Here is a 141,630-nt window from a genome sequence, read left to right on the forward strand (position 1 = left end):
TTTGAGGTGATGAAAATGTTCTGGAAGTAGACAGTGGCGACAGCTGACCAATATTGTGAATGTACTAAATGTCGCTAATGGCAAATTTTATATTATGTGTATTTTCCCTCAATGTTAAATATATATCCCTCAAGCAATGGGCAGGATGAAATGGAGGTCAGGATCCCTGTCTCCTCTGTGTGGAAGCATAAGAAAATCAACTCAAAATTTCTAAGAAATGGATCGTTCCAGATTTTAATTATGAAGTATAAAGCAAGTTTCTACTGTCAGCTCAGGGTCTGCACCCGCCACCCACGCAGTGCTTTTCACAGAGGTCCCTGCAGAGCACCTGCCTCTAAGATGAGGAGGCTTCCAAAATGTGGACTTGTAAGAAATTCAAATTAATCATTGCAAATCAGAGAATCCATCTAGGCAAGCTTCACTGTTATCAAACATGCCCTTTTGCTGGGCTTCCCCATCCTGAGGATGTCTGTCCAGGTCATCCAGAGTTTCTGGTCATGGCCACACTGCTGACCCAGCTGTGTCACCCATCTCTCTAGAAAGGAAGTGAGGTAGGAACAAAACCGGGGCTGATGGAACTCAAATGCCCCTTCTGTTCTTCCTAGATTCTGCGCGTTTCAGGCAGCCCCCTCCATTCCTGAAATGGTAAGAACATTCTCTTCCCATTACCTTGACAGCACGTAAGTAATGTTCATTTTCTCTTGCCTATTGTTTTAAAAGGGCCAGATCTAAATGGAACATTGTCCTCACTTTGCTATGCTAGGTTGGGCCGGTCTGCAGCCGTCGGCCTGGGGAGGATGGGCTGGGTCTCTGCGATGCCAGGAGGCAAGCCCGGGCCCTTCCCAGAACCGCTCTCATTTGGATGCCAACAGGAGCTCACAACCCCAACTGCCAGCAGAGTCCCAGACTGGAAGTGGGAAGAGGATGGAGGCTGTACCACCTCTACATGCCCACGCAGCCTCTGTCAGAGCGGAGTGTCTATGCTTAGAGATGAGGAAACAGGAAGCTCTCGCAGCTGGAGAACAGAACCGAGACACATGATGCAAGTCAGTCTCTGACCACACCGTCCAAGCCTCCCCTCCGACTTCTGGAGAGAGAGGAATCCCATGACCTCTGAGACGTGCCCTCTATAGAACACTGGCTCACAGCCAACACCCACTTCCCTGCCCCTCTATAGAACACTTGCTCACAGCCAACACCCACTTCCCTGCAGCCTCAGTTTACCCCCTGCTGCAGACCCAGCCACAGAAGCAGCAGCTGAGGCTCTTACTATTTCTCGATTGCTTGCTGCATCATTTGAAACCTCCGGGGGAATCTGGTCCTAGAAATGAAGTTTCTAGGGGCGCCTGGGTGGCACAGCGGTTAAGCGTCTGCCTTCGGCTCAGGGCGTGATCCCGGCGTTATGGGAGAGCCCCACATCAGGCTCCTCCGCTATGAGCCTGCTTCTTCCTCTCCCACTCCCCCTGCTTGGTGTTCCCTCTCTCGCTGGCTGTCTCTATCTCTGTCAAATAAATAAATAAAATCTTTAAAAAAAAAAAAAAAGAAATGAAGTTTCTAGTAACTTTTTCCAACCATGCCCAAGCCCGAGCTGAGCTGGACAGAATGGATTTCTGACTTCCAGAGAAGCCCTTCTACTCACACTGTGGATAATTCTACCGGCTTCTCGGAGCCCTCAAAGAAACGCTTTACTCTTAGAGAAATAATGCTAGCACCCGGGTGTCTCGGCTTCTCAGCTCTGCATGCTGAAGGGAGCACCTAGCCCGTGGGGGCAAACCGGGGGCTCTTTTGGCTTCTCAGCTGGTTGGGGGCCCAGGGCCCAGACGCGGCTGCGCACAGGCGGAGCGCAGGTCTGCTTGCGGTTCTGGGGTTTATTAGTGAATGAGTCTGGGCCAGTTGGTGCGGACAAGCTGCTCACTTCAGCCCTGGTGTACCGGCTGCGGGGGGGGGGAGGGGGGCTTCCTGCTTGGATGGTCACTGCTGAGGTCACCCCAGGAGAATGCCAAGCTTCTCTCCTGGGCCCGAGGTGCCAGGGCTCGGAGCCGGTGCCTTCACAGAGACTCCACCTCTGCTTCCAGGGCCTGAGCTGGAAGGCTGAGGGTTTTTAGGATCTCCGTGTAGTAGGGGCCAAACACCTTCTGATTGTGATGCGTCAGGCTGACGAACTTCTGGCCCAGTTCTGCCAGCTCCGCTTCAATGACAGTCAGGCCTCCGGGGAGGTCTAACAGGGATCGCTGCACACCGAGGACCAAACAGCATTTGAGAAACAAATGGATCCGCTGATCTGTGAGCAGGGAAGAAGCAAACAACTTGTAGGGAGCAGCATGGCCCCTCTGCTCTACCCGCTCGAGTTCTAAGTTAACCAAGATAGTCACTAGCCTACCCACTCACCTGGAGATTTGTTTTGTTTGGGAAGGGGGCTGCTGGCTAGCTCCCAAGGACAAAGCAAAGATCACAAACGAGTGGGCTGGTAAATTTCTGACTATTCAAAAGATGACTTAAGCCTCCACCAGCAGATCCTGGTGAGTATTTAACATGAGGATCTTAGACTGATCCTTTGGATAGCTCAGGTTAAGAGCAAGGTCAAGTTCATGCCCTCCATTCCAAAAGGGAAGAGTCCTTGCTATGGGAACATGTCCTCCAGCTGATTCAGCATCAGCTTCTTGTCGCTGGGAGGTGGGGGTAGACGTCATGTCTTGGGCTATAGTCAGAAAACGACCCAGAAGGCCAGGAATGACTTAACCAGGTGGACACGACGTCCTACTAAGAAGTCATGAATTCCTAGGTGCAAACCTTCCTTAGAGCCAGAATCAATCTTTAAACTGAAAGGAATATACTGTTAACCCAGCATTTTGAAAAAAACTAAAGCCTAAACAGTGACTTGCACAATGATCATGCTTTTTATGATGGTTCAGTGACTGACTTCCAGGGATGGGATCTACCTCTCCCCGGAACGTTCTCTCCACCCCCACAGGCATGCTCACCAATGACGCTGCGGACACAGTTCTCCTTCTTGGCAATGCTCTGCAGCTGTCCTATCAGAGATGCTGTGTTGTCACTGCTCAGAGCAGCAAGGCCCATGTTCTTGAGGCTTTGATGGATTTCCTGAGACACCTGTTCACTCACAGTCTGCATAGCTTCTTCAGGCCTAGACCGTGAAGGAGAGTAAGCTGGTACCCAGCGGAAGACCCTGGCAGAGGCCCAGAGCCAGGGAACCTTCCCGCCAGAAGCTGGGCCCACTTGAGGGAGACTCCCAGCCACCCTCCTGCCCCCACCCCCGTCCCTGGTAGCAGCAGGACCCAGCGGGTCGGCTCAGCACCTTCATGGCGCGCTCCAGGCCCCAACTATTCTCTGTATGCGACACCGTGTTCTACTCCTTAGAAAACAAGATAAACTATAAAATCAACTCTGGACAAGAGTTTGGTATCCACTCAATTCTTCAGCCCCACGGAATTTATTTATATATGTGTATGTACATTTTTAAGACTTTCTTGGACATCTTCCATGGTCATTTGTCCTACTGTCACCCATTACAGTGACAAACCTGGCCTTCTGATTCCTTTTTTCCTCTGGTGTGACACCCTGCACACAGATGTTCGATTAACATCTGACCAACTCCTGGATATACCTAAGACCAGCCCACGGGCAGCCCCTCAAGGAGAGAACGATTGCTTTGTCGCAAACAAGATCGTGACTCATTTCGTAGGAAACTATCTTCCATATGACCCTTTTTGGAAGAAAGCTTTATTTTTCTTTGTCACAAGTCTCAAGACCATTATGGAAAGACATTAACAACCCCTGTGGATGCTTCCAGTCGTTGTGACCCGTGGTGGAATGTAAGCAAGTATTCGTTACCGAGCTCCGTCTTCATACCACACACTACCATCTACTCTAGAAAGCTCTACACAGCTCACCTGGAGTCAAACTCCTCCATCAGGTCTTTGGTTATACGTTTCAGCTTATCCAAAAACTGGGGTGAGCCAAACAGAACACTGCCAGAGAAACTACTGGCCACCAGCAAAACGGAAGCCAGGATGGTCAGCCGGCGCAGCTGGGACTCCAGCTCCTGCAGCCGGGTCCTGTCCATCAGCAGCGTCTGCGGAAGCAGGGGAGAACAGGCTATCAGGACGGGAGGCCCCGGATGGAGGTCCCGAACACAAAACGAGGCAATGCCCTCCTCAGGCCTACCTCAGGGAACTCTTCATTTTCAGGCTCCCAGAGAAGAAGGTTCAGGAAACCCTGGGACAGCACCATGGTAGGGCTGAGGGGCTCCGGGCTGTTGGCTGCCTCGTTCGGAGAGGAGCAGGCCACAGTGGTAGAGTCGGAAGCGTCCGGGCAAGCCAGAAGCGGCGTGGTGAGGTCAGCTGCCGCTCGGGTCAGCCACTTGGTGGTGTGATCAAGGAGGCCTAGGATGGGAAGAGAGCGGGGAAGCAGCTTCAGCACCCGCATCCCTAAAGCTTCAAGACTAAGGTTCTTTTCAAGAACTGCTCCTGGTCAATAAATAAATGCTTTGGTTGGGGGAGGGGGTCTGTCTCAGATAGACCCTTCTCCCTCTGCCTACCTGAGGAGGAACTTTCTGTTCCCAAGAGACAGAGTACTAACATCACCAAAGTCAGACCCAAACAAGATCCCATCTTCTCACTCCGGCCCTCAAGTTATTTACATACTTGGCTGCTTATTGAGGAGTTCCTGGAATGTTGCCCGTTCATGCTGGATGGAATGTTCCTGCAGGTGGGGCTGAAGGCTCTGAATAGTGTAGTTCACCATGTCCATTTTCATCAGGCCCAGAACCTGGAAGATCCCTCTGACATAAGAGAAAATAAAATAGGAGCGCCTGGGTGGCACAGCGGTTAAGCCTCTGCCTTCGGCTCAGGGCGTGATCCCGGCGTTCTGGGATCGAGCCCCACATCGCTCTTCTGCTATGAGCCTGCTTCTTCCTCTCCCACTCCCCCTGCTTGTGTTCCCTCTCTCGCTGGCTGTCTCTATCTCTGTCAAATAAATAAAAAATCTTTAAAAAAAAAAAAAAAGAGAGAAAATAAACTATGAAAGGAAATATACTGAGAGGGGAACCTACAGAAAGTGTCACTAAATCACTGTGTTCCAGAGTGAGGAGGAGCTTTAAAATGAGTCCCACCTCCAGGACGCTTGGATGGCTCAGTGGGTGAAGCGTCTGCCTTTGGCTCAGGTCATGGCTCCCTCTGCCTGCCCCTCCCCCCACTCATGCACACTCTTTCTCTAATAAACAAAATCTTTAAAAAAAAATTAGTCCCATCTCCTAAATTTACAAAAAATGGCACTGTGACTCAGAGCACACAGGACCCCAGGCCCAGAGTAAATGAATGGCAGAACAAGGAACAGGGAAGTCTCTGGACCTCGAAGCCTCCAGGCTAGCTCTCTTTGCACACAATCATTCTGTCATCTTTTTTAAAAGGTAGAGTCAGCAAAAGGAAACACACCAGCATGCTAACGAATCTTTCTTGGAAGTGGGACTACAGGTGATGTCATATCTGAAGCAATTTCGGAGCCAATCACTCTTTTTTTTTTTTTTTTAAACTTTCTGGGTCTTGGTTTCTACAGCTCTTAAATAGGGATAACCTCCCATCCCTGTCCCCTCACACTGTGTAAACTGCAGTGAGAAAATGTGGGGAAAGGATGTTTGAACTCCTTGGAAGGATCACACACTCTAATGTTTTATGATATGATGTCATATAGGAAGCCCAACCAAACTAAGGCCATCTTCAGGAGAAAAGAAAAGCTACTAAGCCAGCGAGGAGAGAAGAGAAGGACTGGTCAGGTCTTCAGTAGGGAAGAGCCAGCCAAGATGGGGGCTGAAATCGAGGCCCAGGGGCTGAGGTGGGCTTCAAGGGACGGCGGCATGTTTCGCACCTCAGTAACTGAACAGGGTCTGTGATGTTCTCTAGATTCTGCACTGCCTCGTCCCGAACTGGTGCGCACAGCAGAGTCATCACGTCGAGAACGTACTTAGAGAGCAGAGGCACGTTCAGGGCCCCGTGTTCTGCCTTCTGCTTGAGCAACGCCGTGTCCAGCGCTTCTTCGATCTCACTTCGTAGGCGGCTCTGGCGCGGTAACAGCAGTGACAGCAGGGTCTGCCCAGGAGACAAAGTGGAAGGGACGTGCTTTCTGAGTGGAGCCCCAAACCTCCTCCAGCCCCCTTTAGCCAAAGACATCAGCCTGTCTTTTAGGGACCAAAAAGTGGAGTCCCTAAATTTTCCAGAGAATGTTATTTATCTTTGTCAAGAGGCCGATGAGAGTTCGAGGGTTTAGGGGGTCCATACAGCCATGTGCCTCAATTTCTAGGCAGAATGAGATAAAGAAACAAAGTAACATCAAGGAGTGTGGATAAAAGAAATGCAAAGCACCACAAATATAAAATATACACGTCACATAGTGCTGAATACTCTTAATTTTAAAGAGTGGGCTTTATTTATTTGAGAAAGTGAGCGTGTGTTGTGGGGGTTGGGGCAGAGGGGGAGGGAGGGTATCGCAAGCCGACTTCGCACTCAGCGTGGAGCCTGATGTGGAGCTCGATCTCATGACCCTGAGATCACGACCTGAGCCCAAACCAAGAGTCAGACGCTTCACTGACTGAGCCGCCCAGGCGCCCCAACGTGGGCACCTGTTTAGACGGTTTTACTTCAAGGGGCAAGGAAGAAATAGGCCAAGGAACAGTTAAGAGGCGCTGGAAATAGTCTACTGACCCCAAAATGTAAGCGCCCTGTGAAGAGAGACTGTCTTACTCATCTCCGTGCCTCCGTGACACGCAGACCGAGGTGGGGCGAGGCGTGGGGTTCAACGAACAGCGAGCACGTGGTCGTGCAGATTCCCAGGGCTCAGCTTCCGCCCGCGGTTTAAAACGGTCAACTACGCGGGGGACCGGCCGCAGGCTCCCGGCGCCAAGGCCACACTTCAGGGCCCGCGCCGGGCGGTACAGGCCGGCCCCGCAACGACTGTGCGGTTCCGGCCGGCGGCAGAGCAGGCAAGAGAGGCCGCGCGGGCAGCTGCTGTCCCCGCCTGTCCCCGCCGCTGCGGCTTCGCTCCCGCTCCGGGGCTCCGTCTCCTGACCGGGCCCGGACTGGCACAAACTCGGGACCGCGGGGGACGTCGTAGAGCCACCGGACCCGGAGCGGCGGGTGTAGCGAGTACTCCGGATGCCGCAGGAGAAGGCGCAGACGACCCCCACAGAACGTCAGCGGCCTGCACCCTGTCACGCTGTCCCCGCCCGGCTGCCCCCCACGCCACCCACCACACAAAAAGACGCACAGCGCTCGCGGGCCTTTCTGGATTCCGAGGCAACACAGACCACGTCAGAGTTCGCCCCGGCAACGCTCGGGTGCTGGCCCGAAGGTTTCCGAGTGGAAGCGGAGCGCGAGCAGGCTCTGCGCCGAGTCCAGGCCGCACGCAAGCGGCGAAGCCATCCGGCCGTGGGGGCCAGCGGGGTCAGGGACGCGTCACGGCCCGGCAAGGAAGGGCGCCGTGACAGCCCGGGCAGGCCCGGAGACGGCGGCACGGCGAGACGGCTAGGACGCGGAGCACATCGCTGCCCTCTTCTGCAAATCACTATCCGCCTTTTGAGAAACGGTTCCCAGCTTGCTCCTGGGCTTTTGCAGAGGTAAACCCCTCACCGTAGGACACGGGGTGGCCGAGTGGCCCGAGCTTCCCGTGAGCAGCGAGGTGTTGTCTGGCCCACCTACCCGTAAGACTGGGCCTGCCCCACGGTCATCCGTCACCAGATGAAATGGCCCAGAGGAGACCAAACACATACTGGGATAGGACAGACCCACAGAGCAGAACAGAATAGAGAGCCCAGAAATAAAACCTGGACATATGGTCAAACAATGTTTGAAAACAATGTCAAGACCATTCAATGGAAAAAGGACAGTCTTTTCAACAAATGGTGCTGAGGAAACTGGGTATCCACGAATAAAAGAATGAGGCACCTGGGTGAGTCAGTTGAGCGTCCCACTCTTGGTTTCAACTCAGGTCGTGATCTCAGGGTGATGAGATCAAGCCCCGTGTTTGGCTCTGCACTGAGTGCAATCTGCTTAAGACTCTCTCTTCCTCTCCTGCTCCTCCCCCACTCTCTAAAATAAATAAATAAATCTTTTTAAAAAATGAAGTTGGACCCTTACCTTACACCTTACGAAAAATTAACTCAGGGCACCTGGGTGGCTCAGTGTTAAACGTCTGCCTTCGACTCAGGCATGATCCCAGGATCCTGGGATCGAGCCCTGCATCAAGCTCCCTGCTCAGCAGTGAGTCTGCTTGTCCCTCTCCTTCCCCGCATTGCTCGTGCACTCACTCTCTCTCTCAAATAAATAAAATCTTTTTTAAAAAATTAAGTCGAAAGGAGCAAAGACCTAAACAGAAGAGCTAAAATTCTAAAACTCTTAGAAAATAAAGGGATATATCCTCATAACTCTGGATTTGGCAAGATAGGACACCAAAGGCAGAAGAAACAGGCTCGATCAACTGGACTTCATCAAGAGTAAAACTTGTGTATGCAAGACACTATGGAGAGGGTGAAGAAACTACCCACAGAATGGAAGGACGTATTTGCAAATCACTTACCTACCAAGGGGCTACTATCCAGAAAACATAAAGAACTCTAACAACTCAACAACAAAAGACAAACAACCCCATTTGAAAATGGACAAAGGACTTGAGTCAACCTTTCCCCAAAGACAACACAGGACTTGGGCAATAAGCACAGGGAAAGATGCCCAGCACCGTCAGCCATCAGGGCCATGCAGAGGCAGACCACGGTGAGATTCCACGTCACAACCACTAAGCTGGCTACAGTGACAAAAGAAAAGCAGCATGGGGGGAAATGTGGAAAAGCTGGAACCCCACACCTTGCCGGTGGGGATGTGCAGCGCTGTAGCCACTGTGGAAAACAGTTCAGTGGCTTCTCAAATTCAGCCATGCCACCCCTGGGTATATGCCCAAAAGAGCAGAAAATCTTGTACACGAATGTTTGTAGCAGTACTGCTCGCAATAGCCAAGATGTGAAAACAACACAAATGCCCATCAGCAGAGGAATGGGTGAACAAAATGCAGGACAGACCCGCACAATGGAGTTTTACTAGGCCGTAAAGAGGAACGAAATTCTGACCCATGCTTACAACATGGATGAACCTTGAGAACATTACGCTACAGTGAAATCTGCCACATACAGAAGGACAAATATCTTATGATTCCCCTTTTATGAGGTACCTGGAGTAGCCAAACACACAGAGACAGGAAGTATAACAGAGGATAGCAGACACTGGAGGAGGAGGGAATGAAGAGTTACTGTTAATGGGTACAGTTTCTGCTTGGGAAGATAAGAACATTCTGGAAATGGATAGTGTGATGGCCGCACAACACTGTGAATGTACTCAGTGCTACTGAATTTTAACACTTAGAAATAATAAAAACGGTGGGGTGCCCAGCGGGCTCAGTTGGCAGAGCACGCAACCCTTGATCTCAGGGTCATGAGTTCAAGCCCCACATTGGGCATGGAGCCTACTTTAAAAAGAAAATAATTAAAATGGTAAAAATTTTGTTATGTATGCTTACAATTTTAAAAATCCTAAAAAATACAGACAACGAAGGCCCTCATATGGCATGTTCCCCAGGGAGGACGAGCCAGCCGCTTGGTGACACAGGATTTCTGTGAAGCTCCTCCACTGTGGAGGGGCAGACTCACCTTCACCAGAACAGACACAAATTCCGGATACGGATTTGCCTTCTCTGTCTTCATGCTTCTAATCAGCACCGACATCTGTGTACTTCACAAAAGCGTTCCCCACTGTCCCGGCCCTGGCACGTCCCACACCATGGCCTCCGATCCCTTCACTTCAGAGCAACGGAAGTGCAGCCACGGGGTCGTACCCACATACCCCTTAAATCGACAGGCCTTAACTGAAGAGCGGAACGGCTTACTGAGGACTCGGTTACAGCAGGAGTTGAAGGACAATGTCCTGAAGGGAAGACGTTCTGCCTTGTAAGATGAAATGTGTTCTTTGAATCAAAGACCATTGTAAGGTGCCGTTTCATGAAGCCAGAAAACATGGTCCTGGGGACCAAGGGGTGGAAGTAGGACTGGTTCCTCTTACTTTTATACCTGATAACCCACCTGCAGAATTTTTGTTGCCCATCCTGCCAACTGTCGGCTCTGCCGATGTGGGAGGAACGCTTGCACTGGGTCCCAGGGAATTATTATGAGACCGCACCTGTCCATTTGGGGCTCCTTAGAGCACTGAACCAAGAGGGTGAAAAAGGAGTTATGCCAGCGGCTACAGTAAACGATCCTGAGTACGGAGAAACCAGGCAGATGCTACGCAAGGAAGGCAAGAAGGTCCTGAGGTCCCCACCCAGTAATAAAGGCTACTGGAAAACCACGGCAAACAAACAAGAGCAAAACGCTTCAAGACTCGGCTCTTTGGCAGTGAAGGTCTGGGTCATCTATGAGTCTTCGGCATATAGAGAAACCCAACGGGATGAGGCTCGGGCTGAGGACAAGGGCAATATGGAAGGAATGGTAGGAGGACGCCATGCAGATCCACCACAGCCTTGTGACCAAGTACAGAAAGAAGAATGCAAGCCTTCTCTCTGCCTGTCATAGGCACGGGCTTATTTGTCTATGCTGACCATTTTCTTCTCTCCTTCTCTTCCCATGTTGTTTTACACACTGGTTGCTGGCAGTTAACTTTACCATTAGGCTTTAAGTAACAGAACAGTCAGTGGCACTGCGACTGAATTTGATGGCAACCGGTGCAGTAGCCGTTGGAGCTGTGAGTCTCCTCCTTTTATGGAAAGAACGAGAACTTGTAAGACCACTGTATCTTAGCAGGTAGAAATAGAGACCTTTCCGAAAACTGAAATGTGTGTGGACAGGTGGGTACGGAAGCTAAGCAGCCAAAGGAGGGGAATGTGACAGTTATCAGTTTATTGTCTCTCAGTTCCAGACCCGTCATTCTCTTCTCTGCCCTGAGAAAATGGAGTCAGTTCACTTCACCAGGTGGCACAATTGTTAAGCTGCACCTGCAGGGGGCACTATGAGTTTTCTGGGCTGCATAAAATTACCACAACCGCGGAGCCTTCTGACAGCACACACATTTCTTATCTCACGGTTTCTGTGGGGCAGGAGCCCAGCCGCAGTTTAACTGGGCCCTGTGCTCGGGTCTCGCAGACTGCAGTCAGGGTCCTGGCTGGGCTACACTCTCATTTGGAGGCTTGACGGGGCGGGACTCGGCTACCAAGCTCATTCAAATCGCTGGCAGAATTCGTTTCCTTACAGCTGTGGACTTGACAGATGGACGCTGCCCTCAGATCCTGGGGGCCAGCCGCCCTTTCCCTGCCACATGACCCTCTCCAGAGGCCATTCGCTACATAGCCACCTGTTTCTGGAAGCCCGGCAAGAGGGTTTCTCGAGTCTGCTAAGATGAAGTCTTACACAGTGAAGCGTATTTCCAGGCGCAACATACCAGCACCCTCACACAAGGAGACAGGATTATACAGAGGCGTGGATCCCTTGGTGGGGGGTCACCTTAGGGTGTGCCCACCACATACAACAAAGACATCGCACAAGGCAAGAGCTTCTCTTCCTGGTTCTGGAATACTCACTTGGCATGATGCAGTACGGGTGTGTGGCCTGGCCAGTAGCTGGCTCCCGCAGCCTGAGTGGCTTGTCTGGTGCTCAGCTCCCTGAGCAAGTGGCTCCCTGTCCAGTGCCGGGCTCCTCCCGCACGGGCGGCTGCTCCAGCCCCCGCCCCTGCAGGGCACGCTGGCGGCAGCCTCCCCGGTGCAGCCATGCCCCTGAGTGTCTTCTCTCAGCCCGAGGGGTGTGGCGTATTCTCCTTCTAGCTGATATTTTCATCTACTTTAGAGTTTTCCTGCTTACTAGCTCAAAGCTCTTGTGTCTTCAGTGCCGTGTTATAATAATTTTTACATTAAAACTTCCTTGTTGAAACTACTGTGTGATCTCTGTCTACGAGTTAGCCTCTGACTGATTCGTAGGCCATGCTCAGTTAGGACCTGTTAGACATACTAATGACCTTGGGGATGTCTAGGAAATTTACATCTACAGGTGGAAGGTAGGTAGGTCACTCACCTCTTTAATTTCTTTCAGAAGTTCCAGAGCACAACTGAAGTCTGGGGGAGTAGCTGACAATTGGTCTTTGAGATGGTCCCAAAAGGTATTGTGCATTGTCTCCTTGACCTTGCCTTCCAAACTGTAAGAGGGTTAAATGAGCAAATTACTTTCTCTACCCAAAAACTGTTAGAAGTTCATTATCTCCTAAGGCGCAAACAAACAGCATTTGCTAGGACAAAAGACCATCGCACTGACAGGAGAAGGCCGGGAAACACGCTTGGACTGCAGCAAAGCTGAACAAGCCGGGGCCACACTTGGAAGTCAAGGGCATCAGTAAAAGCTCTCAGAAGGGCTCCTCATGATTCCAAGCAGTCCTCTCTCTGCAGCAGGAAGGTCAGGCCAGCCTTAGCACCGATTTTGCATGTAGCCTAGAAAATATGTGACTTAGTTCCCCTTTATGCATACATATAGCAACGAACGAAAGGATATAGTGCTAAAATCTAGAAAAGGATTTTTCTTCTTTGATAGTACTCGAATATCCATAGGTACTTCCAGACCAGCAGGTCTAAAACTCAGTTTGGTATCTTCCTCTTCCAAACCTTTGCCTCCCGTTTTCCCAACCTCAGGGGCACTACCAGGTAGCCAGCCATGGAGGCCAGAAAGATCAGTCATTTCTCCTCCCTGAAAACAAATAACAAACAACGACGACAAGAAAGAAAAACAGAAGCAAGAGCAATTCAATTTAGAAAGGATAATCTCTTCAGCATGTGGTCCTGGAAAAACTGGACCTCTGCATGCAAAAACATGTACCTAGACACAGACCTTATTACTTTCCACAAAAGGATCACAGACCTAAATGTAAAACATAGGTAACACAGAAGACAACACAGGAGAAAACTAGGTGACCCTGGGTTTGGCCAAGACCTTTTAGATACAACACCAAAAGCATGATGATCCATGAAAGAAAAAATTGGTAAACTGGACTCCATGAAAATTAAAAACTCGTGCTCTGTGACAGCCACTGTTAACAGATGAAAAGACAGAGCACAATCTTTGCAGGACGCATATCTGATAAAGAACTAGAATCCATGGGGCGCCCGGGCCGCTCAGCCAGCTGACAGTCTGCCTTCGGCTCAGGTCAGGATCCCGGGGTCCTGGGGATTGAGCCTCACATCAGGCTCCCTGCCCAGCAGACAGCCTGCTTCTTCCTCTCCCGCTGCTGCTCCCCCTGCTTGTGCTTGCACTCTCTCTAATAAATAAATGAAATTAAAAAAAAAAAGAACTAGTATCCAAAATATACAAAGAACTGTGAAAACTCAACAAGAAGAGAACAACCCAATTTTAAAGTGGGCAAAGATCTGAACAGACACCTCACAAAAGTCATCACACAGATGGCAAATAAGCATATGAAAAGATGCGTAACATCATGTCATCAGGGAACTGCAAATTAAGATAGCAATGACATACCCATCAGTATCTATGAGAGTGCCCCAATCCAAAATCCTGACACCACCAAATGCCGGCGAGGCTGTGGAGCAACTCTAGGAACTCGCACGCATTGCTGGCGGGAACGCAAAATGGCACAGGCGCTGGGGAAACCAGTGCTGCAGTTCCCTACAAAACGAAACCTACTCTTGTCGTAGGACCCATCAACTGTCCCTCGTATTTAGGCAAATGAGTTGATAACTTATGTCCACACAAAAACTTGCACAGGGAGTTTACAGCAGCTTTACTCATAATTGCTGAAACTCGGAAGCAACCAAGACGTCGCTCTGCAGGGGAGCGGACAAACGATCGGTGGCATCTCTGGATGACAGGCTAGGACTCGGCTTCAGAAAGAAATGAGTTATCAAGCCCCAAAAGACAGGAGAGGATCTTAAAGGCATATTGCCAAACAAAGGAAGTCAGTGTGAAAAGGCTACATGTTGTACGACTCCAACTATAGGACATTCTGGAAACCACCGGAGACAGTAAAAAGATCCATGGTTGCCAAGGATTCGTGGGGCAGGAAGAAAGGGTGAATAAGTAGAGCAGAGGGGGGTTTTAGGGCCGTGCAATCACTCTTTAGGATACAAAAATGGTACATTTTTCAAAACCCACAGAATATACAAAAAACGAACCCCATGTACACTATGGACTCGAGTAATAATAACGTATTAATACTGGGTCGCCAACTCTAACAAATGACCTCACTATTTCAAGACATAAACAACGGGGGGATCTGTGTGCTGCAGAGGACGGGCTGTGTGGGAACTCTGTACTTTCCAGTCGTTTTTTTTTCTGTGAAACAAAACTACTTTAAAAAATGTGCTGGGGGCGCCTGGGTGGCACAGCAGTTAAGCATCTGCCTTCGGCTCAGGGCGTGATCCCGGTGTTGTGGGATCGAGCCCCACGTCAGGCTCTTCTGGTATGAGCCTGCTTCTTCCTCTCCTACTCCCCCTGCTTGTGTTCCCTCATTGGCTGTCTCTCTGTCAAATAAATAAATAAAATCTTTAAAAAAAACGTGCAGTAATTTAAAACAAGGAAATGACACAAATTAATTTTCTTCTCAAAGTTTATTTAAATGATGTCTCTAAACCTGCAGTGAGACTCATAAGAGAAAAAGAACCATTTGAAAAGTCTGAGGTTAGACCTAGTCATTGCCAAGAAGCTACTAGTTTTCTTGAATTAAACGTCCCCCCCTTAAAAAGACAGTAGTAATGCATGCTCTGTGTAAAACAAACAAAAAACAAGCAATATGAAGATGAATAAACAAAAAAAAAATCAAAGTTCGCCTCCCAACACACCACTGTCAATCATCAGAGGCAACCGACTACAATCGGTCCAGCGGTCTAAGGTCTGCTAGAACTGTTCTCTCTTCTCCGCATCCTGTCTAGCCCATCCACCTCCAAGTTCCATAAACTGTGCTTCTTAAATGCCTCTGGAATCCATCCCTTCCTCCCATCATCTCTCACCCAGACTCCTGCAATCGTCCACTCACTGGTCCCCCTGCCTCAGTCCTGTCCCTCTTCTAGCTGCTCTCCACCAAGTCATTCTAAAACCAAGGACTTCTGAACTGCAATTCTGACCATGATGCCAGCTCATTCAAAGTCCGTTAGGGGCTTCCCCTCACCAGCAGCATAAACCACTGACAGGACCCTTCTGGAGAGGGCGCTGCCTCCTTTTCCAGTTTGCCTCCTCTGTCTCATACCTTTGCCCAGCCCCACCAAGGCCCCTGTAAAGAACATACCACATTGTTGCTCCGACATGGCTTCCTCTGCCAGGAGCATTCTTTCCCACCTAGACCAGCCGGGCAACATCTATTCCTCCTCTAAGACTCGACTCAAGTCTTCACAAGCGACTCAAGCCTTCCCCTGTGCGCAGATCTTCTCTGACCCTCCTTAAGCAACTGAACACTCTCATGGAACTCTCTACACCAAACTACACGTGAACTGATCGGTCTGTTGTTCAACTGCCCCCCACCAAAACTTCCTGGCAGCGCGGACAGCGCCTTGTTTACCCCCAGCTACATCTGTATCTGTCCCCAGCGCTGAGCATTCTGCCTGCCACACAAGGACTCAATATATGCCTGATGACTGAACGCCCAAACACGGGATCTCCCTTCGGAGTGGACGACTGTCATTAACACCACCCTGTGCACAAAGGAGAGCCAACTGCCAAAAACGAGTCACGGCAAACTCTATTTCAACCTTTTTCCTGCTATAAATTCTGTGTGACCTTACGTGAAAACCCAGCTCTGACCGGTACTATTTCCCCTGCTTCGTTCCCCGCTCTCTCATCTCTTCTACCCAGCCCCCGACTGCCTCGCTGCTGCCCCTTTGGCAGACCTTCACTCTCCCGGGCTCATATGTAAGCGGCGAGGGAGATGTTAGGAGACGTGGGTTTGGTGAACGCCTCGTCCCACAGCAGCCGTGCTTGGCACCAGGAACGGCAAGTCGGAGCACAAGGAGCAGGGGCACCTGGAGACAGATGCCCTGAAGCTGCCGGGTCATGAAAGCATCAAGGAAATTCATCACGAGCTGCCCTCATTTATCTATTGGTGGGAAATTAGAACGGCTTTAAAACCTGACATTGAATTTACCCATTTAACTGCCAATAAACCAGCAGAGCCTTTCAACTCATACTTCCCAAGTGGTTCTCACTTGTTAACGATGTCAATATAACCAAGAATCAAAGCGAAGCTTGACGGAGGTGGGAGAGTGTTATTTATCAACAGAGTACTGATTCTGATTCATAAATTAAACTGACTTATGGGGGCACCAGGGTGGCTCAGTCAGTTAAGCGTCTGCCTTCAGCTCAGGTCATGATCCCAGGATCTAGCCCCATGTCTGGCTCCCTGTTCAGCGGGCTCCTGCTTCTCCCTCTCCCTCTGCCCCTCCCCCAGCTCATGCTCACTCGTTCTCCCTCAAAGGAATAAATACAATATTAAAAAAAAATTAACTAACTTATGAAGCCAGAAAGAAAAGAACTGAAAACACCACTATTAGAAAATTGTTATTTGGGGCGCCTGGGTGGCTCCGTTGGTTAAGCAAACACCTTCAGCTTAGGGTCACGATCCCAGGGTCCTGGGAACAAGCCCCACGTTGGGGCTCAGCAAGGAGTCTGCTTCTCATTCTCCCTCTGCCTCTCCCCTCTGCTCGTGCTCTCTTTCGCTCTCTCTCAAATAAATAAAATCTTAAAAAAAAATTCATATTTTATCTGTGCCTGTTTCATCTGTGGTCACTTAAAAGAGTAACTGGAAGGAGCTATAAGGCGGGCAGCCAACAGGACAACCCCAGCGATCCGGGACTCCTGATATTCACACTGGGTCACTTCCCCTCCGGGGGCGTGGGCGTGGCTTAGCCACTACCTTCCAGCGGACAGAATGTAGTCCAGGTGCTGGGGCGTCACTTCTGAGATGAGGTAACAAAGACTGTGGGTCCTGTCTTGGGCACCATCTCTCACACCCTTATTTTCGCACTCACTCTGGGTGAGGGAAGCCAGCTGCCATGTGGACGGGCTGAGGGAGGCTCTGGTGAGGGCTCAACACACTGACCACAACTAGAGCCAGAGACACACCATTAAACCGTGCCCGTTTCTCTGACCCACAGGAACTCTGAGATAATGAGCACTGTTTCAGCTACTAAGTCTGGGGATAATTTGATGGCAACAATAGCTAGCTACCACAGGCTACTTCCTCCACAACTATCGGAGAAGATCTGAAATCCACACTACTGATATTTCATTATTAACGGGGGGGGTGTTGCAAAGTGAACATTCCAATAATAATTACTTTGGCTTATTCACTAAATAACATTTGCTTCTTGACCCTCTAATACTAATAATTATTACTCTTCTATTTAAGTTGTTCAGCCCTCCTAAGGTTTACATTCAAACATGGTATTTTTCCCCCCAGTTTTGACTAAATTGGATTATTAAATAAAAGTGCTTCAAGTCTGGTCAGGAGCCATTAGAGCTAAATAGCTACACCAGGATGAATAAAAAGGGAAAATCAGAAGATCTGGTACCTGCTTGGAGGGGAAACCTCTGCTTCCACGTGGAAATCATGATTCGTTCCAGTCTTGTTGCTCGGCTTACAAACGTCCTCAACTGAATCTATCAGACCTGTGACAGAAAGAATGTCAGGTGTACGCCCGAAACAAATGTTAACATCAATTATATCCCCATTTACAAAAAAAAAAAGAACAATCTATGGTGGACACAAGTCATCCTGAATTTCTAGTTTATTCAGGGACTCACTCTGAGTAGGCCCCAAATTTAGATCCATCAAACTGATCTTGCATCAACTCATTTGACCATTCTAGTCATTTGGGTTTTCTGAATTCGGCCCTGTGCCTAGAGTAGTCCAGCATGGGGGTAAGGAAGGACAAAGAAGTTATTTTATAAATAATAAAAACTAATTACAAGCCTTTCTCTTGAAAAGTAAAATAATAATTAAAGCAGCAAAGAAACAATAATTTGTGATTTGCAAAAATAAGCATTTATCTCAGGGTACTCTGATTCCGCTCTCCTTTCCTGCCTCTGATGACAGCTAAATTATCCATACAGACGGTACTGAAAGGCACCAGTGTCACCTGGTCTCATAAAGCAGGCATTCCCAGGTGTTAGGATTTTACAGGCCACTGACCTATCCAAAAAGATTCTGAGCAACTGATGACAACTTGCCAACTTTTTGTTTTACCAAGTGTGGACAGTGAGACAAGCCAATAAGCAAATGAAAAAAATCCACTCTACCACCACCAAACCATCAGTTCATAAAAGAATAGCTTAGGGGCGCCTGGGTGGCACAGCAGTTAAGCGTCTGCCTTCGGCTCAGGGCGTGATCCCGGCGTTATGGGTTCGAGCCCCACATCAGGCTCCTCCGCTGGGAGCCTGCTTCTTCCTCTCCCGCTCCCCCTGCTTGTGTTCCCTCTCTCGCTGGCTGTCTCTATCTGTCGAATGAATAAATAAATAAAATCTTTAAAAAATAAATAAATAAAAAAATAAAATAGCTTAACCTCCAAAAAAAACAAAACCAAAAACAAGCACCCCCCCAAAAAAAAAACCAGAAAGGGAATATTGTCACAATAAAAAGGAGTCCTTTACGTTGAATCAATTTAATTTTAGGAAAAACTCATTACATCTTTATTTCCTTTCACTAAATATTGCGAAGAATTTTTCACAAACAGCACTAGCGTTTGGGACCCACTGCTCTAAGCTCTTAGTACAGATCCAGCTGGGCGTGCTCTCGCAAACAGGCACAATAGTTATAATGATCACTTGGCACGTGGAACGAAGTTGCACACAGGAAATCTTATTTTCTCATTCTCTTTCAATAGCGCTTCATAATTTGCTCACAGAAAAGTATCAGGTGCCGAGATGTGGAAGGGATATAAATGAAACATCAGCCACAAGTTGGTCACCGTTGAAGCTGGCTAATGAGTAAACGAGGCTCATCGTACTAGTCTCTCTACTTTGGTAAATATTTTAGTTGCCCATAAGTAAGATTTCAAAATGTAAAAAGGAAAAACACAGAATGCCTTTATTCTTAGGAGATACACGATGAAGTTTTTAGAAGTAAAGGCATGACCCTAACTTTCAGTAAGAAAAGAGAAAAATAGATACATAGATACATAGAGGAATGTGGCAGAATGTTAACGATGTGGGCATTCACCGTTTTTGTTTACTTTTCAACAAAATTGAAATATTTTGAAATTAAAAATTAAAATAAATAAAATAAAAATGTATGGGTAAAAGGTGACAAATTTACCAAAAAGCCACTGAGCCTTTGCTTAGTAAACAAATTTACCATAAAGCCTGTGAAGCCTTTGGTTTCAGCTAAAATGGCAAAAACACAAATATGTAAACAGACAATCCATTAACTCACTCACGTGAAATGAGAAATAAAAGAAAATCTTCCAAGGGAGATTGAGTTATAGCAGCTTACTGAAGGACGAGGGAAAGACCATCCACAGAAACACTTTCCAACTACAAGTCAAAGTTCGGAGCCTACTTTGACAAGACTGTTCCGCGGCTCACAAGTACGGGGGTACTATGGAACTCCCAACAGCTGTAAAATTCAGGGAAGGGGAGGGCCCAAAGAGAAATTCGAGGTAAAATGCAACTAAAGTAGATTTTTAAAATCCAAATCCCGAGGACAAAGAAATTTTCAACATGAAACAGCAACTGAACCACGTCAACCTAATCTACAAAATGTCAAATTCTTTTTTTTTAAAGGGGGAACTTGGTTACTCGTTTTAGGGTTGTTTTACCTATGGATTCATTTAAATAGCCACCCAAAGAACTTAAATTGTTTACACTGTATTTACAAAAAATTGGCTTTCATCCCCACATCGGGTTCACTCATATCGAAATAAGTTCCTGTGCACGCATTTGTCACTTTGGGCTCATTCTGTTAGCCGGCAGCGACCCCATGTGGCCACAAGAGAAACAAGAGCAACTCAACCTCAAGAGTAGCAGGGCCTTGAACTAATTTTTCTCGTTTTAATCCTCGAGAGTTTAACTCGAGTTAAACTCTTGCATGTGGACAGGTCTTAAGACTGATGCCTGTTTACATTCTCTAGAGATTACTGGAAGAGAAATGCAGGATGAGTCCCAGCGAGGCTCGACCTACGAGTATAGAAGAGCCCTGTGACCCACCAGAAACTTTATGTAAAGTACAGAGCTCAAGAACAGAAGCCCAGAGCAGTAGCAGTTCTTGAGTCCATGAAGCGCCGAGCGTTCCCCCCGCCAAAGAATCACTCGGGGTCTTTGAAAGCGCCCCCAGTGTCCGCCATTTTCCACCTACAAATTCAAACTGCAACAACGATGGCGGTGAACACGCTCGGCCTCAAATCTGGTCAGATTCAAGTGATCCCGCCGGGTCACTTCTTCCTCCTGGACCAACCTTCGGGTCCACAGGGGGCCTAGGGCCTGTGAGCAGGGACTGGGCGGGGGGGGGGGGGGCAACAAAGGGAAGGGGGGGGCAGGAAAGGGGGGGNGGAGGACGAGAGGACGGCGGGCCCTTCCTCTCCCGCCCTGCCCCAGGCCGGGCGCCCCCGAGCGGCGACGGGCGGCGGAACCTACAGGCAGGGTGGTCCTCGGGGCCGCTCCGGCCGTCCCGGGTCGGTGCTGAGGTTTCGGGCTTGCAGGACCCGCACTCTGCATCGCCGGGGTCCTTCAGGGGCACTTTCTCCTTGACGTCGGGCATGTTGCGGATGGAATCTGGGCTGCGGAGAAATGACGCGCCGTTGGCGTCGGGGAAGGGGGCTCTCCAACTGCCGCCGGGGGACCGGGGCCCGGCCCGGCGCGCCCGACCTGGCCAGACCACAAGAGCAGGGTGGGCAGCTTCAGGGCCTCTCGGGGGACAGGCGGGACAAAGGAGCCTGGAGGAGGGGTGCGGGGCCCCAGAAGTCAGGCTCCGGGCGCGCAACGAGGCGGCGGCGCAGGGCGGGCGGCGCTGGGTGCGGCCCTCCTCGCCCGGGACGCCCGCCTCGGGCCCTCTCCGGCTCCGGCAGCAGAGGGAGCCCTCGACGCTTCCTACGCCTGGCCCCGGGTCACGGGCTTGTCTGGGTTCCGGGTCTGCATGTTGCCCTTGCAGTGATGTGAGGACCTGGAGTGACCGCCCTCACCTCCAGTTCCTGCACTTTGTTGGGGGGGGGGTGCGGAATAAAAAGGAAGTGTCCACTTCTACTCTCCTATCCCTCTTTATTAACTGACTTGATTTCTTACAACAAAAGCTTACTTTAAAAAAATAAAATAAAACATAAGATGAAAGTATTGCCTGTAAGAAATCAAGTTCTTATTATAACCCTTGTCTTGTTAGTGTGGAATGTGGATTTTTCTTGCACAACTCCTGCGTTTGGAAAGGGAATATTATGAATAGGCCTAAGAACCCTTCCTCTCTCCCTCCCTTCCTTCCTTTGCCTAACATGGAGCTTGAACTCACTGCCCCAGAGACCCAAAGTTGCGTGTGAGTTGTGTGCTCTATCGACTGAGCCAGCGAGGGGCCCCTGAACACATTTCTGCTTAAGAAAGTCCACTCTAGGGACGCCTGGATATCTAGTCTGTTAAGCCTCAGCCTTCAGCTCAGGTTATGATCCCAGGTTCCTGGAATCAGACCCACATGGAGCCGCTTGCTCAGCGGGAAACCTGCTTGTCCCTCTGTTGCTCCCCCTGCTTGTGCTCACAATCTCTCTCTCTCTGACAAATAAATAAATAAATCTTAAAAAAAAAAAAAAAAAAAGAAAGAAAGAAGAAAAGAAAAAAGTCCACTTTACCCTGAGGTCAAGGCAGATATGTGGGGAATGGCCTAGTAAAGTTACTGTTTAGCCGAAGCGTTCTTAATCCAGTACATGTTAAACCTGCCCCTTACCCCTCCTCAACCTTTCCTGGTGTTTCCCTCAGAGATGTTAACTGTGAAGCAGGCTGGCCTTCACCCCAAACTGAGAAGGGAGAGGAATTGTCTGACTTCAGCGAAAAGGTCAATGAAAATGTGGTTCTTCATTATTACATGGGAGATACTTAGGCTGGGTCTCAAAAACAAACAAACAAACAAACAAACAAAAAACCCCTCCAGAGTTCCGTTTGGGCGTTTTTATTCTGGGAAAAGTTTCCAGAATGACACCAGTTCATTTGCCCACAAAAATGGCATTGCCGTGAAACTTTCCCTGCTAATGCCTAAAATTACCTCCAGCAGTTCATTCGTATACATTACACAGCCCCTATAAGTATTCTCTTAATACCCAAATTCTCTGGAAGGAGCAGTGGGAAGAAATAGCAGTGTGGGAGCGTGTGGGGGTGGGGGTGGGGACTGAAGCCAAAAATGGAGTAAAGGATGGGGGTGGGAGAGAAAGACAGAATTAGAGTTTTCCCAGGGTCAGCCTGGGGACAGCATTTCATGATCTTTATCACTAATAGTTATCAGAACCAACTAGGCAAAGTTAAAAGTTGAGGGGAATAGAAAGATGATGTGAGAGATATGCCCTCCTTCCCTTTGGGGTCTTAGTTAATAATAACTGATTTTTGTTTAATGATTTACAAAATGATTTTACATTCAAATCCATATGCTCTGCACACAATCCTACCTGTTCAGTAGGTAAGGCAGGTGTCATTTTGCACCATTTAATAGATGAGCAAACAGGCAATCAGAGACTTCAGTGAGTAATCAAAAGTCACGTGGCAAGCAAGGTCTTGACTCGCAATCCTATACTTTTTCTTAATTCACCCAACCTCCCTGACTCTGGCTAAGAAGCTGTATAAACAAGAAAATATAACTAACATAAAATGGCATGGTAAGTACCAGAGCTGGGGGTACAGACGAGAAGAGATACTGGAGGTCAAAGAACGGGTGAGAGATCTTCCAGATGTTTGGATCAGTTCAAACCCAGCGTTTAGCCAGGATACTAAGCAACATTGCATAACTGATTTGGTTTTTTTGGGGAATGGGTCCTTTGTTCAGCCTGGTTCCCTCTCAACCTCAGGACCCTCTTTAAACTCTCCTAATGGGTGAAACTGGATTTTCCACACACGCCCAGTGTTTATCAGGAATACCCTTCCTGAGTGACTTAGCACCTTCACCCTACGAAAGTGTACGTATCTCCAAAGACCCATAAGACAAGTGTTTCTCAAGCAACCCAAGGACAAAAGTAAAAGCCACGTTTCCTCTCACATTGCAGTGTGCCCCAAGCTGTACAGCCCTGGGTTCTCCTTTTATATTAAAATATCATATGACTTTCGGGGCGTCTCAGTCCATTAAGCGTCTGCCTTCGGCTCAGGTCATGATCCTGGGGTTCTGGGATGCTCAGTGGGGTGTCTGCTTCTCTCTCTCTCTGCCCTCCACCCCCAACTCTTGCTCTCTCTCTCACTCTGTATCTCAAATAAATAAATCTTTTTTTAAAAATCATATCACTTTTATCTTCTATTCACAATATATCCATATTTGTCTCAATACTAAAGTCAATTTTCTTTCCTCAAATCTTTGAGTAGAATTCTTGTTCCAAAAAGAAGGGCTTCCTATACTCGCTGGCATACCTCCATATACCCCTATGAGTTCATACACCCCAGACTGAGAAGCAGTCTAAGGGAATCTCAGGCCTGCAGCTAGAATGTTCCTGCTCTTCAACCACTCCCCCACATATGTGAGCTTTAACCCAAGCTCAACGGCATGCTCTGTTTTCATTTGCTAAATACTAACCTGGGTATGTTACCATACAAACGCAATTATACAGAGAGTTGGTCTTACCCACAAAGACATTCTGAAAGAGGGGTTGATAAAGACAAAAATGTAAGAGAAATACTCCTGGATGACTGTAGGAGGTTCAGAACCGCAGAATTTAAGAGGAATCCTGAATATGGATCCGCTAGCTTTGTAAAATAAAACAAAATAACAAAAATGAAAAACGCCTCATTTTACAAGTCATCTGAGGCTCGATGAGGTTAAATGACTTGGCTAAGGTCACCACCAGTTTATGGAAAACGCAGGACTAGAACCCATATCGCAGTCAGTCTGTGTACTCTGTAATATATAGGGCTAAGCAAGAGTAAAAACTAATACTGTAAGTAAATATTTGCATTTCCTTAAGAACAATGTAAATGACAGGCCATGGAATGGAAAAAGTAAGAGACAGAATTACATAGAGGCCCAGCCTGCAAGCTCAGGAGACTACACTGCAAGATAAACAGTCAACTGAAGTGGTAGGGACGCGTAAATACAGGGTGGGACATTTAAATGAAACCATTTGGAGTCATGTAAACTGGGACTGACTCCATTATAGCCTCCCTTATGGTACAGAACCGCACGTCAAAACTATTTGCTTTAGTCTTTTGATAAATGTGTTTTCTTCATAGAACCAAAGTGGAGTGTGAGAAGGGTTTCGGTAATCTGGGGGCAGTCTGGACACAGCCCTTTGAAGCTCGAAGTGAAGTGTGATGGATGGGGAACCATTACAAGTCTTTTAGGGAAAGGGGGCTCCAAGAGAGGACAAAGAAGATTCTGGCAGCCGCGTTAAACATCCAACTTCTTTAGCCACATCTCTCTCTACCAGCCGTACTTAAGAGGCCCTTGCTCTTTCCTGCCCCGGGGTCTTTGCACACGCTGTCCCTTCTTTCTGGGATCCTCCCCCTTCTACCTCACTGGCTCCCTCTCATTCTTCAGGTCCAGCTTGCAAGGCCTAACTTCCTCAGGGAAACGTCTATGAATCTCGTTAACTTCTCTCAGCACCCTGTATGTTGTCTTCATAGCCTTCACTACAGTTTGTAATATATGATTGTTGACATAATTAACTTTACTCAGCGTGGAGTTCCACCACCAGACTGTAGGCTCTCTGAGAGGAGGGACGGTCTGCATTTCATTTACCACTGAGCCTGGAGCATGGTAGATGCCCGATGCCTAATGGTAGCATAAGCAAACAGACACAAACAGGGGCGCAACAGCGTGGAGGGGCCACGGGGAACGAACCACTGCCCCCCACACACACTGCAGAGGTCAAGCAAACTGTCTCTCTCTGGACCCAGTTTCAGTTACCAGCTTCCGTCTTTCTCTTTTTGTCTCAGACACGTTTCCTCTCTTTCCATCTCTCCTCTGTCCTGGGAGTCTTTTAAACCCTCAGAGACAACATCCGAGAGAAAAGGAAGGGTGTTTAGGGTCCTGTGACAGGGAGGTTCCCCCCACCCTGACTGGAAGGTGGCGGTAGGGGGCAGTGGCACCCTGGGAGTAACTTCCAGAAGTAGGCTCCCAGTGAGAGAGAGGGACTCTCTCTCTCTCTCTCTTTCTACAGAGCAAGCCAGGGTCAGCAGCAGCCCAAAGCCACAAAAACTGACTTTAAAAGTCTTCCTAAGAGCTGCGTCTTTCGACTCCCCAAAACAATCCTGCCTTGTGCCCCAGGACACGGCGCGAGTTACACACTTAAAGCAGTTTCCACAGAACCGCATTCAGTTGGTTTTAAACTCTGGGGAAAGCTGGCAGCCTCTTTGTGGGTTTTTTTAAAAAACTAGTTAGAGGGACAATTAAACCTTTATGGGCCCCAGAATGTACCTAGGCAGACATAAATAAGGATCATTCTTCATCACCAGAGAGAATCCACTTTCTGGCAACAGAGATATTTTTCTGCCATTGCAGGACAGAGTTGAGCTCACACCTGAGAGCCTTTATGATGAGGGCAGGTGATGGGGGGTCAGCATGGGCAGAGGTAGAAACATTGACCATAAGTCCTCAAAATGGACACATTGCAGGCCTTGGGCTTAGCTGGTCGTAAATAAATCACAAACTCCCAAAGCCTTCCCAGAAAGCTGCCCAGATTTTAGGCCAAGAAAACTGGTCTTGTCCCCCCCGCCCAACCTCCCCCTTGTGTTACTTTGGGCCAAAATGGTCCATTTGTCAAAGAGTCCTGACTCTTTTATTCCCACTCTTACAACACAATACAATGCATTCACGTATTTACAGTGCAGTGTCCTTGAATGGTCGAATGGTTTTTTTTTAATCCAATAATATCATTAAATGCACCAGGGGGCTAACTTCTTCAAGGAACCTTTGAGTAAACTCTTTTGTTAAGTGAGTCAGTCTTTTGTAAGGCAAATCATCAACCACCAATTTGTTTTCCAAATCTGAGATTTCACATAGGAGATTTTCTCAACCCACGCCCACTTTAGATGGTGGCCCGTACATTTTCTTTTATTTTTCTGTCTTTGGTCAAGACAAGCTCTTCCTGAATAGACATTACTGGGTAGGGATGAAGGAATCTCAAACACTTGAGAAGTAAATCAGTTTCAATCGTTCCTGTCATCCATAATTCTCTAGAACCACCAGCCTAAAGCAAAGTATAATGATCTCCTGACAAAGAATCCAGCTGCATAGATTTGAAGCCAGTCTATTTGAAGTCAGTTTCAAAAGAAATGCAGAGAATGGGGTTTTGAAAAAAAAATTATTGTAGATTTTTTATGAGGCAAAATACATAGCATAATATTTCTCATTTTAATGATTCGTAAGTGGCGTTAAATAAACTAAATTCACAATGTTGTGTAACCATCACCACTACCTATAGCCGAAACCTTTCATCACCCCCCACAAAAAACCCTACCCATTAAACAATAACTCCCCCGCCCCTTCTCCCAACCCCCCTCCTTCCCAGCCCGCGATAACCTCTACTTTCTGTGTCTATGAACAGGGGATCGTTTTTTTAAACTCCGGCTTTACTTTGGGCCGTTTCTTCTTCCCTGGTGTGGTGGGAGAATGGAGAAAGTGAGGCCACTCTCTTTCCCCCTTGTAGACTCTTCCCACTGCTGCCTCCCTGCTCCCCTTTCCTCCACCGACCCGACTAGGAGCTGAGAGCTGAAGCCGGAGCGGGAGCCTGTCGGGTCGGAGGGGTGAAACGGCCCAGGGGCTGCAGCCCCCAGCGGAAACAAAAGGAGGTCACTGGGTCTGAGTCTCCCTTACTAGCTCAGGAATGGCAAGAATTTTCTGACTTCAATAGTCTGAGGAAGTAGGAACATGGTGAGTAGATGGCTGTTTTGGTGTCTGCGGCCCGCCGTGTGGCCCCCACGGAGCACGCGTCTGCTGGGCGCTACCGGAGATCTGTCAGGGCTAAGAGAGAGGATTGCGGGGAGAGACACGGAGGGCTCCCTTGGGCACCCGCAAACTCCACGCTTGGAATTTCCTACATCGAAAAACACTGGCTAAACCACTCACAACCCCTGCAGAATTTACATTTCTTGTACCCATTGGTGGCCAACAGAGGCACACTCAGAATGATTCACATCCTACAGTTTGGGGTTTACTTTGTTCATGATGCTTAGAAATTCTCAAAGGAGCTAGCTCCCCCCCCTCTGCCTCCCCCCTTTCCCCAACGCAGAACTCAGGATAACAGGAGACATGGTTTATGAAATCTGATTTTTAATTGTTTCAAGGACTACTTGGGGACCCCCAGCCTAGCCTCCCCAATTCCAGGAACTGTGAGTCTGCCAGGGCCTCTAGGGCAACTGGGGCAAAGTGGTTTTGTGGCACAAAGAAACAGCCATGGGGTGGGGAGAGGGGAAGCACCTCAAATGCAGGAGGCCCGAATTCCTTCTGCTGCCCACTTGCTAGTGACCTTGGGCAAGTCCCTTTACAGCTCTGTCCTCGTTTCCCTCAAGCTGGGTGGGAGGGCCCTCCAACTATGAGAATTTATGGGAAGAGAGAGAAACAAGGATTTCTGATATCTGGAATTCTTGACATAGGAATCCAAGTCCTTCATTTCCCATCAGTGCTGACAGTAATGGAAGAATGGTGGCAGGGAGGTAGAGGAGGACATTTGGGGAAAGAGAAGAGTGGATGGATGTACTGTAGGTATATTTTAGGACAGGCTGAAAATAAAGTTTTGGTTGGATCTTTATGGAAAAATGTTCAGCAGATAAGCAGGAATAAGCAGCTGGAACTAGGGAGAAAGATTGAGACAAATGGATAACAAGAATAGAGTCCGGAGTCATGGTTGATAGATGAAATAGTCTTAATAATACCAAACAACACACATCAAATGCCTAGTATGTGCCAAGCCCTCGGGGAGCCCTTCACATGGATGTGCTATTACCATTCTCACAACACCCTTATGATGTTGTTAAAAGATGTCGTTTGTACACCTGCTTCACAGATGTGTCCTGCTCAAGGTCACACAAAGAAAAAGTGGTAAGACAGAGACTTGAACCATGAAAGTCTGACCTCAGAGCCTTTGACACTTTTTTTTTTTTAGTATTTTATTTATTTATTTATTTGAGAGAGAGGGTGAGCGAGCCCACACACACACACAGGAGAAGGCGGGGGACGGGCAGAGGGAGAGGGAGAAGCAGGCTCCCACTGAGCAAGAAGCCCCTGGTGGGGCTGGATACCAGGACCCTGAGATCATGACCTGAGCCGAAGGCAGATGCTTAACCCACTAAGCCACACCGGCGCCCCTTGACCAGTCTTTCATACAACCTCCTAAAAGGCGAGGGGGAGGAAGGCAAGAGAAAAGCAATTCGGGTGAAAGAACCTTGACAAATACCTGTAAGTAGTACTCCTATTCTTGATCAACCATGACCTAAAATCAGATTCTGAGAAGATGAAGATGTGGGTCAGAAACAAACTGAGAAGCATCCAGGTGTATCTAGTGAGGCTGGCAGCTGGTCTGGCTCCGCACGGGTTCAGCGGTGATATCGAGCACTTACGGCAAGCCAGGTACTGTGCAAAGAGGCATCACCTGTATTACCTCGTTTAGTCCTCTCACAAATCCCACAAAGAAGGTGCCCATTTCATAGGAGAGGAAACGGGGGTTCCCAGGGCTTAAGGGATTTAACCCAGCTAGAAGGGCTCAGGACGGGGAACTCGAAGCCAAGCTGCGTGCTTCTGGAGCAAGCTCAAGCAAGCGCAAGCAGTCTTTCCTGACTGCCCCTCCAGTCACATGGCAAAACCACTGGACGTTTCTGGAATGTCTTGTCTAAGGTTACTCCCATGAATTAGTTTGTAGTTGAAACCAGTATTTGAAGTCAATGCTTCTGGAAGTTGCTAAAAAGTTATCAGCTGCCTGGAACCAAAGTTTAAGTTTACAATGTACTTATTTGAGTTAATTTGGCCCTATAAAGTAGTAACTCTACTATTTGGCCCCCAAGACAAGCCCAGCGCGGTCCTGCCCCACCCATTTCCAAGGAGCACCCTGATTGGTCTAAGGGTAATCTCCTCTCCCTTATAGTGATTGGTTCAGAGAGAGCACATGACACAAATCAGGCCAATAAGGCACAATGAGAGGTCTGCTCGAGGTTCTACTTCGACACTTGTGTCTGGAAGGGAGGGTCGTTTCCTAGACTTTGTCCGGCTGTGGTGGGAGGCCAGCGAGTGTCCCTGGTGGCCGTGTCAGTCCCAGCCTCACTACTCAGAGTCACAGGGAGCCCTTGCAGCCCAGGCTCCTGCCTAACAGCCCCCCAGCATCAATCCAATACAATCGTTGTTTGAGTCAGTTCGACTTCGATGCTTAGAGCCCCCCACTTCCACCGGAATGTAAGCAGTGTGAAGGCACAAATTGTGTCTCGCCCCTTACCTGCTGTATCGCCAGCCCTTACTACAGAATTTAGTCCGGAGATATAAATCATTAATAGGTGAATCAGTGCGTGAGAAGAGCAATGAAAAAACCTGATATCGTGGACTCAGAGGATAGTATAGCTGGAAAACACTTTTAAAATCTCGAATCCAAGTCTTCTCTTTTCTCTCTTTTTCTTTTTTAATTTATTTTTATTTTTAAGTAATCCCTACACCCGTTGTGGGGCTCGAACTTACAACCCGGGAGATCAAGAGTCACAGTCCCAGCTCCACCGACTGAGCCAGCCAGCACCTCTCTCTCCTCTCTACTCAATGGTGAAAAAAGAAGCAAGAGTTGCTGTGTTGGGTTAATAGTAATTTTCCCTCTTAATTAGGACAGACACCCTCTAGTCCCTGCAGCGGGAGCCTTCAGCCTCCGTTAGGCAAGCATCCCGGAGGGGCTTTGATGCGGTGCCCAGTCCAAGCTAGAAAACAAGACACCAGGAAGGACTCACCCCCAGGCTAAATAAAACCAGCATCTGTTGAGGATAGAAATGGGGACTTGGTAAGAAAGATATACAATTTTACATTATAAATTTAAGTACAGAATATTTCTGAATGTTGGTTAATGTTTATTGTTGGCTATTTTTCATGAATAAATTATGGAAAATACATGGTTATAACTCTATGAGCCTTTAGAATGGAGAGCTCCATCTGCCTCCCTCTTTGGTTGTAGGACTGAGACTACCCACAGTTTTCTTTGCTGCGGACACAGCTCTCTAAAAATCCAAATTGCAAAATGAAAGATAGGAAGCATTGGTAGACTTCACGACTCCCTCACACTGCATTCAAGGGTTCTTGTATGTTCTTTTTACATAATATTTTGTTTAAAAATCAGCTGGTGGCGGGGCGCCTGGGTGGCACAGTGGTTAGGTGTCTGCCTTCGGCTCAGGGCGTGATCCCGGCGTTGTGGGATCGAGCCCCACATCAGACTCCTCTGCTATGAGCCTGCTTCTTCCTCTCCCACTCCCCCTGCTTGTGTTCCCTCTCTCGCTGGCTGTCTCTATCTCTGTCGAATAAATAAAAATAAAATCTTTTTAAAAAAAAATCAGCTGGTGGATCAGTCAGTTAAATGTCCAGCTCTCTATATCAGTTCAGATCATGATCTCAGGGTTGTGAGATCGAACCCTGCATTGGGCTCCACACTCAGCAGGGACTCTGCCTGAGATTCTCTCCCTCTCCCTCCCCCCCCGCCCCCCCCCTTGCACAGACTCTCTCAAATAAATAAATCTTTTAAAAATAAAAAAAAAACCTTATTGAGGTGTAATTTTCATGAATAAAATGTACCAACTTAAAGTATACAGTTTAATGAGTTTTGACAAATATATATACCAGGTCACCACCACCACCACCACCACATCAAACAGAGTACTTCCATTATACCCAAAATTTCCTTGAGCCCATTTTCAGTCAATACCCATCCCTTGTCCCAGGCCGCAGGCAACCATTGATCTACTTTCTGTCACTACGGATTAGTTTTGTTTTTGTTTTTTTTTAAAGATTTTATTTATTTATTTGACAGAGCTAGAGACAGCCAGCGAGAGAGGGAACACAAGCAGGGGGAGTAGGAGAGGAAGCAGCAGGCTCCCAGCGGAGGAGCCTGATGTGGGGCTCGATCCCATAACGCCGGGATTATGCCCTGAGCCGAAGGCAGACGCTTAACCGCTGTGCCACCCAGGTGCCCCACTACAGATTAGTTTTACCTGTTGTCATACTTCATGTAAATGCAGTTATATAATTGTATTAGTCAGGTACCTTTATTTATTTATTTTTCAAAAGAGTACGCAAGCAGCGTGGGGAGGGACAGAGGGAGAGAGAGAATCCTAACCAGGCTCCACCCCAAGAGCAGAGCTGGAGGCGGGGCTCAGTTCCACCACCCCAAGATCATGACCCTAGATGAAAGCAGAAGTCTAGCACTTAACCAATTGAGTCACCCAGGTGCCCTGACACTTTTTTAAAAATATTTATTTATTTATTTATTCATTTATTTGAGAGAGAGTGTGGGCGCACGTGAGAAGGGGGAAGGCCAGAGGTAGAGAGAATCTCAAGCAGACTCCCTGATGAGCGTGGAGCCCAGGGGCTCGATCTCACAACCCCAAGATCAGACCCGAGCAGAAATCGAGAGTTGGATGCCCAACTGACAGCCACCCAGGTCCCCCCACTTTTTTTTTTAATGTTTCTTTATTTAAAACAGTTGTTTGGGGTTTAGTGTGAGGAAGGCACGCTTTCAAGGCTTCAGGGAGAACACAAATTCCAAAAGGAATGGCTGAGGCAGAAATACATGGGGGTGACAAGGGGGTAGGTGCCTGGGGGCTGCCATCTAATGCCACAGACTGGGAGGCTTACATGACAGAAAATTTATTTTCTCACAGTTGTAGAGGCTGGAAGACCAAGATCAAGGTGTTGACAGGTTTGGTTTCTCCTGAGGCCTCTCTTTGGCTTGCAGATGGCTGCCTTCTCACCGTGTCCCTATATGGCTTTTTCTCTGTGTGGGCACATCACTGGTGTCTCTTCCTCTTTTTTTAAGGGCACCAGTCCTATTGGATTAGGGTCCTACGATCCTTATGACCTTATTCAACCTTAATTACTTCTATAAAGTCCCTGTCTCCAAATACGGTCACATTGGTTAGAGCCTCAACATATGACTTTGGGGACACAATTCCATCCATAACACTAGTCTTTTGTGTCTAACATCTGTGACTCAGCATAATGTCTGTGTGATTCATCGTTTTGTGGCACTTACTGGTAGTTTTTTCCTTTTTGTTGCAGAGTAGTAGTCCACTGTACGAGTATGCCACAGTTTGTTTACCTATTTATCTATGATGGATATTTAGGTTATTTCTAGTCTTTTCTATTATGAATAAAGCTCCTATAAATACCCCAGCATGTCTTTTTGTGGATATATGTTTTTATTTCTCTCTTGGGTAAATACCTAAGAATGGAATTGCTGGATTATATGGTAAGTTAGTTTAATTTTATAAGAACTGCCAAACATTTCTTCAGAGTGGTTGTCTCATTTAACACTTCCACCAGCAGTGTACGGAAGTTTCCATTGTTCCACATCCTTACCAATACTTGGTATTGTTCATCTCTCTCTCTTTTTTTAAAGCTGTTCTATGGTGTAGTGGTTTCTCACTGTGGTTTTAGTTTGCATTTCCTGATGACTAATAATGTCAAACATCTTTTCATGTGCTTATTATCACCTACATGTCTCCTTCTCTGAAGTGTCCATTCAAAGCTTTTGCTCGTTTTTAAAATTGGGTTGTTGGGACACCTGGGTGGCTCAGTCGGTTGAGTGTCTGCCTTCAGCTCGGTCATGATCCCAGGGTTCTGGGATCGAGCCCCACGTCGGGTTCCCTCCTTGGTGAGGAGCCTGCTTCTCCTCCCACTCCCCCTGTCTGTCAAAGAAATAAATTAAATTAAATTAGGTTGTTTTCTTATTATTGAGTTATAAGAGCTCTTTACATATTCCAACTACAACTTCTTTATCAGTTAAATGCTTTGCAAACGTTTTTCTCCCAGTCTTTGGCTTTTCATTCTCCTAATAGCATCTTTCATAGAGCAGAAGGTTTTCATTTTAAGTCTGGTTTATCAATTTTTCCTTAGGGATCGTGCTTGTCTTAAATAAAGGCATTTCTACTTCTTCCATCCCAATATAAATGCCAATTTTTTTTTCTTGCCTCATTGCACTGGCTAAAACCTCTAATACTACATTGAATAGAAGAGATGTGAGCAGTATCCTTTATCTTGCTCTTCATTTTAGAGGGAAAGCATTCGGTCTTACCATTAAGTATGATTTTAGCCATAGTATTTTTTTTTTTTTAGGATTTTATTTATTTGACAGAAAGAGAGAAAGAGAGGGAGACCACAAGCAGGAGGAGCTGCAGGCAGAGGGAGAGGGAGAAGCAGGCTCCCTGCTGAACAGGGAATCTGATACGGGGCTCCATCCCAGGACCCTGGGATCATGACCTGAGCCGAAGGCAGACACTTAACTGATTGAGCCACCCAGGTGCCCCTAACCATAGGATTTTCATGGATGGTCTTTCTTTTTTTTTTTTTTTTATTTATTTATTTGACAGAGATAGAGACAGCCAGCGAGAGAGGTAACACAAGCAGGGGGAGTGGGAGAGGAAGAAGCAGGCTCCCAGCGGAGGAGCCTGATGTGGGGCTCGATCTCAGAATGCCGGGATCACGCCCTGAGCCGAAGGCAGACGCTTAACGACTGAGCCACCCAGGCACCCATCATGGATGGTCTTGATCAGGTTGAGAAGTTCTTTTCTATTACTAGTTTGCTTAGTTTTTAATAAGGCATGGGTGTTGGTTTGTTTCTCTATTTTTTTTTCTTNTTTTTTTTTTTTTTTTTTTTTTTTTTTTTTTTTTTTTTTTAGAGAGAGAAAGAGGGCAAGCCGGGGGTGGAGGATCAGAGGGAGAGGGAGAGTGAGAAACTTAAGCAGGCTCCATGTCCAGCATGGAGGCTAACACAGGACTCCATCTCATGACCCTAAGATCATGACCTGAGCCAAAATCAAGAGTTGGATGCTTAACCAACAGAGCCACCAGGAGCCCCTGAATATTGTATTTTTGTCAAATGTTTTTTCATCTATTAAAATGCTCATATGGTTTTTCTTTCTTGTTTTGTTAATATTGTGAAGTATATTGATTTTCAAAGTTAAATCAACCTTGCCTTCCTGGAATAAACCTCACTTGGTGATGATGTGTTTTTCCTTTTTATATATTGTTGGATTTGATTCACTAAAATTTTGTTTGGAATTTTTCTATGTTCATGAGGGTTACTGGTCTGTAGTTTTCTTTTCTTATAAACGTGTTTGTCTGGTTTCAGTATCAGAGTAATACTGGCCTCAGAATGAGTTGGGAAGTTTCTCTCCCCTTCAGTTTTCTGAGTTTATATAGAATTGGTATTTTTTTCCTCCTTTAGTATTCATTGAATTTACCAGTGAAGTTGTCTAAGCCTGAAGTTCTCATTAGGGAAAAGTTTTAAGTTAGAAATTCAATTTAGATACTATTCAGGTTATGGATTTTTTTTTTTAATTTTATTTATTTGACAGAGAGAGAGACAGTGAGAGAGGGAACACAAGCAGGGGGAGTCGGGGAGGGAGAAGCAGGCTTCCCGCCGAGCAGGGAGCCAGATGTGGGGCTCAATCCCAGGACCCTGGGATCATGATCTGAGCTGAAGGCAGACGCTTAACAACTGAGCCACCCAGGCACCCCTCAGGTTATCGATTCTTATGAAATGAGTTTTGGTAGTTTATCTTTCAAGGAATTTGTCCATTGCATCTAAATTGTCTAATGTATTGGTATTTATTGTTCATTGTTGACATTGACAAAGTTGTTCATAATATTCTCTTATTATCCTTTTTTAACCAGTAAAATCTATACAGTGGTCATCTCCCTCATTACTGATATTGGTCGTTTGTGTCTCCTCTTTTTCTTCCTGATCCATGCAGCTAAAGGTTTATCAGTATTATTGATCTTCTTGACGAGCTACCTTTTGGCTTCATTGATCTTCATTGTTTTGCTGTAGTCTATTTCATTTCTGCCCTGATCTTTACTATTTCTTCATTTTCATTTGTTTTTCTTTTTCCAGTTCCTTAAAGTAAAAGCTGAGATTATTGACTTGAGATCTTTCAAGTACTGATTTAATAAAGCTCCACAAATTTTGGTAGGTTGAGTTTTCATTTTCATTCCATTCAATATATATTCTGGTTTCCCTTTTGTATTTTTATTCCACTATGGGTTACTTAGAAGGGTGTTGTCTCGTTTCAAAATATTGGGAGATTTTCCAGGAATCTTTTTGTTATTGACTTCTAACTTAATTCCACTGTGATGAGATGACATATTTTTTGTGACTTGAGCCTTTTAAAATGTATTGTGACTTGTTTTATGGCCCAGAATATGGCCTATTTTGGTAAATGTCCCATGTGCATTTCAAAAGAATGTACATTCTGCTGTTGTTCAATGGAGTGTTCTATAAATATCAATTAGGTCAAGTTGATTGATGGTGTTGTTTATCTCTTATACTCTTGATTATGTTCCACTGTCAATATCATTTATTAAGAGGGAGCATTAAATTAATCTTCTTGTAGTTGTGATTTGCATATTTGTCCTCACCATTCTGTCAGTTTTTGCTTCATGTATTTTGAAACTCTGTTATTAGGTGCATAAACTTTTAGAATTAAGTCATCTCGATGAATCGACCCCTTTATATGAAATTATATACTTTTTTAAAATGATATTCTTTTTTTAAAAAAGATTTTTATTTATTTATTCGACAGAGATAGAGACAGCCAGCGAGAGAGGGAACACAAGCAGGGGGAGTGGGAGAGGAAGAAGCAGGCTCATAGTGGAGGAGCCTGATGTGGGGCTCGATCCCATAACACCAGGATCACGCCCTGAGCCGAAGGCAGATGCTTAACCGCTGTGCCACCCAGGCACCCCTAAATGATATTCTTTATACCTGGCAACATTCTTTGCTCTGAAATCTACTTTTTCTGATGTTAATCAACCTCCTTCCTTTCTTCCTTCCTNTGGGAGAGGAAGAAGCAGGCTCATAGCAGAGGAGCCTGATGTGGGGCTCGAACCCATAACGCCGGGATCACGCCCTGAGCCGAAGGCAGACGCTTAACCGCTGTGCCACCCAGGCGCCCCGTGAAATCTACTTTTTCTGATGTTAATCAACCTCCTTCCTTCCTTCCTTCCTTCCTTCCTTCCTTCCTTCCTCTTTCTTTCTTTTTCTTTTGTTTCTCAACTATTTTTAATTGAATATTTCATGGACATCTTCCCAAGCCATAGACATCTTTTTTGAGATATAATTGACATATAACATTATGTTAGTTTCATGGTATAACATATTGAATTTGAAATGGTCACCACATTAAGTCTAGTTAACATCCAACACCACACATAGTTACAAATTTTCTTCTTGTGTTGAGAACTTTTTTTTTAAAGATTTATTTACTTATTTTAGAGAGAGAGAGTTGAGAGAGAGAGAGAGAGAGAATCCCAAGAAGACTCCCTGCTGAGCACAGAGCCCAGTGTGGGGTTGGATCCCACTCCCCCAAGATCATGCCCGGAGCCAAAATCAAGAGTTGGATTCTCAATGGACTGAGCGAGGTGCCCCTTGTGTTGAAAACTTTTAAGATCTACTCTTGTAGCAACTTTCAAGTTTACAGTAGAGTATTATTAACTGTAGTCACCATGCTATACATTACATTCCCAAGTCCATCCTTCTTTTCATTAGTGTTAGCATGGTACATCTTTTTCCACCATTCTTTTTGACATATTTGTGTCTTTATATTTAAAGTGGGTTTCCTTTGCCCAAGGTCACGCAGCCTGTGTCACCCAGTGGTGAAGCCAGGATTATGAACCCAGGCAGACTGTCTCTCTAATCCCATGCTCTTGACCTCAATGATATATGATCTCCTAGAGGTTACCTTGACCTATCTACTTTTCTTCATTTCCAGCACCCTGTCCCCACTCGAGACCATCTCTCTCCCAGATACCTCCGTCAGGGCAAAATGGAAAACTTTTTCTTTACCCTTTTAAATTTGGTAACTAGGTCCCGTGAATTAAATTGACAAAAGACAGATTTGCAAGAGAAAAGAGAGATTTTTTATTCGAATACCAGGCAGTTAGAATTTGGGAGCTTATTACCAATTTAATAAGAGAAGCAGAGGCGGAGAAGGTGCTCACAAGGAAAGCAAATGACTTTGAGTAAAGATAAATGGGCCCACAGGAGAATAGATGAGAAGTGTTATTGATGTTTTTGTGACAGTGTCTGGGTTTATCAGGTGATAAAAGTCAATCTTTCCCTGGTTGCTCCTGGGCTGGGGGTTTAGGACAATTGAGTTATTTTGCAGGGCCTTACTTTTAGATGATGGGGTTAAAGAAAAAGCCTATTTTCAGCTCCAAATAATTTTCCTGCCACAGTGGCATATTCGGACTCCTTCACCTACAACAGCCCCTGGCTCATCTCCTTGCTTCATCTCTCTTTTTTTTTTTTTAAATATCTCATTGCTTTTTTTGTTTTTTTAAGATTTTATTTATTTATTCGACAGAGATAGAGACAGCCAGCGAGAGAGGGAACACAAGCAGGGGGAGAGGGAGAGGAAGAAGCAGGCTTATAGCAGAGGAGCCTGACGTGGGGCTCGATCCCACAACGCCGGGATCACGCCCTGAGCTGAAGGCAGACGCTTAACCACTGTGCCACCCAGGCGCCCCTCCTTGCTTCATCTCTTACTCTCCAGTCCCTTCTCCTTGTTTTCTACTAGAGTGATCCTTTCAAAATGTAGATAGGACTGTCTTGATCCCATGGCAGCCCCCATTCTTCTCCCCGCTTTGGATGTTCCCCATAGCTCCAAGGGTGAAAACCCAAGTCCCTGACAAGGTGTGCAAGGTCCTGCTGCTCTGCCCTGTCCCTGCCTGCCCCCTGGCCCCCTCTCTCACTGACTGTAACCCAGGCCTGCCTAAGGGCTCCTCCACCAGAGGCATTTGCATATGGGGCCAGCCACCGTTGCTGTGGCAACTCCTCCTTCTCCCGTCTGTCGTCTGTCGCTAACCTCACTTACCCAGAAAGGCCCACTGTCCTTGGACACGGTTATCTCCCTCGTGCCCCCACTCCCCCGCCTGCCCCACTGTAAGATTTCTGAGCCCCACAGCCTTACCTTTCCAGCATCGGGTGAGGTGGCCATGGCAGGACTCTGGCAGGGCAGGGACTGGGGAGACACACATGTCTGTGACGCTAGTGACTCAAGCATGTCTGGCACACAGTGGACACTCAGGACACCTGTTATGAGTGAATATGGAAATGAGGCATCCAAGGAAAGAAGGGCCGGCTGAGGGATGAGGTGAGACTTAGAGCAGGTCTTCCAAACTCTCACTGGGTGGAGATACCCTTAGCATCTGGAGAAGACAAAGGGTCCCTGCTTAGAACCATCTTTTGAAATATTTAAAATAATACTATATTGCATTACAAAAGGAGTACTACTATTGAAATGCAAATATCAAAATATAAAATACAGACACATTTGTGATTAAAAATAAATAATTAAAGTGTGTTTCTTACAAGCATCATATAATTTGGCCTTGCTTTTTTATCCGGTCTAACAATCTCTGCCTTTTAATTAAAGCATTTAGATTTTTTTCACCTCAGAGAAATACATACATTTTTTTTTGTTTGATTTGGTTTGGTTTTAATTGTGACAAAATACACATAACAGAATTTAACATCTTAACCATTTTAAGTATACAGTTCAGTGGTGTTAACAGTGTCACCCTGTCAGGCAAACAATCTCCAGCACTTTTTCGTCTTGCAAAACTAAAACTCTCTACCCATAAGCAGTAAGTCCTCATTTTCCCTCCCCTCACCCCCAGGCAAGCACCATTCTACTTTCTACCTCTATGAGTCTGGTTATCTAGTAACCTCCTAGAAGCGAAATTATACAGATTTTTTTTTTTTAAAGATTTTATTTATTTATTACAGAGATAGAGACAGCCAGCGAGAGAGGGAACACAAGCAGGGGGAGTGGGAGAGGAAGAAGCAGGCTCATAGCAGAAGAGCCTGATGTGGGGCTCGATCCCATAACGCCGGGATCACGCCCTGAGCCAAAGGCAGACGCTTAACCGCTGTGCCACCCAGGCGCCCCTAAACCACATTTTTTTTGTTTAAGCAGTCAGTTACCTTTGAAAGAGATATACACCACAGTTAAAATATATATAATATACACATATATTTTACGTGTATTTGTATACATATGAATATGTATATTTACATACACAAACATGTACATTTCTGTACACATGAACATATATACAACCATATGTATATGTATATTTATATATATATAAAATATATGTATATGTGTGTGTGTATTTCCTCCTGTAGATACCTTTCCCAGTGCTCTTCATTCCTTAGGGGACACCCATGTTTCTATGTGGTTTCATCTTCCTCCTGCCTGAAGGACTTCCTTTAAGTGGGTTTATAGTTTTCATCAAATTTAGAAAAAATTTGGCCATTAATTCTTCAAATAATTTTTCTGTCTTCCGGCCTTTTTTCCCCAGGGCCTCCAATTATGTATATAGCGGGCTGTTCGAAGTTGCCCCATAGTGCACTGATGCTTTCTTCAATTTTTAAACTTTTCTCCCCCCTGTATAATTTTGAATAGCTTCTATTGTTAGGTCTTCCTGTTCACTAAAATGTTCTTCTGCAGAGTCTGATCTGCTATGACTCTTGGGCATCTCACTTATAGTTTCTACCTCCAAAACTTTGATTTGTATCATTAAAAACATTCATGTTTTTGAACATATGGAATACAGTTATAATAGCTGGCTTCACATCCTGGGCTGCTAATTACAACATCCATGTCAGTTCAGGTCAATTTTTTTAAAGATTTTATTTATTTATTTGACAAAGATAGAGACAGCCAGCGAAAGAGGGAACACAAGCAGGGGGAGTGGGAGAGGAAGAAGCAGGCTCATAATGGAGGAGCCTGATGTGGGACTCGATCCCAGAACGCCAGGATCACGCCCTGAGCTGAAGGCAGACGCTTTAACCGCTGTGCCACCCAGGCGCCCCCAGGTCAATTTTTTTTTTAAAATTTATTTGATTGAGAGAGAAAGAGTGCTTGTGCATGAGTGGGGGGTGGAGCAGAGGGAGAAAATCTTCAAGCCAATGCCCCACTGAGCGTGGAGCCTGATGCAGGGATTGATCTCATGACCCATGAGATCACGACCTGAGCCAAAACTAAGAGTGAGCTGCTTAACCGACTGAGCCACCAAGAGGCCCCAGTTCTGGTCAATATTGATTGATTAATTTTTCTCATTATGAGTTGTATTTTGCATGCCTGATAATTTTTGTTTACATTCCAGACATTGTGAATTTTACCTTATTGGGTGCTGGAAATTTTGATATTTCTGCGAATATTCTTGCACTTTGTTATGGGAGCTAGTTAGATTGCTTGGAAACAGTTTGATCCTTTTACTTACTTTCAAGAGCTGTTAGGTAGGACCAGAGCAGTGTTTAGTGCAGGGCTAATCATTCCCTACAATTGACACTATACCCATTGAGTATTCTGCCCAATTCTCCACAAATGATACAGTTTTCCAGTCTGGCTGGGGGAACAGACTCTGTTCCAGCTCTGTGTGAACACCTAGCATTATGCTCTTATCCTTTCAGATGGTTATTTCCCTAGCCTGGGGTAGTATCCTCCCACTCATAGGTCTATCATTCCAAACACCTGAGGGAGACCCTCTCCAGCTTTCCAGATCTCTGTGCAGCTTTCTCCTCTTGCAAATTCTGGCCTGCAATTTCTGACCATCTTGTTCTTCCCAGACAGAGAATTCTCAGCCCAGAGAATTTGCTGAGCTCTGCCTGGATTCTCTCCCCATGCTGCGGCCTGGAAACCCTCATAAGACAGTACACTTGGGCAATCATAGGGCTTACTTTGTTTTCCTATCTCTCAGGAACTCTCCTTTATTGCCTGATATGGTTTGAAAACCACATTTTGTCTGGTTGGTTGGTTGTTTCAGGAGGGAGAATAAATCCAATTCCTGTTGCTCGGTCTTGCTCTGGAGGCAAAATCCTTCATTCTTATCCTTTGTTGCAACTAGAACAGTGCTGGGCACATGGTTGGTTCATTCATTGACAGTTTCTTGAATTAATTCATTTTTGTAAGTAGCGATATCCAAGGAAAAGTTTGTTTAGAAATTCAGTTGTTGGTGATTGGGTAAATTTTTTTTAATGTTCAATGACAAAGTCTGGTAATTCTTACTCAGATGAAGACCAAATTCATTTATGAAATTGCATGAAGGCAGATTAAAAATTTTTTGGAGGGGCGCCTGGGTGGCACAGCGGTTGAGCGTCTGCCTTCGGCTCAGGGCGTGATCCCGGCGTTATGGGATCGAGCCCCACATCAGGCTCTTCTGCTATGAGCCTGCTTCTTCTTCTCCCACTCCCCCCTGCTTGTGTTCCCTCTCTCTCTGGCTGTCTCTATCTCTGTCGAATAAATAAAAAATAAAATCTTTAAAAAAAAATTTTTTTTTGAAACACACTATATATAGCAGTGTTTTTGCAATGCTTGCTTCATGTGGACCTGCTTTTATTTCTTTGTTTTAGATCATTTCCTAACTTACAGAAAATGACAAACATGAGATCAACACATTTATAGCAGAATCCGTGTTTATTGTCACTACCAGAGTCTCCCTGAATGCCTGGCACACAGTAAATACTCAATACATATTTAAAGAATGATTGAACGAATAGAACACTTTTCGGTAGAATCCTTTTTACCTCAAACAACCAATATGATTTTATTTCTGTAACATCTCTATCAGATATACCTATCCTCCCCTTTTATAAATCGAAGCTCTATTTATAATAGATCTATGTCTCTTCTGATTTCTTCATGCTAAGCTCTGTTGCCCTTACTTTATAACATAGTTTTGTCAGATGAAGTTAACACAAATCAACATTTCTTTCTCTATTAGAAAGGCCAACATTTTGATTCGGAAATCTTAACTGCAGAGGTTTGGCTTGTAGTCTTGAAGCATCAGAGTTGCATGATGCTTTGACTTCTAGCTTAATTCTTGTGGATTCCTGGGGCTCTAGCCCCTTGCCTGGAGCTCTCCCCCCATCTGTCATGCCTTTCTGTGGTCCAGCCAAATCTTGCACATCTTTCAAGCCCAGCTTAAGCCTTCCTTCCTCTGTGAAGCTTCTCCTGCCACAACAATCTCGCCCCCTGCCTGCTCCCCAGAACTGAATTCTTTTCCATTCCCTTGGTAACTCATCAACCATACTCCTTGTCATACCTTTTGTGTTTACGTGGGAACGTCCGTCTCAACCGCTCGTGACCACCTTCAGACCAGAGACCCATAGGTGCCTAGCACAGGAGTAATCCTAGCAACAACCAACACACACTGAGTACTTGCTACGCGCCAGTGGTTGTTCTAGGAATGACTTCAGTTAATCCTCACCTCATGCTAAGGGAATGCTGCTATGGCCATCCTGCTTTCCAGACAAGACAGCTGAGGCCAGGAGAGTCTGATCCCTTCCCCAGGGCGGCCAGCACAGTAAGGATTCAAATCCAGCATTCTGGTCTGGGGGCCCGAGCCCTTAACCCCACGCTGTGCCATGGCACCCGGGGAGGGCGGGGGGGCAGGGGTAGCAGTAACTCAATACTTCTCTGTGAAATGAAGGCAAACGTGCAGGTCAGGCCTCTGCAGGAGGGAAACGTCCCGAGAAGCTCTGCTCTGTTCCTCTCGCAGCCTTGCTGTTTCCCATCACCACTCCTGTACCGTGGCTGTTGTTTTAGGAGAAGATCCTGTGTGGTCCAGGAGGGAAAGGAGAGGATAGAAGTGAGGTGCCTACACCCCTCTCCTTTCTCCCTTGCAGGCTGGGCAAAGAGCAAGTTGGGACAATTCTTCCCGCCACCCCACAGCTCCCAGAACCAGCCGGCAAACGTGCACAGGGAGAAGCCGAAAAGGGAGGTGGGGGGCGGGTAGCGCCATCCTCAGGCTCCCCGGTTTCTGGGGCCTGAGCGTCCCAAGGCTCAGTCAATCGGATGTGCCTTTAGCTTGCCGGAATTCAGTGGATTTACAGAGATAAGATCACTCTGACCCTTAATTCCCTGATGTAATTTATGGGCTTGCCTCCTGTGTGCCGCAACACGTCTGGCTCTACGAAATCTCGTAATTATTTATGTAAACACAGCATCCCGCCTTTGTGGATTATAATTGGACTTGAACAGCAAGAAGTAGCGACTTACACCCTTGGGACGGTGCTGAAACCCTTCTTTTGAAAACTCTCACCTGAGTCTTTGAAATCCTCCCTGTGGCTCACGGATAGCTTTAACCAGACCAATAACAAATTTTTTTTTCTTTCCCTTCCTCCTTCAGCAGGCCTGGGCAAATGCATCCCCAAACAGCACCAGGTTTTGTAGGGTCCTCTCAGCAAATGGGGTAAAGATACGCCAACCTCCTTGGCTGGACCCAGACTAAGAGGACAGGAGCCCTGGGGTGGAGGCCTCCACAGATCTCCTCATTGTCTGTTGGAACATGAATTTTATACCCCCACTAAGAATAAACAGGATTAGGAATTTAATGCTGTTTGGAAAAGAGGAGAGGTGGCTGGTTGAAAGAGAAAGGTCTTTGCTTTTTATTCATGCTGCGAGTTCCCCAGGAACCTTCGCTGTACATACACACACGAGAGCCAGGAGGATTAGGGGAAAGAAAATGAGCTGATTGAACCAGATGGTTCGGGAAGCACTCCCATGAGGCCACGGGGTGGATGAATCTGCATCTTTAAATAACATTAATTTCTGAAAGGCCCAAATTGTTTCCTAAATTACTGCACTGAACTCTCAGCTTTCATCTATTTTTACGGGACCTCTCCTGGTGGAAGGTGGGAGCCAGCTTTGGGGAAATTCCTCATCCTCGGGGCTGCTGGTAAGCAATCAGTTTCCTAAAGGAAAAAGAAAATCTTGAAGAAATCAAGGTGCTTTGGAGAACAGATTTCGGCAGAGGCAGAGACAACCCCCCCCCATTGAGTTCCACTGCCAGCTGGGCCACTCATTTCCTCAGGAGCCAGGGGCAAACCAATTAACCTCAGTATCCCCATCTGTAAAATGGGGTTGATAATGCTTACCTGCTGCAGGAGTGCTGTGAGGTTTTAATTGGGTAATGGCCATGGAGCCCTTTGATGTAGTAAATTTTATTAACTTCCAAGGGATTCCCCGAGGCCAGAAAAAGCAGTTAAAACCCAAGAAAGAAGAAAGGCATTGAAACGCAAAGCTCGGCTAAGCTTTCACCTCCAGCTCTAATTTCAGAAGTGCGGATGGGGAGTCCGGCTGCTCCAGGGGGAGTGGAAAGCAATGGCCAGGACTGGGGCTGTTTGAATGGCATTTGGGAAGGGAGAGCCTGCAAACTGTCTCAGAAGGAGCTCAGCTTTCAGATCGCGGAGGCAGCCTTGCCTGATCAAACCGAGATCATTCTTTGTCTCCCCTAAGGTGCTTTTCCAAGAGCAAGTCGCCAGTAAGGGAATTATTTTGGTGTTAATCCAAGGTCCTTGGAACTGAATTTAGAAACCCCCAGCTTCTGGCTTCCTGCTTCCCAACAATTAAATAGAGAACTCAAGGTCTGGCCTCTAGCCAGGGTTCCTGAGCAGAGAAGGGGTGGGGATCTGCATCGGCCAAGGGTCAGAGAACTGGGGCTTTTGCGAGTTCCATCACTCACCGTGAGCTGCACCAGCTTAGGTGGCTGGGCCAGCTCTATGCCTCAGTCTCCCACTTTGTAAAAATGATTTTAATCAGACATCTTTGCCTTCGGGGCCCAAGTAATTAAGATTTGGCATGTGAAGTGCGCTAACATTATAAAGCATGCTCGAAGTGTTAGCTGTTCTAATTCAGGACAAACCCCTGCTTTCCTTCAGTAACTTTTAAAAATCTCAGTTATTGGATCATTGTAGTCCAAGTCAACTCATTGAACACAAAGGATGCCTGCTTCCTTTCTAACTTCTGATCGCCCCCAACACATACTCAGTGTCCACTCATCAGTCAACACCGTTGGGCATCGGTTACAAGGACACAGCCCAGTAGGGTGACCAACTCTTCCCGGTCTGCCTGGGGCTGTCCCAGGTTTAACAATAAAAATCTGTGTACCAGGAAACCCCCGTTCAACCCTGGCAAAACTGGGATGGCCGGTCTGTCTACTAGGTCCTCGGGCTGGTGAGAGACTGTCATTACCAGTTCCTGACAAGCAGCTATGGACCCAACATGAACATATCAGGGAAAAAGAGGCACCCCAGTGTGGTGGAGGAGCACTGAACAGGGAGTCCTACCACCCAGCTCTCGCTCCTGGCTCTACCATAATCTACTGACCTCAGATCAGACCTGTGGCCTCAGCTTCCCCAGCTGTAAAAGGAGGGGTGTGATGTGACTCCTTTTCACCTTCTACTCCAGGGGAAAAGTCCACAAGAACTTGCCTAACCCCCAGGGGGATGCTGTGTGGTTTTCAACAAAAGAGGTCAGTGGGAACACGCTGGGGACCCCAGTCTCTGCTTGTGGGGTTCAGCCCCTAGCGCCCACTGAGTCCTGTAGCAGCCTCTCCGTGAGCAGCGAACACATGGCCGGCGATATGGCCATTCCAAACAGCTGAGTGATGTACAAAGCCATCTACAGAGTTCTTTAGACCACTGCCCTTCCTAAAAGGAGCATAAGTATATCCCTGAGATTCAAAACTTTTCTTTTCCAAGGCTGTGTTAGACTCAAGTTTGGCAAAATGGAGCACTGAGCCCCCAAATTAAAACAATTTAAAAGACCTGCACTGTGTCCCTCATCGCAATTTACTAAGCTACACCAGTTGTGTTTTGTTTGTTTGGTTTTTGTTTTTGGTGTGGTTTTCTATGATTGTGTTTTATTGTATAACATAAAGGTAGAGGAGAATATCTGCTGCTAAAAGAATTAAAACCACATTAATTATACATATGTTTTGTCTTTGCTGCCCAGATTCTCCTGCCCAACCCCTGCTTGCGTTTCTCCTTTGTTTGAGCCAGGTAGACAGACGGGGGAAAGCTTCACAATTGGATTGTTTTGGCGGGGCTGCTTACTTTTGTGGGGGCCGGTCCTTTTAGAGTTGCCCTTGATAGAAGCTTAAGCTAACAAAAGCAGTCTTCTCATGACAGATCAGAACCTGGCCATTACAGCATTAAAAAAAGAAAAGAAAAGAAAAATCACATTGAGAAGCAATGGGAAACAATGATTGAATCAAAGCCGCCCTCCGCAGCCTCCCCCTACTCCCGCCCCATCTGAAAACAGCCCTGTTTCAATTTCACCGCTGAGCTCAGCCTGCCTGCTCCAGACGTCCAGACCTCGCACTCTATAAATCGTCTCTGCCCTTGCCCCAGAGCTGCTGACTATATGTATTTTTGGGCCCAGCATTAATTCCCTCATCCTTGGCTGGTGACATTAAGATTTGTAACTGATAGAATGTGTTTTTAATGTAGTTCCTGCAGGTTACTATTAAAGAAATCTAATTCTTCTGAACTTGCAAAAGGTTCTGCTTCCATTTATATAATAGGGGCGGGGGGTGGGTCTTACGGGAAGAATTTCCGGGCAGCCTCCAGATGGACCAGGCAGCCAGAGGGGCATGGGGCTCAGAATCTCTGCCGAGCTCTGCCACTCTCTTCCTCCTCCCGCCTGTGCCTTACTTTTCCTAGGTATGAAATGAGGATAAATATTTGTCTACGAGATGAGGGTGTTGTAAGGATTAATTGGTTGGTGCTTCAGGAAGTGTTTGAAGATGAAAGAGGCTCTCTGCAGATGCTAAGTAAACTCATAACGTGTCTGGTTTTAATGAGCCAGGTGAAGCCAGTGGGGATGGCTGGAGATTAACTGTGCCTAGTCCAGAGCCTGCCTGCACGGGCAGCGTGAAAACTGGGTGGCGCTCCCCGCTGGCTCCCTGGTTCCTGGCACATTGGTCTCTATAAATATACGTGAAGGAACTGGATTGGGATTTAACCCAGACTCTCACGTCAGACAGCTGGCCGTCAGACTCCCTGAGCATGCTTCCTGTCCATCATTCTAGCTCATGGCCTGGGTAAGTCACTTGGCCTTTCCGAATCTCAGTTCCTTGTTTGTCGACGGGGATAGTCAGAGTCCCCATCTCCTAGGGCTACAACGAGGATTTATCATAAACATGGCCAAGAGCAACTGGGCACTTGCTCAATGTCAGACAGGCTCTAGGCACTTTACACCCATGAACTCACTGAGCTCCCACACCGGTCCAAGAAAGAACTGTTGTTATCGGCCCCCTTCTGCAAGCGACAGAATTGAGGCACAGAAGGGTTTCTTGGTGGCTTACTCAAGGCTCAAGTTCTTTTCTTTGTATCCCTCCACCTCTGTCCTCGAGGCCCAAGTTCTGGAGCACAAGCCAGACCGTTGCTCATGAAGGACAATACCGTGTGTTACACTTAGAGCGACGAGCGCATCCCCAGCGCACAACAGGCTGTCTGGGGGCTTCTCAGACTTGGCCTGATTTTCCCAGCCAGCAAAGAGATACCCTGGGTCAGGGGTGGGCAGCTCATGATCCAGGACAGACCCTGGGAAGGTACGAGCCAGGAGGGAAGGGACCAGAGAAGGCAACTGACAGGGGCTCCGAGCTACAGGAGGAAGCCAGGTGTGTGTGCACCCAGCCAACGTGCAGGCTGTGGTCAAGTGTAAGTCTGGGCCGGCTCAGAGTGATCCCATTACCCGTGATACTTAGTCAAAGGTGCTCATGCCAGGGACGCCTGCGTGGCTCAGTCGGTCGAGCGTCTGCCTTCAGCTCAGGTCCTGATCCCGGGGACCTGGGTTGGAGCCCCGCATCCACATCAGCTCCCTGCTCAGAGGGGAGCCTGCTTCTGCTTTTCCTGCTCCCCTTGCTTGTGCTTGCTCTCTCTCGCTCTGTCAAATAAATAAATAAAATCTTTAAAAAAATGTATTCATGCCAGATCCTGGTACCTCAAAGGCCATCAGAGCTATGAGGTTTAAGTGCTGACATGTGCATAGGAATTTCTGGAATTGTGCCACGGCTGAAGAGGGCAGGATCTTGGAAGGTGTGGGCTGTATGGCTGCTATTTCGGGCAATCAACAAACCCAGGGATCAGAAGGAAGCAAAGTAAGAGTCTGGCCCAAGCGGTCCTCTGACTCCACGTCAGGAGCCAGAGGGGAAACCAACGCCCTTGGAAGCATGATTTCCCACCCCCAGCATGTGACATCACAGCCCAGGCCCCGACACAGTAAAGGAACCGGCTATGACATAGGTTGGGGAAGCCGCTGGGTAGAACGGAAATATCTTCGGCAGCTGCTGCTGGTGATGGAAAGGTAGAAATGGAATTTTGTTTAAATATGATGTTATTTTGAAAAGTCAAATGTGAAAGTCCCTATTTAAAAAAGAGTTGACTCTCCATTGAAATTGGTTGGTGTTTCCACACCCACGTTGACTAAGGCTTGGAAAACAAACTTCCTGGTAGACCCTGATTCAAATCACTCGGGAACGAATGTTTCAAGGTACAATCCCTGAGCTGTGAGCGAGGGGCCTAGCCAAGAAAAACCCTGCATCTGTGTTTATGAAAAGGCAAACAGATCCCAGAGGGAGGCCCAAATCCTCGCTGGCTTTGAGCACAAGCCCTCCAGGGAAGAACACGTGGATGTGAAGCAGGTCTGAGTACAGCTTCTCTGGGACCCCAGTAGGCCCCCCTTTTCTGTGTTTCTGAGAAGGGTAATGTGGAGCCTCCCCCATGAGCACCCACTAAATGCTGGGCCATTCACTGCCTCTTCAGCACGAAGCCGTATGACATATGTGTCTATTAATGCTGCAATGTCCCATTTCTCAATGCAGAAATAGGGTGAGCAGAGTGACCTATGTCCCAGTTTGCCCCAAATAGTCCCAGCGCATGCTGCTGTCCCAGCATAATTAACGCTCACTTTCCCCTCCATTCTCAAAAGTGCCCCTGTTTGGATGATAAATTATATATGGACATCCTAGGTTAAGCGAATTGCCCAAATTTGCCCAGCCGGTGAGTGGCAGAGTTGGGATTCGAACCTGGGTTTTGTTTCATTCAAAAAGCAGACCCTGGGGGAGATCCTCCTCATTCACAATAACAAAGACCCTCAGGGGTGCGAACTGCAAAGCTCTGGACGAGCCCTTTGGAAGCTGCACGCCTGTCCCCCCGCCCCCCGACCTAGAGCCTCCTGGAACCTGTCTCATGTGTCCCTGTGCAGGACGACACACACCAGGGGCGTCGGGCTCAGCAGACAAAACACACGCCCTCACCAACGACCCACTCTGGTGTGTTTGTTTTGTCTGCTGAGCGTGTTTCTCCCGGCCCCTCCACTATAAAAACGCAAGACCTAGCTTCCCCATTTGGACCGCCAGCCCAGCTTCTGGGCCCAGCCTGCCAGCCAGGACCACGTCAGCCCACCCCGCTAAGAGGCCCTCCCTCCCTCGGAAGGCTGCCCTAGGGCCCACCCTAATCTTTCCACTGCTTCGGAGACAGTGCTTCGGCTTGCCTGTCATCCCAAGTCCCTGTGAAACAGCTATGTTTTAGGACCACAGAAATGATCCAGTCCAAGCTCATTTTTACCAGTGAAGAAAGTGAGGTCCCAAGAAGTCGAGTGCCTGGGCCAAGGGCAGAGAGCTGAAAGCTGAAGCCAGAAGACCAGGTCTCCTGACCCCGAGGCCGGTGTTCTTTCAAGCTTGGTTGGTCCTCAGGGTGGCCTCTGGCTGTCCAGTGTGAGACACCTGTAGTCACACCCGGAGAAGATCGTGTGGTGAGGCCTGTTGGATGCCTGAGACCAGGACACGTCTGCCTGACTTGGTCCCTCAGACCTTGAATCTGCCAACATCTCAGGGTTGGCAGCAGGGTCCTTCACTCAGCCGCCCACTGAATCCACATGCCTGCCCCCCGGCCAGGCGGTTATACGTAAACACACCCAGGGTGAAAGAAATCACCGCTCCTGAGGGGGCCTGCAGCCTCTGGACAACTGGCTGTTAGAAATGTCTTCCTTGAACTGAGTGGATGATGCTTTCCTTTCACTCTTTAGCCTTGGTTCCCCCCAAAGAGCCAGTGCAGGGCAAACGTGACCCCGCTTCTCCTCCACACCCTGAAAACCATGTTCTTTCCGTTATTCTTCACGCGGTGTTGTTTCGGTGGCAGGAGGGGTGCAGAGACCCAGAGCTGAAGCCCACCTCTGCCTTTCTCTGCTGTGTGGCCTCAGACAAGACACTGAACCTCTCTGAACGTCAGCTGGCTCATGGGAAATATGGGGAGTGCGCGAGAGTGTTTTCTTCGATGGAGATTATCAGGATATGACGTTACCCACATGACAACCAGCTAGGTCCAGGGTCTGGTACAGTAAGCGTTTATAAACTGGGACATTAATACTCTCAATTTTCTTCAACTCTAGACTGTATTTCACTAAATGCAGCATCAACGCTTTCGTTTCTCGGGAAGCCACACCACACACACAACTTTTATCACTGGCTACAACCCCTGTCCCTTTTCCCCACACAGAGCTGCTAATACGGTCCATCCGCGAGCTGCGGCGCTCACAGCCTTGCTCGGTTCGCTCCCGCCCAGGGGAGGCTGGCGGCAGCTCAGCTTGGACTTCATCCTCTCAGGACCATCCTTCAGGATCTGAGATGTGCAGAGCGGGGGAGACGAGAACCACGTGAGACCCACAAAGGCTCAAGCCTGGGAGGCTGCGGCCGGCCTCCGTTGGCTTTTTCCCCCTGCGGGTCCCTAAAAGCCCGCCGGGCTGCCCAGCGAGGTGACCCCTTTAAGCCTGACCGGCCGTGCGGACGTTCCGCCCACAATTGTCTGCCGAGGAGCCCTTGTGGCCCTTTTGAAGTTCAGCGGAGTGAAGTGTAATCTTAGTGAGCCGGAACGGCTCTGATAAAGCGGCCTCCTCGGCCGGGGGCCTCCCCTCAGCAAACCATTAACACGGGGGGGTGAGCGGGGGCTGAGCTCTCCTGCCTGGGTCCTCCAGCCCTTCCGCTGGCCTTTGATCACCGGACAGTAGGACCTTATGGCTCAAAGGGGTAGCTCCCTCTGACCCCCTTGTTTTATAGGTGAGGAAACGGAGACCCAGAGAGGGGCAGCGAGCTCCTGGAGGTCACACAGCAGGTGAGGGGCAGACCCCGCGCTGGGAGGCCTTGTCCACACTGGCCAGGCGCTCCTCAGGCAGCACCAAATGGGTGCGGTCAGTGAAAAAAGAGAGAGGACACCGAGGACACCGTGACTATGGAAGCATCGGTGTCTTTCCCTGGAAGGCGCTGGCGGCCTGGCGCCTGCACACAGGCCAGGCTGGAGGAGGGAGGAAGAGCAGCATGGGCCTGGGTAATACCCGCAGGCTTCTCGAAGCACGGCTGCGCCGCCGGTCTCGCGGTGCCAGCAGGAGCTCGGCCCGGCTGGGGTGTCACCGGCCTCCCCAAGGCCTCACAGAGCCGGCGGGAGCTTCGGTGGCAGCGTGTGGCCCCGGAAAAGGGCCTCGAGGTGACCTGGATAATGAACAGGGCAAGGCCAGACTCAATCTCATGGCAGTTGTGAGGATTAAATATGTGCTTAGAATAGTGCCTGACAGGTACTCCAGGGCTGGCCGTTGTCATCACCGACGCTGTCACCATTTCCAGGACATCTGTCATTCTCCCCCACCCTTAGGGCCGTTTCAGCCAGCCAGGCCTCGTCCCCACCTCCCCTCATCTGGTGAGAAAGGAAGGCTCTTCAGGCAAAGGGTGGACTCGTAGCTGGGCTCCTTGCCCAGACGTCCAAACCCACTGGTCAGTGGGCGATAGGAACACCCCATGGGAATGCTGGACTGACAGGGGAGCCCCCACAGCAGGTGAGAGGTCCTGCTGCAGTGTGCGGAGGGGTCAGCCTGTCCTCTGACTCTCTGCGCGCCCCTCTGAGCTTCCAGAGCACCTGTGGGAAAGAACTGTCCTGTTCTAGATGTAACCCTCTTCCTGGTCTCTGGCGAGGCTTCTCATCTTTGGGGGGCTGGGAAAGGGCTTCCCCAGCCCTGAATGTCTACAGATCCCCCAGGACAAGATATAAGGGTAACTCCCACCATCTGAGTCAGTTGGGGCAGGGGGGCAAGGAGATCTGGTCTTTCTTTTCAGCCTCGGAATCCTGGTGTGCGGCCTCCTCGCAGTGGACTCTTGTTCCCAGTGAGGTCTTGCTCAGGCTGCCATGAGGAGCTGGCCTTCCCGGGGACTGATGGATGGAGAGAGCCAGAGCCCGCTGGCGGCCTCACGGGAAGCGTTCTCCGGATGACCCCCACACGGAGTGGCCACAGGTCACCGTTCTGCATGTTCTAGGTCTAACTTTTTCTCAGCTTCCTCGGAGAGTTAAAACTCTCCGAGGACCAAACCCAGGACACTTCCTCCCTGTGAAACTCCTCACGGCGCCTAGCAACACATCTTCTCTGTGGTCACACAAAGGGATGAACGAATTGCGGGCTGGTTCTCCCACCTGGCAGCATCCCAGCATCCCTTTCTTCCCCCCCAGCCCATCCTCGAGTAAGTACCGTGTTTTAACATCACATGGATCAGCAGATAGACAGAGACAAAGAAGACAGAGTCCCAGCCCCGGAGAGCTCCCTCCCGTAGACACTACATCTCACGCGGTGGGAGGCGCCCTCCCAGAGGGCACAGAGGTGGACAGGGCCCCGCTCCGACGGACAAGGGTAGAGTCAAGGAAGGCTTCCCAGAGGAGGAGACGTCTGAGTAGAGTCCTCAGAGGGGCTCTGAGCCAGCAAATGTAGAGGGTAGGGATATGGAAGGGGTTAAAGGCACCCACCCCGACAGGGCTGCCTGAGCAAAGGTGCAGAGGCAGGAAGGGGCAGGGAAGCCTGGGGACCACCGAGAGAAGAGCAGGGCTGGATGCGGGGCATGAGGGGAGCAGAAACAGTGTTGGGGTGGAGATAGGAGCAGGGCTCCACGTGACAGGTTGTCCCGAGGGCAGCGACATTCGCAGTGGAGCCTCATGTCTGCCCGGTCCCTCCATCATAGAAGCAGCATGGTACAGGAGGGTCTTTCAAGCCTAGGACCCAATCCCGGCTCGATCCTTGGCTGGCTGTGAGGTGCACACAAGTCCCTGGGCCTCCCTGAGCTCTGGCCTCCTCTTCCGGAAACACAGAGATCAGAGTCTCGCCAGTAGAGGTCCTCAAATAATTAAATACAAAAAAGCAGCATTCACGAGAACCCCTAGCACAGCACCTAGAACAGAAAGGGGCTCGCTCCTTAGAGGCGGGTGGAGTCATTCACTCCTTTACTTACACATTCACTTCTTCTCGCCTCGTTTCATAGTCTGCTATCAGGAAAGGAGGTGGTGGGGGCGCCTGGGTGGCACAGCGGTTAAGCATCTGCCTTCGGCTCAGGGCGTGATCCTGGCGTTCTGGGATCGAGCCCCACATCAGGCTCCTCCGCTAGGAGCCTGCCTCTTCCTCTCTCACTCCCCCTGCTTGTGTTCCCTCTCTCGCTGGCTGTCTCGCTCTCTGTCAAATAAATAAATAAAATCTTTAAAAAAAAAAAAAAAGGAAAGGAGGTGGTAAACTCGTGGGAGTTAGGATATCGTTTGGCTGCTGTGACAGAAGCTAAGACAGCAGTGGGTCCAGTACACCTGTCTCTCACGGAGCAGCTGAAGCATGAGCAACGGGGTGCGCACAACAGGCCCACATGGCTGGCGCCCAGGCTCCTCAGTAGTTACTCTGCCCCCCCCAACAGCTCCCAGCTCCTGACACCCTGCTCACGGTCCTGGCAGTGGGAAGGGGAGACGGGAAGCAGAGGGCCCACTCCTCCCTTAAAGGGAAACTGCTCACCTTGACACTTCTGAGTACACAGCTCACGTGTCACGGGCTGGCCTTCCTTCTGTGGCCTTACCTAGCTGCAAGGGAGGCTGGGAGATATGGTCTCTCACTCAGCTCTTGTCAACCTGACCAGATTGTGCCCTCACCCCCAGGCGACACCTGGCAAGGTCTGGAGACGTTTTTGGTCACATCTGGGTGGGTCGTGGTGGGGACAGGCCAGGGACTGCTGCCAAATGTCTTACCAAGCACAGGACAGCCCCCAGCTGGAAAGAATTCCGCAGCTTAATACGGGTAATAGTGCCGAGGTCAAGAAACCCTGCTCTGGTTGGGCAGCCAGAGCTCGGGGGTCCTATTACAAAATGAAGGTGGAGAGCAGTGACACAGGGGACAAGCAGCAACGTTGCTACGGTTACAGGCACGGACGGTCACATGTTCGAGGAGGATTAACTGATACCTTTTCCCAGGGGCTCTCTCTCCAGCAGGGATCAAAGCTTTAAGTCAATGGGCTTCGAGGACTATCAAGAATGAGCCCACAAGACAGGGAGGATTTGTGGCTGGGCAGTCCTGAAATCTCAGCCCCTGGGTGGCCCACCCAGAACCGTGCCACCAGGGAGGCCGGAACCCACAAGCCTCCCAGGGAGACGGGGCCCCACAGGTGGGGTTCGCCGCCTCACCCTGCGGCATTTGCCCCTCCTGACGGTTTTCCTCGACATAACCTGGGACCTCATGAAACCCATTTCAGATTGGTTTTGTTTTCCAAGGAGGCGAAAACTGAGCTGGGCTCAAAGGGGGGTGAGAGATAAGGGCTTTCATTTCCCGGAAAGCACGGTACACTAGACCCTCCCGGGGCACTCACCCGACAGCACCGAAACACTTGTCTTCAATCGCAGCGTGAGAAAGTGGCCAAGAGACAGGAGTACAGATGGGGTATATTCTAAGGAACTTTCCCATGTACCCTGTTTGACTGTACTTTCTCTGAATCAGGGGTTTATTGGCCATCTACTATATTCCAGAAACTGTCCTTCGCATTCCACAGATGTTGCCTCCTTTAATCTCTCCACTGCCTCCTGAAAGATCTACTATTATCCCCGTGACAGAGGGTTGGAGAGATTAACTTGCCTGAGGCCACAAGCTAGCAGGATGCAGGGGGACAAGTTTTGACCTTGGGGATGTCTGGCCGTCCCGCTCACGCTCTTTCCACACCCCTTCTAGCCGCACGATGGCCAAATGGGGATCTGACCTATTGTCAAGGGGCTGCACTTCCAAGGAGGAGGTCTACCCCATCCGGGTCGCTTGCTCCGCCATCTCACCCACAGGCAAACCTCAGTCTGGGGATAAATGTTGCAAAGAATGGCGTCATCCATTCTCAAATTTCCAGCTGGAGAAAACAGGAGCACAGAGTGGTTAAGTGGCTTGTTCAAAGCCACACAGCGAGTCAGCGAGTGACTCAAAAGCCCTGCCTCGCGTGGCTTTAACGAATAAACAAACAGCGATGGGGCCGCAGCCTCAGCCACCCTGCGGATTTTGCCAGGAAAGCTGAGCTGTTGATCTGGGGAAGAGGTCCAGCAGGAAAGGGACTCCAGGTTTTCATAGCTGTGGGACTCCTGGGGGTTGTGCAGAGGAAACCAGCCGGGGAAGAAAGGTTGCTTCTGCTGGCAGGCACGAAGGAAGCAGCAATGACTCAAGGACACACGTGCTCCAGATCCATTGAGCAGAAAGGCCCCATTTTTAGATAGAGGCTCTTTTGAGCCTTAACCACACCCGATGCCACAAGCCAGCATTTGTCAACAGGAAGCCCATCCCTGTGATGCGTCTTCTGCTCCCTCGCTCTGGTTCCCCGGGGCGGGGGGTCCTCCTGGGGGTCGGTGGGAACCAGAAGCAAGGGGCTGGGCCACCAGACCAAAGGAGCCAAGCCCAGGGATGACCTTCAGGCCTCTAAGGAAGGCAGTTGTGTCCAGCAGCCAGGACCTCAGATTTTCCCAGGCCTGGTCCACCACGAAGGGCCTGAAATAGCTCTGAGGTTCTGTGTCCACGGGGCAGGGAGGGCAGTGGCAGGGACTGCGGGCAGTGGGAAGAAGCACAGCACCGCTTTGTTGGGGCCGCAAGGAGCTCCGCCTCCACAGGGCTGTGCCACCTGCCAGCAACAGAGCTGGGCAGAGATGTTGGCTTGTGGCTGGGCTGAGCCGAAGGAGAAAGCCCTTTGTTAGGCTATGCAGAGAACCTGAAACTTATCACTGGGAAAACAATCAGACAATCCAAATGGAGGGACACAGCCTGCTCCCAAAATGCTGATGTCGTAGCAGCATTATCTATAATAACTGAAAAATGGAAACAGCACCAGTGTCCATCAGCAGATGAACAGATAAACAGGGTGTAGCCTATCCACGTCGTGAGATATTAAGCCATACAAAGGAATGAAGAACCGGCACGTGGATGACCCTTGAAAACATGATGCTCAGTGAAAGAAGCCCGCCACAAAAGGCTGCCTACTGCAGGGTTCAGTTTCTGTGAAATGTCCAGGATAGGCAAGTCCATGGAGACAGAAAATAGGTTAGTGGTTACTGGGCTGGGGAGATGCGGTAATGAAGAGAGACTGCTAATAGGTACAGGGCTCCTTTTGGGGTGATGGAAAGTTCTGGAATTAGATAGTGGCGATAGTTGCACAACTTTGTGCATATAGTAAAAAAAACCACTGAAGTGGACATTTAGAAGGGTGAATTTTATGGTCTGTGAATTACATCTCAATAAAAATATGGTTTTAAAACATTATAACTAGGGGCGTCTGGGTGGCACAGCGGTTAAGCGTCTGCCTTCGGCTCAGGGCGTGATCCCGGCGTTCTGGAATCGAGCCCCACATCAGGCTCCTCCGCTATGAGCCTGCTTCTTCCTCTCCCACTCCCCCTGCTTGTGTTCCCACTCTCGCTGGCTGTCTCTATCTCTGTCGAATAAATAAATAAAAAATCTTAAAAAAAAACCATTATAACTAAATGCAGTCTGTGGTCCTTGATTAGACTCAATCCTGGGGGGAAAAACAGTTACAAAGGACATTATTGAGACGGGGCAGGTGAAAATAAGCATTGTATTAGTTGCTAGTATCGTGCCAATGTCAAATAGAGTTGACGTTGTCCTGAGTTGACGGCGGTGCTGGAGTTCTACGTCTCTACATGTTCTCAGTAGACATGGGCAGAAATGTTGAGAGTGAAGCATCGTGACGTCGGCAGCATACTCTCAAATGGTTCAGCGTTTAAAAAATGACAAGGTTCAATAACTTGCCCGAGGTTGCATAACCAAGAAGAGACCAAGTTAAGAAATCAGCTATCATCTAGTACAGTGGTTAAGAGCCAGACTCTCTGGGCAAACATGCATCCCTGCCCCTTACCGGCTCTGTGACCTTGGGCAAGTGACTTAACCTCTCTGGGCCTCATCCTTCTTATTTTAAAAGTAGGAATAATGAGACAATGATAACACTGCTAGTGTCTACTTCCTGATGTTATGTGAGTTAAAACACGTGAAGGACAAGGCTTGGCACGCTGAAAGTGCTCTGAACCTGTTTTGGGGAAAAGATCTGAAACCTAGTCTAGTCTGCTGTGGGGATCAGAGCTTCCAGCTGCCCCCTTCCCAGAGAGGTGGTGGAATCTCATACAAGGCTGGGATAGAGAGCACTTTGGAAAGGGCAGAGTCACCAGAAGGCAGGAACTGATGGGTGAACAGGTCAGGGAAAGGGAAGACAAGCCACAAGGGACAGGACCTCAGAAATCAAGTCCAGAGGGCATAGGGGAGGGGGTGGCAGTGGGGAAAAACCGGGCAGAGAGAGGTCACATGGGTTGGGGCTGACAATGGCGATGCCCTAAACTAAAGGAGAGGGGACAGCTTCCAGCTGAACCCTCCCATGTTCCAGCTGAGGAAACAGGCCAAGAGAAGGGAATAATGGGATCAGAGGCTTACAGCAGGTAATGCAAAGCTGGGAAAATATTGGCAGGACTCCTGGTCCCATGCTTTAGCCCCACTAGGATTTCTCAGAACATGGCTTCTGTTGCTGGAGAAATGAAAAACACCTGGATACTAAAATGATGGGCATCATTAAAAAGTTCTTTGGGGACCTACCGTTGTTTTCAATACTTTCAAGACTCGGAATGCAAACTGGTTCAGCCACTATGGAAACCAGTATGGAGGTTCCTGAAAAAATTAAAAATAGAGTTACCCTATGGCCCATTAATTGCACTACTGGGTATTTACCCAAAGAAAATGAAAACAGATTTGAAAGGACATATGCATCCCTATGTTTACTGCAGCATTATTAACAATAACCAAGGTAGGGATGCAGCCCAGGTGTCCATCAATAGATGGACGGAGAAAGAAGATGTGGTGCGTGTATATATACATAATGGAATATTATTCATCCATAAAAAAGAATGAAATCTCGCCATTTGCAATGACATGGATGGAGCTAGAGAGTATTACGTGAGTGAAATAAGCCAGTCAGAGGAAGACAAATACCAAATGACTTCACTCATTTAAGAAACAAAACAAAGGAACAAATTGGGAAAAAAAGAGACAAACCAAGAAACAGACTCTTAGAGAAAAAACTATAGAGAAGAAACTGATGGTGACCAGCGGGGAGGCAGGTGGGGGGATGGGTGAAATAGGTGATGGGGATTAAGAGTGCACTTGTCATTCATCACTGAGTGACGTAGGGAATTGTGGAATCACTATATTGTACACCCGAAACTAACATAACACTCTGTGTTAACTATCCCGGAATTAAAAAAACAAAACAAAACAAAAAAAGACTTCAACTCTCCCCACCACCATCCCCTGCTCTGTAAGTGGGAAGCTGTTACAGAAGGAAGAGGTTATCTAATATGGATTGCTTCTTACGAGGTGCCCAGAACCATGCTAGGAAATTTACAAAACCCAATCAAATGGGTTCTGTTCCTATCCCCATTTTGCAGATGAGGAAAGCAAGGCTTAACAAGACTAAGGAGTTTGACGAAGGTTGAAGCTAACAAGTAGCAGAGACAGGATTTGAACTCAGGTCCTTCTGGCTGCAAAGACTGTGCCCTTTGTGCTACAGCAGTGATTTCCAATGTGGGTGCATATGGCCCATGAGCTGTGTGGGAGGTAACATTAGCATGTCTATTTATTTATTTTTTAAAGATTTATTTGAGAGAGAGAGAGAAAGAGAGAGCGTGTGCACACACGAGGGGAGGGGCAGAAGGAGAAAGAGAGAGAGAACCCCAAGCAGACTCCCTACTGGCACGGAGCCCAAAGCAGGGCTTGATCTCTCGACCCTGAGGTCGTGACAGGGTCGTGACCTGAGCCGAAATCAAGAATCAGGCAGGAGGAAGGAAATCTGAGCTGGTCTGGTGGCTCTCTGGTCATCTGAGACGGCAGGCTGCTTCTGTATTTCTTCTCTACTATCCTAGAACATGGCTTTTCCTCAAGGTCACCTCATTGTTGAACTCCAGGCAGTGAGGAAAGGTAAAAACGATCCATGCCCCTAACCCCTCCATCCCCTTTTAAGGAGTTTTCCTGAAGTTTCTGCTTACAAATCACTGGCCGCAAAGTGTGGCTGGGAATTTTTCTTTTGCCTGGGTACAACGATGCTGAAATTGAGGTTCTGTCGCTGAGCAAGGAAGGGGAATGGGTTTGGGGCGTCAACTAGCAGCCTCTGCCCCAGTCTCCAAAGGCAAGAGGGCATCTTGGGTCAGAGAATGCAAGACAGGACCAGAAATCAAAAGATAGGCTCTGACCTTTATTGAGTCCCTGACACTGGGTAAGTCCCAAAACCTCTGAGAGCCTCAGCCCTGCATAGAGGGCGGGGGGAGGGTCAGGTGACATGATGACGTGAATGGGCTTCAGAGACCATAAAACACTATTCCCACGGAAGGAGTTATGTTTCTGCTACTGCTGTCATTAAACCCAAGAGTGGCCGGCTATTTGCTGCAGGGAGGAAGGCGGAGGGGCCTGGAGGAAGAGGGAGGACAGCATGGCCAGGACAAACAGAATGGGGCTAGAGATGCTGCAGGGATGCAAGCAGGAGTCTGTTCCCCCAGGGCCTTGTGTCCCAGGTCCTGTAAAGCCCAGAGTGTGGCAAAGACCCACACTGCCTTCTTCAGCCCTCAGGGCCTCAGACAGGCAGGCAAACAAACAGGACACCTGGGGGAGGCCCAAACACCCAGGAGAGAGGGGGAGGCCTCCGGGGGGAGAAACCAAGTTCTGGGTCCCCACAGGGCCAAAATAACTGGCTGATTGAGTCAATAAGGCCAACACATTGGTCAGGCCAGTGGGGGAGAAACCAAAACCCCAGCCAGATCTATTATTTAGCAGTTGGTCACCAAGCAAAAATATAAGTTCCCCCTCCCCCTAACCCCAACTGCGGGGTTGTCTGGTGTCAGGAGTCACCTTGGGTCAGCCTGAGCCAAGTCAAATGTTTCAGATCAGCTCTCCCCACGGTGCCCAGTAGGGCAGCTTGAAGTGGACTCCTGATGCTGGGGAAGGGGTGACCCCTTCACTAGGCCCCCAAGCCCTATGTCCTTGCAAACAGCTCCTTCCCTAAAGGAGGGCGGTGGGACACCAGGGGTGCACTTGAAGAATGTTGAGGCCACGGTCCACACACACATATTTGCTGAAGGCCTACCGTGCGCCGAGCCCAGCATAGTGGTGGCTTTTGCTCCAGAGGCTGTGAGCTCACAGATCGGGGCCTCTTCTTGATGCTGGGGTGCACCCCATTCCCCTCCAGGTCCCTGGCAGTGCTAGCTATGGAAAGTCGGCTGTTTAGAGTTCAAAAACTAATTGGGAACAGCTCATGGAGGCCAGGGGACGAGGCAGAGGGGCGCGGTATAAATCGCACGCAGCGTGGAGAATTATAAATCTAGTTTCATAGTCCCTCCGGCTTGGCACAGATGAAGTGTGTGAATCAAGCTTCTGTCGTCCTGCTCGCTCACTATTCCCTCCACTCAAGACGCGAACCAGAACTTAAAAAAGAAGTTTTGTTGAAGTAAACGTAAATACAGAAAAGAGCACGCATGATAAGTATAAGGCAGCTTGGAGAATTTTCCCCAAGTGAACACACCCAGATAACAGCATCACCAAGATCAGGAAGCAGCAAACTGCCAGCCCCCAAAAGCCCCCTCTTGCCCCTTCTAATAATTCTTCCCCAAAGGGGTAACCCTATCCTGACCCCCTGCACCATACATTGTCTTGGCTGTTTTTGAACTTCGTAGAAATGGAATCTACAGGACGTTCTCTTTTGCGTCTGGACTGTTTCACTCACCATCACAGCTGTGAGATTCGCCCCCATCGCTGTGTGTGGTTGTCATTTACTCTCACAACTGTACAGCATCTCATCGTGGCAACAGACAGCACTCTGTCCACTCCACTGCGGATGGACTTTTGGGCTGTTTTCAGTTGGGAACTATCACAAAGTGCTACTACTAAAAACAGGGCTTTCTGGGGCACCTGGGTGGTTCAGTCAGTTAAGCATCTGCCTTTGGCTCAGGTCATGATCCCAGGGTCCTGGAATCAAGTCCCCGCATCGGGCTCCTTGCTCAGCGGGGAGGCTGCTTTTCCCTCTGCCTGCCACTCCCCCTGCTTGTGTTCCTTCTCTCTCTATTAAATAAATAAAATCTTTAAAAAAAGGCTTTCTTTTCACAATCGGGTCCCTTGGCCTTTTTTAATGTTTTATTGTAGGAAAAAACGTATAATATAAAATTTGCCATCTTAACCATTTTTTTCTTTCTTTTTTTTTTTTTTAAAGATTTTATTTATTTATTCGACAGAGATAGAGACAGCCCAGCGAGAGAGGGAACACAAGCAGGGGGAGTGGGAGAGGAAGAAGCAGGCTCATAGTGGAGGAGCCTGGATGTGGGGCTCGATCTCATAACGCCGGGATCACGCCCTGAGCTGAAGGCAGACGCTTAACCGCTGTGCCACCCAGGTGCCCCCCATCTTAACCATTTTTAAGTGTATAATTCGGTGGCATTAGTTCCAGTCACAGGGTTGTGCAAGCATCACCACTATCTATTTGCAAAATATTTTCATCATCCCAAACAGAAAATCTGTATCCGTTAGCAGTAAACCCTTCATTTCCCCTCCCGTCAGGCTCTGGTCACCTCTATTCTACTTTGCAAGTCTATGAATTAGCCTTTTGCAGGCAACGCACATCAGTGGAATCCCATAATATTTGTCGCTTTGTGACTGGCTCCTTTCATGGAGCATAATGTTTTCGAGATTCATCCATGTTGTAGCATGGATCAGAGCTTCACTCCTTCAGAATGGCCAACTCAGAGTCCATTGTATGGATACAGCACATTTTGTCTTTCCATTCATCTATCCATGGACACGTGGGTGGTTTCCATCTTTTGGCAATAATGCTGCAATGAATACTTGCACGCCCCCTCCGGAGAACCTGGTGAGCAGGAGACTGAGATGAGGCCTCACACAGCCATCACTAGACCGTCAGGTGAATGCAGTGATTATTATTCCCAGGCTACAGGTACGGAAACGGAGGTTCTGAGAAGTCAAGAATCTTTCCCAGGGTCAAGGGGCTGATCAAGTGTCTTGAGACTACCACTCAAATGCTGAAATCAGACCTTTGACCCCAAGCCTAGGGTTTTTACACATACAACACACACCTACACACACATTCTCTCTCACAACTCTTCTGGCCATAGAAGAAGTTAGCTTTGGTTTACAGCCCAGTTCCAGGTAGAAAATCTTTCCGCTGGAGCCACTAAACCCCTACTTGGGCTTTCTTTTTTTTTCCCCCTCCCTTTTTCCTGGCAAACAGCCCAGGGCAAGAGAACAAGAGAAGCTCCTTGGCCACCTCCACTCAACCCTTAAACTTTGTGCTGTTGTTTTGTTTTTTGTTTTTTAAGCTACAAGTTTTGTCCCACCTCTGCCCTCCTGCCACCAGGCCTCCTGAGTGCCCCAAGGCTCAGGCTATGTTTCTAAGTGCTTCTCTTGGTACAAACAAGAGAATATCTAAAATCTAATTAGATTTTTATTCAAGGGACATGGAGAGAACCACTTGACTCAAAGTGTCCTCTTTCTCTGCCCTGCCAGAGTAAAATTTTGGTAAAAGATACCTACCCGGTGTTGGACTGCCTGCGGTTTTGTTCTGGGAAGTGATACAGTCCCTGTCCTCAAGGGCAGTCCTGTCTGGCTGGAGGGGAGGTGGGGGGCGCAGGACACAGGTTGAGAGAAACAATGAGAGCGGAGCCAGTCAAGTGGGATTCTGATGGTAGAGGGATGCTGCCCAGGGTTCTGGAGAGAGGATGGGGACACCAGAGGGGACGTCCCCAGACATCTCCTGCCAAAGGCTCTAGTCATTCACCATGCAAATGTCGTTCGACCGAGCTAGGCCGCGGGGACAGGGAGGTACAAACACGGACAACCCGCAGGGGCCTGCCCAAGCCACTCTCGGGCTGTAAAATGAGGCCCGCCTGCGCACAAACCCGGCGGCCCGCTGGGCGCGAGTCCCCAGCCCCCTCCGCATACAGGTTATACTCGCCTCTGCGCTGATCAGGGGCTTCGGGCCTCGGCCCGAGCTGCAGGAGCACCGGGATAAGCGGCGGGCCGGGGCGGGGGCAATCCGCGGCGCGGCCCTGGGGGCGGGGGACCCGGCCGGGGTCCCCACCCCACCCCCACCTCCCATGCCTCTCTGTCGCCGCCGTCCCCGCGCCGCGGCCGGCCTCCCCCGGCCGACAATGCGCCTTTCAGGAGCCTCCGCCCCCACTGGAAAATCCCCGCGCGGTCTCTGGGCGGCGACGTCTGCTGCCCTCGAGGTGAGGGATTCCGCGCCCCGACGAGGTGCAGCTGCAACGCGCCCGCAGGCGCCGGGATCCGCCGGCCTGCCCGCCGCTCGCCGTCCCGGGAGCGCGCAGCCTCTGCCCGCCGGCCCCAGGGGACCCCGAACCGCGAGCCGGCGGCCCAGGGAAACCCGCCGCCTCCTCCCCTGCTCGGGCCCGTTGGAGAACTACAGTTGGTAAAATTTAATTTAATCAGACACCTACGCACGTGTAAGTGTCGCCCAAGTGCCTACCTTCGTTCCTATCACATATGATACTGCGTTTGCGTGGTGGTGTTTTTAAAATTTTTTTCTTTTCCTTTCTTCTTGAGTCTTCCTTGGTCCCCACCCCGGTACCATCCACTCCAGGAAACCCATATCGACAACGTAGAATGAACTCTTTTGTATTTTTCTCCATGTTCTTACAAGCACATGCAAATATTTCTCTTTGCATCCACATATACACAAATGCATATACACGGCATCTTGCTAGACATATTTTTTCTGTACCATAGGAATTGTTATGGTTGTATAACGATGTTATTATTTATGTATTTACATACAATAAAATTCGCCTTTGTTAATTTATTAAACTACCCCCTTGTGACAGGCATCCCCGGTTTTTTGCTACCATGAGCAAGGGTGTGATAAAACCCCTGCTGCCTATCTGTGTGTCCCCAGGAGGGTGATTGCTGGGGTAAGGTGGCCCTGGGTTTAATTTTAGAAGATGCTGCCGATTGCTTTTGCAAAAGGTGGAACACCTCCCCTCCCGGCCAACAACCAGTGAGGATGCCCTTTCCCTGGCACCTAGCAGCGAGAGGAGGCACAGGTCCTTGGTGACTTTAACAGGTAGCACCCCCAGAGGTATCTCCCTGTCACTTTAATTTGTACTTCCTTGACCCCTTAATGAACTTGAGCCCATTTCATCTGCTTTGGGGCTACTTGCCTTTGCTTTTCGGGGACTGCAGCCTACTGATCCATCTCTATATACTGTAAGCGTAGAAATTCCCCTTCACCGGAACAGCTGGAGAAGGAGGTGGTAGGGTGAATGGAATGATCTAGTTAATAGAGTGCTCCCTCATTTGTCACACCCAATTATGAGCTTTCAAAAGATGAGACCATGCACAGATATTTCTAGCAATGGGACTGTAACAAAAAGAGAAGCATGTGGGGAATGAAAGTGAGTGGGCATTGGGGCCACTTACTAGCTGTGGGCTATTGGGTAACCCCCTAACTTCTCTGAGTCTCAGTTTATTCATCTGTGAAACGGGGATAATGACGATGGTGCTGTTTACATCTTCACGGTTGCTGGAAGCATGAGGGTAATTTATGGAAACAACCTGGGCATAGTTGATGGTCAATGAGTGCTGGTCAATTATGATAAGCATGATTTAGACTCTCCTCTGGTGTTTTTTTGTTTTTAAATAGGTTCTGCACCCATCATGGAGCCCCAACGGGGGCTTGAACTCACAACTGTGAGATCCAGACCTGTGCTGAGATCAAGAGTCGGAGGCTTGGGGCGCCTGAGTGGCTCAGTCGTTAAGCATCTGCCTTCGACTCAGGGCGTGATCCTGGAGTTCTGGGATCGAGCCCCACGTCGGGCTCTTCTGCTGGCAGCCTGCTTCTTCCTCTCCCACTCCCCCTGCTTGTGTTCCCTCTCTCGCTGGCTGTCTCTCTCTCTGTCAAATAAATAAATAAAATTTAAAAAAATAAAGAGTCGGAGGCTTAACCGACCAAGCCACCCAGGTGCCCCTCCTCTAGGCCTGTCAGAAGCCGAGGGTTAGCCTGAATGTCAGTCGACATCGCATGGCCCTGGGTAAAACAAATTCTTTAAGTTTCCTGTGGGCCCAGTGATCAGACTCACATAAACCAGGGTTTTGCAACCTCAGCACTGTTCACATTTTGAGCAGGATAACTCTTTGTTGCGGGAGGCTTTCCTGTGCTTTGTGGGGTGCTTAGCAACATCTCTGGCCTTTACCCACTGGGTGTCAATAGCACACCCTACTTCCCTAGCCGTAACTATCAAAAATGTTTCCAGACCTGGCGAAATGTCCCCTGAAGGACAAAATTGCCTGTGGTTGAGAACCACTGACCTAAATCCGCCCCCCCCAGAAACTTCTTGAGGCTTTATGTAGCAATGGGAGAAGCCCCTCCCTTGCCTCTGCTCCCTCTCCATGTGGCAGCCCCCCACACTTCAGCTCCCAGACTGTCTGAATGGTCTAAATGGCAGCCAGGTCTGAGCAGGGCACATCTGGGCGGGGAGGAGCAGGGGGGGTATCTTTCCCATGGATGTCCTTGAACTTCTCAGCCCAGGCACAGGAGAGAAGCAGGCATACTGTACTTCACAGGGGCCCTCCAAAGCTGCCCCCAGCTGCAGTGTCCTACAGATGGACTGGGAGGCCGAGTGAGCCCTGATGGGGTCACAGAGTAATGAGAGACAAACCGCGGTCTCTAAGTTTTTTCTTTTGCAAGATGTTCTTCCCTCTCCTCCTCCCGCTCCCCACACCCCATGTTGTAGACCTGATCCGGGCTAAGCCATGGGCTTTCAACCAGAGCCACAGTTCTAATTCTTAACCTTTCTGTGGCTGACCTGAGAGTCTAGATATTCAGCCCCCTTGTCACGTGTGTTTCACTCCTGTTTCAACTAGGACATTTCATCCTCACTGCACACTCTTCATGGCCCCAAACACAATTCCTTATCTTTCCTGCTGATTCAATGCAAGTCAACACATACTTACTGAGTGCCATAGCAAAAAGTGCTAGTTGCTTCCTGATATCAGTCCTTCCCTTCTTCAGTAGTAACAGAGCCCTGGGCAACACACCAAGCTAAAAAACTACATTTCCACACTGGCTGTCTCTATCTCTGTCGAATAAATAAAAATAAAATCTTAAAAAAAAAAAAAAGTATATTTCCAGGCCTTCCTGGCAGCTTGGTATAGCCATGTGACTAAGTTTTGGTCAACAAGGCTCAAGCAGGGTGTGACAGAGGACTTCCAGGTGAGTGCCTTAAAAGGGCAGGGGTGCATATACCCTTTTTGTCCTTTGTCTTTCCTCCCTCTCTCTTCCTGGAATTCGGATGAAATGGGTGGAACTCCAGTAGCCATTTTGGGCCATGAAGAGGATTTGAGGATGACAGAGCAGGCCGGTAGGAGGATCCCAGTGACTGTGGAGCTACTCCACCTACCCTGGAGCTGTGGACTTTTATACGAGAGAAGAAAGCCCTGTGTGTTTAAGCCGCTGTGATTGGACTTTGTTATCAGCAAACTGAAACAAGTGGCCTACTGCCCCTCCCCAGTCCATGCATCTGTCTTAGCTGTTCAACTTTCCCTGTCAGCAGGCCGAATACCTTGGCATGGTCATCAATTCATCCTCTTTCTCCAGCCAGTCAGCCACACGACCTGTCAATTTTCTGCACTAAGCACCTCCCGTACCCATCTGTCTTTTCCTCTTCATCATTCTCCACTTGGTAAGGTAGGCAGGATTCAGAGACATGTGGGATGAGTAGCTGGGATGCCCAGCTAGGCTGGGAGACACCACAAGGGGCAGGCATGGGGGTGATAACCACTGTTTGATCAGTTAGGACTCTTGTTCATCCTGTGTGCTCAGGGCAGGCACAGGGCCTGACACTTAGCAAACAATCAAGACAAAAAAATACCTGGGAGATTAGCTAACTAATTAACTTGATATACACACACACGAACATGCATAGATACGGCCTCTATTTTTGTCATTCATGCACACACATTACTTTTCTTCCTGGAGACACCAGGTTACAAAGAAAACCCTCAAGACTTTGCTGTTGACTTGAGCCGTGTCACTTGTAAGAAGGACAAAATATGTATGCGGTCAGCTTGAAACCCAGGCCTGCTACTAGAAATAAACTAACCCCTTGTTGAAATCACACAGGAAAACTGAAGGGAGGTGGGGACACGGGTGGCAGGAAAAATGCCTGAGATCTTACAAAGCTTGTGCAAACAGAATGACGGCGCTGGGCAGCCCTGGGAGTCTAGGAATTAATAGCCCCGCCGAGGCTCCGGGGCTCCGGAGATGAAGCTATTTAAAGCCAAGAAATGTCATTTCCACCCACAAAGGCTACCCCAGTTGCATTATCTGGACCCTCTTCAGCCCCGGTGTTCTGGCAGCCTCTGTGGCCTGACCTCCCAGTTGGCGGGACCATGGGGCTTACAGCCAACCTGTCGTCACTGCTCTGTGGGAGGGGGGCTGACCTCAGCCTCTCCCGGATCCTCCCCCTCTCTGCTCAGGCCCGGGACAGCTGAGCGGAGACTCAGGGCCTGACCCACACCTCAGCACAGAGCCTGCTGCCCACACAGAAAGGCCAGCCGGCCCAGCAGGGTGGGTCTAGGCCCATGGTGGGGGAGATGGGGTCTGGAGACAGAGACTTTTGCCCACCAGAATCTTCTCCTTGTCTTGCTCTGCGACCGCAGGCCACTTGCTTACCCTCTCTGGGGCCCCCATTTCCTCACCTGGACTGGGAAATGAAAGAATCTTCTTCTCCTTGCCCTGTTTCTGGGGAAGGCCATAGGAGATCAGAGTAGGGAAAGTCTTTTGAAGCTTTGAGAAGAAAAGCACCATAGAAATTCAGGTATTAACCTGCAGCTCCTTCTCTCCTCCCCTCCAGTCAAGGTAATCCGGGAACGCTTCCTCTGGAGGTAAGAAGGCAGGAGGCTCGTGTTTGAAGTGTTAGTGGGCTCCAGACTGTGTGACAGAGCCACCCAGCCCCAAGTTCCCAAGAGCCCAGNAGGAGGCTCGTGTTTGAAGTGTTAGTGGGCTCCAGACTGTGTGACAGAGCCACCCAGCCCCAAGTTCCCAAGTTCCCAAGAGTTCACGTTCTTGCCAAGCACGTAAGGTGAGAACTTCACATCCTGTCTGCTCTGATCTCCCGTTATCTGCCCTGGCTGATGTTCCTGCAGCTTAGGGGAGGAGGGGGCCTCAGAAGCCTGCACAATATTCGAAGCCAGGTCTGCCCCACAGGTGTCTGATGCCCAGCAATGGCTGGGCTTGTTTCCTGAAGCAGAGGCCTGGCTAGTGCAAAGCACAGTGGTGCCCAGTGGATTTCTAAGGAAGGCGTAGAGGAATGCCAGGCACACTCCAGCTTCAAGTCTCCCCTAATTCATTGCTGAGCTTGCCCATTGCCACCACTCAAGGGAAGAAAACCAATGGAAACAAAGATTTGCAGGCCCTTCTTCTCTCCTATGCCCCCTTCTCTTAACAAATCTTGGCATTTTCCTGAAAGGCATGGATGTGTCCTCTCATTTCATTTTTTAATTGAAATATTCTAGACACGTTAAAAGGTATGTATCAGTCAGGACATGCTAGATTATGCGGCAGTACCAAACAACCCTGATATCTTAGTGGCTTGACACACCTCTGCTTTTGCTACATATCCTTGAAGGATGAGCGGGGGCTCTGCTCAGGAAATCACTCAGGGACCCGAGCTGATAAGACAACTACCATCTCAAACATTGTCAGAAGCAAAAGGGAAATCCGGAGGGTCTCAAAAGGCAATTTCACGCTCTAGCTCGTAAGTTGTTGGCCAGAACTAGTCACGGGCTTCCCCCAACCACAGGGAACCAGGAAGTTCTCTTCTACCACTCAGAAGGGAAAGGGGCCACAAATGTCTGGGGGAAACAATAATAATGACCACGGACTAATGAATGGCAACATAAACACCACAGACCCATGGCGCCCAACCTAGCAAACATCACTTTGCCGATACTGGTGAGAGCCTCTGTGCACCTGACTCAAGTATCTCTCTCTCTGCTCCCTGCTCCACCGAGGCGACCATTCTCCTGAATTTGATGTTTATCTTTCTCTATATTTTACCATATATTGTTTATATCAGTATATAGTACCTGTATGCATAGATAGTAAAATATATACATACACAAACTCACGTATTACACACACCCTTTGCAGAGGGGTGAACTGGGTCCTGAGTCACCACTCAGCCTGCCCTGGGGCCTAATACATTAGGTCTAATATAGCGTATGTTTTCACGTAAAGATCATGTGAGTGGTATCATACTGTATATACCCGTCGGCAACTTTTCTTTTTTTGATTTGCACCATGTTTCTGAGAATCATTCGCATCGACGAGTGAAGCTGTGATTGTGTGACTATCACAATGTCCACTGTGGACGGTTATCTAGGTCACCGGTAGCTTTCTGCGATTCCGTACTGCTGGGCTGTGAGCATTCCTGTGCATGCAGTGAAGGCTAGGGAGGGCATCTTTCACTTGGTGAGAGAGATTGCCAAACAGTTCTCGCACGCGGCTGGACCAAGCACGCTCCATCGGCTGTGCATAAGCCTCCGGTCTGTCTCCACCAGCACCGGGGACTGTCTGATGAGCATCTCCCCTGTAGTTTTCATGACATTGAACTCATTCATCACTCTATAATGTTTATCAAACACCAACTGTGTGCTGGGCACACAGCCAGAGCTGAGAATAATCAAGAGAGACAGGACTTGGCTCCTGCCCTCAGAGAGCTTGCAGTCTGGTAGGGAGGACAGATGCTTTTTTTTTTTTTTAAGATTTTATTTATTTATTCAACAGAGACAGAGACAGCCAGCGAGAGAGGGAACACAAGCAGGGGGAGTGGGAGAGGAAGAAGCAGTCTCATAGCAGAGGAGCCTGATGTGGGGCTCGATCCCATAACTCCAGGATCACGCCCTGAGCTGAAGGCAGACGCTTAACCGCTGTGCCACCCAGGCGCCCCAGGACAGATGCTTTTATTCAGGAATCATTAGAATAGACTGGAGAGCATAAATGGGCGAGTTAAAATTATCCACCCTGCTACCTACAAGCAGCCACTATCTTTTTTAAAGGATACGCTCCTGAGTTCAGAGCATGTCAAAGAAGCTAGGCACTTGGGCAGAAGGACAGGGCTCAGCAACCAAGGGGCCCAGACACCTTGAGCCATAGCTCAGGCAAGATGGTTAGAACCTTGTCCCAGGGGCAGTAGCCCATCAGGCAAGAAGACCACTGCCCCATGGCTTCTGGAACTGAGTGGCTAGGAAGCTCAGAGCAACAGCCATAGTCTGATAAATCAACCTGGAGTCATAGTGCACCTACATTCAGGGTTTTAGGGGGGAGCCTTCAACTCTCAAGATCAGTGATTGACAATACGGGGCAGGGAGCTGGGGTATGAGGGAACTGCAATCCCAGCAGGACTAGCGATGGCAATGGTCATAGAAAGCAATCCTACAAGATAGGCTGGCTGAGGAATCGAGAGTGTCTGCTTGATTTGGGCCTGAATCCCTGGGTGGAGGATCAGGTTGGAGGCAAGGCCAGACAGTGCAGAGTCACTGCAGCCGTCTTGTTTGAGGGGTCTTCTCACGCTGACCATTGAGTTTAGAAGCAAAGATGGCTCTTGGCTATAGCCCTAGGTCCAGCTTAACTCAGTAAATCAATCCGCAAATGTAGGTGAATCCAGGTTTGAGCAGGACATGACTCTAGACTCTGCATGGGATACAAAAACATTTTTAAAAAACCACCTTCATCAGAATAGGATTCATGTACAATAAAACATAACCATTTCAAGTATACAGTTTGATGAGTTTTAATCAATGCTTACATTTGTTTAAGCACAAGGAAGATACAGAACATTGATAAGAAGCCTTTAAGATCCCTGTCATTTTCCTCAAGGAGCCGTTCACTTGCTACAAGATACAGACACTTAAGAAAGATAGTGAACTATACAAGGCAGCAAAGCATTCAGTTCCAATAATTGGCACAAATTATGGGGGCTGGGCACTGGAGGGAAGTGTCTGGTCCTAATGCAAATACACTTGGGGCTGGGAGCTCTCCATCACCCACAGAGGGTCAGGGAGAGACAGGCCAGGCTCCACAAGCCTTGCTTTTCCCAAAATATTTCAGCAGCCTGAAATGCCACCATGAATCACCCCTTTGGTTTAAAATGTTTGGTATTCCCTATGGAATACTTCTATTAAAATGCACAGAAGTAGGGCACCTGGGTGGCTCAGTCAGTTAAGCATCGGACTCAAGATTTCGGCTCAGATCATGATCTCAGGGGAGCCCTGAGATGGAGCCTGTGTTGGACTCCACATCCTTTCTTCCTTTCTTAACCTTGTGAGAGAGTGGGTCCTTCCTTTGAGACACCTCATATCACCACAGGGTGGCAAGTCCCATCCGAAAGCTGTGGTATTCATTTTGATCCAGAAAGAGGGAAAATGATGTCAGGAGAATGAATTCAACAGGGCTTTGGGGAGATGCTCAACATGGGCAAAAGGGGAGAACACTCGAAGTCCATGTTCATCGGGGCACTGGGGCACTGGAGTTTAGGATAATAGGCGTTTCCCTCTGGAAAAGAAAAGACTGCAGAGGTAGGAGATTGCCACCTTCAAATATCTGAAGGGTGGTTGTGAGGCAAGAAGGATGGAATGGATTTATCTGGTCTAGCTGGAAGTCGGGTGGGGAAAGCCAAAGGTGGCAGGTATTAGCTCAATATGAGGAAGAACTTTCTTAAGGTCAGAGCTATCAGAAGAGGGAATGGTTTGCCACAACAAGTAGTGAGATCTCCGTCACCAGAGGCATGTAAGCCAGACATTTTTTGGCAGGAATTCAAGTTCTTTTTTTTTCTTTTAAGATTTTTGTTCATTTATTTGACAGAGAGATTGAGAGCCCAAGTGGAGGGAATGGCAGAGGGAGAGGAAGAAGCAGGCTCCCCACTGAGCAGGGAACCCAATGCAGAGCTCAATCCCAGGCCCCTGGGATCATGACCCGAGCCAAAGGCAGACGCTTAATGAACTGAGCCACCCAGGCGCCCCAGGAATTCAAGTTCTGAGTGGGTCGTTGGATTAGGTCTCTTCTATCACTGAGATTCTCCAAATCGGTCCACAGCCAGCCCTTGAGAAGCCCCAGTCAAATATTAATGGAGGGATGGCATTGTGGAAGGCATGATGGGGGAGGAACCAAAGAACAAAAGTTACAGCCTCTGTCCTCCATGTCACTGGGCAGCTGTGACAGAGGCAGAGTGTGCTCGGAATCACCAAAGAGATAGAAAACACACACTTCTGAAGTTCAGAAGCAGGAAGCCCTGACAAGGGTTGGGGGGGAGGGGCACCTGGGAGGAGCCGAGATGGCGCCAGGACCCGAGAGAGAATTCAGAATGCAGACAGGCAGAAAGAAAAGGGAGGAAAGGTGTGGGCACCGGGCAAGGAGTAGGAATCACAGGAGCCGCGCAGGCTGGAGCGCGGGAATGAAGGCATGAGAGCCGGGGGAGCCAGAGCAGAGGAGGCTGAGAGAAGATGCGGGAAACAGGCCGGGGAAGGCCCAGGAGCGGTGGGCGGCCCACAGAGGAGAGGCGTGTGGCTTGGGTCCAGGGTGCCCATTTGGGGCGCACAGGGTGTTGTGGGGGGGCAGATTTCTCCCCCACGTCCAATCATGCCGCAGACCACCAGGCATCGTGCCCCAGGAATGCCTCTCACCCCTTCCTGCAGCCCCACCATGGCCTCCGGCCCCCTCAGGGCAGTAAGCGCTGGAGAAAGACGGGAAAACCCACAAAAATCTTCCAAATAAGACAAATATGTGGTGCAGACAAAAGCCGTGCTGGGTGGGATGAGGTTTCAGTTGCTCCTCAATGGGGCGGACCCGTCAAAAGTGGCTTGTGGCCTCAGAAAAATGCGTCATCTCCCACTCTCAGCGGGGTGCATTGTCTCGGCTACCCCCCAAAAGAGCCCATGCTGGAGGGTCCACAGTGAGGGAAGAGGAGGTCAGTCACTGGCCTCAAGGTCACCCACATGGTCCTGTCTGCTCCCCAGCAGGGGCTCCAGGGGCCTGGGGGGCCGCCTTAAGCTGTCTCATGATGGCCGTTGCTGGCCTTCCTGACTGTGGTGAGTGTCCAGAGCACTGCTGGGCTGTGTGAGAGGGTGGCCTGGGCAGCCTCCCCCCACCCCCCGAGCCCCATGAGACTTTGAAAGGTGGGGGTCAAATGGTATTCCAAATGGAAGAGTGAGCGGCCACTGGAAGTGCCTCAGGTGGACAGGGGGTGCAGGAGGGTGATGGGAGGTGCTGGGGAGAGGCTCTCCCCAGACTTCTGTCCCCTGACTCCCTCCCCACCCCCACACCCCCCACCCACAGGCTCCCAGGCCCCTGGGGTTTGCGTTCCATTTCTGCTCCAGTTCCATGGCTGTTAATGGCCATTGTTCCATGGAGAAAGACAAAAATGTTTTCAGTTTAGAGGCATTGTTTCAGACTTTCTCTCCGTGGGCCAGGGGCCTGGGATGGGAGGCCTCCCCTTGGCAGGCTGGCCCCAGGAAGAAGAAGTTGCACTTGATGTGGGAGGGGCAGCCTGCGAGAGGAGATGAGTGGACTCTGTCTGTCTGTCTGTGCTGGGTGTCCACAGGGGAAGCCCTGAGAGGGGCCAGCACTGGCCAGAGGGCTTCACCCTTAACCCAGCTTTGGTTTCGTCCTGACTTCTGACCCCTCCTAGCCCCCAGACCCATCCTATCTACTTTAGCTCCTGCCTACTGCTTCAGTGCTCCCACTATGAATGAGTGAGAAACTTTCTCTCCCTGGGCCTCATTTCCCCCTGTAATATAAGAAGGTTTCAAGACTCTTCCTGGTTCTAAGCTTTGGCAATGACAACTCAGTTGCCTCAAAGGCCTTGCCTTCACTCCAAGACTCCGCTGGTCAGAACTGGCCTAGAATTTGGCTGAGTTGATAGGTTGATAGCTACCTGGGCAGTGGGCTTTGAAAGGAAAGGTACCTGCCCCTGCCACCTTCAATATTTTAAAATTTATTTTGTAGTCTGGAATTCCACCATTAGAGATTCATTCCTTTGGAATCTTCTTCAAAAGCTATTTGCGATAAAATGGAGCAGATATAACACCTTTTAATACTAAGAATAATCCTTTGTTTATATATTTCTCTTCACAGTGTTGAAATCATTTTCAGATATACCATCTCATCTGGGACTGCAACAGCTTAGCAATTAGTTGACCAATGGTAGGTTAAGACTCCGGAGGTAGTGACTCAAGATAAGAACCTGGACACAGGTGATCTCCTAGGAATTACCTGCATTTTAACAGAGGAACATCCTGAGGGTAAGAATAATCACAAAGGAATGCCTGTCTGGTGGTAGAAATTTCAAGCCCAGCAATTTCAGGCAGGAGACGCTGTCTAGTCTGGCTGGGAATGAGGATGCCACCCCCGAGGGACCAGTGGGTGTGGGCCACTCTGCCTGGAACTGGGCTGGGCCTGTTCGGCAGCACCCCTGCCCACTGTTGTCGAATCAAGTAACCAGCCCTCAAAGATTCACTGGACCCCCTATGAGGGTGGATCTGCTTGGGCAGGTGCCTGGATTCACAGGAAACACCCGGAGAACAATAATGACTTGACAAGCAGAGTCAGGGAGTGTGTAAGTGCAGAGTGGGAGTACAAGGGAGCAGAAATCGGGGAGGGCTGGGGCGGGATGAGAGCTAGTGCAGAACCTGGAAGGCTAGAGAGGGTAAGTACAGGAAGAAGGGGGTGGAGGCAGTGGTGGTCTCCTCTAGGAAGGGCTACCTGGGCACAAAAGCTCATTTGAAACTGGCTGGTCATAATTAGAGACCAAACTTGAAACAGATTTGGTGTCCACTAGGAAAAAGTATGATCATTTATCGGGGCCCCTAGATCCCAGACAGTTTCTGCACATTATCTCACTTGAGCCTTGAACTAGTCTAGATTTTGTCACCCACAGTTTGACAGAGAAGCAAGCTGAGGTTCAAAGACAGCACGGAGGCTGCCTGAAGTCATACAGCTGGTCAATGGCAGAACTGGTAGTCCAACCTGAATCAGTCCGGGCTCCAAAGCCTGCCTTCTAACCACTTCTGCAAGGATGACATCCATCTGTAACACGGCCTCCTCTTCCCCCGCAAGGGCATTCTTGAGGCACAGACAGCATCCTTGCTATTTCCTGCACAGCCATTCTTTTTTTGAGAGAGAGAGAGGGAGCCAGCAAGCTCATGGGGGAGGGGCAGAGGGAAAGGGAGAGGGAGAGAGAATCTTAAGCAGGCTCCATGCCCAGCACAGAGCCTGATGTGGGACTCGATCTCACAACCCTGAGATCACCACCCAAGCCGAAATCAAAAGTCAGATGCTTAACTGACTGAGCCACCCAGGCACCCCCTGCACAGGCCATTCTTGACCTGTGCAACAAGTAGTGACAGGGGTTCCTCTCCAGCCCTGGCTTAGTGATGACAGCAAGAGGAAGAAAGTGTCTCTATACTCTAGGGTGCAGCAAACTTTTCTGTAAATATTTTAGGGTTTGTGGGCCGTATGGCCTCTGTTGTTAACTACACAACTCTGGGGAAAGCAGCCATAAATGTTATATAAATGAATGGGCATCGCTAGGTTCCAATAAAACTTTATTTACACACATATCTAATTCATACATTTATCCATTCATTCATCAATTCATCTGATTGTTTATTCAAAATATTTTTGCTGAGCACCTTCCATGTATCAGACACTGTTCTAGGTGATGGGAATGCTGTCAACAAGAAAACACCCCCCCCACCCCCCACCCCCCGCTTGGAGCACACTTCTTTACTTGAACCCTCTTGGTGACTGAATCAATGTGTTTAATTGAATAGAAGCTCTACTGATCACAGGATGGGGGAGATTAGGCATTCTTTGATGTGTTTTTAACCTAGAGGAAAAAGGCAAGTCACATTTGAGGGCGAAAGGCAGCATAGGACAGTGGGTAAGTATAGATTCCAGAACCAAATCGCTTCTGCCACACACTGGGAATGTGTCCTCACACAAGTTGTATTGCCCTTCTGTGCCTCAGTTTCCTCACCTCTACAAAGTGGATGACAACAGTAGCATCTGACTCTGGGGACCGTCTTGAAAGTCAACTGAGTGGACATTTATAAAACACATTACAAGAATGCCGGACTCATGGAAAACACATTATAAGCTTCTCTTAAATAAAGGAGATGTCCAAGAGAAAGAAAAAAAACAATTAAAGGGGCGCCTGGGTGGCTCAGTCAGTTGGGCGACGACTCTTTTTGGTCTCAGGGCCGTGGAGTTGAGTCCGGCGTCCAACTCTGTGTTCAGTGTGGAGTCTGCTCGAGATTCTCTCTCTCCCTCTCCCTCTGCCCCTCCCCTCCTCTAAAAATAAATACAATCTTAAAAAAAAAAGAAAGAAAGAAAGAACAATTAGGAATTACATCATGAGATGGCGCCCACTAATTCCAACCTCCCCAGAGCACTAGTTTGGACAAACAATCTCACCTTCCTTAGCTCCTATCACAACATTTTATTTTNAAAAAAAAAGAAAGAAAGAAAGAACAATTAGGAATTACATCATGAGATGGCGCCCACTAATTCCAACCTCCCCAGAGCACTAGTTTGGACAAACAATCTCACCTTCCTTAGCTCCTATCACAACATTTTAAAGACAAGATACACGATAACGTAAACTCTCAGTGCTTTTTTTTTTTTTTAAGATTTTGTTTATTTATTTGTCAGAGTGAGAGAGGGGGGGAGAGAGAGAGAGAGAGAGAGAGAGCACAAACGGGGAGAGGGAGAAGCAGGCTCCCTGCTGAGTGGGGAGCCCCGTGGAGGCTCGATCCAAGGACCCTGGGATCACGACCTGAGCTGAGGGCAGACACTTAGCCGACTGAGCCACCAGGGCGTCCCACTCCCATTGCTTCTCTCATTCAGGAAGAGTGAGTCCAAATGACTGATCCCAGATGAAGGGAAAACAAAAAACAAAAAACCTGATTTACAAAACAGGGGCCGGGCCAGACCAGGCCCTTGAGCCATAGTTCGCTGTTGCCCATCACCAGGTGGAGGAGGTGAGATTTACACAGGTGAACAGTTAAGTAACAGGACGAGTGTCGCGCACCAAGGAACACCCATCAGGTGGTGAGCATGCCAAGAGTTTGTGGCGCTTGCACGTTGCAGAGGAGTGGGAGGTGAGAGAGGACGGGCAGGCTGGGGTCCAATTCTGGAGGGCTTTGAATACCAGACTGTTCATTTAGACTTTACTCTCAGGAGCAAAGGTTCATACTGAAATTCTCCCAGTTTTGGGGAGAATACCATGACAGGTGACATTCATGTGTGAGATTTACTTCCGTAAGGATACACCAGAATAGACTAGCAGAAAGAAGCCAGGCTTTGAGTTCCAAGGGACTCCCTGTGAATGAGTTTACATTTCCAGGGGCACAGAAAGGGAGTCGCACCCCAGCCCACCATTTTATTTATTTATTTATTTATTTATTTATTTATTTATTTTTAAAGATTTTATTTTTATTTATTTGATAGAGATAGAGTCAGCCAGCGAGAGAGGNGACAGAGATAGAGACAGCCAGCGAGAGAGGGAACACAAGCAGGGGGAGTGGGAGAGGAAGAAGCAGGCTCATAGCGGAGGAGCCTGATGTGGGGCTCGATCCCATAATGCCGGGATCACGCCCTGAGCCGAAGGCAGATGCTTAACTGCTGTGCCACCCAGGCGCCCCAGCCAGCCCACCATTTTAATGTTAATTGCTTATTTTCAAATATTGTGAACAGAGAAAATGGCTGGTATAATACATTGTGTTATGGGGGTTTGGGAAATTTGTTGAGGTTTTTTTGTGTGTGAATACTAAAAATGTATTTGGAAAAAAATGTGTTCCCAGTTTGTAGGGTATAACATGCATCAGTTAAAACTTGTTAATCGTGTCACTCAAATTCTCCATTATTCTTATGACTTTTGTCTACTTGACCTGGAGATTTCTGAGCCTTATCCATGGCCAGAGATTTGTTCATTTTTCCTTGGTTTCTATCAGTGTTTGCCTTATACATTTCAAAACTGGATTAAGAATCATAGAAATTATGTATTTTTTATGTAAGTAAGATTATAACTTCTATCTGTGTATCTCCTTTGTTTCTTTTAGTGTTTTTTGCCTTGGATCCCATATCTGATGCTAACATACCTGCTTAATCTTTGTTATCATTTCCTTCATACATTTCCCCCCATCTGTTCGTATTCAAGATGTTCTTGTCATTTGGTATCAAATACATCTGTGTGAACAGCATAGAGCAGGCTTTTGCCTTTACTAGAGGAATTTTTCTCTTTTTTTATTATTTCAATGATTTTTTGGACTTAACCTGTCATTTTATTTTATGCTTCCTCTTTAATTTGCTTTCTTTTTTTCCGGCTTTTTGTTAGATTAATTTTTCTCCCCCTCACCCCTGCCCTTTTTTTCTTTTTAAGATTTTATTTATTCGACAGAGAGAGACACCGAGAGAGGAAACACAAGCAGGGGGAGTGGGAGAGGGAGAAGCAGGCTTCCCACTGAGTAGGGAGCCCGATCCGGGGCTCGATCCCAGGACCCTCGGATCATGACCCGAGCCGAAGGCAGACGCTTAACGACTGAGCCACCCAGGCGCCCCTCACCCCTGCCTTTTAATTCACTCTAAATATTTGGAAGGTGATTTCCCAATTCTCCATCTTCTGTTGGTTACTCTTAAACTTGAATCCGTATATTCTTTAACTTATGCTTTCCTATCAATGTCTACACCTAATCAGGAGCTCTGTCTCCTTTAGCACACTTGTGTTCCTCCTCCTCCTCCATTTGTCACCTCCCAAGTTGAGATCATCTGAGTAGATTATGGTTCCATATTGTTGTTTTTATTTTTACGTCTTTTTTTTTTAAAGAAGCTCTACACCCAACATGGGGCTTGAACTCACGACCCCAAGATCAAGAGTTGAATGCTCCACCAACTGAGCCAACCAGCCACCCCCATATTGTTATTTTTAAAATGCTTACATTATGCCTCAATAGTTAGTCAGAGTTCACTACAAGGTTTACTAGTTTCTTTGTTCATCATAGTTTCAGCATCCCACGTCTTCCTCTTTCTTGAATTCACTATTTTTTAAATTGAAGCATCTCCACTAGGAATTCTTTCAAGTTATCTGAGGGTGGCAAACTTTCTTCTTGTAAAACAAAAAAAAATGTCTTAATTATCCCCTTCCTACTTGAATACTTTATTTCCCTTTGGAACTTGGGAGATAGTGTTCCATTGTCTTTTAACAACCAGCCTGATGCCAATTTAATATTACTTTATTGGTGACCTGCTTTTTCTCTCTGGAAGTTTCTAGGCCTTTTTTTCTTTATCGTTGTTGTTCTGAAATTTCACTGTAATAAGTCTCAGTGTGGGTCTTTTTTTCCTGGGAACATTCTGTCTAACGATTAATTTCTTTCTTCAACAACTGGGAAATTTTCTTTTATTAGTTCTTTAATTATTTTCTCTCTTCTATTCTCTGGAGTTCTGTCCTTTTGTAATGCTTATTAGACAGATATCGCTTACCTTTTTCTCTCAGACTTTCCATCTTCTTCTCCTTTTCACTGTGTTTAAGGAGACTTCTTCAACTCAGCTTCCCCTAATAACTAGACCATTAAATTCAACTCAGACCATCTACTGAGTTTCAAAATCCGATTTTCAATTTTTAAGTTTCTAAGACCACTGGTTGATTTTTTTTTAAGATTTTATTTTTAAATAATCTCTACACCCAACAAGGGGCTTGAACTCACAAACCGAAGATCAAGAGTTACAGGCTCCTCCCACTGAGCCAGCCAGGTGCCCCTACAGTTGGTTTTTATTTTATTTTTTTTTTAAGATTTTATTTATTTGAGAGAGAGCAAAAGTGAGACAGATTGCAGAAGGAGAGGGAGAAGCAGACTCTCAGATGAGCAGAGAGCCCTATGTGGGGCTTGATCCTAGGACCCTGGGCTCATGATCTGAGCCAAAGGCAGATGCTTAACCAACTGAGCCACCCAGGCACCCCTACTGGTTGATTTTTAAGATGGATTTATTATAACTTGGAATCTCTTGAGAGTAATTATTCTTCAACTAAACTGGTTTGTGTTGTTATTTGTTTTATTATCTCAGTTTCTTTGGGTGTTTCCTCTTCTATATGTTAAGTTTAGAGCTATGATATCCAATAAAGTAGCTGCTTGTTATTTAAATTTAAATTTAAATTATTAGGGACACCTGGCTAGCTTAGTCCACGGAGAGTGTGATTCTTGATCTCAAGGTTGTGAGTTCAAGCCCCACATCAGGCATAGAGATTACTTAAAACTAAAATCTTTTAAAACAAAATTTAAATTATTAAAACAAAATACAATTAAAAATTGAGTTTCTCAGTTGCAACAGCCTCATCTCAAGGGCTCAATAGGCACAAGTGGTGTGCGGCTACATATTAGACAGCTTGGCTACAGAACACTGCCATCATTCCAGAAAGTTCTACCGGACAGTACTGGCTTAGAGTGTCTCTGAACCATAGTTCTCTGTTTCCTTAACTCTAGTGATTCTGGATGTTCTGCTCATCATTGTGTGTGAGGACGTCTACTTGCCAGCTTTGTGTTCACTGCAGCCTGTCACTGCTGATTGAGGGTGGGTGGGAGATGAGCGGCCTCTGACAGCTTTTCTCCCAGATGACGGCTCCCTATTTCTCTCTCAGAGTGTCAGAAGCTACTTGAAGCACTGCTCTGCCTCTTTAGCCCTAGCATCCTGGGGCAAATCCACAACTGCCCATTGGTAGTGAGGCAGCAAGGAACATCCCTGCGACCTCCTCTGGTTATTTTAAGTGTCTGCTATCTCAGGCTTGGAGCCCTCAAACCATTCTTCCCTCCACAGCAGTCTTCTCTTTTGTATGTTTTAGCTGTGGTTCCCTCCAGTTTGATTGCTTTAGAGCTTGATTCTATTTGTTCTTTCTCTTTCTGGAATCCAACATTTCTTTTTCTTTGCTTTTTTAAAGATGTAGTTACTTATTTGAAAGAGAGAGAGAGAGCACACATGAGTGGGAGGGGCAGAGGGAGAGAGAAAATCCCAAGCAGGCTCCACTCTGAGTGCAGAACCTGACACTGGGCTTGATCCCACAACCCCAAGATCACGACCTGAGCCAAAACCAAGAGTCAGACACCTAACCAACTATGCCACCCAGGCACTCCTGGGATCCAAGATTTCTGATTTCTGATTTGCTGATGGTTCTCTCTTGTTTCCTCAGTTATTTTTTTTCTAGAGTTTTTCTGTCATTTAGTGGATTGGAGCAGGAAAGAGGGCCTTCTGCCAGCTTGACCCATACTTCAACAATACCTTTGTGTAAGCATCGTTCTGCTCCTTGTAGACATGTTTCATAACTAACATTTCACTAAACCTGGTGATTCCCAAATTCAAACAGCTGCATTAGAATCACCAGGGAATCCATGGACCCCATTCCTAGGGGCTTTGAATGCACAGCCTGGTTTGGGAATCATCGGCCTACTTAGGGGGATAGGTAGAAAAAAGACTCAAGTACTCAAGATAGGCCACCTACTTTGCAGGCTAGTTTGTGGCCAATGCCTAAATGCCAGGATCCCTAACAACCAGATCACCACTTCCATAAGCGATTGGGACACTGGGTGGTGTGAAGATGGAGAGTCTAGGGGACCTCTTTCTCCTTGGACTGCGGGAGGGTGAGAAGTTGCAAAACGCACTGGGGATAACTCAAAGACAAGAGAGATACAATGAGTACAATTGAATGGAAGTGAAATGAATGACTGCTGCAGGCCTCTCTCCCTCCCACAGCGATATCAACTCTGCAAACCCCAAAGATCAAAATGGGGCCAGAAAACTCCCCCATCTAGAGATTTTTTTTCTTAACTTTAATTGCTATCCTACTGAGGGGCCCAACTCCAGCTTTGAGGAGATATATTTACTGGTTAGATTTGCAGTAATGATTATTATTGTTACTGTTAAGAAGAATACACTCATTGTCTCCAGTGAGCTCACAATGCTACACAAACATGACCTCATTTCTCCTCTGAACGGGGCAGGTATTGTTAACTTTGTTTTCCAAAAGAAGGACACGGAGGTCCATTGCGGTCCAATGCCTTGAGCAAGGCCACACATCAAGAGAGGGAGGGAAGATGGAACCAGGCCCCAGGTCTCTTCCGTTTGAGTCCCAGGGCTCTCTGTACTGGTCTAGGCTCACTTGTCTGGTCAGTGCTTTGACTTCTTTTATGGCCACAAAGTCAGCTCCAGGGGTCAGAGGCAATCAGAGCAGTCAGAGTCAACAACATGAGATACCTTGAGAGGAATAATCATTATTTTTTAGAGGCTCAGCCAAGTCTGGACTCTAGGCTCGGCCGTCAAAACCTTCCCTTGTGTGGCCCCCATTTCACAAGACTCCAACCTGGCTGACTCCTCTTCCCATTTCTTCATCAAGGGACTCGCGTACTTTGCCCCTGAATCCCCTCAGCCCAAGAACCATATTTAACAACATTCTGCCCCATGAGGAGTTTCTGCTGCTGGCATGTCCCTTGGGTTGGTGGCAGTACCTTTGGGCCACTGTGCTTTCTCTGGGCCTTTGCTTTTGCCGTCTCCTAAGCCCTGTTGCAGAACAGATTTTGCCCTTCCTACTCTTCACCTTTCCTACCCAAGTTTCAAGCCTCAATGTGCCCAAGAAAGCTTCCCTTGACCTTCCAGAAGAATCCTTCTCCCTCTCTAAACTCCTGCCACCCTTATTCATTCATTCCACAGATAATTATTCAAGACTTACTCTGTGAGGCAGGCACTAGGGAAAAAGATGGGGATACAACAGTGAATAAGCCGGACAAGGTTCCTGCTCTCATGGAGTTTACATTCTTATGGGGAGAGATAGGAAAAACTAAGCAATTCGATAAGTCATATATTTATGAGTTGTCATAAGTGTGTATGAATGTATCCCAGATCTGTGAAGTCTCCCCGTCTTCCACTCTGTCCAAGAAAGAACTTGGCTTGTCTAGGTATGTCAAAAAGGTCTATATGGCCAATGGATTATGGCAGGCAAGAGCAGAGGGGCTTGGGTGAGGCTGGAAGGGGAGGCAAGGCTAGCCTACAAGGCCTTGAAGGCCATGCCAAGCACCTGGATTTCACATTTAGATTAACGGGAAGAGACTGCAAGATTTTCATCATGGAGTGACATGATTTGATTTATACTTTATGACAGAGATTCTCAGTGGGACTGGAGTAGAGGAGGCCAATGTTGCCCCCTGCTCTGAAGGGACACCTGACAATGTCTGGAGACAGTTTTTGGTTGTCACAACTTGGGAGGTTACGTGCTGGCATCTGGTGAGTAATGGCCAGGGATGCCGCTGAACGGCCTACAGTGTGCAGAACAGCCCCGCACAAACACCCAGAGTGCTGAGGTTGTAAAACCCTGCTTGGAAAATGACTCTGGCCACCGGGTGAAGGACAGGCTCTCAGGCGCCACTCATCTGCCCAAGCAGCCCCTTTGCCTTTTAACCGGGGCCTTCCGGTGACAATGCCATCCATAAGCCATAAGCACAATTCGCCTGGCTGAGCGGGGGAGAGGCCCTTCCGAGGTGTCACTTTGCACAGGCCACCTGCTCCGAGGGGGAGGCCGAGGGATTACACGGACAGGCTCAAACGGTGCCCTCTCCCCCCATGATCACAGCTGTGATCCTGTCATGACAGCTGCTGCCAGGTCAGTACTCTCCTCTATGACCTCTCGAATGCCACTCCTGACAGGGCCCTGACGGCACGCGATGCCCAGCACTTTACAGAGAGTTTATGGGTATTTACACCAGCACGCAAGCTTATCATCACAGCCTTACCATGTAAATCAACATAGCATGAAAAGGCTCTCCTCTTACCCCAGTGCCCCAACTTGAGGTTGGTTTTAAGATTTAGGACAGACATGATTGAGCTGTGGTGACAATGGGAGGTCCAGAGGAAATGTCTTCAAAGGAGCATAGAACCGGTGCCTCCTCAGGGGTCGGGTTGGCCAAGCAGATGGTAGGAGAGTTTGTCTTCTGTTTCCCAGTTATGGACCATTCTTTTTCCACTTCTATGGGTTTTTTTTTGGGGGGGGGGTGTTGTTTGTGTCATGGCAACTTTGAAGAAAGCTATAGAAAGCCTCTCTCTGGGAAAATGAACACTGGAGACAAAAGTTTATTTACAATTTAGGAGATCCTCAGAGCCCCTTCAAGCCTATCCATGATCTTATGAAATAATTCACACCAACATGTAAATGACTAACAAGATTCTATATTTCCATCTTAAGGGGGGAATAAAGCCCTTAAACCAAAGGAACTGGAGTTCTGACTAGGAGAACTACTCCATTAGTGGGCTGAGACCCACTCTAAAGGGGATGGGAAAGCATCTCCTAACTGCTGAAGTCTTCCCATATCCCTGCTGTACCTACATATAAAACTGGGTTGGGAGGTGGGGAGGCAAAAGAGAGAGGAAAGGCAACAGGGGCTGTTGCTAGGCTAATTTGGAATCAAAAGGCCACCTGAGATTTGACCCAATGGGGCTTGTTGGGACCACAGTACCAGATACTCCTGGTCAGCCCAGAGCATCTGATCTCATTAATGGGACAATAAAAATTAGGGGGAGAAAGGCCAAGCCCTGGCAGCTCAAATGAATCTCCTCAGCAAGAGGGAGCAATCTCGTAAAGAGTTGTAACTGAGCAAACGGAGGACTCATTGCGTTTCATTAACTTTAATAGTGCTCGTTATGTTGGCTTCCAAGGGCTGTGGGATAGGAGAGAGAAAGCCAGACTCATCATCAGCGTTTGGGAGCGGGCTGGCTCTCGTGGGCACCCCTGAGGCGCCCAGCTACCCCCACGGGCTCTGCAGCCCAGCACGACATCCTGGCTACACAGGCAAGAAGCCCAGGCCTCAAGGACTAATACTTTCCTGCCAGGGTGGAAAAAGACAGAGACAAAGAGCTTGGGGCAAACCATCTCCAAGTTGGGCAGGCCACCTGGCTCTGGGCACCCACATAGAGGCCCCTCCCGGGACATCAAAAGTCTGGCTCCAATCCTCACCAAGCCCCCACGACAGGATCCTGCCAGCCCAGAGCCTGGCCCTGGGGCCATTGTCAATGCCAGCCACATCCCTGACCTCCTCCTTCTTCTCTATTCCAGACGTGTACCAGAAAAACGGAAAACAAACAAACAGGGCCAGTAGAAAACACATCACCAAACAAACCCGCCTCACATTGTCCTCTGTGGTCGGCCAGGGCCTGGAGCCAGAGGCCACTGGCCTGGAAAAGCCCAAACAGCTCCCTGAGCGCAGCCCTGAGCACAGCCTCCTCTCCATTGCCTCCTCCCCAGCTGCTTCCTTCTCTTTCTCCTTCTTCATCTTTCTTTTCCTTCTATACATTCTTTCCCTCCCTCTTACTTTTTTTGTGTGTCTCTCCGCCCCCCGCCTCGGTTCTCTTTCTGCATTCATGATGAAATAAACTTTCTAAACATTGAAGAAATTCTGCCGAGTACATAAAGCCCAGAGTATATAAAACCAATTCATGATGTGAGCCGGCCACGCTGCTGCCTTGCTATAAAGTATCCATCAGGGGTTCCAGACCCAGGCACAACCACTTAGCATCATGTGGAAACCAACTCTTCATCGTCTGGCCCACCTTACAAGTCTTAATACTTGTCCCCTTCAATACTTGTCTCAAGTTGAGCTACGTTATTAATTCCCTGGAGAGCTTCCCCCCTCCAAGTCCTTGCTCACCTTATTCCCATCACCTGGAAAGCCCTTGCCCTCTTCATGCAACTCCACATATGGGAATTCTATGTGTTCTTCAAAGTCATCTTTAAACCCTCCCCTCTGGGGCGTCCCCAAGCTTCCAGCTGGAATTAATCTGTCTTCTTTGTGCCCTCATTAGAATTTTATGTTGGCACCTTTGTATTTGGGCATTTACCATGTTCTGCCTTATATTCTAATTATTTAGATGCAAATTTCTCTCTCCTACCTAATTATGAACTTGAAAGCAGAAATTATGTCACCTTTGAGTTCCCATATCCTTTAAGTTCCTGGCACATAGTAAGTGCACAAAGAATGTCAAACTTATTAAAAATCGAACCTATGGTTATAAAAAAAGCACACATACAATTAATTCCACATCTTGACTTCACCATTTACAAATTTGTTTGAGGCGCTGGACTCCTTGAGTCAAGTCGTTTTCAGGCGTTTGCCAACGGCTGGAGGATGGTATGTTAGATGGCGGCACCTACTGGCGAAAGGTGGCATTACAGCTTGGGTCCTCCACGGAGGAGCAACGCTATTTCTCAATCTCAACAGAATTAGACCCAGGGCGAGGAGGGGCGGGTAATGCAGAAGAGGACTAGAATGAGTTTCTCTCGATCCTCAGTAGCTTTAGGCTGATCAAGGGGAGGAGCGTTCCAGAGTCCAGGCCAAGGCTTGCGCTCCACCAGCGCACTTCAGCCTCCTGAAGACTGATCATTTTGCAGGACTTGAGTGAGACACCGAGGAATAACAGCCTGGCTGTGATGCCCCTTAGCTTTGCCAACCCAGCTCAGCATGATACCTAGGAGAGCTCAGAGGAAGAGAGGTGGCTTGAAGGGAGAGCCTCTTGCCAAACGAGGGAGGCAAACTTCTGTACGGATATCGACACTCAGCATAAGCACACAGATGGTGAACATTCTGACCCCTTCCTTGCTGCAAGTTTTCAGCTTCTAACAGGATTCTCAGTCCTATGGGAGCCTTTCTCAGAAAATACAATAGAAGCTATTGGAGAACTGAGTTTTTTAAAATAGCCACTCACTTTATGAATTGGTTCGTGAATACCTTGAACTTTGCCCCAGTACCTCCGCCCATCCTTTCTTTGATCCAAGGTACCCAGAGGAATTACACTGTTAGGTGGAGGGGTCCCCCTCTGTCTCCCCAACTTTTTCTCTGGGGAGGGAGCCCAGTGGGGCTTTGGGGGAGGAGAGCCACAGGGAAACAGGTGCGGAGCAGCAAGGCTGAGCCTGCCCTCGGCAAAGTTAGGGTCATTAGAAGCCTCCCATAGCCCCTCCCCTGCCACACCTTTGTTAAGGTTTCCACTGATAACGAAAGATTTAACTGTCAAAGGCTTAATCTTATTACGCTGTCTCATAGGGATATTTGTATTTAGGACCCAAAGAATACAAGGTATAGCTCAAAGGAGTGATCCTCTTATGATGGGATTTTAAGCATTGGTGGGAAAGATCTTTGATGGAGCGGTTCAAAGCTGCCTCCTGAGCCTGCTTCCCCCAAATACAAGCTACCTGTGGACACGGCCCCATCCACCCTGGCTCCTGGCCTTTGGGGAGATCTTGAGCTCTGGCTTGTAAGGTTCCAGTTCTGCTTCTTTGTCTTCCAGAATCTGAGAGTCTCTGGCCAGAGTCACCTCCTAGGCCCCCTGCATCTCTGTGGTTTTTCTCCAGCTTGGAGTCTCCATACTGCTCCTCCGTTTAACCCTCTGCTGCCACCAGTCCTTTCAGGAACCCAAAGCATTCTCAGGTTGGCGAGAGGCAGAGACAGGTCAAGAGATGCTCCTTGGGATTCCTTTGAATCTCCTGGGGATTCCCATGAGCTCACTATTCCTTCATTCTTTCATTCATTCAACATTCATTGAGCACAACTATGTGCTCAGGGCTGGGGATACAATGGTGACCAATATGGGTCTCGAAGGTTTGGAAGACCAGTGAAGGGAAACAGGCCGTTACAGTATAGCATGGCCAGGGCATCGCAACTGAGCTCCGGGCCTGCAACAAGACACATTTAAGCTGGATCTTGAAGGGTAGTTTGGCTTTCCAGCTGGCAAGAACATGGCATATGCCAGGCATGGTGTGGTCTGGGTACAGCGATGGTGACATCAGAAGACAAACACAAGATGTCATTGGAGAGAAGGGTCCAGGACTGGCACAGAGGGCCCTGTATGCCATACTAGAGGTCTGGAACTTACCTCTGTCAGGCAACGGTCCACAGGAGACACAGCGAGTGTCTGAACGGAGGCAGGGGCAATGGGGGTTGACAGGAGGGATGGATTTGAGGGAGGTTTCACAGGATCTGGTGGTCTATTAGATGGGGAGAAAGAGTCCTTCTAGTCCTGGAGAAATCCAACTGGGGCTGCGGAGTGGGTTATGGGGCCATTAACCCCAAGGTGAGGTCACAGGAAGAGGACAACTCAGGGGAGAGTGTTAGAGGAACTATGAGTTTGGCTGGGTGTCAGTTCAGCTTGAGGTCTTGAAAAATGCCATTGGAAAAAGCTATAAGTAGGCAGAAATACAGGACTAGACAGAAAAGAGAGGAAGGAGCTAGAGATAGAGATCTGAACAATGGACACATAGCATAAAAGCTAGAAGAAAAGTAGGGGTTAGGGATATAGATCTGGGAGTCTTCAGCACATTGGTGGTAGCTGGAGCCATAGGGCCCTGCATTGTGGAGCAAACTGTCTACCTACTTCGTGCTGGGACGGCCGTGAGACTTATCAGCAGTAACCCTCCAGCAACCTGCAAGGTCAGAATTTCATCCTTCTCGTTTGCTGGATGAGGAAGTTGAAACTCAGAGACATGAAGAAACTTGGTCCAACTCACCCACTGATGGGCTGGGCTTTGAACTTAGAACTGTCTGAGCACAAAGCCGATATTCTTTTCACCACCCTTGCTGTCCCTGGGTGAGAGTCCCTAGGGAAGTCACATAACGTGAGAATTGAGAAAATCCAAACTAGAAACACTTAAGAGGCCAGTGTGGGGAGAGCAGCCAGCAGGGGATCTGGGAAAAGAAAGGGCTCCAAGACGGGGAAGAAAAATGTTCAGAGGCTTCTGATGACGCAGGGAGGTCAGGCTAGATAAGGACTGGCAGGCGGCCCCAGACATGGAGATGTGGAAGTCACTGGAGCCCCAGCAGATGTATGTCAGAGGAGCCCTGGGCCAGAGTGAACTAGGGTAAGGGGTTAAGGGAAGCAGCAAAGTGGAGATGGAGAGCGGGCGTGCTCCTCCTAGAAGTTCAGGAGCCTGGAAGGACAGAGGCAGCAGGATCTGGGGAAGTTTGTAGGATGCTGTAGGTGGTACTGTGTTTGTAGGAGAAGGAGCAGAGGTGAGGGATTCAGGAGAGGGAGGGGATAACTGACAGCTCCAGCTCACTGCAGGGCCAAGACAAGATAGGGTCATTGAACATGTATGCAGGATTGGCCTTGGCCAAAAGGAGGGTCCCCTCCCCTAGTGGTAGAAGGAGAGGGGGGTGGGGATAGGATGTTCATGCCAGATGGCTTCTGGCTTCTCCATGAAACAGGAATTGAGGGTACTGCTGGGAGAAGTCAGGGGGCTGAGGCTGGCAGAGGGGAAACCAAAGTTTGGAAGAGCAGCTGAGTAGAAAGGGACAGAGCACAAACTCAGGGCCGTTTGGAGACTTGCCTTGTGATGTGGAGGGGTCTGGAACCACACATTGGTGTCGATGCCAATTGGCAGGCTGGGTATGTTTGTTTCTTCCATGGAAGCAGCCAGGGAGCAGGTGGGAAGGAAGCAGGTGGCAAAGTGACTCAGGTGTGGGGGTGGGCAGGGAGGAAGGGCTGGGAGGACACTGGGATGAGGGGCCAAGGAGGCCACCCAAGTGGCCAGAGGAGAGACCAGAACAGGTGTGGGCAGCTTGGACCAGGCTAACCCCACTCCCCACCCAAGTCTTAGCAGGGTTGCCAGTAGACCTCTCTTGTAAAGGTAAGACTAAGGGCCTTGGAGCAAGTTAGTCCTAGAATCTCAGGGCTGGAACAGACTCTGGAGAGCATACTTCCAATCCTCTGCCTATATGGCCAAATGGCTCCTGAGCCATCCCAGACAGGTGGGACACAAGGACTGACCAGGGTCGACGTGTCTGCTGACCTGGTATGATCCCCTCCTCCCTCTTTTCTTCCATTTCTTCAGTGGTTGTTGTTCTGAGCATTCTCTTTTTTCTCTCTCAATCACTGATTTTTGTTTCTATTTCTATCTTGTCCATTGATTTCTTTCTAAGTGTCGTCAAGATTCATGGGGCGCCTGGGTGGCTCAGTTGTTGAGCGTCTGCCTTCGGCTCAGGGCGTGATCCCCGCATTCTGGGATTGAGCCCCACATCGGGCCCCTCTGCTGGGAGCCTGCTTCTTCCTCTCCCACTCCTCCTGCTTGTCTCCCTCTCACTGGCTGTCTCTCTCACTGGCTGTCTCTGTGTCAAATAAATAAATAAAATCTTTTAAAAAAAAAGATTCACCTCAAATCTCTCCTCATCCATGAAGTCTTCTTGGATGACCAACTTCTGTTTGCAGACTTTCCATGGCACTTTACCCAGATTGCTTGATGCTGCATTTGCAATATGCATACTCTGTTTTGCATATACAGATCTTGCCTTCCTGGTGAGATTCCAGCATTCAGGGGATTTGCCTTGTGATGCGGAGGGGTCTGGAACCATACGCACTAATGTTGATATATCTCTTTGAGTAGTGAATCACATTTTCTATTTCTTTTGCAGGACTTAAAGGGCCTAGGAAAGCGTGTATTGGGGAGAAGGTATGCGGTAAGTCCCATATTCCACTTGATGGAAGGATTCATGACTAATCAAATCGTTAGGAAGAGGAAGAGCAAGAACTGAAAGAGGTGGGACTGGCAGCTCTGAGGATACAGGCTTAGGAGCGCTGATCCAAGTCAGAAGTAAGGGGAGACATGGATTCTGCTTTTAACTTTGCCTCTTAAATTTGTGTGACCTTGGGCAAGTCATGTGACCTCTCATCAGACAAATATGATGCCTAAAGCCCCCCCCTTTAAAAAGATTTCTTTATCTACTTGAGAGAGAGAGAGAGGGAGAGAGAGAGAGAGTCTTAAGCAGACACCACACGGAGCACAGAGCTAGATGTGGGGCTTGATCTCACGACCCTGAGATCAAACCAAGAGTCAGATGCTTAACCGACTGCACCACCCAGAAGCCCTGATGGCTAAAGCCTTTTGAAGTTGTACTCCTACATGATCCTCCAGAGCAAGACTACTGTCCTATTTCCTCCTACATGTTAAAGGGCTGGTCTGTGACCCCCAGCCTGCCCCAAATGATTAAACTATAACAGTGGCCAGAATGTGTTAGGTTTCTATGGATTCAGAGGAGGCAGCATAGAGAATGGAGGAGGTACACAAGCTCCAGAGTCAAGTCTGGGCCCAAGTCCTGGTTTTGTCCCTTCTTAGTTGGTCATCTGGGCAGTCTGACCTACTTGAGCCTCAGTTTTCTCATCAACAAAATGGGCATAATGGCTCTTGCCTGATAGGCTTGTGGTGGAATGCCTGTTACAGTGCCTGGCACACATAGAAAGCACTCAGTAAATGGTAGCTATGAGCTCTAATTTGTCTGAGTGTCTGGGTCTTCTCCACACAGAGGGGTTCTGGAGCTACCCTACCCAGCAGGTGAGTTTCCTTCTACTCTCCAACTTGAAAGTGCTGCTGATGAGTGCAGTGTGTTGGATTGCATGGCCTTTCTGGAAACTTCTCAGTAAGAACATGTGACAGGGGACGCCTAGATGGCTCGGTCGGTTAAACGTCTGCCTTTGGCTCAAGTCACGATCCTGGGGTCCTGGGATCGGGCTCCTCATGGGGCTCCCTGCTCAGCAAGGAGTCTGCTTCTCCCTCTTCCTCTGCCCCCCCAGCTCGTATTCTCTCTCGCTCAAATAAATAAATAAAATCTTTAAAAAGAAAAAAAAGAACATGTGACAGACAGAACCTACTGGGGGTGGTGAGAATTGAACCCAGTTGGTTGTACTCACACCCAGCAGCATCAAAGTCTGGCCTGCGACAAGAATGCTTCTTCCCAGGCACTACTATAACTTTACTATCAAACACTGTGGCTTTCGTTCCTTCTGAGAAGTAGTCAGAAGAATAGCAGTAGCCACTGCCTACCGAATGCCTACTATGTGCCCAGGGGTTTCCATTCATCATTTCATTTAATTAACCCCATAACATTTCAAGGTGGGTGTTTTTATTCCCTTTGTTGGAAGAGGAAACTGAAGCTCACTGAGATTCAATAACTTACTTGAAGTCACATAGCTAGAAAGTTAACAGAGTTGAGATTTGCCTTTTTTCTTCTTTTTTTTTGGGGGGGGGAATGCAAGTGGGGGTGGGGGCAGAGGAAGAGGGAGAGAGAGAATCTTAAGCAGGCTCCACGCCCAGGGCAGAGCCCAATGCTGGGCTTGATCTCACAACCCTAAGATTGTGACCTGAGCCAAAATCAGAGTTGGATGCTTAAGTGACTGAGCCACCCAGGCGCCCCCACAGAGCTGAGATTTGAACCGCAGGGTTTCTTTTACTCTTGAGCCCATGTAGTTAGGCAGTGATGCATGCCCACCTCTGAGGTCGTGTGACCATACCTGTGATGTAGACGAGGAAACTGAGGCTCAGAGAAGTGAAATAAGTCAGCAGAAACAGGTAGATGGCTGGAAAATGGGAGAGCCTGACATTGTCCTTGGCAAAGTCTAATTCTGACGTGTACAAGTTCTCCATTAGACTAGGCTGCCTGTCAAGGAGGGTCACTGGACCCATTACACAGATGGGGAAGTGGAGGAGCCAAGAGAAAAAACAAAGGCTCATGGAAGGAGACTTGGCAGGGGAGGGGAAGTCTATGAGTGTGATGGGGCCCTGGCAGAGGTATTCCTAAGCAGGATCTGGCTGGGTCCCCAGCCCAGTTCTCTCCCTAGACATTTGCAGGGGTAAATTAGAAGGAAATGAATGTAAGAAGCAACCCCGAAGGAGAGTGAAGCTGGAGAGCAAACTGTGGCCCGAGAGAGTGTGGGAGGTCCGGAGAATCCAGGGACATTTTGCTCCTGCCTGTGAGGGTATGGCATATGCTGCTGCTTCTGTAATACCACTTGCAAGTGCCATCTCATGATTTCTCCCTTGTCACCTTCCTGTGTCACTACCCAGTTGTGAGTCCCTGCAGAAGTGGACAGGGCAGAGGGCCGTGGGACCAGCCCCCCAGTTCACAGCGCCCAGTGACAGAAGCCTTGCTTCTGGGACCAGACTGGATGGGGGGGGGAGCAGAGCAGAGAACTGCGTCTCATGCCCAGATGTGGAAGAAGTGCCCCCAGTCCTAGAGGAGTGGAGAAAAATCTGGCAAAATGAGGAAAAAAGTAAACTAGAGTAAAAGTCCCTGAGCCTCCCAGAGACTTAGCAGCTAAGGTGGGGCAATGTCCACGCTCAGGGAACCAGGAAATCACACTGAACTAGAGACAAGGTCTAAGGTGACCTATTAATCTGCCCCTACAGAATCCTTCATGCCCATCTCGCCTGTGGTTTAGAGGGTGAGCCGGAGACCTCCTCCCTAGGGACCCAGAGCAGCTCACAGGAGTGTCCAAGGCAAGGCAGAGACAAAGCAAGGCACTGTGCAGTCTCCCTCGCCTGACTTGGAGGGGCTCTCTCCCTGTGTCCCCATGTAGATCAGGCACCATCTGACAACCTCCAATTCTTCTTCTTCTTCTTTTTTTTTTTTTTAAAGATTTTATTTATTTATTCGACAGAGATAGAGACAGCCAGCGAGAGAGGGAACACAAGCAGGGGGAGTGGGAGAGGAAGAAGCAGGCTCATAGAGGAGGAGCCTGACGTGGGGGCTCGATCCCATAACGCCGGGATCACGCCCTGAGCTGAAGGCAGACGCTTAACCGCTGTGCCACCCAGGCGCCCCTCCTCTTCTTCTTTTTTTTAACCACTCTCTTGTTTGGGGCAGAAAGGATGGCAAGTTTGCACTTGTCCCCCAGCCCTATACGTAATTGGTGGCAGCAGGCAAAGCAGCTTCAAGGGGGAGGGGTTTGCCAGTGGAATGAAGGAGGGAGGGAGTCCTAGAGTGACAGAGCTGGAAGGGACCTGGGAGATCACTTGACCCAACCTTTTGTGGCCTCCACACCATTCCTGTAATCTGTGTGCTTCCATCCCTACCATCATCTCTCATGCCAAGCAGGGGTTCTCAAAACCTCCTCCCCCAGGCTTCCTAAGGGCACTGTCTCCTGTCTCCTTTCCACAAAGGAGCTAATCCATCCTCTTGTCTTCTAGATAACACTGAGGCTCATTGAGATGTGACTTGCCCAAAGGCAATGTTCGTCCCAGGATACAGCCAGGACAAGACCCCCAAACGCTTGAGACTATTTCCATCCTCCTACTCTTCTACTCAATCCCTAGGGAAGAAAGGGCTCAATTCTTCTACCTGGGAGCTCAGGAGACCTTTGACTCTCACACCTGTCACCTAGCTGATGTGGGCTGCCAGTGTTAAGGTTGTCTAAGAACAGAGTTATTTTCAGGATGATTCTGGTCATTTCCCTTCCTCCCGGGTACCCTGAGGACTTTGTGAGGTTAGTCTAGATCCCACTTGCCTCTTCCCTGAAGAAAATTAGCTCTGAAGCATAAGTAACTGCCTAGAACCTGGCATGGTCTTGGGCTGACTCAGGCCCACACTCCAAGAAAGCCCTCACCACCTTTTCAAGGGGTCTTTCCTCTAGGATTAAAGGAGAGAAGATGGCGAGCTGTAAATCCACACAGGAGACAGTGTCCATGGTTCAGAGACACTGCTCTTTTTATATCTTTTGCCCCTATTTTCTACAAATATTGTTTCTCTTTCCTCCACTGCCAGTCAGTTGGAGATATGAAGAGCTCAGAATGGAGTGGTTGGGACCACATGAGACTGTGGGGGTAGGTTTGGAGAAGTGTGTTGTGCAGATCTTTGTGTCTGTATTTACACGCATAAGCATATTCTTGTGGGTTATCTTTGGCCTCTGCGCTGAGTGCATGAGAGTGTTTTATACGTGAGCTTACCTCTATATGGGCAGGGTGACTCGGTGGGCTACCTCCAAGGCCTTAACCGCAAGGGAGTCTGCCCTGGAGGTGGCAGTTTGAGCTGGGAGAAGGTTACTTTCTTCTTGGTCCTTAATTAAAGTGGAGTCAGCACTAGGAAGGAGCGCTGAGACCCGACGGAGGGGGGTGGGGGGTGGAGGTAAGAGTTGGCGGGCGTCCCTCAGTCCGAAGTCGGAGCCCCTCTCGGTTTTTCGAGGTCCTACGTGGCTGTGTCTCGCGTGTCGGGCTGTGCCGGGCGGGCGTGCCGGAGTATCCGTGCGATCACGTCCGCCCCAGCCTACCCGACACTCCGGGCTCTCTTTGTCTCTTGGTGTAGGTGTGCGTGCAAACCTGCGTCGCACGGCCCTCATCTCGTGCGAGCGCCGGGGCGCACCCTAGCTCCCCCACTCTTTCCTCGGGGAGAGAGAACGAGCCGGAGCCCGGTGCTGTTTGGTCTGGAGCCGAGCGGGGCTTGCATTGATCCATTGATTGTGCGCGGTCTGCGCCTGACCTCCCTGCTCCCGGGGAAGCCGTCTCCATGGAGACCGGACCCGCTCCCCCAGCGCCGGATTGTAAATTCCTGCAGGCAGCGGCCCGGCAGCCTGGGGAGGGGGCCGCCGCGCCCGGGCGCGCAGGGGGAGCGGCTGCCGCGCCGAGGCCCCATTTGAAAGAAAAAAGGGCACGAAAAAGGAGGTGGTGGAGGAGGAGGGGGAGGAGGAAGAAAACGAAAAGGAGCGAGGAGGAGAAGGAGGAGGAGAAAGGCGAAGAAAAAGAGACGGAGCCTGAGAGACGGAGAAAGAGCGAGAGAGGAAGAAAGAGAGGCAGAAAGGGCGTGTTTCTGGCGCTGCGTTTCCCCTCCCCTTTCTCAGGTCCCTCGCTCGGGCTCTGCGCGCTCTCCGGCTGCAGCTCTCTCCGGGCGAAGCTGGGAATTGGGTGGGATTATACGGAGCAGCCCCGCCGCCGCCGCCGCTAGCAGAGCCCGGTTCGGAGAGGGCGGGTTTCCCCTCCGTCATTGGCGCCGGGCGCCCCCAGCCTCGTCGCGCTCTCCGCCTCGCTCTCCCCGGCGTCGGGCCGGGAGAAGCCGGCAGCATCGGGAGCCTCCCGCCGAGGGCACCGCGGTCCGCGCCCCGCGTCCGCAGCCCCCCGCCCGGCCCCGGCGGCGCCCCCTCCCCTCCCCCCTCTGGCGCGCGGGGGCCCTGCCGGCTTCCGCCCTCCCGGGGCTGCGAGACCGGCCCCGGCCGCCCGGCCGCCGGTGGCTCCAGCCATGGGCTCGGGGCGCGTGCCCGGGCTCTGCCTGCTCGTCCTGCTGGTCCACGCCCGCGCCGCCCAGCATAGCAAAGCCGCGCAAGGTAAGGAAGGAGGGGCGCGCGGCGGCGGGGCTGCCGGGGCTGCGGGGCCTGAGGGCGGGGGCGCGATTTCCGTGGGGCAGGGCAGGTGCTGGGAAGCGTGCCGCTGTCAGAACCCAGCACCGTGCACCCGCACTCCGGCTGGGGACCTGACCTCTGGGCGCTGCGTCCCGGGCGAAAGGCTGGAAGAGCCAGGAACGACACGGAGGAGTGAGAAGTTTGGGGGGCCCTGGGCAGAAGTCGCCACGCACCTCAGAATTCTGCCCGACTTCACTGCCACCCCAGCATCTTCGAAAGACTTTTTGTCCTCCAAGAGTAGGAGAGAGAATCTTTTCTTCTCTCAGACATTGCCAGAAACTTAAGCTGTGGCCTGGAGAGACTGAGAGAATGAAACTTTTCAGCCACGCCATGTATTTCTTCCCCTCACCCCCAACCCTCGTGCAAAGTCAGACAAAATTTCCAAGTTGTTGTCTTATCAGTAGAAAAATGTTAAAGAAAAATAGGATCTTTTCTGGAAAGACCAGCTCGGCTCTCACTGGATGGTAGGGGGCTGAAGAAGAGAAGAAAATTTCTGACTGGCTCCCAGCAAGAATGTCGCTTTCTGCCTCTTTGGGGGGAAATCTCTTTCGTCTTGCATGGCTTTCATTTCTTATCATAATATTTATTTATTAAGGCCTCGGGTTTCCAATTCCATTTAAATCCAGGTCAGAATTGCATTAAAATAACAAAGTAAAATTCCAGGCCGGGGAGCTCTGACAGATCCCTCTAGGAATTAAAGAGAGACAGGGAGGCCCTCCAGCCCCCATCCCTGACCCCAGGCTCATTGCCTGGCTAGTCCCAAGGCTTTCCTGGCAGAAAGCAGGCTGGTGGGCTACAGTTCTCTTGGGGACTGCCTCCCCTCCCCCTTGACCTCTTGCTGCACCCTTTCCCCATCATGTCCTCACCCAGGAAGAGATTTATATGGACAAAAAGAAAATTCCTCCTGGCAAGGCTTTGCTGAGGATATGATTCTGCCTATTGTCCCAGGGGCTCCTGAAGCCAAGCTGGGGTGTGGAAGTGGCTGAGCCAGAAGGGAAAGTTGAACTTGGGAGTTGGGGAAGCCTGAGTCTCTGGCAGTCAGGTCGCTGTGTCCTGGAGCCTGAGTGCCTGGCTCTTAAGCTGCTCTTGTGTGCTGGATGGGCTCCCACTCTGGTAAAAGGAAGGTGTTATATCAACGCCAGTCTCTTCTCCCAAACACTGCCTCTTCAACTACCTCCTTCTTCCTCCAACCTGTCCTTTAACAGAACCCAAGTAGTGGAGATCCGCAGCTGTCACATACCAGACCCCACCCCCACCCCCTTCCAACCCCAAACAGCCTCTTCTCCAGTCCTGGTTCCAGACAGCCCACTGCCACTGCCACCCCCAGCCTGGGAGCAGCCCCTCTCCCACTGTGGATTTGCTTGTGTTTTCATAAACAAAGCTGGCTTTTGTAGTGTGTGCTGACTTACTCATAACATGGAATTAGCTAGGGAGTTTAGTCTGAAGGAAGGAACAGATTTCATTCAGTAATCTAGAGACAAGATAAGGGCCTCTTTCAAGTTGGAGCCAGTGTCTGTAGTGGTCTAGTGAGAGTGGGGGGCTGGGGGCAAAGGGGGGAGCAAACAGTATATTCAGGGGGGTTCCCAGGGCTGATGGAGACTCCTAGAAGGGACAGGTGCCAAGGGGAGATCAGCTTATCCTGCAGGGATTGAAGGACTCATAACCCCTCCAAGGTGCTCTGGGGCTCCCTCTTCCATCAGACACCCTGCTGGGTGCTGCTGCGGGTGGGGAATGCAGCTAGATCGGAGGCCTCTGCCCTCAAGGAACTTAAATCCTCATAGTTTTGTTCACTACTTATATTCAGGCCACACTCGCTCTGACTGGACCGCAATTCCTCTGCACCTTCCTTCCTTCCGATCCATGAGTCTAGCCTGGCATAGAATCTAAGCCTGTCATTTCAGCTACCTTTGACACTGCTGTTCAGGAACTATATTAACGTGGTCAGCCAGAGATTGCCTAATGACAGGTCTGTTGGGTTAGAGGGATGTCTCTGGACCCAAATCTGCAGGCCAGTGCCCTGGGAAAGACAAGTACTGAGGGGATAGGGCAGCTTTACCCCTAGATGGAGTGCTGTGGACATCCCTTCCTCCCAGATATATCTCCTGGGTATCACCAGGGCCAGCAGGTGTGCCTTCAATGCCATATGCTTTTAAATGAAGCTCTAGTGGGTCTCTTTAAATTACAAAGACTCTTGGCAAATATCTTATGCAGTTATTATACCTCTGCGTATAGCATATATATATATTACAGTTACTATACTTCAGTGCCTTTTCTCCAGAGATTCCATCCACCCCCCCCCCCAAGAACCAAAGTGGAAAGGGATAGGGAGACAGGAGGGACAAGGAAGGGAGCCCTGAGTGTGCAGGTGAGTGTGCATGTGTGTGTGAGAGATGTTCGCCACCATCACCCACAGGTGATGTAGCTGGGTGTCTGTGTCTCTTGTGACTTGGATTCGTACATTTTTGTGTCTTTGAGAACTGTGTGTGGATGAGTGGGGGGTAAGCTCGTGTGACTGGGAGTGAGTGAGCATGAGGGTTCATGGTTTTGAGTGTTTTTCAAATGCCTGTCTGTGTGTTTTAAAGTAGACAGACTGGATAACCAAGATAATTGTTAACTTAAAAGCATTAATTTGCTTTGCTTTTTCTTGGGGGGGGGGGTGCAGCAGTGGTTAAAAAGACCTAATCCTTGCTTAGGGCTCAGGTTACAGCTGAATGAAAAGGTCTCCTGGCCTCCCGGGGAAAACTTGTCCCCAGGGCGGGCTCAGGGAGAGCCAGCCTGGCCGTTTAGTTTACCTGGTTGTTTTCTCTTCTCATTAGGGATAAAATGCCGATAAAGTCGTGTATTTAGAATTTCCAAGTAACACCAGCCCTGGGACTGAGAGCTTTCATCTGGCGGCAAACAGTGTCTCTCTGTCTCCGCGCGTCTCTCCGGGTCTCTGTCTGGGTGTATGTGTGTCTCTCTCTTTCTTTCCCCCACCCCTCTTCCTCTTTAATGTGGCTATTTCCTCTCCTCCCGCTTCCCTGGGCTCCTGTGGCCAGCTCTTACAGTGAGGGGACTGTTCCTCCTAGCCCCTCCCTCCAAAATATGAAATGAAAACCATAATCGTGTCAGCGGGTGAGGGTGGCCCCGTGGGCAGCCGGCTATTGCCCGTGCCCCATCCAGGCCACACTGGGGAGACAGAGAGAGAGAGAGAGTCAGTTCCCACTCTTGGATCCTGGTCTTCAATCAGTCGCTTCTAAGCCTGTCTCCCCCCACCCTCCATTTTTCCAGAAGGCTGGAGAAGAGGGGTGGACTGCTTAGAAATTCCTCAGGAATCCCTTTGACCTCTCTTCTCTCAGTGACATGTCCCCTGGGGAGGTGAGGAAAGCCTGGGGCCAGGGGAGCACTTCTCCACTTCTTACCCCTCATCCCCTGAGTCTCTGCAGAGTGAAATGAGAGAAAGGGGAGCAGAAGACACCGAGGCCAGAATTACCACAGGCAGAGAAAGAAGAAAGTTATCAGCCACCCCTAAATGAGATTGTTTTCTGAAACCTTCAGGAATCTGAGAGCATGAGAACCGGTTTGAGATGCAAGCGGCCGGGACCTGTTGTAAAAGGACCAGGCCCTGGATGTGAGTTTGGGAATGCGAGGTGTGCATTCACTGGGGCGTGCGAGCGTGCGTGTGTGCATGATTCAGGGTGTGTGTGTGTGTGTGTGTATCCACCCGTGTGTGTGTGTGAGCGCAGTGCTCCGGTGAGAGGAAAAAGGAAGCAGGGCAGTGTGCATTTTGTTTTCATTGGAGAAGTCAAGAAGTGGAATGGCTTGGTCCAGTGCCTCAGATTGAAGGTGGGGGAAGGGAACGGATGGTTTCAGACCCTCTTGCAAAGATGGAGGTGGAGGAGCTTGCTGCCTGAACTCACCCCAGTCCTGCCCCCGGCTCTGGTCCCCGCGTGTCAGGGTGTGGGCCTCCCTTGACGTCCCGTACCCCTAGCACATGACCACTTATAAGAAAGAGTCCCTGTCAGGGCTGGAAACTGCAGAGCGGCTCTGAGGCTGGCAGTGCCCGCAAGAGGCCCAGACCTGGGGACAGCTTCTTCAGGCTCAGTTATAAGACAGGAGTCTGGAAACAGAGGGCCGGCTGGGCCTTGGGGGGAGAAGTGATACAACGGCTAACTCAGGGGTATCTGAGGGGTAGAGGAGATAGGCAGCTGGGCTAAGAGGGGACTCAGACCCTCCCCTCCCCCCACTGGCCCCTCTGTCTCCAGACTGGCCACAATCCTCCCATGCCCGCATACTGCCAGCTCCAAATGGCATGTGCTGGGGCGTCTCGTGCCAGTGGGTTGGTAGCACAGAGCCTGAGGATTGGGGCCTCTGAGGAAATCACTGAAATTCCCTTCCTCGCTTGTAAAATGGACTAGAGTCTCAGAAGGGTCCCTTTCAGCTCTGAGATTCTGCACATCTCATCGAAATCCTTCCTGCTAGAAGGCAGAAGACACTGTAGCAAGCCTCGGTCCTGCCCCCAGGCCTCCTCGGGCCTTCCTGCCTGACACTCAGGCCCTCTTCTCCCTGGACCTGCCTCTACTGCTCCCTGCCCCAGTCTGTCACTTGGCTACTCCTCCTTTCTTCTCACACCCCAGTTTCCTGGGGCCCCAAGTACCCAATTGTTCTGTGTCCTTAAGTAGTCTCTCCCCTTGTTAAGAGCCCCTACAAAAAAAGTGTGTGTTTCTGTGCATGGTGTGTGTGTATCCAACAACTTTGGGAGGTGGAGCTGCAATGGTGGTTCTGGGAACTGAATACTATCTGGGCAGGGCCCCGAGGCCGCAGTCCCTGGTCCTGCACCGTATGTTCTCAGCTCCAAGACTGGCCCTCTGTATCCTCCAGCCGAAACATCTCCCCCTTTCAGACCAAGGTACTGTTTTGTAGTTGCTATAGGGTTGGGCCCCAGAGGTGAAGAGATGACCCCTAAATAGGGCACTGTGGCCCTCACTCTTACCTATGGTTTCCTTGCAGCTGTACCCATAGCCCTAGAGAGAGCTGTGGGGTTTGGATTTCGGAGCCCCAGGCCAGGGGCTGTCCACATCTGGTCCCTGATGGCGCCAAGCTAAGGAGAGACCTGGGCAGGAGCTGCCAGGCTGGAGGGAAGATCCAGAATAAGGAAAGAGATCTAAGAAATCCCTGGGTGAGGGCGGAGTGTCAGGGTATGTGGGCATGGTGGGGGGGGTGGAGCTGGAAGAGAGGGGGAGCTTAAAGGATAGACCCTGGGGAGCAAGTTTACAGAGAGGACGTTTTTACAAGTTTCTAATTATATTTATTTGGAGTTTTCCTCTGGCGGTTTGAAGCTGTTAACAGCAGGAACCTGTATCCCTGGTGTTTGTTTTTGTTTCTAACCAGCTGCTTGGCCCAGCATAGTGAATCCAAGTTGGAGACACCTGCCCACTGCCGAGCTGCCCACCCCGTCCTCCTTGCAGCTCTGTCTGCGCCCACCATGTTGCACTGCCCTCCTGCCCTGCCTGCCACTCGGCCCTGCCCTCTTTCCAGCCACCCCCACGCCCAAAGTCTCAGAGCATCCGCATGCCTGCTGTGGCTCTCCAACCAGGAACATCCAAATGTCAGTTCCAGGCATTTCCATGGTTATGTATCAGACATAGCTCAGCTTGCTTCGTGCCTGAACTCCATGCTGAGTTGGGGTCAGGGGAGGCACGACAATGACTAAGGCAGGGATTCCTCCCCCGGGTGTTTCTGGACGATAGTGAACAGTGAGCAAGCACTAGACTGGGAGTCAGAAGACCTGGGGTCTCACCCTGCACAAGCTGTTCGTGCTTGCCCTCTCTGGGCTTGTTCCCCATCTACGTGGTGTGAGACAGGACCATTTGAGGCCCATGTGAAAAAGCCTGGGTGAAAGCTCCACACACAGAATTATGCACCATCTAACACCGTCATTGTTCATGCTGTCATTTTCTCCATCCGTGTAAAGAGATAAGACGGATAATCATGAAGCTGGAACCTGCCTTGGCCCACTGCCTGCCTCCCTGTCCCTCTCTCTCCAGCGTTCTGTTCTTTCCTCCCTAGCCAAGGATTCCCTACCTACTCATCCTCAAAAGGCCTCTGACTCAGGGTTGATTCCGTCCACATTGAAAAGGAGAAAATTCTTGTCCATTTGGTGTACCTTTAAATGAACAAGGAGCTGGTTTAGGGATAAGGTGGTAGGACTTAGAGACACTCATCATGGCCTCTTAATGGGTGACAGAGCTCTCAGGTTCAGCCCCACTCCCTTCCGGGCACTGAGCACCAGCTGCTTTTCCTTGCTCTTCAGTCAAGCAGGCTCAGCTCATATAAGAGGAAGGGTCCTTTTTTAAAAAGGAAGAAAGTGCTCTGTCTCCTCTTGTTGGGGTCATTTGTGCGGTTTCCTAGACTCTCTCCAGGTCTTCCTTACCCCTGCCTATGCTTTGTCCACGCCAAGGATGGGCCCAGGCTCCAGCTGAGGTCACAGACTCTCAGCCCGGTTCCAAGTTGGGAAGATAACCTGAGAAGCCCGAGCGGGGAAGCCAGGCTCCGCCAGTTTCCCTACTTGCCCTTTTAATCTAGAGGGAGAGCACAGGCACACATATACAGGTCAGGGTGTCATGGCCGAAGCCCGGGCTGGTTCTACTTTGGTGTTACTTACATGTGGGAGGCAACATGGAGGAAAGGATAAGAGAACTGACCAGGAGCAGCAATGGTATGTTGCTTTCAGGTGGACCCTGGTGCCCCATGGTCATGTGCAACTTAGCACTGGGCTGGGGGGCATCTACTGGACAAGCATGTTCCAAAGAGATGCCTGAGCAGCTCCAGATAATAGCTGAAGACCCTGAGAGCCTATGAGTCCTATCAGATCCCTATGAATCCTACCCTGGATTCATTGGTCCCAGTCTCTTCCGGCCTCTGCATCACCAAATGAATGCATTTAAGTGGGTCTCTTACTTTCTCTGAGTTTCCTATCCCCCTACCCTTAATTTAAGACTAAATTTCCTAGGACTGCCCCCCACCTAGAACAACTGTGGGGTCACAGGAAAATAAAAAGCTTTTTCCTTGTGGTAACATAGAACTAGGAAGATGACACAAATATGGACCTCATCTACTCACCCACCAACCCATCCATCTATCCATCCATCCACCCACCCATCTGTTTTACAAATATTTACTAAATGCCTTTAGTATATCCGTCTGTCTTATTCATTGCTGGATGCCCCGCTCCTAGCACAGTGTTTGGCATGTCGCAAATGCTTGGTAACTCTTTGTTGAATGGCCGAATGCATATAATCAGTTCCCAGCTGCCATGTGGATTTCAAAGATTAAGAAGCCATGGCCTCAGGGAGGTTTCAGGAGGAAGATACTGCACATGAACCAGAAGTTAAATAATGGTACAAGGCATCGTGTAAGAGGCATCACAAGACAGTGATTGGTCAGGCAATCAGAGAGCCTGCACTCGGCCCAGTCATCCGGGGCTAACCCGGCTTGGGCAGGAAGGTTGTCACAGTCATGCAGGCCCATTAAGACACCAGGCAGGCTGCTTTGGACCTCCTCACTGGGCCCAGCAAACCTGCCGTTGTGAGTGGTAGGGGCGGGTGGACTCTCCCCAGGGGTGTCTGCTTATCTGCAGCCTGCATTCTGCTCATTTCTATTTGTTGTTATTCCTCAGCTGGACCTGGGCAAAATTTTGAAGCAGATGGAAGTGTTTCCTTGGGGGTCCCTCCTGCTTCCCTTTTGGGGTATACTTCCCCATCCTCAGAGGGAATCTAGGACTGCCCATGGTCAAATACTCCACCCTTTCTAGTCTGGTCTGCCCTCTCACCCTCTAAACGCCACCCCCACATCCCACCACCCCTCCTTCCCTACATTTAGCAGAGTTCACGGAGTGTTCTGCTAGGTGCGGAAGCAAAGCCAGCAGAAATGTCAGATGGCATTGGGAAAGCTGCGGCAGTTAGACCCACGCATTCATGCCAGGAGAGGGTGAGGCACAGAGGTCTTGACTCATCTGGGGTATCGCTGCAGCTACCACTCTCCCCCAGTTCAGCTTCTGATCCAGCCCCATTACCTGGGGGTGGGGTAAAGGCACAAAAGGATAGCCCTCACGAGGGATCGTGGGGGGCAGCTTTTTGGTTCCCAGCTGGCCCCTAACCCACTTCATCCCTCTCTTTGGACAGTTCCCAGCATGGGTGCAGTAGACGTTGGAGAACGTACCTTCAGGGGTGTGTCTCCCCAACATTCCCTGTACCATCGCTTGTTCTCCTGGTGCTGCACGTCCCTACACCAGGCCTGAAATGGGGCTTTGGTAAGAGGAAGGAGGAGCAGAGAGGGGGTTCAGAAATGATACTGGGGAGAAAGTTAGACAGAAGGAATAAAAATAGCAGAGCTTTCTGAGCACTTACTATATGCCTGCACTGCAGTGCTAAGTACTTGACAGCTATTAACTCATCTGATGCTCATGATAGCCCTGTGAGGAGGTGCTATTATTATGAGACATTTACAGAGGAGGGCCCAGGACCACACAGACATGGGTGGAGCTGGCATCTGCACTGACACAGTATCACTCCAGAATCCCTTTTCTCAAACATTCTGTCATCTTGGTGCCCCCAGTATCTTCCCACCTCGAGCAAATGGTCTACTCACATTATCTGAGATGGGAAAGGAAGACAGACAGCAGCCCAGCCCAGCCTCACCCTGGAGATCCTGATGCAGCTCGTGTAGGAGAGTGCCTAGACATCCACATTTTTTAAAAGGCCCCAAGGGAATCCCAGTGTGCAGCCAGGGTTGAGAACCACGGGTCTAGACCAATCCATGTCCAACTAGCATCAACTTGTTTCTCAGGCCAGTAGTAAATACTTGCTCCCTCAGAGCTATGATGAGACTATATGCCTATGGTTATCGAAGGGATCCCTGCACAGACAAATCGTGGGTGGAGAGATGTGGTGGAAGGGAGCTCTGAAAGAATGAACTGGCAAAAGGAGGAGACACTGGATATAATGGGGGGCCCTTTTTCAGAGCTCCGTTTTGTTTGTTTGCTTTTAGAGGGGGTGGGGCAGAGGGAGAGAGAGAATCTCAAGTAGGCTCCATGCCCAGCACAGAGCCTGACGCGATGCTCAATCTCACGACCCTGAGATCATGACCAGGGCACAACAATTGGGCACCCAACCGACTGAGCCAGCAGGCATCCCTCAGAGCTCTGCTTTAGGCCTGAACTGCTTCAAGATTCCATTCAAATGGTTGAAGGATCCCATCCTCAATGTGACCAACCAAGCGAGGGAAGCTAAACATGCCGCACAAGAGGGCCTGATGGCATTAGCAGCGCAATTCAGCAATGGCAGCAAGTGAGCGGAGGCAGGCTGAGTCCCCTAGGACCAGGAACTCTTTAGGAAGGGGGCTTATCAGGAAGAGCTTTGGGGAAGACAATTTTGAGCCAGATTTGGGAAGCTGGGAACAGTGTGGCTAGAAAAGAGGACTGCATCTCAATAGTGAAGAACGAGATGTGTGTGAATGCTTGGACGGGGCAGGATGCTTAGACATTGTAGAGAGAGGAGGTAAGAGAAAAAGTCTTCCTGGGCAGAGACTCTTGGCTGGAGAGGGTTAAGCACTGTGAGCAGGGTGATGAGGGAGTGGGTAGGATGGTGGGAAGAGCCCAGCTGCTGGAAGGTTCTATAGGCTCTGCCGGGAAGCCTGGGTTTGCTGCCATCAGCATCAGGGCCACTCTGGTCCTAGTAAGCACTAAACTGGAGGCAAAGCAAAGAGCTGAGAACCCAGATAGCCTGGTGCAGACTCCAGCAAAGCACCCAGTGATTCGGAGACAGGCATGTCCCTCTGAGATGGCCCTAGAGGAAGGGCTTCCTGATGGATTTCCAAATTGCCCTGCTGGCTGCTGGGGAAGGGATGGTGAGAGACAGAAGAGGGCTCGAAGCAGGATGGACAGAATGACCATTTGTCACTGGGATTGTCCAGTGCCCCATGCCAGCCTTGAAGACTCACAAGGGCATGTATAAATGTGGGGACAGAGAATAAGGACTTGGACTTCTGGGTGCCTTGTCTTTCTTCATGTGTTTAGCCACACTTGAAATTTCCTGATGGTCAAATGCTTATCCATTCTCCAAAACTCAACTTGAATCCCACTGCTCAGGAAGTTTTTTGGTCCACCCAGACCTAGGAGTATCCCTTACTGTCTCCAAGAGCAGTGCTCCAATAGAACTTCCTGTGATGTTGGAAATGCTATCCGTTAGTGGTGGCCATTAGCCACATATGGTCATTGAGCACTTGGCCTAGTGCAACTGAGCGACTGAATTTTGAATTAATTATGTGCTTCATGGCTACCATCACAGACAGCACAGTCCTAGAGCATCTGTTGTCTGAACCAGCTTCTGTACATCAGGAACCTACCATTTTCCAGATATTTTATTAGGAACTTTACAGAGATTGTCTCATTAACTGTTCAGACTCTCATGAGGAGGAATAAACCCCATTTTAAAGGGGAAGAAATAAGAGAATCAGAAAAGTCTCCCTAGAGAGGTAGAGCTGGATTTGAATCTGGAACTGACTGGTTTCAGAGCTTAGGCTCTTTTTATGAGAATACATTTCTTTGTACCATATATTCTCCAACAGTTGGACCTACTAACTCCACACAGCCTCTTACTCTCGACTCTCTACTATCCTTCCTGCCCTCTCTAATGAACTAGTCTTCATGCCCCCCTTCTGTGTTCTTTCACGTGGGGATGAGTTCCCCGGATGGGCCAGCAGGCAGACACCGTTTCCGCAGAGCCTGAGTGAGGCGGAGAGTAAGTGTGAGTGACAGCAGCTGTGCTCACCGGGTGTGGGGGGTACTGCAGAGGGGTCGGAGAGAGTTGGGAGTACAGAGCTGAATGGAAGCCCAGAAGATCTGAGGCAGGATGTTTGGGGGCACTCTTCCAAATTTCAGTTCTCTTCTTTGTCCCAGAAAACCTCGGTTCTGACCCCGAAGTACTGCTTGAAATATGAAAGCAGAGGACAATTCACTGTTTCAAGCTAGGACTCCTGGGTGTCTATAAATTGGAGTGATTACTGGTCCACTCGTTCATTCACATTCAGTAAAAATCTATCAAGCACCTTAAGGATTTGGATTCTGTAGCGTGGCGACAAGGCCTGAGGATCTGCATTTTAACAAAAGCCAGGCAACACTACAGTCCACTGTCTTGATGGCAAATCCCATTTCTTGATTTGCAGGTGGCTACCTCCACATGTGGATTCCCCAGTTCACAGCGAGAAGTAGCCTCTTCCTCCTCTGATCTTCCTTTTCACAGGGATTCTCAAGCCTGGCTGCACAGTAGACTCACCAGGGGACCTTTCGAAAAATACCGTGGGCTCGCTGACCAGGACCTCTGGGGATGGCACTGGGCATCTCCGAGGGGAGTTAACTCTGATGATGTGTAGCCAGGGTTGAGGACCCCTCACCTTCTGTCTGATGTCTCTGTGGCACTCAACCACACCTCATGTTACTTACTTCTGGCTGGGCCGAGTCACCTCGGGGCCTCCACAGCCTTCAGCACAGTGCCTTTCACAAACACACCCCGTAAAACATTTTCAACTGAATGCAACACGGTGCATATTTTAGCTGCTTTATGCGCACCGTAGCGTTGCTGCAGGAGTTGGAATCTTCTGCCCAAAGATGATAAATGATTTTCTTTGCTCTGTCTTTCAGAGCCATCCTCTTTTTTTGCTAGATCTTGGGTGGCCTCCTCCTTCAGCATAGCTCTGTGAGGAGCACCTCGTGTCAGAGTGAGAGCCAGGAGCAAGAAGAGTACCTTGGGTTAGATGGAAGAATTCAGGTTGGTGGGCTAGACGAGCTAGAGTCTGCTGGAGAGCCACATGGGCCCCACTGATCAGGCTTTGGGTTGCTGGGACCAGCCCCTGCCCGGTCCTGGTCCCTCTGCTGTTGACAGCACAGTGGCCGAGGGAAATCTTCCAAGATGGAACTTCTTTCCTCTAAAGATTCTTGGCGTCATGGGAGGCAAGTGGGAGCAGGCCTGGTCTCAAGCAAAACTGTGAGGCAGATAAGGATTTCTCGGGTGCCCTGTCTTCTCCCTTTCTTCTCCTTCCATTACTGAGGGCTGCTGGACCCTGCCACTTTCCCAGAGGCCATTGTCCCCATGCCTCTTCTCCCCCGCCCCCCACCAAGCCTGCTCCTAAGAGAGGTAAACTAATTCACACTAAGCTGAATATTTCTAATCAAGGTAAGTGTGCTACTTGGTCCAAGGGTTTTTGTTTGTTTTTAAATCAAAGAGGAGTGTTTCAAATGATGGAATTTTAGCTGTCATTATGGATTAAGTATTTCTGAGGGGAGTGGGGGTGTTTTCTGAATTCCTGGAATTACAGAGCTGACCCACTCTGAAATCAGAAGGGTGTGAAAGAGCACCTGCTCTTGGAGGGGTCACTATCTCTATTTTAGAGGAGAGGGCATTTTGCCCTTGGGGAACCACCTTCAAGACACCCCTTGGGGAAAAAAAAACACCCCTTGGGATGCACTGACAGAGGGTCTCACGTGCTCCCTCTGTCCCTGCCAGATGTGGACGAATGTGTGGAGGGGACTGACAACTGCCACATCGATGCTATCTGCCAGAACACTCCACGGTCGTACAAGTGCATCTGCAAGTCTGGCTACACAGGGGATGGTAAACACTGCAAAGGTGAGGCTGGGAGGGCCCTGAGAGGGAAATCAGTGCCACTGCCCTGGGCCACACTGCGCATGACAGTAAGGCCTGCAATCCCTGCGGGGGAGGGGGTTTTTCCCAGGGAGGGCACCATAGAGGCTAGCTGAGGCTCTGGTTGGGAATGGTTCACAGCCTCCTAGCTTGGCTGGGTGGGGGGGGTCAGAATCATGGGACTAAGGCCTCAGGTGCCCTGCCATTGGAACCTCCATCTTTAGACCCTTCTACCATTCCCACATACGATGAGAACAGTTTACCCCAAGGGAAATTCATACCATAAACAAACACATTCTTCCCCTCTCATAATTAAAGCACGCTTGAGATGTTATTTTCAATGTATGACCTTCAGTGTTGGTAAGACTTTACTGGACAAGGTACACTCATTAATTCTTGGTGACATTATAAACTGAAAAGTGATTTTGTCATACCTTGCAGGAATCTTAAAAGGTATTTATACCCTTTGACCTAGAAAAGGTATTTATACCCTTTGACCTTTTATTCTTAGGGATTTATTCAAGGGAAATTCACAGAAACAAAATAATATTAGGGATCTAGCAACATAATGGAATATTCTGCAACCATGTATAGTGGTAATTAGAAAGATTGGGTGGAGACGAAAATGTTTATGACTTAAGTTTATTTTTATTTATTTATTTACTCACTTATTTATAGAGAGGGAGAGAGGGGTGGGGGAGGGGCAGAATGAGAGGGAAAGTGAGAATCCTAAGCAGGCTGCATGCTCAGAGCGGAGCCTGATGCGGGGCTTGATCTTATGACCTGAGCCAAAATCAAGAGTCGGACTCTTAAATAGCTGAGCTACTCAGGAGCCCCTATGACTTAAATTTAGATGAAAATAGCAAAATGCAAAATGGTTTGTAGGCTATGGAAGTAACTATGTAAATACACATACACACACAGAGAAGATGTATACACACACACACACACACACACACACACACACACACACACACATTTAAACAACCACAGGGCTGAGCCCAGGGGTAGACAGTGGGGGGCATGGTGTTGGGCCAGCTGCCTCAGATCCTCTTTGCCCACAGACGTGGATGAGTGCGAACGAGAAGATAATGCAGGTTGTGTGCACGACTGTGTCAACATCCCTGGCAATTACCGATGCACGTGCTATGATGGATTCCACCTGGCACATGACGGACACAACTGTCTGGGTGAGCAAAGGAGAGGGAGAGGAGGTGTGAGCAGAGGGGCTGTCTTGTGGGAAGGAGGCATTTCCAGCATTTCCCATTTCCTGGGCAAGGAGAGGAAGGTGATCAAAAAGCTGCATTCTCACAAAATAGGGAACAAGGTCAACCTCCCCTTTGAGACTGGGCACTGAGGATGACATAACCCTGCTGCTGGTTGAAAAACATCAGAGGAGATGCTGCTAGAAAGTGCTCCCAGGGCAAGAGCCAGAAGATAACAATAGTGGTTGTAGCCGTAGGGAGCAGAACATGGTGGGAAGGTGATTTGGCTCCACAATTCAATAAATGGGAGGAAGGTTTGATGATGATGATGATGACGACGTTGCTGCTCCCCGGGGGCCTGGGGAGCCTCTAACCCTTAAAGACTGGTTTTCTTCCAGCTTGTCCTACAATCTCCAGGCTCTCCCTCTCCTCTCCTGATCTTTGACCCAGGAACTAGGTCAGAGATAGGAGAATCTCTAGGGAATTCCACTCAACTTTGATCTCTTATCATTTTGGAAAATTACTGGGACCATGTCAGATTCTTCCCCAAGTAGAAACACTGAACCCCATAGCAGAAAAGGATTTGAAATGTGAAGCCAGGGGTCCTTCTCCAAATTCTTCCTCTCTGGTGTCAAAACAAAAGTAGAAGACTGGAAGACTAGAAGACCAGGAAAGGAAGAGAAGAGGAATGATGCCCAGAAAAGCAGCTAGGCTGCTTCCCCACCTGACCAAACTGATGAATTCTCTGAGGTTCCATTAGTGTAGGAGAGCCTCCTACACAGCTGCCTCTAGACCCAGTCACATCCCATCTTTGGACCAGGCTTATAGGTTTCTACTCCCCACCAGGGCCTCTACAGCCTGAGACCTGCTGGGCCCTTCCCCCCAGCCATAGCCACCTCTTCTACGAGGGAAGGACCTCACTTCTCTTCTGCCCAGTCACCCGTGAGGGCCTCTTTGGGGACTCCTTCAGAAAGAGAAGCGATGACCCTTTGACCAGGACAGTTAGTTTCCTGCAGGACGGGAAACATCAGCTTCTGAGTTCTTTGGTTGCCTTTGACCTTTCTAAGCCCCTGATTCTCACCAAGTCTTGTTCTCTTGAGGAGAACAAACTAGAAGATAAGAGAATGAGTAGGTATGGAAAGGGTCAGGGGGAGCAAGGTCTACCTAACCCTACCCTTAGGGTTGGGGTTCAAAGTCTCAACTCTACCTTTGGCTTTTAGGGGAACCCTAAGTCATCCATGCCCTGGGCCTCAGTTTCCCCACTGAGAATTGGAGGAAGAAACTTGGCTAAAGAGCAGCAAAGTCACAAGGTTGCACTAGAAGAGAGCAAACAGAAGGATGGACTGTAGGATGGGGCAACAGTGGGAAGACAAGGATGGGGAGAAGTCAGGGCTGTAGTGAGAGAGGGGGAAGGGACAGGAATAAGTCAAAGGAGAGTAAACCTCCCTGACTTTACAACAGGTACCTCTCTCAGGCAGGAGCCTGTTGGATCCGTGCACCTCTGCCCTTGGACAGAAGGGGGAAAGACAGGGTTTCAAGGCTCGGCAGACAAGATGGGAAGAGAGGGGCAGATGAGGGCCTCAGGAGCTCAATTTCCAGCTGCTCTGTTTGGAGACCAATCTCCCAGAAGCCTGCTTGGCCAAGAAAAACCGAGAAGGGCTTGGGACTTGGGAGGGCAGCAGGTAGGACAGAGATGGAGTCAAGGCATTGAAGTGGGAGTCCCAGAATGAGCTTGGCTCTGGGACCTGGGGGGTGGCGATTTGGGGTGGTAATTAGGGTGTGGCCTGGCAGCTCTCCGCCCATCCCTCCCCGCCAAGCTACCAGACTGTTTTGTTAAACCAAAATAGGAGAAAGGCTAGGGACTGTGGCAGCAAGCCCAGGCCTGGGGGGAGGGGAGGAAGGATGGGGCCGTGGCCTGTCCACAGAAATGGTCCCTGCCCTGCAAGGAGTTGAGGCTTGCTGCCTTTACCCATGTTGCCCCCCAGACCTAGCACCATGGCCACAGCTCTCCCTGCACTTGGAGCCAGTTCCAAGTTCTCTCATTCCCTGGCTGCAATCACTGCCCCAGCTCCTCTCCCTGGCCAATCTCCATCCTTATCGTCATCTCTCTTCCTCTTGCCCTGGCTCCTTTCCTGATTTCCTCTGCTCTCACACCCAATTCCAACAAGTGAGGGAAAGGGAGGCAAGTCTTCACCTGAGAGAGGCAGGTTCAACTGTCCTCTCTCCACTGGCTTAGCTCCCCAGCTCTGCCCTCTTAGGGTGGCCTCTTCAAGAGCAGTGGAACATTATTAGCTGATGAGTGAGTGAGAACTTTCTGGCCTAAGACTGGGTGCTGCATTGGGGTGGGGAGGGTGTGGTCTCAGGGCACACTCCGGACCCTGGCCTGCACCCCATGGCCTCACCAACCACCCATCCTACACAGATGTGGACGAGTGTGCCGAGGGCAATGGTGGCTGTCAGCAGAGCTGCGTCAACATGATGGGCAGCTATGAGTGCCACTGCCGGGAGGGCTTCTTCCTCAGCGACAACCAGCACACCTGTATCCAGCGGCCAGAAGGTCAGCCCATGACCGGGGAGGGCCCAGCCCTGCACTCCCAGGCTTCTCTCCACCTGCGGGGGGGTTTTCCCTCAATACCCCCTAGGTCTCACCCTCAACTCCACTGGCTCCTTCCTCTCTTGTCCCTCAACCCAGTCACATCCTAAGGGTTCCATGGACAGACACCATGTCAGAGGAAAATCTGGGGGAATTCATTTGGGGTTGGGATCAGTGTGGGATTGAGGTTACTATGGGGCGCCCTCTGTGTCCAGATCCAAGGTGGATGTCGTGCCTAATTGTGGACAGCTGAGCTCTAAGCTGCTGTTATCTGAGGGCCTACCCATTCCTTATTCCTTGCATTGGATAGGAGGGTGAGGCAGGAAGAGTGGGGTATTGTCTGTTTCTGTGACTCTGTCTCCTACCCCCACCCCAAAACTGTGACATCCCTGAGGGCAGGGACTATGTCTAATTCATCTTTGTATCTCCAGAACCTAATATACTGCTCTGCGTGTAGTGGGAGCTTAATAAATATTTGTTGAGTAAAATCTTACAGTAACGAGGGGCACTCAGCTGGCTCAGTTGGTAGAGCATGCGACTCTTGATCTCGGGGTGTGAGCTGGAGCCCCACGCAGGGCGTAGAGTTTACTTTAAAAAAATCTTATAGTAATTATCAGTACCAATTACCTCCCACTCACATTATTATTATCTTCTTCCTGGTTTGACGGTAAGCTCTTTGAGGGAAGAGATAATACTTGTTTGTTTTAAAGATTTTATTTTTAAGTAATCTCCACACCCAACGTGGGCCTCAGATTCACAACCCCAAAATCAAGAGTTACATGCTCTACCGACTGAGCCAGCCAAGCACCCCAAGAGATGTGTGTTTTTTGTTTTTTGTGTTTTCTTTTCTGGGTCCTTCCTAAAGCCACCAGTACCTAGCACAGTGCTGGATAACTATTAGACACTACTTTTTGGTTGTCTGAAGGAGAGGGTGCTCGTGCAGGGTTTGGGGGGGCTGGGTATCAATACCCATACATCACTCAGAATGGCTCTGAGCCCCACTCATTAGCACCCAGCTCTGGGCGGGGTGGGGGCTAGCGAGGGGGAGTCCTCTCCTGCCTGTGTTGCAGCCTCAGTGGATTCTCTGAATCTCCTAGGCCCCACTGTCCCACTAGTTTCTCTTCCTCTAGGCATCCAGGGATATGGAGCACTCACCTCCCTCCTCTTCCCTTTTAGAAGGAATGAATTGCATGAACAAGAACCACGGCTGTGCTCACATTTGCCGGGAGACACCCAAAGGGGGTATTGCCTGTGAATGCCGCCCTGGCTTCGAGCTCACCAAGAACCAACGGGACTGTAAATGTGAGATAACTGGGTTGGCGATGGGGGAGAAGGAGAGACAAAGAGGAAGTGCATGGGTACTGGGCGGCAAGACGTGGGAGGAAAAGGGAGCATGGGAGAGGCAACTAGAGCAGAGGGCCAGTCTCCGTGCTGTGGAAAACGCTGGTGCCCAAGGAGCAGCAGGCTGACAGGCCTCCCACCCTCTCTGCACAGTGACGTGCAACTACGGTAATGGTGGCTGCCAGCACACGTGCGATGACACAGAGCAGGGTCCCCGGTGCGGTTGCCATGTCAAGTTTGTGCTCCATACCGACGGAAAGACGTGCATCGGTGGGTGAGGCCCATGAACTTGAGTCCAGCTGGGATGGGGGGGGGTGGAGGTAGGGGCCTGGGGAACCAGGGGAGGGTGCTGGGTGCAGAATGACTGGTGAGTGTACTGAAGAGCCAGATGACAAGGCCAGGTCTAGTGAGGGACAACCTGAGAGCTTGCAGGGCTCACCCTCTTCTCCCCCGCCCATTAGTTCTCCTGCCCTGCCCCCAGGGGCCCTCGCCATCCTCTTTACCCAGGATAAAGTGTTGCCAAAGTGGGAATAATTAGCAGAGATGCTTGTTGACCAAGGCTGTGCTTGAGAGGGGGAGGAAAGCTGGGGCCATGGAGCTGACGAAGCCTGACCCAAGGCCCTGGTGGACTAGTGTGGTAAGAAGGGAGCTGTCATAGCCCACCGTCCCCGCTCTGGAACTGAGGGTGGGACACAGCGCTCTCTCCTGGAACAACCAGCCCTGAACTGACAAATGGGGTTTCCTGACTCCAGGCTTCTTCTTCCTCTCTGTCCAGTGTACCCCTGCCCACTCCCCTCCCCCTAGCCCTCATCCCCTCCTCTCTCCTCCACACCTCTGCCTGCAGCCCTTCACTACCCCGCCAGCTCCAGCCTTCCATCCCTCTCGCCCTGGTTGGGGCCTTCTTAACATTTGGATCCCTTTTCCTGAATTCCCAGGCCTTACCTCACATACCTTCAGGTACCATAGATGGGTTTGATTCCTTGATTCCTGAAGTTTAATTCCTCACCCCTTCTGTCTTTAGGACTTTTGTGAAGGCCAATTACTACGTGCTCACAAAGTGCTGAGAAAGACAATGGGACAAGCTGTCCCCCTGGAGAAGTGGGAAATGAAAGGGAAGGGTTTGGGCAGGGAGAAAGGCCGTGTCTGGAGCCAGGCAGGGGCAAGCTTGCTCTGTGGGCACGGCTATTTATGGATGCCGGTCATCTCATGGGCTACAACATGCGGAGGACAAGGAAGCGTGAACACGGTCGCTCTATGTATTTGTCAGAGACGTGACATTAGGCTTAAGAACCAGACTCTTCCCATCTCTCTCCAGAGACCCCGCCTGTCTCTGCAGACAGCATTGCCCTAACCCCCAGACACAAGAACAGGGGAGCAAATGATGCTCGTAAAGGTGTCCTCCAAGTACCTGCTCCAGTGACTCACACACACGGTTCTAAACTTCTTTAATTAAACTCTCTCCTGCTACACGTTTCCCTCTGAACTAACCCTTCAAAGACCCTGGGACATTTTTAGGTCTTCATGTTGCCTTCTCCTAGCTGGTTTGTTCCAGCTCCTTTCATTTTTTTTCCCCTCATAAGTCGAATTCTTCTGCTTCCTAAACCTCCCACCATCCCCTGGACACACTCACACATCCCCAAAATCCCCCAAAAGAAACTGCATGCGGTCCCCAAAGAAAAGCTGCATGTATCAGGACAGAGCTCGGACCCATGAATGTGGAGCCAGGTCCCTCTCTGGTTGCCTTCTGTTCAGATAGTCCTGGGCATGGCTGCTTTTGAAAATACCCCTAGTAAGCTTGAGCTCTTCTCTAATGCAAGACCCATTCTGTCTTCTGGACCATGGCCAAGCGAGGCAGAAGAGAGCAAATGAGGCAGCTCTAAGGGTTCACGGTTGTATTTTTCCCAAGTTCCTCTTCCTTTTCTCCAGTAGAACTTAGTTTGCCTTGCCCTAATCTCATTTTTCTCCCCAGCCCTGGTAGGAGGAAACGTCATTGTTCAGGGCCACCAGGACATTCAAATTTAGCGAGGAGACGGAAAGGGCAGTATAGTTTAGCCAAAAGGGTCAGCACCCTTTGGGATTTGGCACCTTGTAAGATTTGAGATTGCATCCTAGCTCTGCCTTTGGATGCTGTGTGCTACTGGGCCCATGATGGCCCCTCTCTGGTACTCTGTTTTCCATCAGTCACCTGGTGGGAGCCTGGATTCTTTGAGGATGCCAGGCAGAACAAGGCAGGGGAGCTAAGTGTAGGAGTCTCAGGGCTCATCACTTGGGGCTAGTGGTTTGGGGCTACAGGGGTGGAGGAGGGCGGGGAGGGGGCTGGGGCCCAGTGGGCCACAGTGGCTGCTGCCTAGCATCTAAACAGCTTTTTTACAATGTTAAACAGGGGAAAGGCGGCTAGAGCAGCACGTCCCCCCTCAGGCCGTTTCTAATGGTAAATATGTCTGCTCTCTCCGCTTGCTCTCACTGGCTTGCTAGGGGAAGGGCTAACCTGCTGGGGCTCCCACTAACTGCATGCCCACTGGGCCCAGCCTGACTGGACTCCAGCCTACGAGCAGGGCTCCCCTGCAGCCTGGGTACTGGGCCCAGTGGGTGACAGGACACCCGAGTCCCCAAGAGCTGGCCCAGAAGCCTTCATGTTGGTTTTGTCTTTGTTCCTCTCCCTCTCCTCCTCTCCTGCTCCTTCCTGCCACCTTCTCCCTCTCCCACCTTCTAACACCTCACCCCTTCCCAACCATCTGCCCCCTCCCTCTCTCTGCCTTCTACACAGCAAAAGACCCAGCAGCTCCAGCTTGCCCGTTGTGCCCATTAGGTGGCTGAGATAGGGGTGGGATAGAGTTCGAGGCCATCCCTTCCTTGGGGCCTTGTCCTTGGGTTCTTACCCACACCAGCTCATAGCATCACTCGTCATTCTGTCCCACCATTATGGGTACCAGCATGACATCTGAATTTAGACTGACCTGAGTTTGAATCCTGCCTCTGCTACTTTCTAACTGTATGACCTCCAGCAAGCTACTTTCTTCTCTGATCCTCAGTTTACTCTTCTGTAGACAGGGAGACAGAGTTCTCCCTTAGGGTTACTCAGAAAACGGAGACAGTGTGTGCAGAGCATCTAAGTGCCCGGAGCAGAGCAAGCACAGATTAAACTGTGGTTTAATACTGCGACCCGAAGAGCAAAGGGTTAAGGCTATGCCATCCTGCCGGCCCAACCCTGGCCTGGCGAATGCTGCCCTACAGGGGAGGGCAGCTATGCCCGGCTTCCTGGTCTGACCTGGATGGATGTTGTGCCAGCTCCGCTGCTCGCCATCCTGGATCCCTCTGAACCTACCTTGTCTTGGCGCAGGATCTCTGTTCCTCTCTCCCCACTCCAGGGCTTGGGGGCCCTCTTCTTATGCTAAGAGCGCTCTTGGGGGGAATGACGAGGCTTGGAGCCTGAAATCAAGGTTCCCTCCCAGGTTCTTCCCATGGTCTCGGGGAACCACAGGAGACTAGGGTGGGAGTGGCACATAGGAGATCCCACTTTGGTTACTCCCAAACCTGGGCATTTGAGCAACCAGGGCATGACTGGGGACCCACAGGCAGAGTTGGGCTTCCTCTAGAACCCTTGCCTTGGTTGTCTCCTTGGTGACAAGGGTTGGGCTTGGGTTTTAGGAGTCAAAGATTCAAGATGATAGTATTCTCTGCTGCTTTCCTCTTTCAGTTCCCTTGATTCAGAGAACCACTCTCCTTTCTTCCCTAGGAGAGGGCTTGGGATTTTGTCTCTCTGATGGGAGAACTCTAGGCCCCCCAGAGGATGGCCCGCGCCTCCTCCAGAGTCCCTAGGTCAGGGCCTTGCGCTATTTGAACTGATGGTTTTCCCCTGGGCTCACCTGACTCTCCTGAGCTGCAGTTTAAGCTTGTTTATGTCCTGCTCTGAATTCAGAAAATAGGGAGAGTGACCATCCGTACTCCCCCTATTGTGACCCTGTCAGCAAAGAGAGAACTTACCAGTCAAGAGGGGACAACCAAAGAGACTTACTTAGCTTTGAGGTTCTCTGGCTCTCATCTACCTTCTTACACCCTGCCTCATCCTCTGGATTCTTTTTCTCCTTTTGCCCCCCTCTCCTACCTAGACAGTCTCTCCCCATTAGGAAAGGAAAATAACAACAGAACAGCCAACTTATCTCCACCTGGAACTAAAAAAGAGGCTTGGGGGGAGTTGGAGGTAGCCAGGAAGGGGCTGGGAAATGACCAAGGATGTGCCTCTCCTCTGAGGACGAGCAGTCAGGCCTGGAACCAGGATCTTTTTTTAAGACAGCTGAGCAAGGAGGAAGGGAGAGATGAATTGGTGGCCATCCCTCCACTGCCTTAGGGATCACTAGGCTCACTCTTCCCAAGACTATCCCACCCGACACCATAGAGATAGTTGGTGGGAAAAGGAGGAGACTCCTGTCTGTCACTTCTTGTTCCCTGGCGCTGAGAACCACCCTTCCTTAGCTCCCATCCCTCCCTGCGCCCTCCCCGTTCCACCTCCTCCACTCCCTCAGCACATTCCTGCCTGACAGCTCTGGCTTGTACCTGCCTCACTGCTGTCCACCTTGTTTCAATCAAGTAGGGGGCAGGGAAGTGGACTGCTTGGCTGCACTCGTGAGGGGATGGGGGCTGGGACGGATGGGAGGAAGGGGGCTGGGAGCCTCCACTGAATGCTCCTTCAAAAGCACAGGGAGGCAGCTGAGGCCTTCCCTCGTGTGCCTCTGCACTCTCCTCCCCTGGAGTTTGTGACTCCTCCAAGCCAGTAATCCAATTACCATCCCCCACCTCCCTCCTAAACAGAGACCTGTGCTGTCAACAACGGGGGCTGTGACAGTAAGTGCCATGATGCAGCCACAGGCGTCCACTGCAGCTGCCCTGTGGGCTTCATGCTGCAGCCAGACAGGAAGACCTGCAAAGGTAAGGACTCTCAGAGGACAGGAGCATCGGGGTAAGGGGCTGAGGTTGGGACCAGAGATACAGTACCTATTATGGGAGCTCCTCGACCCCTGGAGGCTGTCCTGATTAGAAAGAACTGAGGGCATGGCTAGCACTTGTCTCTTGTCCGCTTTTCCCACCTCAGTTCAAGCGGCAGTGCCTCCTGCCCCAACCCTACATTGTTTTCCTTACTCTCATTCCTATCCCCCTTCAGGTCCCTAACCCTCTTGCTTAATGAACATGCCATTCTCATTTGTCCCCGGGTCTAGAAGGATATTTGAGCCCTGACTGTGTGTGTACAAGGTCACAGATGTGTTCCATAACCTTCTTAACCCACATTCCCCAGACCTTTCCAAGTGGAAAGGCTACACTGGTCAGAGGGAGAAGAAGGTGGCAGTTGGGAACGCTGATGCTGGAGCCTGGCTACCTGGGTTCAGATCCCAGCTCTGCAATCCTGGGCAAGTTACTGAGTGTCTGTGCCTCAGTTCCACTACAATAATGGTGCTTGTCGTAAGGACAAAATCAGTTGTATATAAATTATATATAAAGTACTTAGAACAGTACCTGACAAATGGTAAGCGTCTTGTGTTAACTATTATTATGGTATAATTTCCCAGATTGTCCGTCCTATTTCTTTTCCTTTCAATAAGCCAGATCTGGGAGAAAGGTGAAGTGGGGGAGGAAAAAGGGACGGTACCCATACTGAAAATAATGATTCATCAGACTGTGTCCCCTGGTCACAAGAAGGACTGGAAAGAGGACTGGGTTCCTTCTTTGTGTCTTTTGGCCCAACAGCTGGCAGAGAGGATGGGGAGACAGGGAGGGCTGGGGCAGTAGGTCAGACAGCCAGAGTTGAGAGGTTTCCTGCTGGGAAGGACTGTTGACAGGTATGCTAAGAGTGAAGTGGAAGACTGCCCTCTCTGCCCCCTCCCCCAAGTAGGGGTGAGTAGCCTGGGTCCTGTCTGCCACCAGCTTGGGGAACTTGACCTCAGGAAGGAAGCTGCTCACGGGCCCCCCTTCCCTTCCTAGTGCTGAAAGCCGCCTCAGGCCTGAGCCTCTCCAGACCTCTTCCAGTCCAGCCCCCTGCCTGGCCCCCACCCCTCCCCCAGCAGCTACCCAGCCTCACTGGCTCTCCTGGAGGTCCTGGTGCCTGGCTCTCTCCTAGCTCCTCCTCTCTGAGGGGCTGCCCCTTGAATCTCCTCCTCTCTGTGCCAACCCCCACACCATCGCCTAGGGCTCTTAGGCTAGGCAGGGGTGGGGGTCAGCAAGGGATAAACCTTATCCACCAGCCTTTGGGGGAAGGGCCATCACCACAGAATGAGGGGCAGAAAATAGCCTCCCAGTTCAAATGCCTACCTACTTCCTACTCCAGGCAATTCCCTGCTTCCCATCTGTCCCTTTCTAAGAGGGCTCAGTCCCAGGAAAGGTGTTCCTAATGGCCACAGATCCTACAAACATGGAAGAAACAGAGACTAGAGAGTGAGAGAGGAGTCAGAATGGCAGGCCTAGGGCTCTGCTTGATTTTCTCTGTCTCTGTGAGGAAGGGAGGGAGGTTATCTCCTTATTTATTGTCCACGGGCTTTAGTATCACCTTTGATTCTCTCTACTTTGTCCTCTTCCCCAGACATAGATGAGTGCCGCTTGAACAATGGGGGCTGTGACCACATTTGCCGCAACACGGTGGGCAGCTTTGAATGCAGCTGCAAGAAGGGCTATAAGCTTCTCATCAATGAGAGGAACTGCCAGGGTGAGCAGACGTGGGCCAAGGGGAAAGCCTGGGGAGAGGTTCTAGGTGTAGGACAGCTTCAAAAAGGCCAGAGGGCCAGAGTCTGAGAAAGTCGGTGGACGCTGTGAAGAGTCTTCATAGGCAGTGTCATGCTGAAATTAGCAAACGTACCCCCTCTTCTTGACAGACAGCTCTACCTTGCTCTAGGCAAGGAGAAGGGATGGATTTCTCCCAGGTTCAAATCCTTGGCAGGATCTGACCTGCCTAACCACATATGCTGACCCTGCTCCATGGGCACCAGATCTCACAATGCCCAACTCTATAGACTACAAGTGGAGGGGGCACAGGGCATGGGTGGGCACTGCTAAATCACTGATCCTAGGGCTGGGCCATGAGGGAGGGCCAAGGGCCCTCATGTGGGTCCTTCACCTGAGCAAGGGGTCTCAGGGTCAAATGCCTCAAGACAGATTCAGTGGCTTGTATCCCTGTTCTTCCAGATATAGACGAGTGTTCTTTTGATCGAACGTGTGACCACATATGTGTCAACACACCAGGAAGTTTCCAGTGCCTCTGCCATCATGGCTACTTGCTGTATGGTGTCACCCACTGTGGGGGTAAGCCAGCAAATTCAGACCCTCTGCCACCTAGCCCCTTTCACCTCCTCATCCTCACATTGAACAAGTTCCTGAGTTGGCTTGTGGCTATGGGCATACCCCAGGTACATGTGCCATGTCTGCATCCATCATGATGACCTGGGAGAAATTAAGACAACTAGGAGATGAGATCAGGGAACAGCATTCTGCCTCCATAATTCCTATCTCCCATCCCATCGCTGCCTCTTGACTCCCATCCTCAACTTCCAAATTTCAGCCCCAGTGGTAGGAAGTGAAAGGCTTTAAAAGAGGGAGTGAAAGGCTTTTAAAAGCTTGTCAGCCAGGCCCCTTCTCAGTCAGTTGTTCTTTGACTGGGGACAGAGATAAGGGACAGAAGTTCTAGGCTTGAGCTTTTCTCAAGCCAGTAGTCATCTTGGAGTACCTGGAACTCAAAAGGTCCTCACTCACTGCCCCCACCATTGTTGGTGTCTCCCTACTCCTTCCCCCAGATGTGGATGAGTGTAGCATCAACCGCGGAGGTTGCCGCTTCGGCTGCATCAACACTCCTGGCAGCTACCAGTGTACCTGCCCAGCGGGCCAGGGCCGGCTGCACTGGAACGGCAAAGATTGCACAGGTGGGCAGCACCCTCTGCTGGCCAGAGCTGGCACTGCACTTCGGGGGTGGGAATTGGGGTCCTGGAAATGGGGTCCTTCCACACTGAGGAAGCTGTGAGGTAGTAGGGAAGAATGTAGTCATTTGAGTTAGAAACATGAAGTTTCTGGTAAAGAATCCCCTCATCGGTCTCTGTTTACCNTTCGGGGGTGGGAATTGGGGTCCTGGAAATGGGGTCCTTCCACACTGAGGAAGCTGTGAGGTAGTAGGGAAGGAGAATGTAGTCATTTGAGTTAGAAACATGAAGTTTCTGGTAAAGAATCCCCTCATCGGTCTCTGTTTACAATCACAGTTCTGTAGGTAGCTAATTCTCTTCTTCCAAATCAGTGAACAGTGGAGGAGGGTGGGAGAGGAAGGCCCTCTCCTCCTCAGGTCTCTCTCCCCTTCCTAGAGCCAGTAAAGTGTCAAAGCAGTCCCGGTGCCTCGAAAGCCATGCTCACCTGCAACCGGTCTGGCAAGAAGGACACCTGTGCCCTGACCTGCCCCTCCCGGGCCCGGTTTTCGCCAGGTACACAGAGGCAGTTGCTGTAGGGCTGGCAGGGAGGAAAGGCTGGCTGTGCAGGGAGCTCTTCTGCTTCCCTTGCATTACTCCAACCAGTAGGTGTTGGGGGGGGCGGGTCAGAGCTGTGACAGCCCCCTTCTCTCAGAGTCTGAGAATGGCTTCACGGTGAGCTGTGGCACCCCCAGCCCCAGGGCCGCTCCAGCCCGAGCTGGCCACCCCGGGAACAGCACAAACGCCAACCACTGCCATGGTGAGCACCAGCCCAGAGGCCTTGTTCCCACTTTACTCTCTTGCTTAGTAACCCCTATTTCTCTTCATCAATCCTCCTGGCCTTACTTCTTCCTGGATTCCCTTCCTTGCTGTTATTCGTCAGTCCTTCTGCCTTGCTCCCTCTGCCCCTAACATATGATTCCCCTGGCTTTCATAATCCTTCTCCAGCCAAGCCCCTGGCTTATTGCCCAGCTTCTCAGTACCCTCCACAGCAGTTCCCACCCCCAGGGGGCCCCCAGGCTGTGCTGAGCTTCTCCCATCCCTCTAGAGGCTGCAGTGCTGTCAGTTAAACAGCGGGCCTCCTTCAAGATCAAGGATGCCAAGTGCCGTCTGCACCTGCGAAACAAAGGCAAAATGGAGGAGGCCAGCAGGACCCTGGGGCAAGGTCTGGACTGGGGCCCCTACCCCAATGGGTTGTCTGGCCACCACACCTTTCCCACCCCTCTGCTCCTCTGCTTATTAGCGAGATCTCCAAAAACCCACTGGCGTCATGAACTCTGGACAGAGCAGGGGAAGAGGCTCTTGTAGGCATAGGGCCCAAGGAAGTCCTGGGGTATCCCCCCACCAAATAATTGGTATCCTACATTAAAAGTGAACTGAGATAGTTGCGGAGATCTGGTTAGGTCTGTCTGGGTTGGGGTGGAACAGTGAGAGCTGAGAGAGAGAACTTTCTCTCCCCAGGGAGCACCCCTGGGGTTGACAAGACCTCTCCCCCAGGTGGTGCCCCCTGCTCTGACTGCCAGGTCACCTTCATCCACCTCAAGTGTGACTCCTCTCGGAAGGGCAAGGGCCGGCGGGCCCGGACCCCTCCAGGCAAGGAAGTCACTAGGCTCACACTGGAACTGGAGGCAGAGGTCAGAGCCGAAGAAACCACAGGTGGGACTGGGGGCACTGTTGGGAGAAGGGTGGAAAGCAAGGGGTCAGAGGTAGGGAAACCACGTGTCTCGGGAGCAAAAGGAAGGGGCAACCCAGTACTAAGGGCAGACCCCGACTAACACCAAGCCAGAGTCTCTTACCATGCCCCTCCCAGCTCCTAGCTTTGCTCCCTGCCCTCTTACCATGCCCCTCCCAGCTCCTAGCTTTGCTCCCTGCCCTCTTCCCATGCCCCTCCCAGCTCCTAGCTTTGCTCCTGCCCTCCTGCTCATAGCCACTTTCTCTTCCTTCCCTGATTCATACCATCATCTACCACCAGCTACCTGTGGACTCCCCTGCCTCCGACAACGAATGGAACGGCGACTGAAAGGGTCCCTGAAAATGCTTAGAAAGTCCATCAACCAGGACCGCTTCCTGCTGCGCCTGGCAGGCCTTGATTATGAACTGGCCCACAAGCTGGGCCCAGGAGCTGGGGAGCGAGCTGAGCTGGCGGAGGCCTGTAGGCCTGGACAGCACCGCACTGGGGCTAAGTGTGGTAAGGGAACTTGCTGGGGAAAAGGGGAACAGGGGAGTGGGTTAGGCCCAACCTGGGCCTGACTCAGAGCAGGACACTTTACGGCCTCAGTTGTACCTCAAACTGTGAGGCAGCCAAGACCCTCCTGCCTATCATCCCCCCCTCCCTGGTCCCAGGCTGAAACCTAGAGGGGTATCATGTCCAGAGGGGCCACCAACCCTCCCGTAGCGGGCTTTGGCCTCTGATCTTCCCAAGCAGGATTCTGTCTATTCCCAAAGAGATTCTCCTTGAATCTGGGGGAGTGGGAAGGGGGATCTCAGGCCTGGGTGGCGGGAAATAGGGGGGTGGGTGGCTAGCGCGGCCGACTCTCCCTCAGTCAGCTGCCCGCAGGGAACGTATTACCACGGCCAGACGGAGCAGTGTGTGCCATGCCCAGCGGGCACCTTCCAGGAGAGAGAAGGGCAGCTCTCGTGTGACCTTTGCCCTGGGAGTGATGCCCACGGGCCTCTCGGAGCCACCAACGTCACCACATGTGCAGGTGCCAGGGGAACAAACAATACAGAATGGGGTAGGGTGGGCACTGGGACGCCCACGGGCATGGGATCTCCCAAGGGCAGGCCCAGGCTCCAGAGCACTCTCCTCATCAACATCCCGTTTATGTGCCTCTGTCCCTGAGACTGGGTAATCCTGTGGGGATGAACAAGACCATCCCCATCAGAGTTGGGCCCTTGATTCATTGCAGGTCAGTGCTCGCCTGGCCAGTACTCTGTAGATGGGTTCAAGCCCTGCCAGCCATGTCCACGTGGCACCTACCAACCTGAAGGAGGACGGACCTTGTGCTTCCCATGTGGTGGGGGCCTCACCACCAAGCATGAGGGGGCCATCTCTTTCCAAGACTGTGACACCAAAGGTGAATGGGCTACTCACTTGGGGATTTCCCAACTTGAACTATTTCCAAAAAATTCTCTAAGTCCTCAAAATAAACCTAAATATGTTCCCCACTATCTTCCCCAGACTGGGAAGGGCCGAGCTGCCTGACCCACCATACCACCCTGTTCAGAGGACGCATCCTGACCCTTACCAGTCCCAAGTCTAGGAATTAAGGAATAAATAACAGTCCCATTTACTCCTCTGCTTTGGAGAACTGGTAGCACATTCCTCTCAATACTACAAATGAGTTTCTATAGGTTTGGCACGATGCTCAGTGCCTGAAAGAAAAGGACCGGCCCAGTAACTGACCAGTCTGTCAAGTTTGTTTTTCCCTAGGCTTAAATTCTGACATGACTAGGAAAGGCTGGGACTCTGGAAAGAATTGGGGTCTCTTCAGTCTCTTGCTTCTCCAGGATGCATGTGTCCTGCTCATCCGATGCCCCAGAACTCCCACTTGCCTATCTTAACTCCTACCTTTCCCCCTTGCCTGCAGTCCAGTGCTCCCCTGGTCACTACTACAACACCAGCATCCATCGCTGTATCCGCTGTGCCATGGGTTCCTATCAGCCTGACTTCCGTCAAAACTTCTGCACCCGCTGTCCAGGAAACACAAGCACTGACTTTGATGGCTCCACCAGCGTGGCCCAGTGCAAGAGTATGTGGCAGGCCAGGTGGTGGAAAAAGGGGTAGAGAGGCCTGGGAACAATGGCCATGGGAAGAGGTTGGGGGTGGGATAAGTAAACCCACAGGGAGCAAGGCTAGGGAGTGGTGGGCAGGAAAGTCCCACCCCCCATCTCTCCCAACCCACTCAATCCCAAGACCAGTTGCTGGCCCCGTGGCACCGTCTCGCTGGACACAGGTAATGGGGAGCCAGAGACGTGAAGTGAGATGAGAAGGTACTAAAAGGGTGGGAAGGAAGGTGGACCCAGAACTTGGAAAAGAGATGATGAACCAGGAAGGTGGCTGCCTACACGTTTCTGATTTCCACTTCAAAATGCTTCAACATCCCATTTCCCCACTGACTTCCCTTCTCTTTCTTGCTGTCTTTCTTGCACCTGGGTTTGCATACAGATCGCCAGTGTGGTGGGGAGCTCGGTGAGTTCACTGGCTATATCGAGTCCCCCAACTACCCAGGCAACTACCCAGCTGGCGTGGAATGCATCTGGAACATCAACCCCCCACCCAAGCGCAAGATCCTTATTGTGGTACCCGAGATCTTCCTGCCATCTGAGGATGAGTGTGGGGATGTCCTCGTCATGAGAAAGAACTGTGGGTAGCTGCAGAGCTGGGCCAGGGAAGGGCAGTTCAAATCTGGTTGGGAGGGAGAGAGACAGAGAGAAGATGGGTACAGGAAGAACTGGGATAGCTAGAAGGGAGGCCTTGGGAGGAGAGAAGCTAACAAAGGAAAATAGCAACGAATGCTCTATGTTTGGAGGAGAGCAGAGTTAAGAAAGCCAGCATTGGGTTTAGAACTCCAATAGTGTTACACATGTCACTTTCCTGTTCTAGCATTTTTGCTGTTCCATTCATTTAAATGTCAAATTTCTTACACTCTGTAAGCACCCGGACGTCAAAGAGGAGTTGTGGAGCAAGCAGAGGGTGGTGGGAGAGGATATGTGTATGCTGGAGGGTGGGCGGGGGGTGCATGCACAGGGGAGAGCCTCTGTCTGCATGACTCCTTCCCCCTACGGCCCTCCTGCATGAGGGCTTGAGTAGCCTGCCCTGCTGTTCTCCTGACCTGCTCCTTGCTTCCCAGCCTCCCCATCCTCCATTACCACCTATGAGACCTGCCAGACCTATGAGCGGCCCATTGCCTTCACGGCCCGCTCCAGGAAGCTCTGGATCAACTTTAAGACGAGCGAGGCCAACAGTGCTCGTGGCTTCCAGATACCCTATGTTACCTATGATGGTGAGCAAGGGCAGGAATGCCAGGGAGGTGGGTGAGAAAGGTGAGGTTCATGAGTCTTAGGAGGGAGCAGGGGGAGAAGGAAGAGTTTCCACTCCTAAACTGCTCCCCTTGGTTGATTTTGCAGAGGACTACGAGCAGCTAGTAGAAGACATTGTTCGCGATGGCCGGCTCTATGCATCTGAAAACCACCAGGAGATTTTAAAGGCAAGTGAACATGCACTACAATAAGAACAGCCAGCATTTAACAAGTCTGTGAAAATGTGCAGGCAGTAGGCTGAGGGCTTACAGGAATATTCCCACTTGATACACACAAGAGCTCTATGAAATAGGTACTTTCATCATTCCCACTTTATGCATAAGAAAACTGAGGCACAGAGTTACAGAACATGCCCAGTGCGTCCAAGCCCATCTGACTTCAGGGTCCCTCACACTACCTTACACTGTGGCGGAAGAGGAAGGAAGATGAGACGAAATGTGCCCTACTGCTTGCACCAAGAAATAGGGGGAAAATGAGGTCAGAAAGATGCTTCTGCATAAGTCCCTCCCTTCCCTGCCTCCCTCCTCAGTTTCCACAGAAAAGGAGATCTAGCACAGCATTTCTCAGACTTAATTCAGCACAACCTATTTTAAAGGAAAAGAAATGTTAACCAACATTGACGAATAAACTAGACCCCCCTGGGTCTGTGGATCCCAGTTTGAGAAAATCTTACTTAGGAAGCTACAGTCCTAGCCACAGTATTATCCTTCATAAATTATCAATGCAAGAACAAGTTTTATCTTTATGATTACTAATATTATCATCAAAATAAGAGACACGATGACAAAAATGTCCTAGAACTTGCAGACTACAAAGAAAATCATTTCAGCAGTGCTTTTTGGACATGTTTCAAAGCATCTGAACTCCAGTGCATAAAGTAGTAGGGCTGTTTTGATTAAAGCGGGGGTGAGGGGCTGGAAGCCAGAAGACCTGAGTCTCAGTGCACAGTGCCTGGCACCTAGTAGGCTCTCCATAAACCATCTTGACGTTTTCAGACAGAATGGTCAGGAAAGGCCTCTTAAGCAGAGACCTGAATGAGGTAAAGGGCTACCCATGAGAAGATCAGGAAAAGAGCACTTCAAGCCGAGAAGCATGGGAGCGGTGTGGCATGTTTGAGAACCCTGAGAAAGCCAGGGGAGCTCAGCAGAGTAAGAAAGTCAAGGGGGGCTGGAGGACAGAGAGCAGGGTACAGATCACGTCCAGCCCATGGACCATACAAAGAACTGGGCTTTACTAAATGAAAAGAGAAACCAGAGAAGGGTTTTGAATAGAAAAGGGACATGATCTAATTAAGAACCGAGAAAGTCACTCTGGCTCCTGTGGTGGAGGACAGTCTGTAGAGGGACAAGGGTAGGTGGAAGCAGGCAGCAGGGAAGCAGGGCAGAAGGCTACCGCAAGTTGTCCAAGTGAGAGATGATGGTGGCCTGTGGAGGTTGTGGGAAATGCTCAGACGCCATATATATTTTGAAGGTAGAATCAACAGGATTTGCTGTGGTTGTGGGCAAGAGAGAGGAGTCAAGGATGACTCCAAGGACTGGGAAGTGAGCAATGGAAGGAGGAAGCTGCCAGGGACAGAGCTGTAAGATTCTAAAGGAGGAACAGATGGTGGGGATGGAAATCCAGAGCTCACCTCTGGGCATGCCTAGTCAACATCAAGAGGGGCTGGTTCTGAGTCGAGGCTGGTGTCCCTCTTTCCCACCCCCACTGCTGAGGCTGACATTGCCACCTCTGCAGGACAAGAAGCTCATCAAGGCCTTCTTCGAGGTGCTGGCCCACCCCCAGAACTACTTCAAGTACACAGAGAAGCACAAGGAGATGCTGCCAAAATCCTTCATCAAGCTACTCCGCTCCAAAGTTTCCAGCTTCCTGAGGCCCTACAAATAGTGTCCCTAAGCCCAAGACCCAGGTTTTAAAGCCCCCAGACTCCTTAGCCTTCAGAGCCGGCAGCCCCCACCCCCAGATGAGGAACTCTCTCCTCTCTTTCTTTTTGGAGGAAAAAAATCACTATAGACCAAGCACTCTTCCTTTCTGTCTCTCTAGCTTCCTTTCCTATCTCTACCTTTCTCTTTCTCCCTCTCTCTTTACTGTGGTCCCTCTTCCTACATGCTCCCTGGAAAAGCCATTACGTGCTGGCTCTAGTACCCCTGAGGGGTGAAAGAACAGTGTCCCCTTCCCCTTCCCAGCCACACTGCCCATTTTACCAGCTCACATCCCTAGCCTCATCAGCTTGCAGGGGCTAGAGGCCCATGAAGGAAGTGGGTCTAGTGGGGAATGGGGCGGGGGGAGAAGGGCTTCTGCCATTATTGGGTTGTGCCTTGCTAGTCAGGAGCCAAAATGTCCCCTGGCTGTGCCCCCCAGGGTGATTCTAACAACCCAGGGTTCTGCCAAAGAAGCCTTTGATTTACAGGCTTAATGCCACCATTGGTCTTTGGGAGACGTGGCTCGAGCCCCGGACTGCCCACACAGCTGGCTTTTTTGTCTATACAGCTCCTCTCCTTCTTCCCCCATATGTCTGCTTGGGGTCCAATCCATGAGCGCTTACAAAAGGCCCATACCACTGGGCTAGTGGACACCAGCAGAATGAGGAAAAGCAGCAGGCATTACCATGTTGAATGTTCGCTGTCACTCCCCAGCAGAAAGACTATAGCTCTGCAGGACAGAAACCAGGTTTTAAAGCATCACCAAAAAAAAAAAAAAAAAAAAAAAAAAAAAAAAAAAAAAAAAAAAAAAAAAAAAAGAAGAAGAAGAAGAACAAGAACAAGAAGAAGGAGAAAAAGAAAGAAAGAGAAAATGTATCATCTAAAGGACTAGACTACAGAACAATTGGAAGCCAGCCTCAAACACCAATCCCTTTTCTTACTTGTCTTCCTGGCCCAGCCATCTCCTCACCCCTACCTGAGTGCTCCCTGGGGGAGCCCTACTCCCCTTGCTAAGTGTTGTCCTTAAAGAAACATGGCTGCTGACCAGAAGCCAGCCTGGGCCTTGCCCCAGCATTGTCTTTCCCTTGTAGCCCCAGATGGCTTGAGGGCTCCACCAAAGAGGACCCTGCTCTGCAACCAGCCCAGAGCCACCTACCTCTGGCCCCAGGCTGTGGGCAGCAAGAGGAATGTGTGCACACTTGGCGAGCCTTCTGCCCACCCTGTCCACATCTAATAAGTGCAATCATTTTGAGTCTTCCTATGTTGTCTAGAGGGAGGGGTTTTTGTTTTCTGGTTTTGTTTTTTGTTTTTGTTTCTTTTTCCTCTATTAGAACAAGCCTATTTATAGCTGCCCAAGAGAGAAGAGTGTATGTTTGAAGTGGAAGAAAAAAGGTTTTGAATCTCGTAAACCTTGAGTGCTGAAGCATCTGATCTGTCTCTGCTCCCCCACCAGTGGCCATCCAGATCTCTGGAGCCCTCAGCCGGGGGAACCCAGAACTGTAGCTCAGAGGCACCTGATGTGTAGGAGTAATTCTGGGGACTTGATGGAGCAGGAAGGAGAGGGACCTGTGTTTGCTAAACCGATCCTGCCATCCCTATGCCTCTCCATGGATTCAGCATGGACCTCACAACTGTAGAGGCCAATGGAACTGGTCAGTGATTCTCCACCCCCAAGTAGGGAAAGCCTCCATCTTTTCCCTGCCTTCATCCTGTTTTCCCCTGGTGTACACATGGAAGAGGATCGGGACAAACCCCCCTGGGGATGGGCTGACTCAGGGCCCTGAGGCCAGAAACAAAGCTATGGGAACCAAGAATAAGACAGTTATCCAGGCATGAAGTTTGCCTGACCTTGGCCACTCTGCCTACCCCTACCTGTTTGCCATTCCCTCTGGGAGTTGACTTCAAGCCTAGCTTCCTCCACTACTGCTTTTCAAAAGGAAGAATCAAGTCCATACCCAAGCCCCATCCTGCATACATTCTACCCTCACTCCACTGCTGCCTATAAGTTTATTTTCCATTTGCTCCTTATACTTCCCCCAAAGCTGTAGTTCTATTCAGTCAAAGGCTACCAATTAACTTCTAGGGTTCATTTCGAAGTGACTGTCCCAGGTGACTGCTCCCCCAGGAGAGTTGACACTAAATAAAGAAGATTGCACCATCCCCTCACTCCCTAATCAGTAGCATTCACCAGCCAAAGAGAGCCTTAGTCAGTAGGTAGCCAAGGTCAAAGCTAGTTCCCTTGACTTCCATTAGCCAACACCCCCGGCCCTTGGCAGTAGAGTATCTGGCCTCCTTTGTCTCTCTGAGTCAAAGATGACTCTGCTATACAGATACAAAATGGCTGCTTCCATACAAGAAAATGGTAATTTAATAGAAGTATCCACACTTCCTAGGAAATGCCATGAAAACTGCTTTAATCCACTCTGACCATCCTAATTCTCCACCAGAAGCTAGGATAACTTTCTGATTCTCTCCCTACCATTGCATCTCTCTTAGAAAACTAAGCAGGGTACTTCCAAATTTATGTCTTCAGGGTTTGGCTTCTTGCTATCCTCCTTTCCTGTCACCCCCTACATACACATAAACATATTTCCTCCAATAATTTATTCCATGGTTTCTGGAAACTGCAAATGATTTCCACAGTATGGAAAGTACAGACCACTAGGATTCTTAACTGATGTCAAGACAGATCTTGGTGAGCAGGCAAAGACCTGCTAATGTCCACCACGTTTAGTTTAGGTCGTCCAAGTTGGGGGTTAACAATCCAGGCAAAGCTACTTCTGAACCTATGGAGGAAGCCAGTCCTGGAGCATCAAACCAGGGGTTAAGTGGACTGAATGAGAAGTCAACACTCAGGGACTCTCTAGGCCTTTACAGGTCAGACCAGTGTAAGAAAGGAACTAGATGGTGTAAATGGGAACCCTTCATGAACCAGTCCCGAGGCCTCTCTGCAGGATGGGGGTGTTTACAGGGCCACAGTACTGTGAGGCTTCATTTATCTTAGTACAAAACCTGCCCTGATCTGAGTCTGGGAATGGGAAGCCATTTCTGCAAGGACTCTGAGCGCCAAGTGAAGCACATCAGAAAGGCACTTAAATCCTCAGCAACATGGCAATCCCTTTCTACTTCTTTGCCTCCCTCTTTCTGTATTATTAGGCCTGGTCCATTTCCTAAACCTGAGGGAACTCTCAGTTGGAGAAAACCAACCGACCAGAGCCCGCACTTGAGCTGCCCTACCCTAGGCCTATAAATCCCCAGAGGCAGACATTGAGCTGTGACCGCTCTGACTTCCCCAGGATTGGGTAGTTTGAGGTAATGGAGGCTCGGATTTGTTGCTGCAAGTTAAGTAATATGGCCCTGGCCTCTGGCCTTAATGAAATTTTTTGTATCTGAGAAGTGATCTCCATAGGCATGTTTGGGGGGACTCTAGTGGATTGGCAGGTCATTATCTTAAAATGTCAGAAAACATTAATAGAGCATTCAAACTTTTGTTATTTACTTCTTAACCTCAATATAACAGGCTCAAACTAGGGGGAGGGAGACAAAGTATAACTGACCATAAGCAGAAAATAATGTTAACCTGCTTGTCTTCTTTCTAAAGCACAATAAGAGAAAAGTGGAAGCAAACAACACAAGGATATCTTTAAATCCGACTTGTCTCAAAGATAGCACACCCTGTCCTTGGGCCATTATCTGGACCAGGAACCCTTTAAGAAAATACATGATTAGAGAGACTAGAACCCCCAGTTCTATTATCAGCTTATCTAGACAACACATTGTAGCAGTTTGGACAAACTGAAAACTTTATTCTTCTGTGTGAGTTAAACTGAAGTTTCAGAGAATAATCATTACCATGTGGGAGGCTTTTTTTTTTAATGGAGAAAAAGAATCTCAAGATGTTGTATTTATATCTGCCTTCCACTGCTGCCAATATAGTAAGCATCTCCTACTCAACCAACGATAAACAGTAAATGATGCAGTTCATAGAGTATTTTGCACTTGGGGAAAAATGTATCTGAACTTGTAAAAAGAAATGTTTGGATTTTGTATTTTTTTTTATTATTATTATTAAAATACTAAATGAAACTCCTTGGCCTGGCATCTATTCCTCTGTCTCAATAGTTTATTCTAGAGCTGGAAAAACCTTTGAGGAAACAAAGTGTCTTCTGGCTTCCAGATAGGACTTATAAAATTTTTTCATTTATCCATCTTATTCCTAATGATTTTGGAATTTGAAAAGGCTGTCTCTATTTTTAAAGGCAGTATCAAGAATTATCCCCTAAGGGGGATCTGGGGAGTAGGGGAAATGTAGGGTATTGTTTCTCCTCACTATAGTACAGTTCCCCAAATCTAGCCAGGCCACAGGCTCCCTAATTAAGATGTCCCCTCTAGCAAAATACCAGCGTTGAGAGTCACCCAAGGTTGTTCTTTTCATGTAGTACACTCTTGGCCACCCAACAGAAATTTAGCCACTACAACCATTACTACCACAGGGCACAGGAATGCAATCTCCAGTCTCTTACAAATGAACAGTCCCAATTTCTAGGCTCAGAGATGATAGATAAAACTTGTTACAATTATGTAATTCCCTGACATGAAATTTTATTGGATTTAATATCCACATGATAGAGCAATTTAAGATAAACAAGGCAAAATCTACCTCATCAAAAAATATGCTGGGTTGGCCTACGAGAATCCTAAAATTCCCTGTGAGCATCTGTAAAGGAGAGGTGGATTCGTTTCTCAGTTACTGAGCTCCTGTTATGTGCCCTGCATTGTGCATCAGGCTATCATAGCTTGATAACAACAGCCATGCTCAAGATCCATACTCAGGTAAGATTCTGATTATAATGATCTTTCACATACATTTCCCAACAGGAGAGAAAAACCCAGTGGCTATGAGTATAAATTAATTCACTGGCATTCCATTTTATACATTAACTTCCTGTATGTTTGATGTAGTGTGACAAAACATGAACACTTTTGTGGACTGACAAAATCACATTTCTAGAACTGCAAAGCCAAGGACCAATACAGGACTATTATGACTACATCAGCTTGGGGCCATCCTCTCTGATTTACCTCGTCCTCTTTTATTCCAAAACACCAAATCTTCCGCCTTCTTCCTAGGATATTTGTGATGATGTCCCTGATTAATGTATAACCAGGGCCAGTACAGTTGGGTCTGCTTATATCAAACAGTCTTTAAAACGGGGCACATGAAGACTTTCCAAGGAATTCTTTCCAAGGGTATGTGAAGACCTTCCAAGAGGTACTAGGCAAGGAAATCAATCTGAGGAGCATTTTAAGGAAATAACTTTCCAGATCCTCGACTTCTATTAGAAATCTTCCACCAAACGAATGTTTGAGAATCAGCCAGGATACTTATGCACTCTCCATTCCACCTCCTCTTTCAGCACAGTCCTTGTCCTACTTTACAAAAGAAAGGCACATACCTCACCTATGCTGAATCTTCATCCATGGTCCAGGATATAAAAACCTGGGGAACAGGAGGGAGGGGTTGTTTTTTCTATCCATATCAAAATATTCCTATTACAATCAGTCCTCTTATTTCATCTTACAAAATGTTTACTATTTTCTACCTCCTACTAGTAAAACCAAATTGTTTGTTAGCTGTTCAATCCATTATTTCCTAGCAAATATACTTTTCTTTTTTTATTAAATATGTAAGAAAAAGCTTGTCATGAAGTCTTAAAAAATTAGAGTTATTTCTGATTTTTAAACATGATTATTTAATCGTCCCCCAAAGCCAAACAGCAGAATTCAACACAAGTACATACCCATATCTCCCAAGGGGATAACATGCCTTCTATCCTACTTCTCACTTATTAACTAGTGGATTTAGCTACATATTACACGGTATTATTCCAAATTATATAATGAGAAACGGTACTATCTTGCTTTTATAGTTTTTGTAATGTTAATTATTAACTCTATATAATTTTAATCATGACCGATTTTTAGCAATCCATTTTATAAGCTACAGCTAATAATTTATTTCCCAGTGGTTTTTACAATATTCTTTAAAACAAATATTAACATATTTATTTGAATTGAAGAATAAAGTCAAACTTTTTCCTAACAGAAAGTAAGTCTGATTTGGCTGATTGGTTTAAAGAAGACTGGCTTTGCTAATTTCACAAATGAAAGGTGTTTTCCATACTGAAGTGAATCTGCACTTCAATATTCTCACAAAAAGATCCTGAAAACATATAATGATAAGACAAAATAATTTTATTAAAAAAATTGTGTTGGTAAAAGAGTATGAAAATCAGTCTCTGATTAACAAGGTGCCTCTGAGTGACAAGGTAACAGGTAACTAATAGTAATTTTTATAAGACTGAAACTGTCTTATAAAAGACAGTCCAGTGGTTTCCAATTCTTTGGGTTTTTTTTTTGCAAGTCCAGTGGTTTCCAATTCTTTTTTTTTTTTTTTTAAGATTTTATTTATTTATTTATTTGACAGAGAGAGACAGCCAGCGAGAGAGAGAACACAAGCAGGGGGAGTGGTAGAGGAAGAAGCAGGCTCTTAGTGGAGGAGCGTGATGTGGGGCTCGAACCCAGAACGCTGGGATCACGCCCTGAGCTGAAGGCAGACGCTTAACCACTGCGCTACCCAGGTGCCCGCCAATTCTTTGTTTTTAATAAAATTAAAGGACTCTACTTGATAGTACATGAGAATATTATTTGGTAATAGGACATTTGTGATGATTGGCATGTAATTTAGGAGTGTTCAAAGCCTCACGGACTACTGCTGTAACAAATCTCTTCCTTTCCCAATTACTACATGAACAAAGTTTCTCAATGCTTATTGTCTATAAAAATAAAAAACAGAGAATGGATATTTCACCTTATCTCCTATCATTAAGTAATACTCATTCATAAATAACTGAATTAATTGACAAACACCATATTTCTCATTAAGGGATGCATTTTCTTTTTTTTTTTTTAAGTTTTTATTTATTCATTTAAGTAATCTCTACACCCAATGTGGGGCTCGAACTAATGACCCCAGGATCAAGAGTCACATGCTCTTCTGACTGAGCCAGCCAGGCACCCCAAGGGATGCATTTTCAAAAAAAATTGTACTTGTTAGGTTTCCCAAGTTATAAAAACATGTAATATATTTATGTTTTTTTAATAAATTGGGTACCAGTAATAACTGTAATGACAATTCAATTCAAAAGAAACTTTTTAACAATAAAAGCCTATGGTCACAGGCAATAAACTTAAAATTTATACTAATTCTTGTTGCAAAGAAGTGTGACAGTGATCAATAAAAGTCTTTAAAACATAAAAACATACTAATTAGGATACAGTTCTGTAGGGGAAGTGATGGAATTAGGAGTTCAAGAAGAAAGGGAACCATATAAAATTTCTTCTAAAGAAGGGCTTGTTCATATTTTAAATAGATGATGGTGGGCATCAAATATTTAGGGTATTTGGAGTCCACTGGATACAATTAAGAGTTACAGAATGGTTTTAATTTAAAATGTTAAAATTTACAATAACTCAGAAATTATATCTTCTATAGTACTTAAATTTGTGATGGGAAATTTAGATACCAACTTTTAAATGAACAAGGGGTTATACTGTCCTTTCAAATTCTTTTATAGATTCCATTTTTTAAAAATGTTAAGACTACTAGCCTAGGGGCGCCTGGGTGGCTCAGTCGGTGAAGCCTCTGCCTTTGGCTCAGGTCATGATCTCAGGGTCCTGGCGATTATTGAGCCCCACATCTGCTCCCTGCTCAACAGGGAGTCTTCCTGTCCCTCTCCCTCAGCCCCTCCCCCAACTCGTGCTCACGCTCTCCCTCTCTCTCTATCTCAAATAAATAAATAAAATCTTAAAAAAAAAAAAAAAAAGACCACTAGCTGATATGGTAGTATATTGCCAGGGTGGGGCTCAAAGGCAGAACATAAGCTGCTAGACATGACCTTCTATACTCCACTCCAAAATATGTTCCTCACCAGTTCTCCTGTGTAATCTTACTACTTCAAAGTCACACACTGATTTCCCACAGTTTTTGTTCATTGTAATAGGAGAGGTGATTAGCCAATTAGATTAGGATCCGCATGGAATGTGAGAAAGGATAAATGTATTTTTTATTATGGAAAAAGGGGGCTGGGGCAAACTAGGACAACCCCGAGTTCTATTCCCTGCTTTATTTCTAACCAGGAGTTTATGCTACAGGACATGTTACTTATTCTCTCTGCAGGTATGTAAAGTAATTTGCCAAACTTCCACCAAAAAGGAACAGAAAGACCACCACAGTGGTCAGGCTTTTATTTCTACACCAGGAGGTATAGAAAGGCTCAATTATTAACCATAAGCATGGGCCATCAATTGTCACTCACTGCCCACTGAAACTGAGAACCTGAGAGAACTCTGGCCCCAGTCCCACCTCTGGAAAGGTTGTGTCAAAACAAATGATTGGCAAGAGGGAATGCCTAAAACTGAAAAACGAGCTTTCTGGTTAAACTCTTTTGATAGGGGAGGAAAGAAGCTGTCAGTGCCCTCAATGGCATCGTTAGCTACCATAGGCCCCAAACCCTGTACTTTGTAAATGTTTCTATTTTATCGGAATACTTCCTTTGAAAATTCTTTTTTTTTTTAAGTTAAATTTTTTGGGGTGAGGGGAGGGAGGATACAAAAAAAAGTTAAAAGTCTCAAAGGAGAGGGAAAAGTTTCTCACCTTATTCCTCCAGGCACCCAATTCCTCTCCTAAGAAGCCACCTTTGCCAGTTCCTTAATAACTCCTCTGTTATTTTTAACGTTTTACCAAAAGCTCACTCCCTTTTAATTTTTCCGTGGATTTCTGCGAATTCCCCAACCGTAGCCCCTCCCTTCTGGAAGGGGGAAATTGCAAAAGGGCTTGGTTTTGCTCACCCCGAGGCGAGCCTACAGTGGGGAGTAGCTGGCTTTAAGGCTGCGAGTGGGGCTGACGGGGGAATGAGCGTGAGAGAACCCACGAGGGCCGTCAGGGCGCCTCTCAAGGCTCCTCAATGACGTCCTTTTCGAGAAGGAGCTACTAATACCTGCAATTGCTTCCTTCAGGGGGTTGGCTCGAAGATCGTAAGCAGTGCCTGCGGACTGCGCACAGTAAAGCGCTTCGGGGCGGTTAGGCGCAGGAGGAAGCCCCGGGGCTCTGAACCCCAAGGAGAAGGTCCGCAGCCCCAGTGCGGGCAGTGGGATCCGCGGGAACGGCTTCCCTCACAACCTAACCCTCCTGTCCCCCCACCCCCGGCTCCTGAAGCGCCCTTTTCGCCTGCAGGCAGCCGACTAGAGAGCGCGGAGCCCTCGGGGCCTTGGGCTCCTCCCCGCTGCCTACTCAGACCTCAGGTGGACCGAGTCCCTCGGAGGGACAGGTGGCGGCTCCCCACTGCTATAGCGACGACCCGGCTCGCCAGCCGCGCCCAGGCCCTGACCGAGGCGTCCTGACGTCATCACGCCCTCCCCGGGCGCTGGGCCTCGCGGGCCGTGCGTCACACGGCCGGGGGGCGGGGCGGGGCTCTGAGGGGCACGGTTCAGGGCCCGGCCGCCGGGGCTCCAGGGTCCCGGGAACCTGGATAAGTAGGAACGGCTGCCGCGGCGCCGGGGGGTGCGGGGTGGAGCGTGCCCTGTATTTTCTATACGGGTTCCGGGGCCCGGTAGAGGCGCGCCGCGAGGAGAGGAAAGTGCGGCGGCCCTGGAACCTGGATATCGCGCGAGGCAAGCTGCGCGCGGGCGGGCGGGCTATGGCGCAGGCGGGTTGCGGGGCCGGCGCTGGTGGCGGGGCCCGGTGCATGGCGGTCTGTCGGCGGAGTCGCCCTCGGGGGCTGTCAGGTTGGTGGCTGCGGGAAGAGTGGGTCCACCGTGCCCAGGTGGGAGGACGGGCGGGCGCAGGGCCCCGGGAAGGTCCCGAGCCCGGCGTGCCCACCCTCCTCCGGCCCTAGCCCAGCGTCCGGGCGGCTAGACGGCGACCTGACCCCTCCCCCACCCGGGACCCAGGCCCCCATCCCTGCCCCTTCTTTCCGCCCTGCGACTCCTCCCCCAGGACTTCTAAACCCCACCCCGGCTCCCAAACCCCACGCCCGCCTCCACCTCTGTGACCCTACACCCCACCCACTGACCCTAAAATCCCGCCAGGTAATTCTCAATTCTTATTCATTGACTGTCAACCCAGGAATTTCCCCACCTCTGCCCAGGCACCCAACAGCCCAGTGACTCCCTCAGTTCTAATCCAGTGACTCAAGACCCGAGACCCTCAAGCCCCTCCTAGGTGACCCCCCAACCTTCTCAATGACCCCATTGGTCCGGTAACTCCCACGGTTCTACCCTGTGTTCACCCACAAACTTGGTGGCTCCCTTCAAACCTTTCCTGGTAACTCTAAAGCCCTACTCCAATAGTTTCCCACCCAGTCATCTTCTACGTAACCCTCAATATCTAACAATCCGTTCTTTGCCCTGTAACCTCATGATCCTCATTCCATGCTCCCCCTTCATCCTAAAATCACCCCCACCGACATCCCTCTCTGCACCCTCAGTGTCAATCAGCACATGACTTACAAGTGCCCTGGCACCATGTTGGTGCCCAGGAAGATGTAGAGATGAATATGAAGTAGTGGTACTAGTTGGAGGCATCAAAGAATTCTAGATGGAGTTTGTGACCCCAGACTCAAGTCCCGGCTTTGCCACCATTGTGCTTTGGAAACCTGGGACAGGTCCCTTCCTCATTGGGCCTCAGCTTGTCATCTGTATTGTGATAAGGCTGGGTTAAGTGATTTCAGAGTTTCCTTCCAGCTGTGAAATTCTGCAGTTCTCAGTCAAGATAATATTTGTTTGCAGTCATTTTTGTACCCTCCCTAGAAGTTTACTCTTGTAACCTCACCTCAGGGTCCAGTTGCTTCATGAACCTTATTCCCTCACTCTGTGACCCCCTACACTCTTAATAGTCCATACCCATTTCCCTCGATCAGGCCCCATCAGTTAACATGTTTGCACGGCAGGATCGCAGAGTGCTTCAGCTAGGGGCATTGATGCGATAAAAGACCTCAGTTCTGGTCTGACTCTGGCTCTTCAGCTGTGGCACCTCAGGCATTACCATTTAGCCTCTCTGAACCCTCAGCCTCCACCTCTGCTAAGGGAGGGTAATAATCTTGCCTGAGATGGTGCATACAAAGCACCAGGCATCATGCCTGGCCCATGGGAACCGTTAACTACAAGCTGAGAGCCTCCTATGGGTCTTACTTTGTCCTGGGTGCTAGGGTTTCAACAGAGGAGACAGGGCCCATGCAGTACATAACTTTTCTACCCCTGAGCTCTGGGAATCCCCATTCTCTTATCTCTGCTGTGGCCTCCTCCTTCTCTGATTCTTTACCTCATCCTTCTTTAATTATGACTGGCTGAGCACCTACTGTGTGCCATGCTTTATATGTATAAATTAAATTTACCTTTCAACAACCCCAAGAGGTGATTATTACTATATCCACCACCATTTCCCGTTTCTGTTGGTTCGGTTTGTTTCAAATAAATAAAGAACCTGAAACAGATAAGTAGCAGAGCGAGTATTTGAGCCCACAGTCTTCAAAACCCACTTGCTCCACTACCTCTTGCCCCCAAACCTGGCGTTTTCTAGGTCACCCTGAGCTCCCTGTTCCTTATTTTCTAATGATTCCTAAGCCCAATATCAGCTTATTCCATGACCCCCAAGGTTTCTGTTACCCTTTGCCCCATGGCTTAGTGACTTCCTCAACCCATTCATTATTCATGACTTTCCACCCCTTTCCACCCACTTTCCATGTGCCCTGAGACCCCTGCACCTTAATACCTCTCTTCATCTTTTGTTCACACATCCTCATACAGCCCTCACTCCACTCTCTCACTCACCCTAAGGGGACTGCCACTTCACTGGCACTTGACCCCAGACCCACTCATCCTGTTAAGTCCCTTCCCCACCAGGAATTCAGATACTCTAAAACCCTCTAGCCCAGTAGTCTTTCCTCATATGATTTCCTATTTTCAGTCTCTTCTCAGTGTTCTAGCTGCCTCCCTTCTACCAACCTCTGCCAAGTCCTGTTACCCAGAGCCTTCATCTAATTAGCCCTTTATCTAGTGA

At 49.3% G+C, this 141,630-nt stretch overlaps 3 protein-coding genes and 1 long non-coding RNA gene across 10 annotated transcripts in view; 2 read left to right on the forward strand and 2 right to left on the reverse strand.

The window, feature by feature from the left end:
* Positions 1-1,497: 1,497 nt before the first annotated feature.
* TCP11 (t-complex 11) lies at positions 1,498-21,114 on the reverse strand. 2 transcript variants are annotated; one of them, XM_034660584.1, is made up of 9 exons: positions 20,660-21,114; positions 17,602-17,698; positions 12,113-12,233; positions 5,980-6,104; positions 4,665-4,801; positions 4,186-4,403; positions 3,912-4,093; positions 2,982-3,145; positions 1,498-2,281 (listed from the first exon to the last, which is right to left on the reverse strand). In XM_034660584.1, exons 1-9 carry the CDS (start codon positions 20,781-20,783, stop codon positions 2,049-2,051), a joined length of 1,401 nt encoding a protein of 466 aa, XP_034516475.1. In that variant the 5' UTR covers positions 20,784-21,114; the 3' UTR covers positions 1,498-2,048. The 2 variants fall into 2 exon arrangements, with proteins under 2 accessions (XP_034516475.1, XP_034516474.1); XM_034660583.1 differs by having other exon boundaries at positions 1,500-2,281; positions 5,884-6,104.
* Positions 21,115-42,016: 20,902 nt separating this feature from the next.
* LOC117802319 lies at positions 42,017-48,033 on the reverse strand. Its single transcript, XR_004625454.1, has 3 exons — positions 47,909-48,033; positions 46,267-46,349; positions 42,017-42,985 (listed from the first exon to the last, which is right to left on the reverse strand). It is a non-coding gene; the product is annotated as an uncharacterized LOC117802319 (long non-coding RNA).
* A 48,260-nt stretch (positions 48,034-96,293) lies between these two features.
* SCUBE3 (signal peptide, CUB domain and EGF like domain containing 3) lies at positions 96,294-130,873 on the forward strand. 2 transcript variants are annotated; one of them, XM_034660585.1, is made up of 23 exons: positions 96,294-96,731; positions 109,346-109,468; positions 110,548-110,673; positions 113,111-113,245; positions 114,458-114,583; positions 114,776-114,892; positions 117,006-117,053; positions 119,432-119,548; positions 121,191-121,313; positions 121,790-121,906; positions 122,395-122,520; positions 122,950-123,066; positions 123,206-123,310; positions 123,599-123,715; positions 124,048-124,206; positions 124,523-124,738; positions 125,094-125,255; positions 125,460-125,627; positions 126,141-126,302; positions 126,719-126,916; positions 127,404-127,556; positions 127,681-127,760; positions 129,328-130,873. In XM_034660585.1, exons 1-23 carry the CDS (start codon positions 96,647-96,649, stop codon positions 129,475-129,477), a joined length of 3,030 nt encoding a protein of 1,009 aa, XP_034516476.1. In that variant the 5' UTR covers positions 96,294-96,646; the 3' UTR covers positions 129,478-130,873. The 2 variants fall into 2 exon arrangements, with proteins under 2 accessions (XP_034516476.1, XP_034516477.1); XM_034660586.1 differs by lacking the exon at positions 117,006-117,053.
* An 8,156-nt stretch (positions 130,874-139,029) lies between these two features.
* The window catches only part of ZNF76 (zinc finger protein 76), a 33,441-nt gene continuing 30,840 nt past the window's right edge, over positions 139,030-141,630 (forward strand). For 4 of the 5 annotated variants that reach the window (XM_034660587.1, XM_034660589.1, XM_034660591.1 and 1 more), the window contains exon 1: positions 139,030-139,358. The gene's annotated coding sequence lies outside the window, so the exon portion shown is untranslated. The remainder of the gene's footprint in view (positions 139,359-141,630) is intronic. The other variant, XM_034660588.1, reaches the window with a different exon arrangement.

This window comes from Ailuropoda melanoleuca, chromosome 5 (genome assembly GCF_002007445.2).
Source record: "Ailuropoda melanoleuca isolate Jingjing chromosome 5, ASM200744v2, whole genome shotgun sequence".
Classification (NCBI taxonomy): domain Eukaryota; kingdom Metazoa; phylum Chordata; class Mammalia; order Carnivora; family Ursidae; genus Ailuropoda; species Ailuropoda melanoleuca.

Excerpts from the sequence above, each read along its gene's own strand:
- SCUBE3 (XM_034660585.1), top strand. The coding sequence starts at position 96,647 with ATGGGCTCGGGGCGCGTGCCCGGGCTCTGCCTGCTCGTCCTGCTGGTC. Across the intron at positions 121,314-121,789 it reads CAATGAGAGGAACTGCCAGG|ATATAGACGAGTGTTCTTTT; the intron begins GTGAGCAGACGT and ends CTGTTCTTCCAG. Across the intron at positions 124,207-124,522 it reads CAGAGCCGAAGAAACCACAG|CTACCTGTGGACTCCCCTGC; the intron begins GTGGGACTGGGG and ends ATCTACCACCAG.
- TCP11 (XM_034660583.1), bottom strand. The coding sequence starts at position 20,783 with ATGCCCGACGTCAAGGAGAAAGTGCCCCTGAAGGACCCCGGCGATGCA. Across the intron at positions 12,234-17,601 it reads GAGGTTTCCCCTCCAAGCAG|TTTGGAAGGCAAGGTCAAGG; the intron begins GTACCAGATCTT and ends ACCCTCTTACAG. Across the intron at positions 4,094-4,185 it reads AAAATGAAGAGTTCCCTGAG|ACGCTGCTGATGGACAGGAC; the intron begins GTAGGCCTGAGG and ends CTGCTTCCGCAG.